Raw genomic sequence first — 139,296 nt, forward strand, 5'->3', positions numbered from 1 at the left:
TCCTCAGTGCGCATTGAACACTTGGACAATACCTATGTAGCCTAAAAACTGCCGGAAGACAAATGGCATCTTTTTGTCACCTCAGATCATTCCTGCCCGGCAGATATCCACTAGCAACTTCTCTCTGCTCATTCAAATAAATTAAAAAGAATCGCCTGCTTCATTTGTAAAGGATTTCGAAAGACAATCAGTATCGTATTAAAGCTTACTCACCATCTCTCCACCCCCCATCCTTCGATGTCTTAGGCTTTTCGTCACGCAAGCCAGTTCGCCGAACTTTCTCGCTCATTTCTGCAGCATCGAGTTCACTTTCGTTACTGGCACTGTTCTTATCCTCGGTCCGTCTTGTTTTCTCTGTGTCTACAATACATTCTACTACTTCTATATTTTGTAGAGCATTTTTTTCGGACTCATTTACGCTGGCAGTTTGTTCAGGGTCGTGATCTGACTCTATTCTGTCAGTGATCCCGCCAACGCCTGCATTAAATTATAAATACAATAAGGGAACAACATTTAGGGAAGCACTTTCGACTGGGTGTGATAAATACCATTTGGGCTACCGATAATATACTTAATATTCATAATATATTAACTGTGCAAGAGAAGGATAATCCTAAGAGCTTCTACAGGCTGGTTAAGATCAAAAGAATAGTAAGGGATAAAATTGGTCCTCTTGAGGATCAGAGTGGTCGGCTATGTATGGAAGCAAAATAAATTGGAGAGATATTAAATGTTTGTTTTTTTTTGCATCTGTATTTGCTAAGGAAACTTGAGTGGAGTCTATGGAAACAAGGCAAACAAGTAGGGAGGTCATGGAACATACAGATTAAAGAGGATGAGGTGCTTGCTGTCTTGTGGCAAATCAGGGTATATAAATCCCCAGTACCTGACAGGGTATTCCGTCGGAAACTGAAGGAGACAGGAGTTGAAATTGCAGGGGCCCTGGCAGAAATATTTCCAATATCGATATCCACGGGTCAGGTCCCGGAGGATTGGAGGATGGCTCATGTAGTTCTGTTGTTAAAAAAAGGCTCAAAAAGTAAGCCAGGGAATTATAGGCCGGTAAGTTTGACATCGGTAGTAGGTAAATTATTGGAGGGAATACTAAGAGATAGGATCTACAAGTATTTGGATAGACATTGACTTATTAGAAAAAGTCCGAATGGCATTGTGCGTGGTAGTGCATGTTTAACCAACCTATTAGAGTTTTTTCGAGGAAGTTACCAGAAAAGTGGATGAAGGGAAGGCAGTGGATGTTGTCTACATGGACTTCATTAAATCCATTGACAATGTCCCACATGGGAGGTTAGTTAGGAAGATTCAGTCGCTAGGTATACATGGAGAGGTAGTAAATTGGATTAGACTTTGGCTCAATGAATAATAGCCAGAGTGTGGAGGCCTGTGACTAGTGGTGTGCCGCAGTGATCAGTGCTAGGTCCATTGTTAATTGTCATCTATATCAATGATCTGGATGATAATATAGCACATTGGATCAACAATTTTGCTGATGATACAAAGATTGGAGGTGTTGTGGACAGTGAGGAAGGTTTTCAAAGCTTGCAGAGGGATCTGGACCAGCTGGAGGAATGGGCTGAAAAATGGCAGATGGAGTTTAATGCGGACACGGGTGAAGTATTGCACTTTGGAAAGTCAAACCAAGGTAGAACATACAAGGTAAATGTTGGGACACTGAGGAGTCCAGTAGAACAGAGGGATCTGGGAGTACAGATACAAAATCCCCTAAAAGTGGCGTCACAAGTAGATAGGATTGTAAAGAGACCTTTTGAAACATTGGCCTTTCTAAATCAAAGTATTGAGTATAAGAGTTGGAATGTAATGGTGAGGTTGTGTAAGACATTTGGTGAGACCGAATTTGGAGTATTGTGTGCAGTTTTGGTCACCTGATTACAGGAAAGATATTAATAAGGTTTAAAGAGTGCAGACAAGGTTTACAAGGATGTTGCTGGGACTCTAGAAACTGAGTTACAGAGATAGGTTGAATAGATTACGGCTTTATTCCAGGGATCGTAGGAGAATGAGGGGTGATTTGATAGTATATAAAATTATGATGGGTATAGATAGGGTAAAGGCAAGCAGGCCTTTTCCAGGGTAGAAGAAGACCAGAGATGGGTTAAGGGTGAAGGGGGAAAAGTTTAAAGGGAACATTAGTGTGGCCTTCTTCACCCAGAGAGTGATGGGAGTGCGGAATGAGCTGCGAGATGAAGTGGTGAATGCGGGCTCAATTTTGACATTTAATAAAACACTTGGACAGGTGTATGGAGGAGAGGTGTTTGGAGGGATATGGCCAGGTGCAGATCAGTGTGACTAGGCTGAAAAATAGATCGGCACAGCCAAGAATGGTCAAAGGCCTGTTTCTGTGCTGCAATATTCTATGGTTCTATTATTCCATGAAAGATCATTCACTATCGGATTCGGTGGGAAGCAACACTCGTCCGTTTGATACGAGCACCACAGTTTTCAGCCCGAGATTTTCACTTTCCTTGTGCATTGTCCCATTCTAAAATTCAGTTTATGTGACGCTACCTGATGTATAATATTTGGCATTATTTCACCTGCGTATATGAGGATCAACCCTAATCTGACTTTGTCTATCGCTGCACCGAGTTAATAGGTCACGGGTATCAAAGCAGGAAGGCAAGACGATATTAGCAAGAATGTGGAAGAAAATCCAAGCCAATTGCAGTTTCCGGTATCGGTAAGGTTTATCTAAAATCGTCTTATCTCGTTCACTGCGTCAGTTCTCTGCATCTCTCGGTTCCCCATCTGCCGAAGGTTGAGCGATTTTAAATTTACTTTGTATCTCTGATTCCGTGCGTCACAACGTTCGACGATGCAAATTTATAAAACACAGTGGAACTTACTTCCTTTCCGTCTGAGTCGGATGTTTGCCCAAATCACTAGTATCGAAGGATAGCTCCTTAGCTTCAACCCTTTTCGCCATGTACCTTTCCCCGTTATATTTGAGAGCTCTGCATCCTCTTTTGAAAGCTTACTACACTGCATTTACAGCTCTTACCATCATTTGTCAACGTTTTCCCTCTCAGTGTTAGCTGACACTGCCCTACAGACACTTTAAAAATAAACGGGAATTGCAGAACACAGATCGTGTTGAAAAAAATGCACTATTATGTATATTTGCGCTGTTTTGGTTCAAAGTAATGAAACAGCGCAGTAAGTGCGAGAATCAATGGTAATTGCTGTATTTATAACAGTGTGTCATTTATTAATGCATGCGTTTTCAAATTATTATAAAGGAGGAATGAGTGGCCCCCTAATCTATTCTAAAAAAACAAACGTTGTATATTTTTGTCTTCTCAGATCCTGCCCGTCTGGGGGAGATCCACCAGCAATTTACTTCTGCGTATTGAGATTTAAAATAAACGAAGCACCTTCTTAATTTGTAAGGTTCTTCGAAACGCAATCAGTGTCTGATTAAAGCTTACTCACCATCTATCCTTTCCCCACCGTCCGATGTGCCAGGCCTGTCGTCTCGTACGCCAGTTACCGGATCTTTACAGGTCATTTCCGTCGCCTCGGCTTCACAAGCATTACCAGCACCTTGCCGATCTCCGGCAGGTGCTGTTTTCGCTTTGTCTGCAATATCTTCTTCTCTTTCTATATTTTGTCTGGCAGCTTTGTCAGACTCATTCACGCTGGCAGGTTGTTCTTTTGCTTCTGGGTCGGGATCTGAGGCCATTCTGCAAGCGACCCCTCCAAAACCTGCAGGTAAGTATTAAATTGAATAAAGGTGTAACATCTGGAGAGGCACATTCGCTTATCTGGATCCGGGAATATCAGTTGTGCTTGCAGTAATGATACACTGAAAATCCAATAATATATAAACTTGGCACGAGAGTTCAATACCAACGGATGCGGAGGGACGAGGCAACACCTGGCAGGAGACTTCCCTAGTCTGTTTGATACGAGCTGCACAGTTTCAACACAGATACCTTTTTTTATGGTGAGTTCTCCTGTTCTAAAATACTGTACTTTTGTTGGCATTATTCCATCTGTGTGTATCTGTATATACCTACATAGCGATCAACGCTAACCTGAGTTTGAGTTTTGATGCAGCGAGTTAACATTTCACCGGTATCAGAGTTCAGGGCGGCAATGCCGGACGCTATTATCAGGAATTTGGAATATGCTTGAAAACTATCGAGTATCAGGTATAGGGAAGGTGCACCTAAAATCGGCACAACTGCTCTATATCGTGTCATTTCTCTGCAACTCTCAGGTCCCCATCTGTAGAATGTTGATCTACCATTGTTTTCCTTGTATCTGTGGTTCTGTGCGTCACTACATTCGAGGGTGGAAACTAATATCAACGACTTTTCAATAGATTTCCAAACACAGTGGAACTTGATTTTCAAAGGCAACACGAGTGAGTCCACCGATGCTGGAAATAAATAAAAGCACAAATGCTGGCAGAACCCAGCAGGCCAGACAGCATCTATGGGAGGTGGTAGTGACGTCGTTTCGGCTCGAAACCCTTCATCAGGAAACCCTCCTGATAGAAGGGTTTCGGCCCGAAACGTCGTCACTGACTATAGCTCAGCATTTAATGCCATCAATGGCACAATCCTGATTGAGAAGTAACAGAAACTAGGCTTCAGTAACTCTCCCTGGATCTTCGACTTCCGAACCGGAAGAGCACCGTCTGTGCGGAACCGTGATAACTTATCCTCTCGCAGACGGTCGACAGTAGTTGACCTCAGAGGTGCGTGTTCTCAGCTTAGCAGACTGCTCTACTCTCTATGTGCTGTGTGGCTACGCACACATCAAATACCATCTATTGGTTTGCAAACGATGCCACACTTTTTGGTAGAATCTCAGCATGATAGGAGAGTGTACACAGGAGTGAGGTATGCCAACTAGTGTAGTGGTGCCGCAGCGAGAACCTGGTACTGAACGGCAGTGAGACGGAAGAGCTGATTGTGGACTTCAGGAAGCTTAAAACGAAGGAACACTTAAGCATTTTCATAGAAGGATCAGAAGTGGAGACAGTGAGCTGTTTAAAGTTCCTGGGTCTCAAGTCCTCTGACAATCTAACCCCTTCCCAACATATCGATGCAGTCATAAATAGTCCTGGACAGCGACTAAACATCATTTGGAGTTTGAGGAGATTTGGTATGTCAATAAATGCAATCAAAAACTTCTATAGATGTACCATGGCGAATATTCTGACAGGCTGCATAACTGTTTGGTATGGGGCGGGGCTACTGCAAAAGACCGAAAGAAGCTGCAGAGGGTTGTAAATTCATCGGCTTCATCTTAGGTACAGGCCTACAAATTCCCCAGGGCATCTTCAGGAATCTGCGTCTCAGAAAAACAGTGTCCTTTATTAAGTGCAGCCAGCACGCAGGGCATGTCCTTTTCTCACTATTATCACAGGGTAGGAGATACAGAAGCCTGAAGGCACATAGTGTGAGATTCAGGATTAGATTTCCCCCCCCCCCCCCCGCTGCCACCCGATTCCTAAATGGGCATTCAACCCTTGGACAATACCTCCTTTTTTCAATATACCATATTTCTGTTTTGCACGATTAATAATCTATTCAACCTAGGTATTGTGTAAATGATTTATAAATTGTTATTATTATTATTCTATTATTATTATATTCAATTAATTTTCTTCCTTATTACTTAGGACATTAAACTGCTGCTGCTAAGTTAACATTTTCCACGTCACGTGCCGGTGATAATCAGCTTAGTTCTGATTCTGATTCTGATTCTGAAATTTCGTGTCATGGGATTTTAACGAGTAAAACCATGCGCTGACTTAACAGTAGATTAACGACTCTGGCATTATATGGCGCAATTCAAAGAGTAATCTATCAGCTATTTTGCACCTGGTTAGGATAGTGGCTGAGTATAATGACCCCTCACCTCCATTATTAGCATGGTGTTCATCAACCGCAGGTCCTCTTTTCTCATCGTCGGCAGCTTCTACTTCCGTTGCTATTCTCTCTGGTGTGTTGCCGTCTGATTCATTGCCGGTGTCAAGATTTTCCTTTGTTTCTGTATCAGACCGGGATTGGGATAGGGATTAAAACGTTTGGATATCTGCAAATTTCTCTCTCATTTGGCAAAGCAGAGGCGCCGGACAAGTCGTTCTTTGAACCTAGGGCTATTTTAAAATTTAAATGAGGGCGAAACGGGACAACGCGATAGGGCAGAAAAGCTCCCAGGTCATCTTCAGGGAACTCTGTCTCAGAAAGGCAGCATCCATTATTAACGACAACTAGCACTCAGGGAATGACCTTTCCGCATTGTTACCAACGGGATGGAGATTCAGAGCCCTGAGAGCCCACGGTGACTTATTCAAGAAGAGCATCTTCCGCCATCCGATTCCTCAGTGCGCATTGAACCCTTGGACAATACCTATGTAGCCTAAAAACTGCCGGAAGACAAATGGCATCCTTTTGTCTCCTCAGATAATTCCTGCCCGGCAGATATCCACTAGCAACTTCTCTCTGCTCATTCAAATAAATTAAAAAGAATCGCCTGCTTCATTTGTAAAGGATTTCGAAAGACAATCAGTATCGTATTAAAGCTTACTCACCATCTCTCCACCCCCCATCCTTCGATGTCTTAGGCTTTTCGTCACGCAAGCCAGTTCGCCGAACTTTCTCGCTCATTTCTGCAGCATCGAGTTCACTTTCGTTACTGGCACTGTTCTTATCCTCGGTCCGTCTTGTTTTCTCTGTGTCTACAATACATTCTACTACTTCTATATTTTGTAGAGCATTTTTTTCGGACTCATTTACGCTGGCAGTTTGTTCTGGGTCGTGATCTGACTCTATTCTGTCAGTGATCCCGCCAACGCCTGCATTAAATTATAAATACAATAAGGGAACAACATTTAGAGAAGCTCTTTCGACTGGGTGTGATAAATACCATTTGGGCTACCGATAATATACTTAATATTCATAATATATTAACTGTGCAAGAGAAGGATAATCCTAAGAGCTTCTACAGGCTGGTTAAGAGCAAAAGAATAGTAAGGGATAAAATTGGTCCTCTTGAAGATCAGAGTGGTCGGCTATGTATGGAAGCAAAATAAATGGGAGAGATATTAAATGTTTGTTTTTTTGCATCTGTATTTGCTAAGGAAACTTGAGTGGAGTCTATGGAAACAAGGCAAACAAGTAGGGAGGTCATGGAACATACAGATTAAAGAGGATGAGGTGCTTGCTGTCTTGTGGCAAATCAGGGTAGATAAATCCCCAGTACCTGACAGGGTATTCCCTCGGAACTTGAAGGAGACAAGATTTGAAATTGCAGGGGCCCTGGCAGAAATATTTCCAATGTCGATATCCACAGGTCAGGTACTGGAGGATTGGAGGATAGCTCATGTAATTCCGTTGTCAAAAAAAGGCTCAAAAAGTAAGCCAGGAAATTATAGGCCGGTAAGTTTGACATCGGTAGTAGGTAAATTATTGGAAGGAATACTAAGAGATAGGATCTACAAGTAATTGGGTAGACAAGGACTTATTAGAAAAAGTCCGAATGGCTTTGTGAGTGGTAGGTCATGTTTAAGCAAACTATTAGAGTTTTTTCGAGGACGTTACCAGGAAAGTGGATGAAGGGAAGGCAGTGGATGTTGTCTACATGGACTTCAGTAAATCCTTTGACAAGGTCCCACATGGGAGGTTAGTTAGGAAGTTTCAGTCGCTAGGTATACATGGAGAGGTAGTAAATTGGATTAGACATTGGCTCAATGAATAATAGCCAGGGTCTGGAGGCATGTGACTAGTAGTGTGCCGCAGTGATCAGTGCTAGGTCCATTGTTAATTGTCATCTATATCAATGATCTGGATGATAATATAGCACATTGGTAAACAGATTTGCTGATGATACAAAGATTGGAGGTGTTGTGGACAGTGAGGAAGGTTTTCAAACCTTGCAGAGGGATCTGGACCAGCTGGAGGAATGGGCTGAAAAATGGCAGATGGAGTTTAATGCGGACAAGTGTGAAGTATTGCACCTTGGAAAGTCAAAGCAAGGTAGAACATACAAGGTAAATGTTGGGACACTTAGGAGTGCAGTAGAACAGAGGGATCTGGGAGTACAGATACATAATCCCCGAAAAGTTGCGTCACAAGTAGATAGGGTTGTAAAGAGACCTTTTGAAACATTGGCCTTTCTAAATCAAAGTATTGAGTATAAGAGTTGGAATGTAATGGTGAGGTTGTGTAAGACATTTGGTGAGACCGAATTTGGAGTACTGTGTGCAATTTTGTTCACCTGATTACAGGAAAGATATTAATAAGGTTTAAAGAGTGCAGACAAGGTTTACAAGGATGTTGCCGGGACTTGAGAAACTGAGTTATAGAGATAGGTTGAATAGATTAGGACTTTATTCCCTGGAGCGTAGGAGAATGAGGGGTGATTCGATAGCATATAAAATTATGATGGGTATAGATAGGGAGAATGCAAGCAGGCTTTTTCCAGGGGAGAAGAAGACCAGAGGGAATGGGTTAAGGGTGAAGGGGGAAAAGTTTAAAGGAAACATTAGGGTGGCCTTCTTCACCCAGAGAGTGGTGGGAGTGCGGAATGAGCTGCGAGATGAAGTGGGGAATGCGGGCTCACTTTTGATATTTAATAAAACACTTGGACAGGTGTATGGATGAGAGGTGTTTGGAGGGATATGGCCCAGGTGCAGATCAGTGTGACTAGGCTGAAAAATAGATCGGCACAGCCAAGAATGTCCAAAGGCCTGTTTCTGTGCTGCAATATTCTATGGTTCTATTGTGTTCCATGAGAGATCAATCACCATCGGATTCGGAGGGAGGCAACACTCGTCCGTTTGATACGAGCACCACAGTTTCTAGCCCGAGATTTCCACTTTCCTTGTGCATTATCCCATTCTAAAATACAGTGTATGTGACGCTGCCTGATGTATATTTTTTGGCATTATTTCACCTGCGTATATGAGGATCAACTCTAATCTGACTTTGTCTTTCGCTGCACCGAGTTAATAGGTCACGGGTATTAAAGCAGGAAGGCAAGACTATATTAGCAAGAATGTGGAAGAAACTCCAAGCCAATTGCAGTTTCCGGTATCGGTAAGGTTTATCTAAAATCGTCTTATCTCGTTCCCTGTGTCAGTTCTCTGCATCTCGCGGTTCCCCATCTGCCGAAGGTTGAGCGATTTTAAATTTACTTTGTATCTCAGATTCCGTGCGTCACTACGATCGACGATGCAAATTTTTAAAACACAGTGGAACTTACTTCCTTTCCGTCTGAGTCGGATGTTTGCCCAAATCACTAGCATCGAAGGATAGCTCCTTAGCTTCTACGCTTTTTACCATGTACCTTTCCCCGTTATATTTGAGAGCTCTGCATCCTCTTTTGAAAGCTTACTACTCTGCATTTACAGCTCTTACCATCATTTGTCAACGTTTTCCCTCTCAGAGTTAGCTGACACTGCCCTACAGATACTTTAAAAAAAAAACAATCGGGAACTGCAGAACAGAGATCGTGTTGAAAAAAAATGCACCATTATGTGTATTTGCGCTGTTTTGGTTCAAAGAAATGAAACAGCGCTGTAAGTGCGAGAATCAATGGTAGTTGCTGTATTTATAACAGTGTGTCATTTATTAATGCATGCATTTCCAAATGATAATAACCGAGGACTGAGTGGCCTCATAATCTATTCTAAAAAAACAAACGTGGTATATTTTTGTCTCCTCAGATCCTGCCCGTCTGGGGGAGATCCACCAGCTATTTACTTCTGCGTATTGAGATTAAAAAAAATGAAGCACCTTCTTAATTTGTAAGGTTCTTCGAAACGCAATCAGTGTCTGATTAAAGGTTACTCACCATCTATCCTTTCCCCACCGTCCGATGTGCCAGGCCTGTCGTCTCTTACGCCAGTTACCGGATCTTTACAGGTCATTTCCGTCGCCTCGGCTTCACAAGCATTACCAGCACCGTGCCTATCTCCGGTAGGTGCTGTTTTCGCTTTGTCTGCAATATCTTCTTCTCTTTCTATATTTTGTATGGCAGCTTTGTCAGACTCCTTCACGCTGGCAGGTGGTTGTTTTGCTTCTGGGTCGTGATCTGAGGCCATTCTGCAAGCGACCCGTCCAAAACCTGCAGGAGTGTATTAAATAGAATAACGGTGTAACATCTGGAGAGGCACATTCGCTTATCAGGATCCGGGAATATCAGTTGTGCTTGCAGTAATGATACACTGACAATCCAATAATATATAAACTTGGCACGAGAGTTCAATCACCAACGGATGCCGAGGGAGGAGGCAACACTTGGCAGGAGACTTCACTAGTCTGTTTGATACGAGCTGCACAGTTTCAGCACAGATACCTGTTTTTATGGTGAGTTCTCCTGTTCTAAAATACTGTACTTTTTTGGCATTATTCCACCTGTGTGTACCTGTATATGCCTAAATAGCGATCAACTCTAACCTGAGATTGAGTTTGGATGCACTCAGTTAACATTTCACCGGCATCAGAGTTCAAGGCAGCAATGCCGGACGCTGTTATCAGGAATTTGGAATAAGCTTGAAAACTATCGAGTATCAGGTATAGGTAAGGTGCACCTAAAATCGGCTCAACTGCTCTATATCGTGTCATTTCTCTGCAACTCTCAGGTCCCCATCTGTAGAATGTTGATCTACCATCGCTTTACTTGTATCTGTGGTTCTGTGCGTCACTACATTCGAGGGTGGAAACTAATATCAACGACTTTTCAATAGATTTTCAAACACAGTGGAACTTGATTTTCAAAGGCAACACGAGTGAGTCTGCCGATGCTGGAAATAAATAAAAGCACAAAATGCTGGCAGAACTCAGCAGGCCAGACAGCATCTATGGGAGGAGGTAGTGACGTCGTTTCGGCTCGAAACCCTTCATCAGGAAACCCTCCTGATTGAAGGGTTTCGGCCCGAAACGTCGACACTGACTATAGCTCAGCATTTATTGTCATCAATGGCACAATCCTGATTGAGAAGTAACAGAAACTGGGCTTCAGTAACTCTCCCTGGATCTTCGACTTCCGAACCGGAAGAGCACAGTCTGTGCGGTTCCGTGATAACATATCCTCTCGCTGACGGTCGACAGTAGTTGACCTCAGAGGTGCGTGTTCTCAGCTTAGCAGACTGCTCTACTCTCTATGTGCTGTGTGGCTACGCACACATCAAATACCATCTATTGGTTTGCAAACGATGCCACACTTTTTGGTAGAATCTCAGCATGATAGGAGAGTGTACACAGGAGTGAGGTATGCCAACTAGTGTAGTGGTGCCGCAGCGAGAACCTTGCACTGAACGGCAGTGAGACGGAAGAGCTGATTGTGGACTTCAGGAAGCTTAAGACGAAGGAACACGTAAGCATTTTCATAGAAGGATCAGAAGTGGAGAGAGTGAGCTGTTTAAAGTTCCTGGGTGTCAAGTCCTCTGACAATCTAACCCCTTCCCAACATATCGATGCAGTCATAAAGAGGCCTGGACAGCGACTAAACATCATTTGGAGTTTGAGGAGATTTGGTATGTCAATAAATGCAATCAAAAACTTCTATAGATGTACCATGGAGAATATTCTGACAGGCTGCATAACAGTTTGGTATGGGGCGGGGCTACTGCAAAAGACCGAGAGAAGCTGCATAGGGTTGTAAATTCATCGGCTTCATCTTAGGTACAGGCCTACAAATTCCCCACTACATCTTCAGGAATCTGCGTCTCAGAAAAACTGTGTCCTTTATTAAGTGCAGCCAGCACGCAGGGCATGCCCTTTTCTCACTATTATCACACGGTAGGAGATACAGAATCCTGAAGGCACATAGTGAGAGATTCAGGATTAGATACCCCCCCCCCCTCTGCCATACGATTCCTAAATGGGCATTCAACCCTTGCACAATACCTCCTTTTTTCAATATACCATATTTCTGTTTTGCACGATTAATAATCTATTCAACATAGGTATTGTGTAAATGATTTATAAATTGTTATTATTATTATTATTATTCTATTATTATTATATTCATTTAATTTTCTTCCTTATTACTTAGGACATGAAACTGCTGCTGCTAAGTTAACATTTTCCACGTCACATGCCGGTGATAATCAGCCTATTTCTGATTATGATTCTGATTCTGAAATTTCGTGTCATGGAATTTTAACGAGTAAAACCATGCGCTGACTTAACAATAGATTAACGACTCTGGCATTATATGGCGCAATTCAAAGAGTAATCTATCAGCCATTTTGCACCTGGCTAGGATAGTGTCTTACTATAATGACCCCTCACCTCCATTATTAGCATGGTGTTCATCATCCGCAGGTCCTCTTTTCTCATCGTCGGCAGCTTCTACTTCTGTTGCTATTCTGTCTGGTGTGTTGCCGTCTGATTCATTACCGGTGTCAAGATTTTCCTTTATCTCTGTATCATACCGGGATTGGGATAGGGATTAAAACGTTTGGATATCTGCAAATTTCTCTCGCAGTTGCTAAAGCAGAGGCGCCGGACAAGTCGTTCTTTGAACCTAGGGCTATTTTAAAATTTAAATGAGGGCGAAACGGTACAACGCGATAGGGCAGCTGAAAAGCTCCCAGGGCATCTTCAGGGAACTCTGCCTCAGAAAGGCAGCATCCATTATTAACGACAACTAGCACTCAGGGAATGACCTTTCCGCATTGTTACCAACGGGATGGTGATTCAGAACCCTGAGAGCCCACGCTGAGTTATTCAGGAAGAGCATCTTCCGCCATCCGATTCCTCCGTGCGCATTGAACCCTTGGACAATACCTATGTAGCCGAAAAACTGCCGGAAGACAAATGACATCCTTTTGTCTCCTCAGATAATTCCTGCCCGGCAGAAAGCCACTAGCAACTTCTCTCTGCTCAATCAAATAAATTAAAAAGAAGCGCCTGCTTAATTTGTAAAGGATTTCGAAAGACAATCAGTGTCGTATTAAAGCTTACTCACCATCTCTCCACCCCCCATCCTTCGATGTCTTAGGCTTTTCGTCACGCAAGCCAGTTCGCCGAACTTTATCGCTCATTTCTGTAGCATCGAGTTCACTTTCGTTACTGGCACTGTTCTTATCCTCGGTCCGTCTTGTTTTCTCTTTGTCTACAATACCTTCTACTAGTTCTGTATTTTGTAGCGCATTTTCTTCGGACTCATTTACGCAGGCAGTTTGTTCTGGGTCGTGATCTGACTCTATTCTGTCAGTGATCCCGCCAAAGCCTGCATTAAGTTATAAATACAATAAGGGCATAAATTTTAGAGAAGCACCTTCGACTGGGTGTGAGAAATGCCATTCGGTTTTCCGATAATATACGTAATATTCATAATATATTAACTGTGCAAGAGGAGGATAATCCTAAGAGCTTCAACAGGGTTGTTAAGAGCAAAAGGATAGTAAGGGATAAAATTGGTCCTCTTGAAGATCAGAGTGGTCGGCTATGTATGGAAGCAAAATAAATAGGAGAGATATTAAATATTTGTTTTTTGCATCTGTATTTGCTAAGGAAACTTGAGTGGAGTCTATGGAAACAAGGCAAACAAGTAGGGAGGTCATGGAACATACAGATTAAAGAGGATGAGGTGCTTGCTGTCTTGTGGCAAATCAGGGTAGATAAATCCCCAGTACCTGACAGGGTATTCCCTCGGAACTTGAAGGAGACAAGAGTTGAAATTGCAGGGGCCCTGGCAGAAATATTTCCAATGTCGATATCCACAGGTCAGGTACTGGAGGATTGGAGGATAGCTCATGTAATTCCGTTGTCAAAAAAAGGCTCAAAAAGTAAGCCAGGAAATTATAGGCCGGTAAGTTTGACATCGGTAGTAGGTAAATTATTGGAAGGAATACTAAGAGATAGGATCTACAAGTATTTGGGTATAGTAGGACTTATTAGAAAAAGTCCGAATGGCTTTGTGCGTGGTCGGTCATGTTTAAGCAACCTATTAGAGTTTTTTCGAGGACGTTACCAGGAAAGTGGATGAAGGGAAGACAGTGGATGTTGTCTACATGGACTTCAGTAAATCCTTTGACAAGGTCCCACATGGAAGGTTAGTTAGGAAGTTTCAGTCGCTAGGTATACATGGAGAGGTAGTACATTGGATTAGACATTGGCTCAATGAATAATAGCCAGGGTGTGGAGGCCTGTGACTAGTAGTGTGCCGCAGTGATCAGTGCTAGGTCCATTGTTAATTGTCATCTATATCAATGATCTGGATGATAATATAGCACATTGGATCAACAGATTTGCTGATGATACAAAGATTGGAGGTGTTGTGGACAGTGAGGAAGGTTTTCAAAGCTTGCAGAGGGATCTGGACCAGCTGGAGGAATGGGCTGAAAAATGGCAGATGGAGTTTAATGCGGACAAGTGTGAAGTATTGCACTTTGGAAAGTCAAAGCAAGGTAGAACATACAAGGTAAATGTTGGGTCACTTAGGAGTGCAGTAGAACAGAGGGATCTGGGAGTACAGATACATAATCCCCGAAAAGTTGCGTCACAAGTAGATAGGGTTGTAAAGAGACCTTTTGAAACATTGGCCTTTCTAAATCAAAGTATTGAGTATAAGAGTTGGAATGTAATGGTGAGGTTGTGTAAGACATTTGGTGAGACCGAATTTGGAGTATTGTGTGCAATTTTGTTCACCTGATTACAGGAAAGATATTAATAAGGTTTAAAGAGTGCAGACAAGGTTTACAAGGATGTTGCCGGGACTTGAGAAACTGAGTTATAGAGATAGGTTGAATAGATTAGGACTTTATTCCCTGGAGCGTAGGAGAATGAGGGGTGATTTGATAGCATGTAAAATTATGATGGGTATAGATAGGGAGAATGCAAGCAGGCTTTTTCCAGGGGAGAAGAAGACCAGAGGGAATGGGTTAAGGGTGAAGGGGGAAAAGTTTAAAGGGAACATTAGGGTGGCCTTCTTCACTCAGAGAGTGGTGGGAGTGTGGAATGAGCTGCGAGATGAAGTGGTGAATGCGGGCTCACTTTTGACATTTAATAAAACACTTGGACAGGTGTATGGATGAGAGGTGTTTGAAGGGATATGGCCCAGGTGCAGATCAGTGTGACTAGGCTGAAAAATAGATCGGCGCAGCCAAGAATGTCCAAAGGCCTGATTCTGTGCTGCAATATTCTATGGTTCTATTGTGTTCCATGAGAGATCAATCACCATCGGATTCGGAGGGAAGCAACACTCGTCCGCTTGATACGAACACCACAGTTTTCAGCCCGAGATTTTCACTTTCCTTGTGCATTGTCCCATTCTAAAATACAGTGTAGGTGACGCTGCCTGATGTATATTTTTTGGCATTATTTCACCTGCGTATATGAGGATCAACTCTAATCTGACTTTGTCTTTCGCTGCACCCAGTTAATAGCTCACAGGTATTAAAGCAGGAAGGCAAGACTATATTAGCAAGAATGTGGAAGAATCTCCAGGCCAATTGCAGTTTCCGGTATCGGTAAGGTTTTTCTAAAATCGTCTTATCTCGTTCTCTGTGTCAGTTCTCTGCATCTCTCGGTTCCCCATCTGCAGAAGGTTGAGCGATTTTAAATTTACTTTGTATCTCAGATTCCGTGCGTCACTACGATCGACGATGCAAATTTTTAAAACACAGTGGAACTTACTTCCTTTCCGTCTGAGTCGGATGTTTGCCCAAATCACTAGTATCGAAGGATACCTCCTTAGCTTCTACGCTTTTTACCATGTACCTTTCCCCGTTATATTTGAGAGCTCTGCCTCCACTTTTGAAAGCTTACTACTCTGCATTTACAGCACTTACCATCATTTGTCAACGTTTTCCCTCTCAGTGTTAGCTGACACTGCCCTACAGGCACTTAAAAAACAATCGGGAACTGCAGAACAGAGATCGTGTTGAAAAGAAATGCACCATTATGTGTATTTGCTCTGTTTTGGTTCAAAGTAATGAAACAGCGCTGTAAGTGCGAGAATCAATGTAAATTGCTCTATTTATAACAGTGTGTCATTTATTAATGCATGCATTCCCAAATGATAATAAACGAGGACTGAGTGGCCTCATAATCTATTCTAAAAAAACAAACGTGGTATATTTTTGTCTCCTCAGATCCTGCCCGTCTGGGGGAGATCCACCAGCAATTTACTTCTGCGTATTGAGATTTAAAAAAAAACGAAGCACCTTCTTAATTTGTAAGGTTCGTCGAAACGCAATCAGTGTCTGATTAAAGCTTACTCACCATCTATCCTTTCCACTCCGTCCGGTGTGCCAGGCCTGTCGTCTCGTACGCCAGTTACCGGATCTTTACAGGTCATTTCCGTCGCCTCGGCTTCACAAGCATTACCAGCACCGTGACTATCTCCGGCAGGTGCTGTTTTGGCTTTGTCTGCAATATCTTCATCTCTTTCTATATTTTGTATGGCAGCTTTGTCAGACTCATTCACGCTGGCCGGTGGTTCTTTTGCTTCTGGGTCGTGATCTGAGGCCATTCTGCAAGCGGCCCCTCCAAAACCTGCAGGGAAGCATTAAATAGAATAACGGTGTAACATCTGGAGAGGCACATTCGCTTATCTGTATCTTGGAATATCAGTTGTGCTTGCAGTAATGATACACTGAAAATCCAATAATATATAAACTTGGCACGAGAGTTCAATACCAACGGATGCGGAGGGACGAGGCAACAACTGGCAGGAGACTTCACTAGTCTGTTTGATACGAGCTGCACAGTTTCAACACAGATACCTTTTTTTATGGTGAGTTCTCCTGTTCTAAAATACTGTACTTTTGTTGGCATTATTCCATCTGTGTGTACCTGTATATGCCTACATAGCGATCAAACGCTAACCTGAGTTTGAGTTTTGATGCAGCGAATTAACATTTCACCGGTATCAGAGTTCAAGGCGGCAATGCCGGACGCTATTATCAGGAATTTGGAATAAGCTTGAAAACTATCGAGTATCAGGTATAGGGAAGGTGAACCTAAAATCGGCACAACTGCTCTATATCGTGTCATTTCTCTGCAAATTTCAGGTTCCCATCTGTACAATGTTGATCTACCATTGCTTTCCTTGTATCTGTGGTTCTGTGCGTCACTACATTCGAGGGTGGAAACTAATATCAACGACTTTTCAATAGATTTCCAAACACAGTGGAACTTGATTTTCAAAGGCAACACGAGTGAGTCCACCGATGCTGGAAATAAATAAAAGCACAAATGCTGGCAGAACTCAGCAGGCCAGACAGCATCTATGGGAGGTGCTAGTGACGTCGTTTCGTCTCGACACCCTTCATCAGGAAACCCTCCTGATAGAAGGGTTTCGGCCCGAAACGTCGTCACTGACTATAGCTCAGCATTTAATGCCATCAATGGCACAATCCTGTTTGAGAAGTAACAGAAACTGGGCTTCAGTGACTCTCCCTGGATCTTCGACTTCCGAACCGGAAGAGCACCGTCTGTGCGGTTCCTTGATAACATATCCTCTCGCTGACGGTCGACAGTAGTTGACCTCAGAGGTGCGTGTTCTCAGCTTAGCAGACTGCTCTACTCTCTATGTGCTGTGTGGCTACGCACACATCAAATACCATCTATTGGTTTGCAAACGATGCCACACTTTTTGGTAGAATCTCAGCATGATAGGAGAGTGTACACAGGTGTGAGGTATGCCAACTAGTGTAGTGGTGCCGCAGCGAGAACCTGGCACTGAACGGCAGTGAGACGGAAGAGCTGATTGTGGACTTCAGGAAGCTTAAGATGAAGGAACACGTAAGCATTTTCATAGAAGGATCAGAAGTGGAGAGTGGGAGCAGTTTAAAGTTCCTGGGTGTCAAGTCATCTGACAAGCTAACCCGTTCCCAACATATCGATGCAGTCATAAAGAGGCCTGGACAGCGACTAAACATCATTTGGAGTTTGAGGAGATTTGGTATGTCAATAAATGCAATCAAAAACTTCTATAGATGTACCATGGAGAATATTCTGACAGGCTGCATAACTGTTTGGTATGGGGCGGGGCTACTGCACAAGACCGAAAGAAGCTGCAGAGTGTTGTAAATTCATTCGGCTTCATCTTAGGTACAGGCCTACAAATTCCCCAGGGCATCTTCAGGAATCTGCGTCTCCGAAAAACAGCGTCCATTATTAAGTGCAGCCAGCACGCAGGGCATGCCCTTTTCTCACTATTATCACAGGGTAGGAGATACAGAAGCCTGAAGGAACACAGTGAGAGATTCAGGATCAGATTCCTCCCCTCTGCCATCCGATTCCTAAATGGGCATTCAACCCTTGGACAATACCTCCTTTTTTCAATATACCGTATTGCTGTTTTGAACGATTAATAATCTATTCAACATAGGTATTGTGTAAATGATTTATAAATTGTTATTATTATTATACTATTATTATTAAATTCATTTAATTTTCTTCCTTATTACTTAGTACATTAAACTGTTACTGCTAAGTTAACATATTCCACGTCACATTTCGGTGATAATCAGCCTAGTTCTGAGTTTGATTCTGATTCTGAAATTTCGTGTCATGGCATTTTAACGAGTAAAACCATGCGCTGACTTAACAATAGATTAAGGACTCTGGCATTATATGGCGCGATTCAAAGAGTAATCTATCAGCCATTTTGCACTTGGTTAGGATAGTGTCTTACTATAATGACCCCTCACCTCCATTGTCAGCATGGTGTTCATCATCCGCAGGTCCTCTTTTCTCATCGTCGGCAGCTTCAACTTCTGTTCCTATTCTCTCTGGTGTATTGCCGTCTGATTCATTGCCGGTGTCAAGATCTTCCTTTATTTCTGTATCAGACCGGGATTGGGATAGGGATTACAACGTTTGGATATCTGCAAATTTCTCTCTCAGTTGGCACAGCAGAGGCGCCGGACAAGTCGTTATTTGAATTTAGGGCTATTTTAAAATTGAAATGAAGGGCGAAACGGGACAAAGCGATAGGGGGTCTGAAAAGCTCCCAGGGCATCTTCAGGGAACTCTGCCTCAGAAAGGCAGCGTCCATTATTAAGGAGAACTAGCACTCAGGGAATGACCTTTTGGCACTGTTACCAACGGGATGGAGATTCAGAACCCTGAGAGCCCTCGCTGAGTTATTGAGAAAGAGCATCATCCGCCATCCGATTCCTCAGTGCGCATTGAACCCTTGGACAATACCTATGTAGCCGAAAAACTGCCGGAACACAAATGGCATCTTTTCTGTCTCCTCTGATCATTCCTGCCAGGCAGGTAGCCACTAGCAACTTCTCTCTGCCCATTCAAATAAATTAAAAAGAAGCGCCTGCTTAATTTGTAAAGGATTTCCAAAGACAGTCACTGATATTAAAGCATACTCACGAACTATCCTTCCCCCATCCTTCGATGTCTTAGGCTTTTCGTCACGCAAGCCAGTTCGCCGAACTTTATCGCTCATTTCTGTAGCATCGAGTTCACTTTCGTTACTGGCACCGTTATTATCCTCGGCCCGTCTTGTTTTCTCGTTCTCTATAATACCTTCTGCTAGTTCTATATTTTGTAGCGCATTTTTTTCCAACTCATTTACGCTGGCAGTTTGTTCTGGGTCGTGATCTGACTCTATTCTGTCAGTGATCCCGCCAAAGCCTGCATTAAATTATAAATACAATAAAGGAATAACATTTAGAGAACACTTTCGACTAGGTGTGAGAAATACCATTTGGGCTTCTGATAATATACTTAATATTCATAATATATTGACTGTGCCGGAGAAGGATAATCCAAAGAGCTTCTACAGGCTGGTTAAGAGCAGAAGAATAGTAAGGGATAAAATTGGTCCTCTTGAAGATCAGAGTGGTCGGCTATGTATGGAAGCAAAATAAATGGGAGAGATATTAAATGTTTGTTTTTTTGCATCTGTATTTGCTAAGGAAACTGGAGTGGATTCTATGGAAACAAGGCAAACAAGTAGGGAGGTCATGGAACATACAGATTAAAGAGGATGAGGTGCTTGTTGTCTTGTGGCAAATCAGGGTAGATAAATCCCCAGTACCTGACAGGGTATTCCCTCGGAAGTTGAAGGAGACTGGAGTTGAAATTGCAGGGGCCCTGGCAGAAATATTTACAATGTCGATATCCACGGGTCAGGTCCCGGAGGATTGGAGGATAGCTCATGTAGTTCCGTTGTTTAAAAAAGGCTCAAAAAGTAAGCCAGGAAATTATAGGCCGGTAAGTTTGACATCGGTAGTAGGTAAATTATTGGAAGAAATACTAAGAGATAAGATGTACAAGTATTTGGATAGACAAGGACTTATTAGAAAAAGTCCGAATGGCTTTGTGCGTGGTAGGTCATGTTTAACCAACCTATTAGAGTTTTTCGAGGACGTTACCAGGAAAGTGGATGAAGGGAAGGCAGTGGATGTTGTCAACATGGACTTCAGTAAATCCTTTGACAAGGTCCCACATGGGAGGTTAGTTAGGAAGATTCAGTCGCAAGGTATACATGGAGAGGTAGTAAATTGGATTAGACATTGGCTCAATGAATAATAGCCAGGGTGTGGTGGCCTGTGACTAGTGGTGTGCCGCAGTGATCAGTGCTAGGTCCATTTTTAATTGTCATCTATATCAATGATCTGGATGATAATATAGCACATTGGATCAACAAATGTGCTGATGATACAATGATTGGAGGTGTTGTGCACAGTGAGGAAGTTTTTCAAAGCTTGCAGAGGGATTTGGACCAGTTGCAGGAAGAGGCAGAAAAATGGCAGATGGAGTTTATTGCGGAAACGTGTGAAGTATTGCACTTTGGAAAGTCAAACCAAGGTAGAACATAAAAGGTAAATGTTGGGACACTGAGGAGTGCAGTAGAACAGAGGGATCTGGAAGAACAGATACATAATCCCCTAAAAGTGGCGTCACAAGTAGATAGGATTGTAAAGATACCTTTCGAAACATTGGCCTTTCTAAATCAAAGTATTGAGTATAAGAGTTGGAATGTAATGGTGAGGTTGTGTAAGACATCTGGTGAGACCGAATTTGGAGTATTGTGTGCAGTTTTAGTCACCTGATTACAGGAAGGATATTAATAAGGTTTAAAGAGTGCAGACAAGGTTTACAAGGATGTTGCCAGGACTTGAGAAACTGAGTTACAGAGATAGGTTGAATAGATTATAGCTTTATTCCCTGGAGCGTAGGAGAATGAATGGTGATTTGTCAGTATATAAAATTATGACGGGTATAGATAGGGTGAATGCAAGCAGGCTTTTTCCAGGGGAGAAGAAGACCAGAGGTCATGGGTTAAGGGTGACGGAGGAAAAGTTTAAAGGGAACATTAGGGGGGCCTTCTTCACCCAGAGAGTGCTGCGATTGCGGAATGAGCTGCGAGATGAAGTGGTGAATGCGGGCTCACTTTTAACATTTAATAAAACACTTGGACAGGTGTATGGATGAGAGGTGTTTGGAGGGATATTGACAGGAGCAGATCAGTGTGACTAGGCTGAAAAGTAGATCGGCACAGCCAAGAATGGCCAAAGGCCTGTTTCTGTGCTGCAATATTCTACGGTTCTATTGTGTTCCATGAGAGATCAATCACCTTCGGATTCGGAGGTAGGCAACACCCCTCCGTTTGATACGAACACCACAGTTTTCAGCCCGAGATTTTCACTTTCCTTGTGCGTTGTCCCATTCTAAAATACAGTGTATGTGACGCTGCCTGATTTATATTTTTTGGCATTATTTCACCTGCGTATATGAGGATCAACTCTAATCTGACTTTGTCTTTCGCTGCACCGAGTTAATAGGTCACGGGTATTAAAGTAGGAAGGCAAGACTATATTAGCAAGAATGTGGAAGAAACTCCAAGCCAATTGCAGTTTCCGGTATCGGTAAGGCTTATCTAAAATAGTCTTATCTCTTTCACTTTGTCTGTTCTCTGCATCTCTCGGTTCGCCATCTGCCGACGGTTGAGCGATTTTAAATTTACTTTGTATCTCTGATTCCGTGCGTCACTACGTTCGACGATGCAAATTTATAAAACCCAGTGGAACTTACTTCCTTTCCATCTGAGTCGGATGTTTGCCCAAATCACCAGGATCGAAGGATAGCTCCTTAGCTTCTACGCTTTTTACCATGTACCTTTCCCCGTTATATTTGAGAGCTCTGCATCCTCTTTTGAAAGCTTACTACTCTGCATTTACAGCTCTTACTATCATTTGTCAACGTTTTCCCTCTCAGTGTTAGCTGACACGGCCCTACAGACACTTTAAAAAACAAAAATCGGGAACTGCAGAACAGAGATCGTGTTGAAAAAAAATGCACCATTATGTGCATTTGCGCTGTTTTGGTTCAAAGTAATGAAACAGCGCAGTAAGTGCGAGAATCAATGGTAATTGCTGTATTTATAACAGTGTATCATTTATTAATGCATGCATTGCCAAATGATAATAAACGAGGACTGAGTGGCCTCATAATCTATTCTAAAAAAACAAACGTGGTATATTTTTGTCTTCACAGATCCTGCCCGTCTGGGGGAGATCCACCAGCAATTTACTTCTGCGTATTGAGATTTAAAAAAAAACGAAGCACCTTCTTAATTTGTAAGGTTCTTCGAAACGCAATCAGTGTCTGATTAAAGCTTACTCACCATCTATCCTTTCCCCACCGTCCGATGTGCCAGGCCTGTCGTTACGTACGCCAGTTACCGGATCTTTACAGGTCATTTCCGTCGCCTCGGCTTCACAAGCATTACCAGCACCGTGCCTATCTCCGGCAGCTGCTGTTTTCGCATTGTCTGCAATATCTTCTTCTCTTTCTATATTTTGTATGGCAGCTTTGTCAGACTCATTCACGCTGGCAGCTGGTTCTTTTGCTTCTGGGTCGTGATCTGAGGCCATTCTGCAAGCGACCCCTCCAAAACCTGCAGGTATGTATTAAATAGAATAACGGTGTAACATCTGGAGAGGCACATTCGCTTATCTGGATCCGGGAATATCAGTTGTGCTTGCAGTAATGATACACTGAAAATCCAATAATATATAAACTTGGCACGAGAGTTCAATCACCAAAGGATGCGGAGGGAGGAGGCAACACTTGGCAGGAGTCTTCACTAGTCTGTTTGATACGAGCTGCACAGTTTCAACACAGATACCTTTTTTATGGTGAGTTCTCCTGTTCTAAAATACTGTACTTTTTTGGCATTATTCCATCTGAGTGTACCTGTATATGCCTACATAGCAATCAACTCTAACCTGAGTTTGAGTTTTGATGCACCGAGTTTAAATATCACCAGTATCAGAGTTCAAGGCGGCAATGCCGGACGCTATTATCAAGAATTTGGAATAAGCTTGAAAACTATCGAGTATCAGGTATAGGTAAGGTGCACTTAAAATCGGCACAACTGCTCTATATCGTGTCATTTCTCTGCAACTCTCAGGTCCCCATCTGTAGAATGTTGATCTACCATCGCTTTACTTGTATCTGTGGTTCTGTGCGTCACTACATTCGAGGGTGGAAACTAATATCAACGACTTTTCAGTAGATTCTTAAACACAGTGGAACTTGATTTTCAAAGCAACACGAGTGAGTCCGCCGATGCTGGAAATAAATAAAAGCACAAAATGCAGGCAGAACTCAGCAGGCCAGACAGCATCTATGGGAGGTGGTAGTGACGTCGTTTCGGGTCGAAACCCTTCATCAGGAAACCCTCCTGATTGAAGGGTTTCGGCCCGAAACGTCGTCACTGACTATAGCTCAGCATTTAATGCCATCAATGGCACAATCCTGATTGAGAAGTAACAGAAACTGGGCTTCAGTAACTCTCCCTGGATCTTCGACTTCCGAACCGGAAGAGCACAGTCTGTGCGGTTCCGTGATAACATATCCTCTCGCTGACGGTCGACAGTAGTTGACCTCAGAGGTGCGTGTTCTCAGCTTAGCAGACTGCTCTACTCTCTATGTGCTGTGTGGCTACGCACACATCAAATACCATCTATTGGTTTGCAAACGATGCCACACTTTTTGGTAGAATCTCAGCATGATAGGAGAGTGTACACAGGTGTGAGGTATGCCAACTAGTGTAGTGGTGCCGCAGCGAGAACCTGGCACTGAACGGCAGTGAGACGGAAGAGCTGATTGTGGACTTCAGGAAGCTTAAGACGAAGGAACACGTAAGCATTTTCATAGAAGGATCAGAAGTGGAGAGAGTGAGCAGTTTATAGTTCCTGGGTCTCAAGTCCTCTGACAATCTAACCCCTTCCCAACATATCGATGCAGTCATAAAGAGGCCTGGACAGCGACTAAACATCATTTGGAGTTTGAGGAGATTTGGTATGTCAATAAATGCAATCAAAAACTTCTATAGATGTACCATGGAGAATATTCTGACAGGCTGCATCACTGTTTGGTATGGGGCGGGGCTACTGCAAAAGACCGAAAGAAGCTGCAGAGGGTTGTAAATTCATCGACTTCATCTCAGGTACAGGCCTAGAAATTCCCCAGGACATCTTCAGGAATCTGCGTCTCAGAAAAACAGTGTCCTTTATTAAGTGCAGCCAGCACGCAGGGCATGCCCTTTTCTCACTATTATCACAGGGTAGGAGATACAGAATCCTGAAGGCACATAGTGAGAGATACAGGATTAGATTCCCCCCCCCCCCTCTGCCATCCGATTCCTAAATGGGCATTCAACCCTTGGAATATACCTCCTTTTTTCACTATACCATATTTCTGTTTTGCACGATTAATAATCTATTCAACATAGGTATTGTGCAAATGATTTATACATTGTTATTATTATTATTCTATTATTATTATTATTATTATTATTATTATATTCATTTAATTTTCTTCCTTATTACTTAGGACATTAAACTGCTTCTGCTAAGTTAACATTTTCCACGTCACATGCCGGTGATAATCAGCCTAGTTCTGGTTATGATTCTGATTCTGAAATTTCGTGTCATGGGATTTTAACGAGTAAAACTATGCGCTGACTTAACAATAGATTAACGACTCTGGCATTATATGGCGCAATTCAAAGAGTAATCTATCAGCTATTTTGCACCTATTTAGGATAGTGTCTTACTATAATGACCCCTCACATCCATTATTAGCATTGTGTTCATCATCCGCAGGTCCTCTTTTCTCATCGTCGGCAGCTTCTACTTCTGTTGCTATTCTCTCTGGTGTGTTGCCGTCTGATTCATTGCCGGTGTCAAGTTTTTCCTTTATCTCTGTATCATACCGGGATTGGGATAGGGATTAAAACTTTTGGATATCTGCAAATTTCTGTCGCAGTTGGTAAAGCAGAGGCGCCGGACAAGTCGTTCTTTGAAACTAGGGCTAATTTAACATTTAAATGAGGGCGAAACGGGACAACGCGATAGGGCAGCTGAAAAGCTCCCAGGGCATCTTCAGGGAACTCTGCCTCAGAAAGGCAGGATCCATTATTAACGACAACTAGCACTCAGGGAATGACCTTTCCGCATTGTTACCAACGGGATGGAGATTCAGAAACCTGAGAGCCCACGCTGAGTTATTCAGGAAGAGCATCGTCCGCCATCCGATTCCTCAGTGCGCATTGAACCCTTGGACAATACCTATGTAGCCGAAAAACTGCCGGAAGACAAATGGCATCCTTTTGTCTCCTCAGATCATTCCTGCCCGGCAGATATCCTCTAGCAACTTCTCTCTGCTCTTTCAAATAAATTAAAAAGAAGCGCCCGCTTAATTTGTAAAGGATTTCGGAAGACAATCAGTGTCGTATTAAGGCTTACTCACCATCTCTCCACCCCCCATCCTTCGATGTCTTAGGCTTTTCGTCACGCAAGCCAGTTCGCCGAACTTTCTCCCTCATTTCTGTAGCATCGAGTTCACTTTCGTTACTGGCACTGTTCTTATCCTCGGTCCGTCTTGTTTTCTCTGTGTCTACAATACCTTCTACTAGTTCTATATTTTGTAGCGCACTTTTTTCCGACTCATTTACGCTGGCAGTTTGCTCTGGGTCGTGATCTGACTCTATTCTGTCAATGATCCCGCCAAAGCCTGCATTAAATTATAAATACAATAAGGGAATAAAATTTAGAGAAGTACTTTCGACTGTGTGTGAGAAATACCATTTGGGCTTCCGATAATATACTTAATATTCATAATATATTAACTGTGCAAGAGAAGGATAATCCTAAGAGCTTCTACAGGGTTGTTAAGAGCAAAAGGATAGTAAGGGTTAAAATTGGTCCTGTTGAAGCAAAATAAATTGGAGAGATAATAAATGTTTGTTTTTTTGCATCTGTATTTGCTAAGGAAACTGGAGTGGAGTCTATGGAAACCAGGCAAACAAGTAGGGAGTTCATGTAACATACAAATTAAAGAGGATGAGGTGATTGCTGTCTTGTGGCAAATCAGGGTATATAAATCCCCAGTACCTGACAGGGTATTCCCTCGGAACTTGAAGGAGACAGGAGTTGAAATTGCAGGGGCCATTGCAGAAATATTTCCAATGTCGATATCCACGGGTCAGGACCCGGAGGATTGGAGGATAGCTCATGTTATTCCGTTGTTAAAAAAAGGCTCAAAAAGTAAGCCAGGAAATTATAGGCCGGTAAGCTTGACATCGGTAGTAGGTAAATTATTGGAGGGAATACGAAGAGATAGGATCTACAAGTATTTGGATAGACATGGACTTATTAGAAAAAGTCCGAATGGCATTGTGCGTGGTAGGTCCTGTTTAACCAACCTAATAGAGTTTTTTCGAGGAAGTTACCAGGAAAGTGGATGAAGGGAAGGCAGTGGATGTTGTCTACATGGACTTCAGTAAATCCTTTGACAAGTTCCCACATGGGAGGTTAGTTAGGAAGATTCAGTCGCTAGGTATACATGGAGAGGTAGTAAATTGGATTAGACATTGGCTCAATGAATAATAGCCAGGGTGTGGAGGCCTGTGCCTAGTGGTGTGCCGCAGTGATCAGTGCTAGGTCCCGTGTTAATTGTCATGTATATCAATGATCTAGATGAAAATATAGCACATTGGATCAACAAATCTGCCGATGATACAAAGATTGGAGGTGTTGTGGACACTGAGGACGGTTTTCAAAGCTTGGAGAGGGACTTGCACGAGTTGGAGGAATGGGCAGAAAAATGGCTGATGGAGTTTAATGAGGACAGGTGTCAGGTATTTCGCTTTGGATGGTCAAACCAAGGTAGAATATATAAGGTAGATGGTAGGACACTGAGGAGTGCAGTAGAACAGAGGGATCTGGGAGTACAGATACATTATTCCCTAAAACTGGCGTCACAAGTAGATAGGATTGAAAAGAGACCTTTTGGTACATTGGACTTTCTAAATCAAAGTATTGAATATAAGAGTTGGAATGTAATGGTGAGGTTGTGTAAGACATTTGGTGAGACCGAATTTGGAGTATTGTGTGCAATTTTGGTCACCTGATTACAGGAAGGATATTAATAAGGTTTAATGAGTGCAGACAAGGTTTACAAGGATGTTGCCGGGACTTGAGAAGCTGAGTTACAGAGATAGGTTTCATAGATTACGGCTTTATTCCCTGGAGCGTAGGAGAATGAGGGGTGATTTGATAGTATATAAAATTATGATGGGTATAGATAGGGTGAATGCAAGCAGGCTTTTTCCAGGGGAGAAGAAGACCACAGGTCATGGGTTAAGGGTGAAGGGGGAAACGTTTAAAGGGAACATTAGGGGGGCCTTCTTCACCCAGAGAGTGGTGGGAGTGCGGAATGAGCTGCGAGATGAAGTGGTGAATGCGGGCTCACTTTTGACATTTAATAAAATACTTGGACAGGTGTATGGAAGAGAGGTGTTTGGAGGGATATGGCCCAGGTGCAGATCAGTGTGACTAGGCTGAAAAATAGATCGGCACAGCCAAGAATGGCCAAAGGCCTGTTTCTGTGCTGCAATATTCTATGGTTCTATTGTGTTCCATGAGAGATCAATCACTATCGGATTCGGAGGGAAGCAACACTCGTCCGTTTGATACGAGCACCACAGTTTTCAGCCCGAGATTTTCACTTTCCTTGTGCATTGTCCCATTCTAAAATACAGTGTAGGTGACGCTGCCTGATGTATATTTTTTGGCATTATTTCACCTGCGTATATGAGGATCAACTCTAATCTGACTGTGTCTTTCGTTGCACCGAGTTAATAGGTCACGGGTATTAAAGCAGGAAGGCAAGAAGATAATAGCAAGAATGGGGAAGAATCTTCAAGCCAATTGCAGCTTTCGGTATTGTTAAGGTCTATCTAAAATCGTCTTATCTCGTCCTCTGTGTCAGTTCTCTGCGACTCTCGGTTCCCCATCTGCCGAAGGTTAAGCGATTGTAAATTTACTTTGTATCTCTGAGTCCGTGCGTCACTACTTTCGACGATGCAAATTTATAAAACACAGTGGAACTTTATTCCTTTCCGTCTGAGTCGGATGTTTGCCCAAATCACTAGTATCGAAGGATAGCTCCTTAGCTTCTGCGCTTTTTACCATGTACCTTTCCCCGTTATATTAGAGAGCTCTGCATCCTCTTTTGAAAGCTTACTACTCTGCATTTACAGCACTTACCATCATTTGTCAACGTTTTCCCTCTCAGTTTTAGCTGACACTGCCATACTGACACTTTAAAAAAAATCGGGAACTGCAGAACAGAGATCGTGTTGAAAACAATGCACCATTATGTGTATTTGCGCTGTTTTGGTTCAAAGTAATGAAACAGCGCAGTAAGTGCGAGAATCAATGGTAATTGTTGTATTTATAAAAGTGTGTCATTTATTAATGCATGCATTTTCAAATGATTATAAACGTGGACTGAGCGTCCTCATAATCTATTCTAAAAAAACAAACGTGTTATCTTTTTGTCTCCTCAGATCCTGCCCGTCTGGGGGAGATCTATTAGCAATTTACTTCTGCGTATTGAGATTTAAAAAAAAACGAAGCACCTTCTTAATTTGTAAGGTTCTTCGAAACGCAATCAGTGTCTGATTAAAGATTACTCACCATCTATCCTTTCCCCACCGTCCGATGTGCCAGGCCTGTCGTCTCGTACGCCAGTTACCGGATCTTTACCGGTCATTTCCGTCGCCTCGTTTTCACAAGCATTACCAGCACCGTGCCTATCTCCGGCAGGTGCTGTTTTCGCTTTGTCTGCAATATCTTCTTCTCTTTCTATATTTTGTCTGGCAGCTTTGTCAGACTCATTCACGCTGGCATGTTGTTCTTTTGCTTCTGGGTCGTGATCTGAGGCCATTCTGCAAGCGACCCCTCCAAAACCTGCAGCTAAGTATTAAATAGAATAACGGTGTAACATCTGGAGAGGCACATTCGCTTATCTGGATCCGGGAATATCAGTTGTGCTTGCAGTAATGATACACTGAAAATCCAATAATATATAAACTTGGCACGAGAGTTCAATCACCAACGGATGCGGAGGGAGGAGGCAACACTTGGCAGGAGACTTCACTAGTCTGTTTGATACGAGCTGCACAGTTTCAACACAGATACCTTTTTTTATGGTGAGTTCTCCTGTTCTAAAATACTGTACTTTTTTGGCATTATTCCATCTGTGTGTACCTGTATATGCCTAAATAGCGATCAACTCTAACCTGAGTTTGAGTTTAGATGCACCGAGTTAACATTTCACCGGTATCAGAGTTAAAGGCGGCAATGCCGGACGCTATTATCAGGAATTTGGAATAAGCTTGAAAACTATCCAGTATCAAGTATAGGTAAGGTGCACCTAAAATCAGCTCAACTGCTCTATATCGAGTCATTTCTCTGCAACTCTCAGGTCCCCATCTGTAGAATGTTGATCTACCATCGCTTTACTTGTATCTGTGGTTCTGTGCGTCACTACATTCGAGGGTGGAAACTAATATCAACGACTTTTCAATAGATTTTCAAACACAGTGGAACTTGATTTTCAAAGGCAACACGAGCGAGTCTGCCGATGCTGGAAATAAATAAAAGCACAGAATGCTGGCAGAACTCAGCAGGCCAGACCGCATCTATGGGAGGAGGTAGTGACGTCGTTTCGGGTCGAAACCCTTCATCAGGAAACCCTCCTGATTGAAGGGTTTCGGCCCGAAACGTCGTCACTGACTATAGCTCGGCATTTAATGCCATCAATGGCACAATCCTGATTGAGAAGTAACAGAAACTGGGCTTCAGTAACTCTCCCTGGATCTTCAACTTCCGAACCGGAAGAGCACAGTCTGTGCGGTTCCGTGATAACATATCCTCTCGCTGATGGTCGACAGTAGTTGACTTCAGAGGTGTTTGTGCTTAGCTTAGCAGACTGCTCTACTCTCTATGTGCTATGTGGCTACGCACACATCAAATACCATCTATTTGTTTGCAAATGATGCAACTCTTTTTGGTAGAATCTCAGCATGATAGGAGAGTGTACACAGGAGTGAGTTATGGCAACTAGTGTAGTGGTGCCGCAGCGAGAACCTGGTACTGAACGGCAGTGAGACGGAAGAGCTGATTGTGCACTTCAGGAAGCTTAAGACGAAGGAACACGTAAGCATTTTCATAGAGGGATCAGAAGTGGAGAGAGTGAGCAGTTAAAGTTCCTGGTTGTCAAGTCCTCTGACAATCTAACCCGTTCCCAACATAGCGATGCAGTCATAAAGAGGCCTGGACAGCGACTAAACTTCATTTGGAGTTTGAGGAGATTTGGTATGTCAATAAATGCACTCAAAAACTTCTATAGATGTACCATGGAGAATATTCTGACAGGCTGCATAACTCTTTGGTATGGGGCGGGGCTACTGCACAAGACCGGAAGAAGCTGCAGAGTGTTGTAAATTCAGTCGGCTCCATCTTGGGTACTAGACTACAAAGTACCCAGCGCATCTTCCGGAATCTGTGTCTCAGAAGGGCAGAGTCCATAATTATGTACCACAAGCACTCAGGGAATGCCCTTTTCTCACTGTTACCGTCAGGTAGGAGGTAGTGAAGCCTAAAGGCACGCACTCAGCGATCGAAGAACAGCTTCTTCCCCTCTGCCATCCGATTCCTAAATGGACATTGAACCCATGGACAATACCTAATCCTTTTTTTAACATACGTATTTCAGTTTTTGAGCGATGTCTTTATCTATTCAAGATGCGTTTAATGTAAATGATATTATTATTATTATTATTATTATTATTATTATTATTATTATTATTATTATTATTATTATTATTATTATTATTATTATTATTATTATATTTGTTAATTTATTTTTCTTCCTTACTATTTAGCACATTAAACTGCTGTTGCTAAATTAACACATTTCACGTGTTCTTAAACTGATAATGATTTTGAATTTTTTTTGTCATGGGATTTTACCGAGTAAAATCGTGCGCTGAATTAACAGTAGATTAACGACTCGGCCATTCAGACATATATGGTGCAATTCACAAAGTAAGCTATCGACTATTTTGCACTTGGTTAGAATAGTCCCTAACTATATTGTCCCCCTCACCTCCGTTATCATTATAGTGGTCATCATCCGCCGATGCTCTTTTCGCATCGTCGGCAGCTTCCCCTTCTGTTGCTATTCTGTCTGGTATATTGCCGTCTGATTCATTGTCGGTGTCAAGATTTTCTATTACATCTGTGTCACACCGGGAATGGGATAGGAAATAAAACGTTTGCATAACTGGGAATTTGGCTGGTAGAGCAGAGGCGAAAGACAAATTGTTCCTGCATCGTACGCCCTATTTCAATAATTTAAATAAGGGCGCATCTTTCCAACCCGAACTTTACTTCTGTTACGGCTGCGGGCTAATTTGGGCCGTGCAGTAGCTGTCAGGAAAAGTGACAGCAAATGCAGAAATATGACGGAAAATGCAAGCGATAAAGCGACCAGCAGTGGAGCGTGTGTCAACCTGTATCGCCGGGGAATTGCTGGAGCAGAAAAGGCATCTTTTTGTCTGCTCCGATCATACCTGTCCAGCAGCTATCCACTAGCAGATTCTCTCTGCTCATTCAAATAAAAAAAAAGTCTGCTTCATTTGTAAAGGATTTCGAAAGACCATCCGTAACGGATTAAAGCTTACTCACCAACTGTCCTTTCCCCATCTTCCGATGTTGTTGGCGTTTCATCTCGCAAGCCAGTTACCCTGTTTTTCTCGGTCGTTTCTGAAGACTCGGTATGACTTTCGTTCCTGGCACCGTGCTGATCTTCCATAAGTCTTCGTTTCACTTTGCCTACAATATCTTCTACGAGTTCTATATTTTGTAGCGCACCTTTGTCAGACTCATTTACGCCGGAAGGTTGTTCTTTTGTTTCGGGGTCCTGATCTGACGCTGTTCTGTCAGTGATCCCGCCAAATCCTGCCGATAAATTTCAAATACAATAAGGGGATAACATTTAGAGAAACACTTTGGACCGGGTGCGAGAAATAACAGTTGAGCTTGTGATAATAACACACTTAATATTCATAATATATTAACTGGGCAGGAGGGATCAACCACCATCGGATTCAGCGGGAAGCAACACTCCTCCCTTTGATACGACCACCACTGTTTCACGCCCGAGATCTTCCTTTTTTGTTGTGAATTCTACTGTTCTAAAATACACTGTCTCTGAAGCCGCTGGACGTACATTTTTTTTTAGCATTATTTCATCCGTACCTACCTATGTAGCGATCAACTCTAACTTGCCTTTGACTTCTGATGCACCGAGTTAATATGTCACTGGTATCAGCGTGCAAAGCAGTAACGCGGGACGCTATCAGCAAGAATGGAGAATAAGCTTGAAACCAATCGCAGTATAAGGAATAGGTAAAGCCGATCTAAAATCGGCTCAACTCTCTTTTGTGTCTGCTCTCCACAACTCTCAGTTCCCCATCCGTCGTCGGTCGATCGCTCATCGATATGCTTTGTATCCCTGATACAGTGCGTCACCACATTCGAAGGTGCGAAATGATATCAAAATCTTATCAATAAATTTTGAAACACAGTGGAACTTGATTCCCGTCCGTCTGAGACGGATGTTTTCCCAAATCACTAGTATCGTGGGATAGATTCTTAGCTTCTACTCTTTTTACCATGTACGTTTACCGTTATCATCTTTGAGTTCTGAATCCTGTTTTCAAATCTTACTACGCCGCATATCCAACCCTTACGTTCATCTGTCAATGTTCTTTCTCTCAGTATTAGCTGACACTGTCCTACAGGCACATTTTAAATCGGGAACTGCAGAACAGAGATTGTGTTGAAAAAATACAACATGATGTGTATTTGCGATGTTTTTTGTTCAAAGTAATGGACAGCCCTGTAAATTCGAGAATCAATACTGATTCCGTATTTATATCTACACTTTTTTTCACGGATACTTCACGAGCAAAAACGTGCGGTGATTATAAAAGATTAATGTCTTGGCAATTTGGATATATATTATGCAACCCTCCGAGGGAAATGTCAGCTATATTGCACATCGTTAGAATAGTATATTTGTATAATAGAAACACAGAAAAGCTACAGCACAATACAAGACATTAGGCCTACGAAGTTGTGCCGAGCATGTCCCTAAGTCAGATGTTACTAGGGTTATCCATAGCCCTCTATTTTTCTAAGCTACACCTACCTATCCAAAAGTATCGTAAAAGACCCTATCGAATCCGCCTCCACCCATTCCACACGCTCACCAATCTCTGCGCTAAAAAAATCATACCCCTGACATCTCCTCTGCACCTACTCCGAAGCACTTTAAATCTGTGTCCTCTTTTCAACGCCTGGGAAAGGCCTCTGACTATCCATAAGGTCTATGCCTCCCATCATCTTATATAGGTCTATCAGGTCACCTCCCATCCTCCATCTCTCCAAGGAGAAATGGCTTGGTACAGTGTTTTCAGAAGGCATGCTCCCCAATCCGGGCAACATACATGTAAATCTCTCTGCACCCTTTCTATGGTTTCATCATTCTTCCTGTAGTGAGGGGAGCGGAACTGAGCACAGTACTCCCAGTGGGGTTTGACCAGAGTCCTATATAGCTTCAACATTATCTCCCTGCTCCTAAACGCAGTTCCACGATTGATGAAGGCCAATACACCGTATGCCTTCTTAACCACAGAGTAAACCAGCGCAGCTGCTTTCAGGTTCCCTCTGATTCTCCACACTAACAAGAGCCTTACCGTTAACACTAAATTCTACCATCATACTTGGCCGACCGAAGTGAACCACTTCACACTTGTCTGGGTTGAACTCCACCTGTCACTTTTTAGCCAGGTTTGGCAACCTATCAATGTCCCGCTGTAACCTCTGACAGCCCTACTCATTATCCACAGCACCCCCGAAGTTTGTGTCATCAGCAAACTTACTAACCCAACTCTACACTTTCTTATCCAGACCATTTATAAAAATCACCGATGGTATGGGTCGCAGAACAGTTTCCTGGGTCATACCAGTGGTCGCGAACTACATGCAGAATATGACTCGTCTACAAGCACACTTTGCCTTCTGTGGGCAAGCCAGTTCTGGATCCACAAAGCAATGTCCCCTTGGATCCCATACCTCATTACTTTCTCAATAAGTCTTGCATGTGGTACCTTATCAACTGCCTTGCTAAAATCCATATTGAATACATCTGCTGCTCCTCCTTCATCAACGTGTTTAATCACATCCTCAAAATATTCAATTAGGCTTCTAAGGCACGACCTGCACTTGATAATGCCATGCTGACTATTCCTAATCATATTTTACCTCTCCAAATGTTCATAAATCCTGCCGCTCAGGATCTTCTTTATCGACTTACCAATCACTGAAGTAAGACTCACTGATCTATAATTTCATGGGCTATCTCTACTCCCTTTCATGAATAACTGACCAACTTCTGCAACCCTCCAATCTTCCGGAACCTCTCCCGGAGGTGTCCCTCTCACCTTCGTTATCAGCATCGTGCTCATATTCCGCACGTCCTCTTTTCTTGCTGACGATATTGTCTACTTCTGTTGCTATTGCATTTGGTTTATCGCCGTCTGATTCATTCTCGAAATCAAGATTTTCATTTCTTCCTGTGTCGGACCGGGAATGGGATAATAGTTATTGTTTAGATATTTGGGAATTCCTCTCAAAGCGTTCGGAAAAACGCTCCCTCAACTCATTGAAACTGGACGTTTCAACAACGTGAAGTCGGGCGCATTGGGATAACTCAATTGCATTGACGACCAAACAGCTGTATTCCTGTGAGAGCTGGGCGGCCTTATTGAGTCAGAAAGGATTATTGATGTGCAGTAGCGCTCCGCAAACGAGACTGCAAATGATGAAATACATGGGAAAATGTTAGCTACAAAATGGAGTGTCTGTTAGGGGACTGTCAATATAAATCGCCGGTAACCTGCCGAAACAAAATTGGCAGTTTTTTTGTCTCCTCAGATAATACCCGTCCGGCAGAGATCCACGAGCAATTTACTTCTGCTTATTGAGATAAGGAAACGAAGCGACAGCTTAATTTGTAAAGTTCTTCGAAACACAATCAGTGTCTGATTAAAGCTTACTCACCACCGATCCTTCCCTCATCCTGCCTTGTGCATGGCTTGGCGTCTCGTACGCCAGATACCCGGTCTTTACCGGTCATTTCCGTAGCCTCGGATTTGTTTTCGTGCTTATCTTCAAAAAGTGCCTTTTTCTCTTGATCTATAATATCTTCTTCTCTTTCTATACTTTGCAGGGCGCTTCTGCCAGGCACATTCATGCTGACAAGCTGCTCCTCTGATTCGGTTTCTTGATCTTCGTCCATTCTGCAAGTAATGCCGCTATTTCCTGTAGGTAAATATTAAATAGAATAAGGGAGTCGTATCCAAAGAAACAGTTTCGATTATCGTGATCAGGGGATAACAGTTGGGCTTGCGGTAATGATACGCTTCATATCCAATAATCTACAAACTTGGCTGTTGAGTTCACTTACCATCTGATTCCGAATGAGGCAACACTCGTCTGTTTGATATGAGCACCATAGTTTCAAGTCCGAGATGTTCCCTTTTGTCGTGCGTACTACGGTTCTAAAATACTCTAAAACCCGCTGGAAGTACATTTTTTTTTACCATTATTCCATCTGTTTCTCCCTGTACCTGCCTATAAAGCGATCAATGCTAACTTGCCTTTGAATTTTGATGCACCGAGTTAATATGTCAACGGTATCATAGGCCAAAGCAGTAATTCCGGACGCTATTAGCAAGAATTTGGAATAAGCTCGAAGGAAATCGAGTATCAGGTATAGGTAAGGTAAATCTAAAATCGGCACAACCGGAATTCTCTGTCAGTCTCAGTTCCCCATCTGTCGAAGGTTGATCTACCATCGATTTAATTTTATGTGTGATTCTGCCCGTCCCTACATTGAGACTGGAAACTAATTACGATAACTTTTCAACAGATTTTGAAGCACAATTGAACTTAATTTCCGACTGTTTGAGTCGGACGTTTTCCCAAATCATTGGTATCGTGGGATAGCTTCTTAGCATCTTCTCATTTTGCAAGGTACTTTTTTCCTTTAGGATTTGTGGGTTCAGGATCCTTTTAGGATGACTGACGACGCTGCCTATCCAACTTTTATGTTAATTTGTAAACGTTCTCTCTCTCTCTCACTAATAGCTGTAAATCTGCTACAGACTTTTTAAATAGGAAGGCTGTAGAAAAGAGATTGCGACGATAAATGCACCATGAAGAACGCTGCACTGTTTAAAGAAGTACTAATCCAATCAAGGGTGAGAAAAAAAATGGTGTATTTGCATCTGACGCAACGGCAGACCCAATATCAATGCCCGGATTCTGTTCACCGACTATAGCTCAGCATTTAATTCCATCAATCCCACAAACCTGATAGATACAGTTACAGAAACTGGGCTTCCGTAACTCTCCTTCCAATTGGATCTTCGATTTCCTAACCGTAAGAGCACAGTCTGTGCGGTTCAGTGATAACGAACTGACGATCAACACTAGAGTAGATCAGGGGTGTTCGCTTAGCACACGGCTCTACTCTGTATATACAAATGATTGTGTGACTGGACATAGCTCAAATATCGGCTATTGACTTGCCGACGATGCAACCATTGTTGGCTGAATCGCAGGAGGAGACGAGGGGTTGCACAGGAGTGAGATACGCCAACTAGTGTGGTGATGCCGCAGCGACAGCCTGGCACTTAGTGGCAGTAAGCCAAAAGAACTGATTGAGGACTTCAGGAAGGTTAAGACGAAATAACATACAAAAGTTTTCGTAGAGGGATCAGAAGTGTAGAGAGGGAGTTGTTTAAAGTTCCTGGGTGTCAAGACTTCTGACAATCTAACCCGTTCCCATCATATCGATGCAGTCATAAAGAGGCCATGACAGCGGCTAAACTTCATTTGGAGTTTGAGGAGGTTTGGAATGTCAATAAATGCAATCAAAAACTTCTATAGATGAATATTCTGAGAGGCTGCATCACTGTTTGGTATGGGGCGGGGCCACTGCACAAGACCGAAAGAAGCTGCAGATGGTTGTAAATTCAGTAACCTCCATCTTGGGTACTAGCCTTCAAAGTACCCAGGACATCTTCAGACATCTGCGTCTCAGAAAGGTAGCATCCGGTATAAATACCGCCAGTACCCAGCGCATGCCCTTTTCTCAATGTTACCATCGGGTAGGAGGTAAAGAAGCCTGAAGGCACACACTCAGCGATTCAGAAACAGCTGCTTCCCCTCTGCCATCAGATTCCTAAATGGACATTAAACCCTTGGACAATACCTCCCTTTTTTAACATACCGTATTTCTAATTTTGCACATTTCTAATCTACTCAATTAGGTTTAATGTAAATGCTTTATTTATTGATATTATTATTATTATTATTATTATTATTATTATTATTATTGTTGTTGTTGTTGTTGTTGTTGTTGTTGTTGTTGTTGTTGTTAATTTATCTTCCGTACTATTTAGCACATTAAACTGCTTCTGCTAAGTTAACACATTTCACATCACATGCCGTGATAATCAGCCTAGTGCTGAGTCTGATTCTGACACTGAAATTTCTTGTCATGGGGTTTGAACGGGTAAAATCGTGCACTGAATTAATTAAATTAACGACTGGGCCATTAGGACATTTATATGTTGCAATTCACAGAGTAAACTATCAACTATTGTGCAGTTGGTTAGAATAGTGTCTTACTATAACGTCCCCCTCACCTCCGTCATCATCTTCCGGTCCTCTGTTTGCATTGTCGGCAGCTTCTCCGTCTGTTGCTATTCCCTCCGGTATATTGCCGACTGATTCATTGCCGGTGTCAAGATTTCCTTTTACATCTGTGTCAGACCGAGAATGGGATAGGGATTAAAACGTTTGTATAACTGGAAATTTCCCTCTTAGATGGTAGAGCAGAGGCGCCGGGCAAGTCGAGAAATTTTAAAACTTAATTGAGGGCGCATCGAAGCAACGCGATAGGGCACCGGCAAAGTACCCAGGACATGGTCAGGAATCTGTGCCTCAGAAAGGCAGCGTCCATTATTACGGACGACTAACGGGATGGAGATTCAGAAACCTGAAAGCACACAGTCAGTGATTCAGGAACATTTTGTTCTGCCATCAGATTCCTCAATGGGCACTGAACCCTTCGACAATACCTATGTCGTGGAGAAACTGCCACAAGACAAATGGCATCTTTTTGACTCCTCAAATCATATCTGTCCGGCAGATATCCACTAGCAACTTCTCTCTGCTCATTCAAATAAGAAAAAAACGAAGCTCCTGCTTAATTTGTAAAGGATATCGAAAGACAATCAGTGTCGTATTAAAGCTTACTCACCATTTCTCCACCCCCCATCCTCCGATGTTGTTGACTTTTCGTCTGGCAAGCTAGTTACTCGATCTTTATCGGTCACTTCTGACGACCCGGCGTCAATTTCGTTACTGGCACCGTGCTTATCTTCGGTACGCCTTGTTTTCTCTTTGACGACAATATCTTCTACTAGTTTTATATTTTGTTGCGCACATTTGTCAGACTCAGCTACGCTGGCCGGTCCTCCTTTTATTTCGGGGTCGAGATCTGAAGCAACTCTGTCAGTGAGCCCACCAAATCCTGCAGTTAAATTTTAAAGAGAAATAAGAGGAAAACATTTAGAGAAAGGCTTTCGATCGAGTGCCAGAAATAATAGTAGGCATAGTAATAATATCATACTGGCAGGTTGTTCTTTTGTTTCTGGGTCGTAATCTGACTCTGTTCCGTCAGTGATTCTGCCAAATCCTGCAGTTAAATTTTAAAAGCAGTAAGAGAATAACTTCTAGGAAAATAATTTCGATTGGGTGCGAAAAATATCATTTGGGCTTGCGATAATGACGTACTCAATATTGATAATATATAAGCTGGGCAGGAGAGTTCAATCACATTCGGATTCGGAGGGAGGCAACACTCGTCCGTTTGGTACGAGCACCACAGTTTGAAGGCCGAGATTTTCCCTTTTATTGTGAGTAATCCCGTTCTAAAACACAGTGTCTGTGACCCTGTTGGGTGAATATTTTTGGCATTATTTCATCTGTATCTACCTGTGGCTGCGTATATGAGGATCAACTCTAATCTGACTTTGTCTTTTGCTGCACCGAGTTAATACGTCACGGGTATTAAAGCAGAAAGGCAAGGTGATATTATCAAGAATGGGGAAGAATCTTCAAGCCAATTGCAGTTTTCGGTATTGGTAAGAGCTATCTAAAATCGTCTCATCTCGTCCTCTGTGTCAGTTCTCTGCGACTCTCAGTTCCCCGTCTGTCGAAGGTTGACCGATCATCGATTTGCTTTGTATCTCTGATTCTGTGCCTTATTACTCTGGAAGGTGCCAAATGATATTGACATCTTATCAATAAATTCTGAAACACAGTGGGAATTGATATCTGTCCGTTTGAGTCGGATGTTTTCACAAATCACTTGTATCGTCGGATAGCATCTTAGCTTGTACTCTGTTCACCATGTACTTATACCGTTATGATCTGTGGGTTCAGAATCCTGTTTTAAAATCTTACTACACTGCATCTCCAACCCTTACGTTCATCTGTCAACGTTCTCACTCTCAGTGTTAGCTGACACTGTCCTACAGGGACTTTTTATTTTTAAATCGGGAGGGTGCAGAACAGATGTTGCGTTGAAAAGATGCGGCGTGAGGTGTATTTGCGCTGTTCTTGTTTAAAGTCATGGGGAAAGCCCAATAAGTTTGAGGCACATAGTCATTGTTGTATTTATATCTAAACTTCTTCTCGGGGTATTTCAGGAGTAAAAACGTGAGGTGGCAATAAAAATTGATTTCTTGGCAATTCGGATTGATGTGGTGCAACCCTCAGAGTAAACTGTCAGCTCTACTGCACTTCGTTAGAATAATAATAATAATATCTGTCTGTACTATCCCTCTCACTCTCTTTGTCAGCATAATCATCTCTTTTCTTGCTGTCGACAGCGTCATATTTTACCGCTCAAAATGTTCATAAATCCTGCCACTCAGGATATTGTCCATCAGCTAACGAACAACTGAAGTAAGACTCACTGATCTATAATTTCATGGCCTATCTCTATTCCCTTTCATGAATAAGGGAACAACATCTGTAACCCCACAATCTGCCGGAACCTCTCCCGGAGGAGTCACTCTCACCTTCGTTATCAGCGTGGTGCTCATCTTCCGCACGTCCTCTCCTCTTGCTGTCCACAGTGGCTATTCCTGTTTTTATTCTCTTCAGTTTATCGCCGTCTGATTCCATCCCGGTGTCAAGATTTTCACTTCTTTCTGTGTCGGACCGGGAATGGGATAGGAATTATTTTTCGGATAATTGGGAATTCCTCACAAAGCGTTCGGAAAATCGGTCCCTCAACTTATGTCCTGTTACAGCAATGTAAAGTAGGGCACATTGGGACAACTCAATTGAATTTAAGCCCAGAGAACTGTATTCCTGTAATAGCTGGGCAGGTTATAGAGTCGAAAAGGATTATCAACGTGCAGTGACTCTCAGGTAAAGGGACTGCAAATGATGAAATATGTTGGAAAATGCTAGCAACAGAAGTACTGTCTGCTGTGGGAGTGTGAACGTATATCGCCGGTAAACTGCCGGAATGAATGTGGCATATTTTTGTCTCCTCAGAACTTGCCCGTCTGACAATGATCCACCAGCATTTACTTCTGCTTATCGAGATAAAAAGAAACGAAGCACGCGCATAATTTTTAAAGTTCTTCGAAACGCAATCAGTGTTAGGTTAAAGCTTACTCACCATCTATCCTTTCCCCATCCTCCGATGTGCCAGGCCCGTCGGCTCGTACGCCTGTTACCCGATCTTTACCGGTCATTTCCGTAGCCTCGTCTTCACATTCTTTACCAGCACCGTACTTATCTCCGGCAGGTGATGTTTTCGCTTTCTCTACAAAACCTTCTTCTCTTTCTATATTTTGTAGGGCAGACTGATTCACGCTGGAAGAATGTTCTTTTGCTTCTGGTTCCTGATCTGCGGCCATTTTACCAATGATCCCGCCAAATCCTGCGGGGAAGTATTAAATGGAGTTAGGTTGTAACATCCGGAGAGGCACCTTCGTTTACCTGCATCCGGGATGACAGGTACGCTTTCAGTAATGATACACTTAATATCCAATAATACATAAACTTGGCAGGAGAGTTCAATCACCATCGGATTCGGAGGGAGGAGGAAACACTTGGTAGGAGACTTGTGAGACTTATCTGTGTGATACGAGCACCACCTCAGGGAGTCGTATCCAGAGAAACACTTTCGATTAGCGTCATCAGAGAATACCAGCTCGGCTTGCGGTAATGATACACTTCATATCTAATCATATATAAACTTGGCAGTTGAGTTCATTTACCATCTGATTTGGAATGAGGCAAAACTCGTCTGTTTGATACGAGCACCTCAGTTTCAAGTCCGAGAAGTTCCCTTTAGTCATGAGCTCTACTGTTCAAAAATACTCTAAAACCGGCTGGAAGTACATTTGTTTTACCACTATTCCATCTGTTTCTCCCTGTACCTGCCTATAAAGCGATCAATGCTAACTTGCCTTTGAATTTTGTTGCACCGAGTTGATATGACAACGGTATCAGAGGGCAAAGCAATAATGCCGGACGATATTAGCAAGAATTTGGAATAAGCTCGAAGGAAATCGAGTATCAGGTATAGGTAAGGTAAATCTAAAATCGGCTCAACCGGAATTCTCTGTCAGTCTCAGTTCCCCATCTGTCGAAGGTTGATCTGCCATCGATTTAATTGTATGTGTGACTCTGCCCGTCCCTACATTGAAGCTGGAAACTAATTACAATAACATCAACAGATTTTGAAGCACAGTTGAATTTAATTTCCGACTGTTTGAGTCGGACGTTTTCCCAAATCATTGGTATCTTGCGATAGCTTCTTAGCATCTTCTCATTTTGCAAGGTACTTTTTTCCTTTTGGATTTGTGGGTTCAGGATCCTTTTAGGATGACTGACGACACTGCCTATCCAACTTTTATGTTGATTTGTAAACGTTCTCTCTCTCCCACTAATAGCTGTAAATGTGCTACAGACCTCTTAAATAGGAAGGCTGCAGAAAAGAGATTGCGACGAAAAATGCACCATGATGAACGCTGCACTGTTTAAACAAGTAGTAATCCAATCAAGGGTGAGGGAAAAAATGGTGTATTTGCATCTGACGCAACGGCAGACCCAATATCAATGCTCGGATTCTGTTCACCGATAATAGCTCAGCATTTAATTCCATCAATCCCACAATCCTGATAGATACAGTTACAGGATCTGGGCTTCCGTAACTCTCCTTGCAATTGGATCTTCGATTTCCTAACCGGAAGAGCACAGTCTGTGCGGTTCAGTGATAACGAACTGACGATCAACACTAGCGTACATCAGGGGCGTTTGCTTAGCACACGGCTCTACTCTGTATATACAAATGATTGTGGGGCTGGACATAGCTCAAATATCGGCTATTGACTTGCCGACGATGCAAACATTGTTGACAGAATCGCAGGAGGAGACGAGGGGTTGCACAGGAGTGAGATACGCCAACTAGTGTGGTGATGCCGCAGCGACACCCTGGCAATTAATGGCAGTAAGCCAAAAGAACTGATTGTGGACTACAGGAAGATTAAGACGAAATAACATACAAAAGTTTTCGTAGAGGGATCAGAAGTGTAGAGAGGGAGTTGTTTAAAGTTCCTGGGTGTCAAGACTTCTGATGATCTAACCCGTTCCCAACATATCGCTGCAGTCATAAAGAGGCCACGACAGCGGCTAAACATCATTTGGAGTTTGAGGATGTTTGGAATGTCAATAAATGCACTCAGAAACTTCTATAGATGAATATTGCATCACTGTTAGGTATGGGGCGGGGCCACTGCACAAGACCGAAAGAAGCTGCAGATGGTTGTAAGTTCAGTCGCCTCCATCTTGGGTACTAGCCTTCAAAGTACCCAGGACATCTTCAGAAATCTGCGTCTCAGAAAGGTAGCATCCGGTATAAATACCGCCAGTACCCAGCGCAAGCCCTTTACTCAATGTTACCATAGGGTAGGAGGTACAGAAGCCTGAAGGCACACACTCAGCGATTCAGAAACAGCTGCTTCCCCTCTGCCATCAGATTCCTAAATGGACATTAAACCCTTGGACAATACCTCCCTTTTTTAACATACCGTATTTCTAATTTTGCACATTTCTAATCTACTCAATTAGGTTTAATGTAAATGCTTTATTTATTGATATTATTATTATTATTGATATTATTATTATTATTATTATTATTATTATTATTATTATTGTTGTTGTTGTTGTTGTTAATTTATCTTCCGTACTATTTAGCACATTAAACTGCTTCTGCTAAGTTAACACATTTCACTTGTGTGGAGCAGGTTAAGACCTACAAGTATCTGGGCGTACAGTTAGACGAGAAGCTAGACTGGACTGCCAACACAGATGCCTTGTGCAGGAAGGCACAGAGTCGACTGTACTTCCTTAGAAGGTTGGCGTCATTCAATGTCTGTAGTGAGATGCTGAAGATGTTCTATAGGTCAGTTGTGGAGAGCGCCCTCTTCTTTGTGGTGGCGTGTTGGGGAGGAAGCATTAAGAAGAGGGACGCCTCACGTCTTAATAAGCTGGTAAGGAAGGTGGGCTCTGTCGTGGGCAAAGTACTGGAGAGTTTAACATCGGTAGCTGAGCGAAGGGCGCTGAGTAGGCTACGGTCAATTATGGAAAACTCTGAACATCCTCTACATAGCACCATCCAGAGACAGAGAAGCAGTTTCAGCGACAGGTTACTATCGATGCAATGCTCCTCAGACAGGATGAAGAGGTCAATACTCCCCAATGCCATTAGGCTTTATAATTCAACCGCCAGGACTTAAGAACTTTTTAAAAGCTATTATTAATGCTTTTTGAGATAGTGATTTAGATGCATATCATATTTTTTTACTGAGTTAAGTATTGTATGTTATTAGTTTTGCTACAACAAGTGTATGGGACATTGGAAAAAAAAGTTGAATTTCCCCATGGGGATGAATAAAGTATCTATCTATCTATCTATCTATCTATCTATCTATCTATCTATCTATCTATCTATCTATCTATCTATCTATCTATCTATCACATGCCGTGATAATCAGCCTAGTGCTGAGTCTGATTCTGACACTGAAATTTCTTGTCATGGGGTTTGAACGGGTAAAATCGTGCACTGAATTAATTAGATTAACGACTGGGCCATTAGGACATTTATATGTTGCAATTCACAGAGTAAACTATCAACTATTGTGCAGTTGGTTAGAATAGTGTCTTACTATAACGTCCCCCTCACCTCCGTCATCACCTTCCGGTCCTCTGTTTGCATTGTCGGCAGCTTCTCCTTCTGTTGCTATTCCCTCCGGTATATTGCCGACTGATTCATTGCCGGTGTCAAGATTTCCTTTTACATCTGTGTCAGACGGAGAATGGGATAGGAATTAAAACGTTTGTATAACTGGAAATTTCCCTCTTAGATGGTAGAGCAGAGGCGCCGGGCAAGTCGAGAAATTTTAAAACTTAATTGAGGGCGCATCGAAGCAACGCGATAGGACACCTGCAAAGTACCCAGGACATGGGCAGGAATGTGTGCCTCAGAAAGGCAGCGTCCATTATTAAGGACCACTACCGGGATGGAGATTCAGAAACCTGAAAGCACACAGTCAGTGATTCAGGAACATCTTGTTCTGCCATCCGATTCCTCAATGGGCACTGAACCCTTCGACAATACCTATGTCGTGGAGAAACTGCCGGAACACAAATGGCATCTTTTTGTCTCCTCAGATCATATCTGTACTGCAGATATCCACTAGCAACTTCTCACTGCTCATTCAAATAAAAAAAAACGAGGCACCTGCTTAATTTGTGAAGGATATCGAAAGACAATCAGTGTCGTCATAAAGCTTACTCACCATCTATCTTCCCCCCATCCTCCGATGTTGTTGACTTTCCGTCTCGCAAGCCAGTTACTCGATCTTTATCGGTCACTTCTGAAGCCTCTGCGTCAATTTCGTTACTGGCACCGTGCTTATCTTCGGTACGCCTTGTTTTCCCTTTGACTACAATATCTTCTACTCGTTCTATATTTTGTAGCGCACATTTGTCAGACTCAGCTACGCTGGCCGGTCCTCCTTTTATTTCGGGGTCGAGATCTGAAGCAACGCTTTCAGTGAGTCCTCCAAATCCTGCCGTTAAATTTTAAGGATAAATAAGAGGAAAACATTTAGAGAAAGGCTTTCGATCGGGTGCCAGAAATAATCGTTGGCATAGTAATAATATCATACTGGCAGGTTGTTCTTTTGTTTCTGGGTCGTAATCTGACTCTGTTCTGTCGGTGATTCTGTCAAATCCTGCAGTTAAATTGTAAAAGCAGTAAGAGAATAACTTCTAGGAAAATAATTTCGATTGGGTGCGGAAAATACCATTTGGGCTTGCGATAATGACGTACTCAATATTGATAATATATAAGCTGGGCAGGAGAGTTCAATCACATTCGTTATCGGAGGGAGGCAACACTCGTCGGTTTGGTATGAGCACCACAGTTTGAAGGCCTAGATTTTCCCATTTATTGTGAGTAATCCCGTTCTAAAATATAGTGTCTGGGACCCTGTTGGGTGAATATTTTTGGCATTATTTCATCTGTATTGCTCCGTATATGAGGATCAACTCTAATCTGACTTTGTCTTTTGATGCACCGAGTTAATACGTCACGGTATTAAAGCAGAAAGGCAAGACGATATTATCAGGAATGGGGAAGAATCTTCAAGCCAATTGCAGTTTTCGGTATTGGTAAGGTCTATCTAAAATCGTCTCATCTCGTCCTCTGTGTCAGTTCTCTGCGACTATCAGTTCCCCATCTGCCGAAGATTGACCCATCATCGATTTGCTTTGTATCTCTGATTCTGTGCCTTATTACACTGCAAGGTGCAAAATGCTATTGACATCTTATCAATAAATTCTGAAAAACAGTGGGAATTGATTTCTGTCCGTTTGAGTCGGATGTTTCCACAAATCACTTGTATCGTCGGATAGCATCTTAGCTTATACTCTGTTCACCATGTACTTATACCGTTATGATCTGTGGGTTCAGAATCCTGTTTTCAAATCTTACTGCGCTGCATCTCCAACCCTTACGTTCATCTGTAACGTTCTCACTCTCAGTGTTAGCTGACACTGTCCTACAGGGACTTTTTATTTTTAAATCGGGAGGGTGCAGAACAGATGTTGCGTTGAAAAGATGCGGCATGAGTTGTATTTGCGCTGTTCTTGTTTAAAGTCATGGGGAAAGCCCAATAAGTTTGAGGCACATAGTCATTGCTGTATTTATATCTATACTTCTTTTCGGGGTATTTCAGGAGCAAGAACGTGCGGTGGCAATAAAGATCGATTTTTTGGCAATTCGGATTTACATGGTGCAACCCTCAGAGTGAACTGTCAGCTCTACTGCACTTCGTTAGAATTATGTCTGTCTGCACTATCCCTCTCACCTTCGTTATCAGCATAAGCTCCTCTTTTCTTGCTGTCGACAACGTCATATTTTAATCAGGCTAGTAAGGTACAACCTGCCCTTGACAAAGACATTCTGACTATTTCTAATCATATTTTACCTCTCCAAATGTTCATAAATCCTGCCCCTCAGGATCTTCTTTATCGACTTACCAATCACTGAAGTAAGACTCACTGATCTATAATTTCATGGGCTACCTCTACTCCCTTTCATGAATAACTGACCAACTTCTGCAACCCTCCAATCTTCCGGAACCTCTCCCAGAGGTGTCCCTCTCACCTTCGTTATCAGCATCGTGCTCACATTCCGCACGTCCTCTTTTCTTGCTGACGATATTGTCTACTTCTGTTGTTATTGCATTTGGTTTATCGCCGTCTGATTCATTCTCGAAATCAAGATTTTCATTTCTTCCTGTGCCGGACCGGGAATGGGATAATAGTTATTGTTTAGATATTTGGGAATTCCTCTCAAAGCGTTCGGAAAAACGCTCCCTCAACTTAGTGAAACAGGACGTTTCAACAACGTGAAGAAGGGCGCATTGGGATAACTCAATTGAATTGACGACCAAACAGCTGTATTCCTGTGAGAGCTGGGCGGCCTTATTGAGTCAGAAAGGATTATTGATGTGCAGTAGCGCTCCGCAAAAGAGACTGCAAATAATGAAATACTTGGGAAAATGTTAGCTACAAAATGGAATGTTTGTTGGTGGGGGGGGGGGGGGGGGGGGTGTCAATATAAATCGCCGGTAACCTGCCGAGGCAAAATTGGCATTTTTTTGTCTCCTCAGATCCTACCCTTCCGGCAGTGATCCACGAGCAATTTAGTTCTGCTTATTGAGATAAGGAAACGAAGCGCCTGTTTAATTCTTCGAAACGCAATCAGTGTCTGATTAAATTTACTCACCACCGATCTTTCCCTCATCCTGCCGTGTGCCTGGCTTGTCGTCTCGTGCGCCAGTTACCCGGTCTTCACGGGTCATTTCCGTAGCCTTGGCTTTGCTTTCGTGCTTATCTTCAACAAGTGCCTTTTTCGCTTGATTTATAATATCGTCTTCTTTTTCTATATTTTGCAGGGCGCTTCTGTCAGACATTTTCACGCTGGCAAGTTGCTCTTCTGATTCTGTTTCTTGATCTGCGTCCGTTCTGCAAGTGATCACGGTATTTCCTGCAGGTAAATGTTAATTAGCATCAGGGAGTCGTATCCAGAGAAACACTTTCGATGAGCGGGATCAGAGAATACCAGTTCGGCTTGAGGTAATGATACACTTCATATCTAATCATATATAAACTTGGCTGTTGAGTTCATTTGCCATCTGATTTGGAATGAGGCAACACTCGTCTGTTTGACCTCAGTTTCAAGTCCGAGAAGTTCCCTTTAGTCGTGAGTTCTACTGTTCAAAAATACTCTAAAATCGGCTGGAAGTACATTTTTTTTAACATTATTCCATCTGTTTCTCCCTGTACCGGCCTATATAGCGATCAATGCTAACTTGCCTTTGAATTTTGATGGACCGAGTTGATATGTCAACGGTATCAGAGGGCAAAGCAGTAATGCCGGACGCTATTAGCAAGAATTTGGAATAAGCTCGAAGGAAATCGAGTATCAGGTATAGGTAAGGTAAATCTAAAATCGGCTCAACCGGAATTCTCTGTCAGTCTCAGTTCCCCATCTGTCGAAGGTTGATCTGCCATCGATTTAATTGTATGTGTGACTCTGCCCGTCCCTACATTGAAGCTGGAAACTAATTACAATAATATCAACAGATTTTGAAGCACAGTTGAAATTAATTTCCGACTGTTTGAGTCGGACGTTTTCCCAAATCATTGGTATCTTGCGATAGCTTCTTAGCATCTTCTCATTTTGCAAGGTACTTTTTTCCTTTTGGATTTGTGAGTTCAGGATCCTTTTAGGATGACTGACGACGCTGCCTATCCAACATTTATGTTGATTTGTAAACGTTCTCTCTCTCTCTCTCTCACTAATAGCTGTAAATGTGCTACAGACTTTTTAAATAGGAAGGCTGCAGAACAGACATTGCGACGATAAATGCACCATGAAGAACGCTGCACTGTTTAAAGAAGTACTAATCCAATGAAAGGTGAGAAAAAAATAGTGTATTTGCATCTGACGCAACGGCAGACCCAATATCAATGCCCGGATTCTGTTCACCGACTATAGCTCAGCATTTAATTCCATCAATCCCACAATCCTGATAGATACAGTTACAGAAACTGGGCTTCCGTAACTCTCCTTCCAATTGGATCTTCGATTTCCTAACCGTAAGAGCACAGTCTGTGCGGTTCAGTGATAACGAACTGACGATCAACACTAGAGTACATCAGGGGTGTTCGCTTAGCACACGGCTCTACTCTATATATACAAATGATTGTGTGACTGGACATAGCTCAAATATCGGCTATTGACTTGCCGACGATGCAACCATTGTTGGCAGAATCGCAGGAGGAGACGAGGGGTTGCACAGGAGTGAGATACGCCAACTAGTGTGGTGATGCCGCAGCGACACCCTGGCACTCAGTGGCAGTAAGCCAAAAGAACTGATTGTGGACTTCAGGAAGGTTAAGACGAAATAACATACAAAAGTTTTCGTAGAGGGATCAGAAGTGTAGAGAGTGAGTTGTTTAAAGTTCCTGGGTGTCAAGACTTCTGATGATCTAACCCGTTCCCAACATATCGATGCAGTCATAAAGAGGCCACGACAGCGGCTAAACTTCATTTGGAGTTTGAGCAGGTTTGAAATGTCAATAAATGCACTCAGAAACTTCTATAGATGAATATTGCATCACTGTTTGGTATGGGGCGGGGCGTCTGCACAAGACAGAAAGAAGCTGCAGAGGGTTGTAAGTTCAGTCGCCTCCATCTTGGGTACTAGTATTCAAAGTACCCAGGACATCTTCAGAAATCTGCGTCTTAGAAAGGTAGCATCCGGTATAAATACCGCCAGTACCCAGCGTAAGCCCTTTTCTCAATGTTACCATAGGGTAGGAGGTACAGTAGCCTGAAGGCACACACTCAGCGATTCAGGAACAGCTGCTTCCCCTCTGCCATCCGATTCCTAAATGGACATTAAACCCTTGGACAATACCTCCCTTTTTTAACATACCGTATTTCTAATTTTGCACATTTCTAATCTACTCAATTACGTTTAATGTAAATGCTTTATTTATTGATATTATTATTATTATTATTATTATTATTGTTGTTGTTGTTGTTAATTTATCTTCCTCACTATTTAGCACATTAAACTGCTTCTGCTAAGTTAACACATTTCACATCACTTGCCGTGTTAATCAGCCTAATGCTGAGTCTGATTCTGATACTGAAATTTCTTGTCATGTGGTTTGAACGAGTAAAATCGTGCACTGAATTAATTAGATTAACGACTCGGCCATTAGAAAATTTATATGTTGCAATTCACAGAGTAAACTATCAGCTATTGTGCAGTTGGTTAGAATAGTATCCTACTATAACGTCCCCCTCACCTCCGTTATCAGCATGGTGGTCATCATCTTCCGGTCCTCTGTTTGCATTGTCGACAGCTTCTCCTTCTGTTGCGATTCCCTCCGGTATATTGCCGACTGATTCATTGCCGGTGTCAAGATTTCCTTTTACATCTGTGTCAGACCGGGATTGGGATAGGAATTAAAACGTTTGTATAACTGGAAATTTCCCTCTTAGATGGTATAGCAGAGGCGCCGGGCAAGTAGAAAAATTTCAAAACTTAATTGAGGGCGCATCGAAGCAACGCGATAGGGCACCTGCAAAGTACCCAGGACATTGTCAGGAATCTGTGCCTCAGAAAGGCAGCGTCCATTATTACGGACGACTAACGGGATGGAGATTCAGAAACCTGAAAGCACACAGTCAGTGATTCAGGAACATTTTGTTCTGCCATCAGATTCCTCAATGGGCACTGAACCCTTCGACAATACCTATGTCGTGGAGAAACTGCCACAAGACAAATGGCATCTTTTTGACTCCTCAAATCATATCTGTCCGGCAGATATCCACTAGCAACTTCTCTCTGCTCATTCAAATAAGAAAAAAACGAAGCTCCTGCTTAATTTGTAAAGGATATCGAAAGACAATCAGTGTCGTATTAAAGCTTACTCACCATCTCTCCAACCCCCATCCTCCGATGTTGTTGACTTTTCGTCTGTCAAGCTAGTTACTCGATCTTTATCGGTCATTTCTGAAGCCTCTGCGTCAATTTCGTTACTGGCACCGTGCTTATCTTCGGTACGCCTTGTTTTCCCTTTGACTACAATATCTTCTACTCGTTCTATATTTTGTAGCGCACATTTGTCAGACTCAGCTACGCTGGCCGGTCCTCCTTTTATTTCGGGGTCGAGATCTGAAGCAACTCTTTCAGTGAGCCCTCCAAATCCTGCCGTTAAATTTTAAAGAGAAATAAGAGGAAAACATGTAGATAAACGCTTTCGATCGGGTGCGAGAAATAATAGTTGGCATAGTCATAATATCATACTGGCAAGTTGTTCTTTTGTTTCTGGGTCGTAATCTGACTCTGTTCCGTCAGTGATTCTGCCAAATCCTGCAGTTAAGTTTTAAAAGCCGTCAGAGAATAACTTCTAGGAAAATAATTTCGATTGGGAGCGAAAAATATCATTTGGGCTTGCGATAATGACGTACTCAATATTGATAATATATAAGCTGGGCAGGAGAGTTCAATCACATTCGGATTCGGAGGGAGGCAACACTCCTCCGTTTGGTACGAGCACCACAGTTTGAAGGCCGAGATTTTCCCTTTTATTGTGAGTAATGCCGTTCTAAAATACAGTGTCTGTGAACCTGCTGGGTGAATATTTTTGGCATTATTTCATCTGTATCTACCTGTGGCTGCGTATATGAGGATCAACTCTAATCTGACTTTGTCTTTTGCTGCACCGAGTTAATACGTCACGGGTATTAAAGCAGAAAGGCAAGGTGATATTATCAAGAATGGGGAAGCATCTTCAAGCCAATTGCAGTTTTCGGTATTGGTAAGGTCTATCTAAAATCGTCTCATCTCGTCCTCTGTGTCAGTTCTCTGCGACTCTCAGTTCCCCGTCTGTCGAAGGTTGACCGATCATCGATTTGCTTTGTATCTCTGATTCTGTGCCTTATTACTCTGGAAGGTGCCAAATGATATTGACATCTTATCAATAAATTCTGAAACACAGTGGGAATTGATTTCTGTCCGTTTGAGTCGGATGTTTCCACAAATCACTTGTATCGTCGGATAGCATCTTAGCTTATACTCTGTTCACCATGTACTTATACCGTTATGATCTGTGGGTTCAGAATCCTGTTTTCAAATCTTACTACGCTGCATCTCCAACCCTTACGTTCATCTGTCAACGTTCTCACTCTCAGTGTTAGCCGACACTGTCCTACAGGGACTTTTTATTTTTAAATCGGGAGGGTGCAGAACAGATGTTGCGTTGAAAAGATGCGGCATGAGTTGTATTTGCGCTGTTCTTGTTTAAAGTCATGGGGAAAGCCCAATAAGTTTGAGGCACATAGTCATTGCTGTATTTATATCTAAACTTCTTCTCGGGGTATTTCAGGAGCAAGAACGTGCGGTGGCAATAAAGATTGATTTTTTGGCAATTCGGATTTACATGGTGCAACCCTCAGAGTGAACTGTCAGCTCTGCTGCACTTCGGTAGAATTATATCTGTCTGCACTATCCCTCTCACCCTCGTTGTCAGCATAAGCTCCTCTTTTCTTGCTGTCGACAACGTCATATTTTAATGGCTAGTAAGGTACGACCTGCCCTTGACAAAGACATTCTGACTATTTCGAATCATATTTTACCTCTCCAAATGTTTATAAATCCTGCTCCTCAGTATCTTCTCCATCAAATTACCAACCACTGAAGTAAGACTCACTGATCTATAATTTCCTGGGCTATATCTACTCCCTTTCATGAATAAGGGAGCAACATCTGCAACCCCACAATCTGCCGGAACTTCCCCCGGAGGTGTCCCTCTCACCTTCGTTATCAGCGTGGTGCTCATCTTCCACACGTCCTCTTCTTTTGCTGTCCACAGTGCCTGCTTCGGTTGTTATTCTCTTCAGTTTATCGCCGTCTGATTCCATCCCGGTGTCAAGATTTTCACTTCTTTCTGTGTCGGACCGGGAATGGGATAGGAATTATTGTTCGGATAATTGGGAATTCCTCTCAAAGCGTTCGGAAAATCGGTCCCTCAACTTATGTCCTGTTGCAGCAATGTAAAGTAGGGCACTTTGGGACAACTCAATTGAATTTAAGCCCAGAGAACTGTATTCCTGTGAGAGCTGGGAAGGTTATAGAGTCGGAAAGGATTATCAACGTGCAGTGACTCTCAGGTAAAGGGACTGCAAATGATGAAATATGTTGGAAAATGCTAGCAACAGAAGTACTGTCTGCTGTGGGAGTGTGAACGTATATCGCCGGTAAACTGCCGGAATGAATGTGGCATATTTTTGTCTCCTCAGAACTTGCCCGTCTGACAATGATCCACCAGCATTTACTTCTGCTTATCGAGATAAAAAGAAACGAAGCACGCGCATAATTTTTAAAGTTCTTCGAAACGCAATCAGTGTTAGGTTAAAGCTTACTCACCATCTATCCTTTCCCCATCCTCCGATGTGCCAGGCCCGTCGGCTCGTACGCCAGGTACCCGATCTTTACCGGTCAGTTCCGTAGCCTCGTCTTCACATTCTTTACCAGCACCGTACTTATCTCCGGCAGGTGATGTTTTCGCTTTCTCTACAAAATCTTCTTCTCTTTCTATATTTTGTAGGGCAGACTGATTCACGCTGGCAGAATGTTCTTTTGCTTCTGGTTCGTGATCTGCGGCCATTTTACAAATGATCCCGCCAAATCCTGCGGGGAAGTATTAAATGGAGTTAGGTTATAACATCTGGAGAGGCACCTTCGTTTACCTGCAACCGGGATGACAGGTACGCTTTCAGTAATAATACCCTTAATATCCAATAATACATAAACTTGGCAGGAGAGTTCAATCACCAACGGATTCGGAGGGAGGAGGAAACATTTGGTAGGAGACTTAATTCGTCTGTGTGATACGAGCACCACAGTTTCAAGACCATAGTTTCTTCCCTTTTATTGTGATTTCTCCGACACCAGTGGTGTGCCTCAGTGATCTCTTCTGGGATTAATAAATGACCTGGATCCGGAGACGGAGGATCAGTTTAGTAAATTTGATGACGACACAAAGTTTATGTGTGTTCTGGATAGTGTGGAGGGCTGTGAGAAGTTACCGCGGGACATTGATACGATGCAAACCTGGGCTGAGAAGTGGCAAATGGTGTTTAACCCAAATAAGTGTGAGGTGATTCATTTTAGTCGGTCAAATATGGTGGCAGAATGTAGCATTAATGGTAAGGCTCTTGGCAGTTTGGAGGATCAGAGGGATCTTGAGGTCCGAGTCCATAGGAAACTCAAATCTGCTAGACAGGATGACTCTGTAGTTACGAAGGCATACAGTGCGTTCTTTAACCGTGGGATTGAGTTTAGGAGCCGGGAGTTAATTTTGGAACTATATAGGACCATAGTCAGACCTCACTTGGAGTAGTGCGCTCAATTCTGGTCGCCTCACTACAGGAAGGATGTGGAAATCACAGAAAAGATGCAGATGAGACTTAGAAGGATGTTTCCTGGATTAGGAAGCACGCCTTCTGAAAACAGGTTGAGTGAACTGGGCCTTTTCTCCTTGGAGCGACGAAGGATGGGAGCTGACTTGATAGAGGTGTACAAGATAATGAGAGGCATTGATCGTGTGGCTAATTAAAGGTTTTTTTTCCAGGAATGACATGGCTAGCACGAGAAGGAACTGTTTTATAGTGTTTGGAAGCAGGTACAAAGGAGATATTAGGAGTACGAACTTTTACTCAGAGTGTGGTGAGTACGTGGAATGGGCTTCCGGCGGTGGTGGTAGAGGCTAAAACGATAGGGTCTTTTAAGAGACTCCTATGTAGTTACTTGGAGCGAAGGAAAATAGAGAGCTATGGATAAGTCTTGGTGGAGTGCCATTTCTGCAGTCTCGGCTTCACTATCTTTACTGACACCCTCCTTATTCTCGGCACGTCTTGTTTCCTTTTGTCTGCAATATGTTCTACTATTTCTATATTTTGTAGGGCACCTCTGCCAGACTCACTTTCGCTTGCAGGGTGTACCTTTGTTTCTGAGTCGTGCTCTGCTGCTTATCTGCATGTTTTCTCCCGACATACTCTGCCGGTGAAATTTAGAAGGGGATTAACATCTAGAAAAAACGCTTTCGATTATCGTGAGCAGGGAATAATAGCTGGGCTTTCGGTAATAATATACACAATATCCATAGTATATAAACTGTTGTTTTAATATACTGAGTCTGTGGCGTTGCCGGATGTATGATTTCTTTGCATCATTTCATCTGGGTCTACATGTGCCTGCGTATATAGCGATCACCTCTAACCTGAGTTTGACACTTGATGCACCGAGTTAATGAGTCACAGATAGCAGTACGCAAAGCAGGAAGGGAGAACGATATTAGCAAGAATATGGAGTAAGCCTTTTCAAACCAGTCTCATATTTACTTTTCGGTAAAGTCTATCTAAAATTGTCATAACTCGTTTTTTTTTTTATTTTTGCACCAGTTCTCCGCAACTCTCAAATCACCATTGGTGTTTGGTTGAACTGTCTTGGATTACTTTGATTCTGTCCGTCACTACATTGGAGGGTGGAAACTGATATCAATGTCTTAACAGTACATTTTACAACATAATGGAACTTGATCTCCGTCTATCTGAGTCAGACGTTGGCCCAAATCAGCGGTATCGTGAGATAGATTCGCCGCTTCTACTCTTTTTACCATGTGTTTTTTTTTTCTTCCGGTTTGATCTGTGAATTCAGGGTCCTGTTGCGATATCTTACTAGGCTGCCTTTCCAGCTCTTACGTTCATTTGTCAACGGTCTCTCTCTCTCTCTCTCTCTCTCTCTCTCTCTCTCTCTCTCTCTCTCTCTCTCTCTCTCTCTCTCTCTCTCTCTCTCTCTCTCTCTCTCTCTCTCTCTCACTATTATTTGTAACTGTTCTAAAGGCAAATTGAAGAGTAAGGCTGCAGCACAGAGATTAGGATGAAAAAAAATGCAGCATGATGCTTGCGTTTTTGTTCAAAGCAATGCGAAACCCAGAACGTGCGATAAAAAAAATGGTATATGTATATCTGAATTGTCTTTCCTGGCAATTTCACGTGTGAACACATCCGGTGACTTACTGATAGATCAAAGACTCGGCAATACGCTATAATCTAGATGGAAAATTGTCAGTCATACTGCACTTCATTAGAATGGTGTGATTCTATAATCCCCACCCCAACCCCCCTCCCCCACTCCTTACCTTTATTATCAGCACTGTGCGTATCTTTGCCAGGTCTTTTATTCACATTTTCGACAGTTTCTTCCGTTGCTGTATTTTGTAGTTTATTTCTGTCAGATTCATTCACGGTAGCACGATGTTCTTTTATATCTGTGTTGAACAGCGATGGAATAGGGACTCAAACGGTTGGATACCTGGAAATACCTCTCTTGGCGAAAGAGCAGTAGTGCCTGACAATGCTGTCCCTCAACCTACGTCCCATTTCGACAATGTAAAGGAGGGAGTTGAAACCTCATTTGTTCAAGAATGAGGCGATATTTCTTCTCGTAGCTACGAACAGGACAGTTTCAAGCCCGAGAACTTTCCTTTCATTGTATGAGTTCTGCTGTTATAACATACTGTGTTCGTGACGCTACCAGAAGAATTGCTAACTGTTATTTCATATATGATTCGGTGTACATGTGTATATGGCAATAATCTCTAATTTGACTTTGACATTTGCTGTACCAGGGCAATAAATATGTCGGAGTACAAGGCATGAAGAAATTAGCAAGGTTGAGGAATACGCCATTTCAAACCTATGGCAATCTTAGATAAAGGTCAAGTCTATCTAAAATGGTGTTACCTGTGCATCTGGCGATAACCTAGAATTTGACGTTGGCTTTTTATGTACGAGTTTAGACGTCATATGAATCAATGTATTAATCTGCATTCGCGGGTGGATAATGGTATCGGCATCTTGACAAAAATTGTACCTTGATTTCCGTCTCTGTCATTCCAGTGTTGTCCAAAATCGTTGGTGTCTTGCGATAGCTTCGGAGCTTCTTCCGCTCGTTCCATGAATTTTTCAGTTCCACCTGTGAATTCAGTATCCTGTTAGGCTATCGCCACTCTTCGAACTCTTACGTTATTTTGTCTATTTTCTCTCTCCCTCTGCATTGGTAGCAACGATGTTAGAATTACTTATTAAATAGAGAGGCTTTACAACAATGACTGCGATGAAAAAAAGAATGTAACATTCGGGTTTTTTAATTGTTTAAAGCAAAATTTAACCCCTGATGTGCGAAATTTAAAGAATACGCTGTTAAAATCTGCACTGCATTTCAAGAGGCTTTTACATGCAAAATAGTGTCGTGACCATATGTTGCATCAATGGTTTGGTATTTCCTCTAGAAATCGTGAATTCCTGAGATTAAACTGTCAGCTTTACTGCACTTCATTAGAATGGTATGTTCATTTTTCATGACAAATCCTATCTACGTCATCGCCGGAAAATAGTGAAATGTCTTCAAAGAGAACACGGTGAAGCGTTTAGAAAGTCTGAGATGGGTTACTCTCACAGTCAGAGAAAGTCTAGATAGAAATTAAACGGATAGGAAGAGTGGAAAATAACATACTGAATTTTGAATTTAAAAAAAAATTGGAAGCAGTCAAGGGAGTCACCGAACATCATATTCGGATGAAGTGTATTTGACGAAAAAGTTTAAATTCTGCAGATTGAGCACTCCCGATATTTTCGCTCGTTCAATATTTTGATCAATGCCTTCAGATGTATTCAAATATTTTGTATGAACACTGTTTGGCTATGTTTAATTTCCTTGTATTGTTCGGACTGAGTCTCTGACAAGTTAGAGTACTGTCGCTCCCTCACATTCTTTGAAACTCCAACATCTTTTAACACATTGAAGGAAGGATATTGAAGAGTTGTCAAGGAGTGGTTGCTATGCACTAAGTTGTATTTGACGTAATCCAACAGTCGGCGATTATGACAGCAGCGGACAGAAAAGATAATAGCTCGCACTTTTTATTAAACTAGCATCTTAGAGTTACACAGTGCGGCTATGTGCCGATAAATGCGGCATTTAGCGTCAAGCCCCGATTTACGAGAAGTCTACACTAGTCAAATTTCCTTCTTGCTCACTTTCCTTGCCTAACATCAATCACTTAACATCCTCGCCTGCGTGTAGTACCTCATGTGAATCTCTGCCTGAATATGGATAATCTTTTTTCCTCCAGTGATGTCGCCCGATCCGTGGAGGTCCACAAGCAGTATTTGTTTTCGTTCTCATAAAATAACGTCAAGTTAAATATCTGCCCAAATGCCATCTGAACATCATCTGCAGCACCGGCGACGTGGCTATCCCTCGAGGTCGAGGCTGATGGTCTTCGTTCCGTTGATCCACCATTGTGCTTATATTTGTCTACGTGTATTTGATGTTGCACTCCAAGAAGCACACGACCCTTCACAAATCAACCAACTGATTCTAACAGCATAAAAACCACGACGATTGAAGCTGATGGATTTGCTGCAGCGCTTCGTCCGCCTTCACAGCCGTTGAGTTCGAAGTAACTTCCTCCGCCTGTTCCCCCGCTGAGGTCTTGGTTGGATTGTGCTTTGTCTGGGACCTCACCCTCGACCTTACCGCCATGGGTGACCCTACCAGGAGCGTAGCTCCAGGCGGCATTGCTCTCGGGGTTTCAAGACCACAGAAGTTTCTGCACCACGACAAGGTGACAATCCACAGAGAAGACAGCACCCGGGATCCAACGCTCGGCCACTGCTGCACTACCAACAAGAATGCCTACCGTTCCGATCATCTGGCCGTCCATTCTCTAACTACATACATGCAGAGACTGAAGACCAACACTCTAAGACCGTTCACTTCAAATTTTAGCATGTCAGCTTCAAAATAAGGACCATATTATTTTTTCACATTGACACCTTTTTGTGACAGGCTTAATGTAAAAAGAATGTCACAGACTGGGTAAAGTGCATGCAAACCTCACGATCCGTGGTATATCCGCCTTATTATTGCACGCCAAAGGACAGAATCCATACCCCAAGGTTTAGTTCTGTCTTCTGCATTCCACCGTGGTTAACATTTAGGTTCCGCACGGCCTTTCAAACAAGCTACTTTCCTAGGAATTGCCACGGCCCCGTCCGTGAACTCCACCGTCCAGTTCACGGCCCCGTCTGTGGATTCCACATTCCTGTTATTTTCTGTTCTTCCTGGTCCGTTGGGCGCCTTGATTGAGGCACCTGATCCTCATTTGCAGCCCGCAACTTCCGGGGTTCAGCTGTTCCTTTGCTGGACCGTCATCAGAAACTCACAGCAAGAAACTCGTCACAAGAAAACTGTCACTAGATACACGTGATCTAAGCCAGTGCGGCAGTGGACGTTCCGGGCAGCCGTGAATAGTTCGAGTCACGCCTAGAGCCCAAGTTGGAGCGCCGGCTCTGTGTCCAAGTAGGGTTCAAGTCCAAGTCAAGTCAAAACAAGTTTGAGTCGAGTCCGAGTCCAAGTCATGTCCGAGTACATGTCAAGTCCGAGTCCAAATCAAGTCCGAGTTCCAAGTCAAACCGAATTCCAGCTCAAGCCAAGTCCGAGTTCCAGGTCAAGCCAGGCCTGAGTTCCAGATCAAGCCAAATCCGAGTTCCAGGTTCCGTGTCCGAGTCAACACCTAGGTCCCGTGTCCCAGTCAAGACCCAAGTTATGGCCCGAGCTCCAAGTCCCAGTCAAGGTTGTATCCATGCTCATATTTTTTCCTCGTTCCTTAGCTTCACTAGTAGCTATCAATAAACACAATTCTCTTTATACTACCTTCAGTGTCTGGTACTTGTACTTCGGTCCGCTCCCACGCCCCCTTGCAACAGAACGGACAGACAAACATGGACCAGCGACACAGACACTGTCTTTAAATTCTCTTTAACCAGAATGTGTGTGTGTGTGTGTGTGTGTGTGTGTGTGTGTGTGTGTGTGTGTGTGTGTGTGTTTGTGTGTGTGTGTGTGTGTGTGCGTGTGTGTGCGTGTGTGTGTGTGTGTGTGTGTGTGTGTGTGAACTTACTTTCTGTTTTGGAACAAAAATCTCGAACCGATCAATGCACATAATTAATTCATTACTTGTTTAGCAAAGCGAATCAATTTACAGTACTGGTTAAGATAAATTCAATCGGTGATAATATGTGAAAAAAAGAACTATCTTGGACACAGATGTTGGTTTCAAGTATTCACCGTGAATTCAGGTATTCAGGAACAGCCTATTCACTGTGAAGAAATGTTTCCTGATGTTAGTCTCTATTGTTATCATAACGAGTTATTGACTCTTCACAGAACTCTAGCATGTGAGTGAAACATGATTTGACCCATGCTGGCTTTCTGAACATGCCCGCTCTTAACACCAGCTGTTCCAACTCTTTCTTTAATAATGTCTCCATCATATTACTTTCCTTACAAATTCAGCTTACTGGTCTGTAATTACCTTGTTCGGTGTGGTTATGCTTCGATATACCGGGATAACGTTAGCCCTTTTCCAGTCCTTATCAATTTCACCAGTCTTCACTGATTATTGGGGGGGAAAAAAGCATGTTCGGGGTTTGCGCACATAATCAGAGACATCTTTAGGTATCTTTGGATACCTGGATATATGTTGTCCGGCCCTGGAGATATATTAACTTTCAGTCATTACAGCTGAAGCAGAGCCTCACTTTCTACGCTCTCTAAGTCCCTTAAAACAACATGATTTTCCCGACAGTTGCTAGCATACTGCTAACATCTTCGCAGGTGGATATTATAGTAAAATATGAGTTAAGAGAATCCATTTCGTCCTCTGAATAACGTAAGTAATAAAGTATTGAAAATATATCAATGGCAACTAATGGCAACTTTTTTAGAAATATCTTTTTCAACAAGACCTTTGGCAGTCCAAATTGCCCACTTGACTGTAGTTCTTATATTTGCGTGTCCCCTAGGGTTATTCCTTTCTGTATTCTTTGCACAGCTCTCTTTCCTTCAATTATTTTATGTATGAGTTTATTCATCCAGGTAGTTGATGTATTGTTAGCACTGTTGCTCCCGACCTTCGGTATGAACGTTTCATGCACTGCCTGTATTGCCTCTTTAAATCGACCCCGTTGTTCCTCAGATGACTCAACGTGATGCAGTTCGTTCAAGTTTACCTTCTGAAGTTTTTGCTGCATCTGCGTAAATATTTCCTTTCTGAAATTCGATTTAATGACCTCGTTTGTTGTTGTTTTTTTTTTACTGATATACTCTCCAAAAGTACTTCGAGACTATCATCTCTTTTTCCTAAAGGTTCAACGACGTCCATGCTCCAAATGCTATCCTGGTTGCTACAGAAAATCAAATCATTCTTTTTGGTGCTTTTACATGCTGGGTCAAAAAACGATGTTCCTGTGATCCATTCGCCACTACCTTATCCCACAGAATACTGAAGAAGTTCAAGTTTCCCACAACTATAACTTTACCCTCAGAACTTGTTTTTTTCTAATATTCTGACCGAGTTGCCGGTAACATCCGCCAGTGTTATTCTTCTATCCTTCTTTCTTCCAGTTATCAGCCAAATATCTTCAATAATTTTCGAATCATCTCCTATCGTAAGCAGCCTCCTGTTTAATTTATATTTTATGTATATGAATACTGCTCTACCTTTACGATCCTGCCGATCTTTCTTAATATATCCTTTAATACTACATTCATCACTATCCTTTGAGGTGATGATCAGCATTGTTTATATACTTTAGTGTAAGAAGTGATTGGTATAATTGATTCAGAGTACGACTCACTCACCATCGGTGGATTGGACCGCAGCGTATGTGCTTGTTTCTTTGCTCCAAACTGTTTTTGGCCGACCTTTACTCGTTACGTCGTGTCGCCTGACTACTTGTCCAGAAGGGGTGGCAATCTCCCCTGCAGCACGTTCATAGCTGCGTCGATAAGGTTTTTTTGTTAAACAGCAGGTAGTCCCGAAGCATCCGATGCTTATTCCCATTATCAATAAGATTACGATGTCAAGAGGGATTCCGATATTTTCGCTGTTTTTCGCTGTTTCGTTTTCTGTAAATAGCGAATGACACGGAGATTTTTGATCACATACCAATAGCGAAGGAATTGACACACAAATTCAAATTACCGTGCAATGTCGAATCCAGCAGACTACGATGCCAGTTCTTAACTTATCTATATAGTATTGATTCTGATTCTCCGATCACTGGTTCAAAATTAAGCAATATGGAATCGCAGAAATAGGCAATCTCCTCTCACAGACTGGCCTGTCATATTTAATTTCAGAATTTAAATAACGGCTGTTTGTCCAAAATTGAGCCCAATACACTTACCACCCACAAACAAAATAAAATCTGTAAAAACTCTAACTCTGACAACACGCATAAAATTGCTGGAGGAACACAAAAATTCAGGCAGCAATTATTGGAAAAAGTGCATTCGACGTTTCGGGCCCAGACGCTTTATCAGGACGTCTATCAGACAAAATCATCTTCAGAAATTTACCTTCGCTGCCCACTGGGCTTCACCTCTCATCGTTCTGGTCGTCCCCCTTCCCCTTCTCCCCAACCTTTATCCTTCTGGCGTCGTCCCTCTCCCTTTCCATATCCTGTTGTCACAGAGTCCTGCCGAAGGTTACCGCCCAGAGACGTCGAGAGTACTCTTTTCCATAATGCTACCTGGCCTGCTGAGTTAGTACAACATTTTCGCGTGTTTAACCACTCACCAGTCGCAGGTTTGTTCGCAGCAGATGCGTCGTTTTTTTCGTCCAGTGATATTCTTGTTCGAACTTTATCAATTATGGCGCCTCGGCTGACGGTTTTTCCTGAAGGACTGCTGTGAACATTTTCGAATTTCCTCCCATCGCCGTGGCCGGAATTGTCACTGATAGATTTCCTCCCCCTGTTTCTGTTTTCTCTGCCTTCTTGGACGTGAATATCAGACATTGCAGGAGCTTCCGCCATGGCACTACCTGACCCTTCATGGAGGAGATGCAAAGCTGGGATTAACTTCAATAGTTTCACCGGACTACGTTAGAATTACTTATTATATAGGAATGTTGTACAACCGTGAATCGCATAGAAAAATAACAACAAAAAAAAACACAACACTTCCTGTGGTGTTTAGTTTGAAGCAAAATTAAAAGCAGGGCGAACGAAAAGGGAAAAAAAAGCAACAAATGTATGTACAATACTGTATATATATGTATATCTATATAGTATTGTACATAAATTTGTTGCTGTATATAAAGATAGATAGATAGATAGATAGATAGATAGAAATTTAGATAGATAGATAGATAGATAGATAGATAGATAGATAGATAGATAGATAGATAGAAATTTAGATAGATAGATAGATAGGTAGATAGACAGACAGACAGATAGATGGATAGATAGATAGATAGATAGATAGATAGATAGATAGATAGATAGATAGATAGATAGATAGATAGATAGATAGATAGATAGATAGATAGATAGACAGACAGACAGACAGATGTAGATAGATGTAGATATAGATATACACATATCTAAGCTATGGAAAATAGTAAAATACCTCCAATGGGAGCACTGTGATGCATGTACGAATTGTGAAAGATTGCGATTACAAACAGAGAAATTACAAACAATTAAAAATAGAGAAAAAATGAATGTATGGACATTTATTCGAAACAAAATTAAAATGACGTTGAAAGCACCCGAAGATGTCAGTGAACATCAAATCCGATTTGCCTGTGTGTGGAAAGGTTAACCACTAAAGACTGAGAATTGTCAGCGTTTTCCAATAATTGAGCTTTTCATTACAGTTTATATGCGCACTGTGCTTGCTTAATTTCGTTCCCTTGTATTGCTGGGATTGCCACTCTAACGAGATTTAGTACTGTTATTCAAGTGCTTAACTGTGTCTAATTCAGTTAAGGAAGGATGCTGGCTGAAGAGATATCAACAAGTGTTTGTACGCTACCGCATTGCATTTGTCGTGCCCCAGCATTTGGCGCTTATGACAGGGCAGACAGAAGAGATAAGAGCTCGCATTATTTAAGCCAGTATCGTCGAGTTACACAGTGAGGCAATGGGTCGAGAAGTTGGCGTTACAGGACAAGCACCAATATTCAAGACTTTCCAACCCACCCTCTCGGGCATTTGTCCTATCTAACACCAACTACCCCACAGTATCCAGCACGCATTCTACTGCTCGTCAATCTCTGCCTGAACAGGAAGCATTTTTCCCTCCAGAGATGTTGCCTGAACTGCAGAGTTCCTGCAGTAGTTAATTTCTTCTATTCTCATAACACAGTGCCAAGTTAGGTTCAATCGAAATAGTAACACATTCAGTACCGGATGAAAACAATCTCACCCTCTATAATTCTTCCATCCACCAATTGGCCTGGATGTCCCTCCTGTACGGTACTTTCTGGATCTGTACCAGTCTTTTCTCTAACATCCATCTCATTTTCGTTCCCAGCGCCGTGGGTATCTTCGACAGATCGTGCCACCGCTTTACCTGCAGTATCATCTTCAAGTTTTACATTTTGTAGTTTATTTCCATTAGATTCAATTACGCTAGGGCGTTGTCCTTTTACCTCTGTGCCGGACTTTGTCCCAATTTTGAGAGAGGTCCCACCGCTCCCTGTATAGAAAGTTTGAAATACAGCAGGAGAGTGATACCAGAAACAAAACATGTCCATTACCTTGTTCGGGGACTACCGAGATTGCGGTACTTATATGATTAAAATCTATAACATATAAAATCGGCATGTGTCTCTCTCGGGCGTTGGTACTGATATTCCTTTTCCTAGTTTCAAACTCGTGAACCACCTGTCGACGCTTATGATAGGGGCAGGCAGAAACAGGAAATAGCTCGCATTCCTGAAGCGAGTATCTTAGCATCACACTTCTGGACAATGAGTCTATTGAGTTGATATTGAACATCAGGCATCAATTTACAAGAGGTGAATACTAATCATATTTTCTCCTTTGCAGATTTGCCTCACCTAACATCAACTACTCCAAACTCTCCTATTCTACCTCTACCACCTTCACTGGTACGTTCATAAAACTTATGTAGATATTTGGTCTTCAGAGATGGGGATAAAGAGAATGGAAACGGTGAGGGAGGTGTCATAAATAGAACAATGTAATTTGAGAGCAGGGTGTAAGTTGGTGACCGCGTTAATGAAATTGACGAACTGAGTGTGCGTGCATGATGCAGCAGCAATTCAGACGATAATATAACACAGGCAGTGCTGGAGATACGTTTTACTACGGAAGGCTTGAACATTGACTGTTCTATGCAGCCAAGAAAACAGGGCAAGTATAGCTGGGGACTATGGGGTGTCCATGGCAATGCTGCGGGTCTGAGAAAAAAAAAGTGGAAGTACCTGAAGAAGAAAGGTGATAAGTATGAGGAGCACTTCAGCCAGATACAATAGAGTGGTGATTCACACAAAATAAAATGAGCGGTTTGGCGTTAAATGTAGCGTGAAAATGCATAAGCACCCCTTCTCCTCTGATCGACAAATAAGTTTGTGTTCACCCACATGAGATATTCATTACACTAGCTTTCTCAAACCACGTAGTCCGAAAATAATCAGCAGACCTACATTGGCTTATTTCTGTTGTGTTCTGCTCTTTTTTTTTTCTCTTGGTTCTGTCGATGTTCGATCTTCAATCTTTCTACTTGGTGCACTGCCGCAAACAATTATGCCCACGATATTCGACGCTCTCTTACCTTCTTGATCCACGTTATCATCTCCAGCCTCAAACGTTTCCCACAGCTGGTTGTAATTTGTGTTCCTGCGGCCATATTTCATTTCGTCGGCGTGATCGGCAGCCAGGGTATTTGCTGCAACATTGATTTGGAGAAAGGTCAGTAAGAAAAGTGCAATGAAATTCAACAAATAGTGACAGGGTTAATTTCATGTTATGTATTTGGTAACGAATTAAACCGAAAAGAAAAACTGAAGGAATGCATCTATATCTATGAAGTGATCGCATCGGAACACATGAGAAGAAGTGCTTGTCCAATACTTTTTTCTTGACAGTTGCCTTCTGTGCTTAAGTCTCTATTTTGGTATATTGGGCACAACCAAGCACTTTTAACCTCACTAATCCATTTGGCTGTGTTTCTACAAAAACATTCTGAACCATTTATGTTAATCCAAGTCCCTTTTGAAATATTATTTAGTCGTAGAAATTTTAATTCAGTGATTGGACTAACTCCATTAAATATGTTTAAACATAGGTAACTAAATACAGAAAAAAAAGTTGAAAACATAGAGCAAAATAACGGCAATGTATAGCTATGTCTATGAAACGGACACATCGGAATGCAAGCAAAGACAACCTTGACCTGAGTTAATGACTTGTTTCTTGCTTGGTGGGTAGAAACACAGAATCATAAAAGCAGAGACACATAGACCATCTGCAACAAATTACAGGTCGTTTGGCCCACCATATTGTGCCGACCATGTACCCAACTCTAGAATCTGACGAGTATTCCTTACCACATTTCCTACCTCTAAGCTCCAAGTACCTACCTAAGAGTTTCTTAAAAGACCCTGTTTGAATGTGCCCCTACCACTTTCGCTGGCAGAGCATTCAACCCACGCACCTCTGACTGTGTGAAAAAGCGATCTCTGACAACCACCCTGTACCTGCTTACAAACATCTTTAAGCTATTCCCCCATTCATCTCTGGAAAGAAAAAAAAAACACCTCTGGCTACTCATGTCTCTCATCATCTCACACAGCTCTATCAGGTCACCTGTCATCCTACGTCTCTCCAAGGAGAAAACTCTAAGCTCTCTCAACCTATTCTTATAAGGCATGCTCTCCAATTCAGAAAACATCCGTGTAAATATCATCTCCCCTCTTTCCATAGTATTAATATCCATCCTATAGTGAGGTGAACTGATCTGAACACAGTACTCCAAGTCGGTTCCAACTAAGGTCGTATATAGTTGTACTAACATTTACTCGAGGCTCATCAAACAAACATTGAAGGCCAAATCATCATAGGCCTTCTTAACAACACTGGTAACCTAAGCAGCGGCTTTGAATGTCCTATAGTCATAGACCCCAAGATATCGTTGATCCTCCACACTGCCAAGTGTCCAACCATTAATATTATATTCTGTCTTTAAATTTGACATCCCGAAATAAACCACTTCACACTTAACTGTGTTTAGCTCCGCCCATCACCAACACCCTCCAACCTACGAGTCATCAGCAAACTTACGAACCCACCCTTTCGCTTACTCAGGCAGGTCATTTATTTAAAATCACTAAGAGGAGGAATCTTAGAACAGATCCCTGCGGAACGCCATTGATCACCGTCCTCCATGCAGAACATGAACCATCCATAACCACCGCCTGCATTCTCTGGTCTAGCCAGCTCTGGATCCACAATGCAGGGTCTCCTTGGAACTCGTGCCTCATTACTTTCGAATAGGCCTTGCGAATGTTCAATGGCATTACTTTCGAATGTCCAAGTGAATCAAGGCCGCATGCAAACCTGCTGTGGAAATCTGTAACTAGCAATGGAGCAGGTCTATGTTGAGGCAGGGATTGGCTCCAACCATAACCTGTCCCCCAAATCACTTCATCACCATAGATGTGAAGGTTACAGGACGATTGCTCTTAGAGCAACTCACTCTAATTGTCCTACAACAAGTATCGTCAGTCCATCTTTTGTAATATAGTTAACAGAGAACGGAGACGTCGGTGCAGGTAACTTGAATTATTGGAAACACAAAATCTGATATTGTACTTACAACGGATTTTAGGGGGAAAGCTGTGAAGAGGACGCAGGTGAGTACTACTAAGACTGCATGTGCTCTAACGAGAGATTGCATAAACCTGGGTTGTTTTCTCTGGAGAAACGGGGGCTGAGAAGAGAGCAAAGTGAGTCTTAGAAGTTTGAGGGATATAGCTAGAACAGACGGAGAGTTTTTTTTTAATTTCCGGAACTGAAATCTACAAAATCGTAGGGCATGTATTTAAGGCGAATTGGGGTAATCTGAAAGGAAATGTGAGGGGCAACTCTTTCTTTACACAGAGCGTGCTGATTGCCTGGAATGCGCTGCCTGTAGAGGCGTTCGAGGCAAAAACGTTGGAGGCTTCTAAGAGTCGTTTAGATTGGCATGTGGATAAAAGGAAAATTGTAGTGTATGGGCATCGTGCAGGTAGTGGACTTCAGCTTATTTTGGCATTTCCAAGTACAAAGTACACTCATTAGGGAAAAAAGCAGACTTTATAAAACCTTGAGATTCACTTGTTCATATCGAGCCACAAAACAAGAAACCCGAAAGAACCCAATTATTGAAAAAAATAATAATAAAAAAAACCAACATGCGATACGGAAGAGAAAAAGGAAGAAAACAATTAAGAAATCATACGAACAATTGGAGCGAACAGCAAGAAATGCAAACCAAAAACTGAGCATTCAGATCCGAACCCCGGAGCAGCCCAGAATAGTACAGCGCCTCGCTTATCAGGTCATCATATTCTTAAATTATTTGTTTCGTAAAAACTTTGCGTACTGAAGGGCCTATTCCTCCGCTCTACAGTATTTTTCTATGTACTTTGAAAGGCATTCCTCTAAAATGTTAAGTGATGTGGTGTACTGTACTATGTTCGAAGTTCTAAAATACTTAATACGGTTTGAACTGTATTAATCATTATTCATTGGGGCGATAAGAAACTGGCGAATGACCCTGTGGAGATTCATGACTTCACCAGAGGTCAAGGGATATAGAGTAGGTAAGAACGTCTAAGGGCCTTTGGGGAGTCAACAATTATAATGGCGATATCTAAAGCGAGAGACGAAAGATTCAATAGATGAAAGTTATCGGCAATGCAAGAGAAATGTAGCATAAAGTGTGCCACTGATCATCAAATTTACCGTTGAAGGAACTTCAGAAATATTTTCTTTAGGTCAATGCTTATTGTAATATGGATATCGGCATTGTCGTTGAAAGCAACCTCTCTAAAGTTTTGCGAAATAAGAGGGTGAAAATAATCAACATAAACATACTCAGGAATTAACAATTGAAGAAGCGATATTGAAGAACAGAGATGAAAGATGTAATAGCAAATCGTGACATAACTTTATCAATATAAGCGTCGTCGTTATATAAGTATTACACACAAGTAAGACCGAGAGACACCTTTACTAACGCCATTGAAAATACACTTGTTCAGATAGATTGATAGCCAAATGTAAAAGTACATTATATCGACAAATATAGATTCGCAACTACTTGATCATCTGCGGTCAACAGATATTCCGGGATCTACGTTTCAATGGGATTTTAACTGATGCCTCGATGACCAATGGGTTTCGTATATCTGTGTCTTGTTAAGCTTTAGTGTGTTCTTTGTCACCTCGGTTGGCTCAGATCAAGGCTATGTTTATTCCATCTGAACCTCTGTGAATCTATTTATTTATTTGCGTGAATATTTTTATTCTTTCGTATTGATTTTATTCTTTAACTGTTTGCTTTCTCCTATTCGTCCCCTCTATCTAACGTTCATTTTCTTTCTCTATACCGTTCCTCCATCATATCTTTCGTTTTCTTCCTTCCCACATGAATTACTTCCTTGTTGAGCAATGATTTGAAATTGCGTCAGGAAGTTTTCATAAATTCATCACCTTGAGAACACTTTTTCTTTCAGGTTCTTGTTCCTGATTTAAGTGGATCTCAGTCAGTGAATTAAAGGAACCCAGAAAGATTTCTAGTAAATTTTGTTCAGAATCGTGTGTGTGAGCTTTATTCTCTTTTAACCTAGCTTTATTCTCACTTAAGTATCTTGTAACGTTTCAGAGAACAAACGATCATGATTTGAGAATTTAGCATTTCCCAAGATATAACAAATAATAATGTCAAAATATTTGACATGATTTAAAAATTCATGACTGGTTGGAAAAGTGCTAAACCAACCGTGCCGTTTTCATTCGACGTAGTTTAACTGTGAAGTGCACCAGTGCCTCTCAAAATTCCACTTACCTTTTTCATTTTCATCTCCTGCATCGGTTTCTGGATCGTCTATTTCGGGCGTTTTTATTTCGTCTTCGTAACTTTCATCTACGTTAGAAGGCGTGGACAATATCGAGTCAGAACCTGATCGAAAAATGTTTCATTGTAACATGTGGAGAATGTAGAGAAAGTCTGCAAATTCTCTATAACATGGAGTTGATAACATTGAAAGATCAATTTACTGAAGAAATAAAATACCAAGAAGACCTTGTTCCGCTTTGTAATTTATCTGGAATTTTCTAGCAGTCCTATATCACAGCTCTTCCTTAAAAAGAGCTTTTACTATCCACTTTGATATCGTTTTCTAGCATGCTATCATATTCCCAATTTACACTCCTACTGATTCTTTTAGTTGCTCATGTTGACTTTTAAAACCGTTCCAATCCTCTATCTTCCCTACATTTTTTTTTTCATTTTTGCATGCCCTATCTCTTGGTTTTATTTTAACTTTGACTTCCCTTGTCAGTCAAAGTTGTATTATTTTGCCATTTGATTATTTTTTTCGTTTTTGGAATAGATCTATACTTTCTCATTTTCCCAAGAAACTCACGTAATTTCTGCTCTACTGTAACCCACTCCAACCACAACATCTGTTTGTAATTTATTTTCACCAACTCTTCTCTCATACCACTGTGATTTCCATTACTCCACAGAAATACTATTATTTCAGACTTCACTTCCTCCCGGCCAAATTTCAATTGGGGCGGGGGGGGGGGCGGGGGAAGAGGACCGTATATAACTGCTATCGGAGTTCTATTCTGCTTACACTTACTGAACTGAACCCCAAATGATTCAACATCTTCCAATTCCATGTCAGATCTTTCTACCGATTAGATGCCATTGTTTACCCGAGAACGATGCTACACCGTCCGCCTGCCTTCTTCTCCCTCCGATACAATGTGTAATCTTGAGCATTTAATACCCATCTGCAACCATCCTTTAACCATGGTTCGGCCATGGGCACAAACTCATACCTGACAATATGTAATAGTGCAACAAGAGCGCCCACCTTCTATCTTATACTTCCTCCTCTAAGATACAACAATTTGTTATACAACAAATTTAGTGACCTTTGGCACTATCGGGAACTATCGATCTCAGAGAGACTGATATACACGCTACGTTAGATAGTTTAATCGATTTTTGTGGAATACTAACACAAGCTGTTCAGTCTGCTTCACAAAGGTTTTCTGCTGCTTGGAGTGGCAAATCGGAAGGAGGATACATCTTTACTCCTGGTGAGTGGGTCCTGGACAAGAAACTTCCTAGGAACTCCTTGGAGCACTGGGGGTTCAGCAGTTAAGGTAGAAGATAAATATCACTGTATACACGCGTACAACTGCAAGTGAGCTAAATTGAGTCTAGATTCAGGCAAGTACTGCCGGAAGACTTCACGCACGAATATAATAATTGGACTTTATTATCATAATCTATACTTTCATGTATGCATAAAGCGATTATTCGGTAATGTGCATATATTTATGTTTTACCGCCTGCGAATTTTCAGGTATGTTTCTGTTAGCGTCACGTATAGAATCAAAAGGGAAGATTGTTGGAAACTCTCTTATTAAGTACGTTTTTAGAAGATTTGTACTTATTAATTAATTTATGTATTTTCCACTCCCACTCCTTTGCATAAAGCTGTATAGCAGAAACACGAACGGTTTATCACCTTACTCCTTACACCTTACTCTACTTCATTGGCACATTACCTATCTGATGTTATTGTTTTAATTATGTCGCCTATTAAATTCCTTAACCTTTTTTTAACTTTAATCTGTTCTTTCTCTAACACATTTCTCTCATCTTTAAAAGTGAATGATTTTCCAGAAGAGCCATCAGCTCTTTATTTTGTGTTTACTTGCACTCTAAAATGAACCGAAATCTTGCAACTAATATTACTGGTTATTCCTGCCACCCTTAAGAACCCTAAGGATCGGAAATTAAACAGAGATTCAACAGCTGCACCCGCGTTTTCCATACATTTCTGGTTGCTCCTTTAGAGGAAAGTTTTGGCGAGGGCGCAGGTGAGTAATACTAAGATTGCATGTGCTCTAACGAGAGGTTGTATAAGCTTGGGCTGTTTTCTCTGGAGAAGCGGAGGCTGAGAGGAGAGCAAAGTGAGGCTTAGAAGTTTGAGGGACATAGCTAGAACAGATCGAGAGTGGGTTTTTTTTCGGAACTGAAATCTACAATACCAGAGGGCATGTATTTAAGGCAAATTCGGGTGATATGAAAGGAAATTAATATATCCTTTATTAAATTCATGGTGTGAAATGAGGGGATGGGGCGGCTCTGTTAGTGAGAAATAAAATGCAGTCCCTTGCGAGGGGTGACATAGAATCAGGAGATGTGGAGTCAGTATGGATAGAAGTGAGAAATTGTAAGGGCAAAAAGACCTGATGGGGGTTATCTGCAGGCCCCCAAATAGTAGCCTGGATATAGGGTGCAAGTTGAGTCAAGAGCTAAAATTGACATGTCGCAAAGGTCATGCTACGGTTGTAATGGGGGATTTCAACATGCAGGTAGACTGGAAAGATTAGGCTGTTTCTGGACCCCAAGGAAGGGAGTTTGTGGAGTACCTCCGAGATGGATTCTTAGAACAGCTTGTACTGGAGCCTACCAGGGAGAAGGCAATTCCAGATTTAGTGTTTTGTAATGAACCGGATTTGATAAGAGAACTCGAGGTAAAGGAGCCATTAGGGGTTAGTGGCCATAATATGATAAGTTTTAATCTACAATTTGAGAGGGAGAAGGGAAAATCGGAAGTGTCAGTATTACAGTTGAACAAAGGGGATTGTAGAGCCATGAGGGAGGAACTAGCCAAAGTTGACTAGAAGAATACCCTAGATGACAGTGAAACGACAATGGCAGGTATTTCTGGGAATAATACAGAAGGTGCAGGATCAGTTTAATCCAAAGAGGAAGAAGGATTCTAAGGGGAGAACGGAATGACCTTGGCTGACAAGGGAAGTCAAGGACAGTTTAAAAATAAGACTTCACGCACGAATATAATAATTGGACTTTATTATCATAATCTATACTTTCATGTATGCATAAAGCGATTATTTGGTAATGTGCATATATTTATGTTTTACCGCCTGCGAATTTTCAGGTATGGTTCTGTCAGGGTCACTTATAAAATCAAAAGGGAAGATTGTTGGAAACTGTCTTTTTAAGTACGTTTTTAGAAGATTTGTACTTATTAATTAATTGGTAATCATTTTCCAATGTTCTGTAGATTCAGGATCAGTTCCTGAGAATTGGAGGGTAACTGCTGTTATTCCACTTTTTTAAGAAAGGAAGCAGAGAGAAAACAGAGAATTACAGACCAGTTTGCCTGATATCAGTGGTGGGGAAGATCCTGGAGTCAATTATAATAGATGAAATAGCCCCACATTTGGATAGCAGTTACAGGATCGGTCCGAGTCAGCGTGGATTCATAAAGGGGAAATCATGCTTGACTAATCTTGTGGAATTTTTTGAGGATGTAACTGTGAAAATGGACGAGAGAGTGCTAGTGGATGTAATGTACCTGGACTTTCAGAAAGCCTTTGATACGGTACCACACAGGAGATTAGTGAGCAAAATTAGAGCACATGCAGGTACAGCAGATAGTGAAGAAAGCACATGGCAGGTTGGCCATCATAACAAGGGGAGTTCAGTACAGGAGCAAAGAGGTCCTTCTGCAGTTGTACAGGGTCCTGGTGAGACCACACCTGGAGTATTGTGTTCAGTTTTGGTCTCCAGATTTGAGGGAAGAGATTCTTGCTATTGTGGGAGTGCAGCGTAGGTTCACGATGTTAATTCCCATTATGGCGGGATTGTCATACGTTGAAAGATTGGAGCGACTGGGTTTATATACATTCGAATTTAGAAGTCTGAGCGGGAATCTGACTGAAACATATAAGATTATTAAGGGATTGGACACGCTAGAGGCAGCAAACATTTTCCCGATGTTTGGGAAGTCCAGAACCAGAGGCCACTGTTTAGGGAAAGGGGTAGGCCATTTAGAGAGAAACTTTTTCACACAGCGAGTTGTGGATCTGTGCAATGCTCTGCCTCAGAAGACAGTGGAGGCCAATTCTCTGGATGCTTACAAGTAAGAGTTAGAAATCTTAAAGATAGCAGAGTCAAAGGATATGGGGAGAAGGCAGGAACGGGGTGTTGATTGTGGATGATCAGTCATGATCACAGTGAATGGCGGTGCTGGCTCGAAGGGCCGAATGGCCTACTCCTGCACCTATTGTCTATTGAAATTTGAGGGGCAACTCTTTCTTTACAGAGAACGTGCTGATTTCCTGGAATGCGCTGCCTGTAATGGCGGTCGAGGCAAAAACATTAGAGTCTTCTAAGAGTCGTTTAGGTTGGCATATAGATAAAAGAAAAATGGAAGTGTATGGGCATCGTGTAGATAGAAGAGATTAGTTTATGTTGGCACTTCAAAGTGCATAGTACATTCATTACGAAAAAAATGCATAAATTATAAAACCCTGAGATTCATTTGCTCACAACCCGAAAGAACCCAATTACAGAAAAAATAAATAAATAAAATACCAGCACGCGATATTCAAGAGAAACAGGAAGAAAACAGTAAAGAAATCATACGTACAATTGAAGCAAACAGCAAGAAATGCAAGCCGAAAACTTACCCTTCAGATCCGAACACCGGAGCAGCCCGGAATAGTCTAGTGCCTCGCTTGTCAGGGCATCATATTCTTAATTTATTTGTTTCGTAGGAACATTGCGTATTGAAGGGCCTATTGCTCAGTTGTAGATGTTCTATGTTCTTTGAAAGGCATTCCTCTAAAATGTTAAGTTATGTGCTGTACCATACTATGTTCGATGTTCTAAAATACTTAATACGGTTTGAGCTGTATTAGTTATTACTCATTAGGGTTTATGAAACTGACGAGTGACCTTGTGGAGATTCATAACTTCACCAGAGGTCAAGGGATTTAGAGTAGGGAAAACGTCTGAATGCTGTTTAAGGAGTCGACAATTATAATGGTGATATTTAAAGCGAGAGTCGAAAGATTCAAAAGATGAATGCTATCGGCAATGCAGGAGCAACGTAGCATAACGTGTGCTGCTGAACATCAAAATTAACTTTGAAGGAATTTCAGAAATAGTTTCCTTTCGGGCAATATTTATGGTAATATGGATATCGGAATTATCTTTGAAACCAAACCCTCTAATGTCTTGCGAAATAAGAGGGTGAAAATAATCAACATAAACATATTCAGGAATCGACAACTGTAGACGCGAAATTGAAGAACAGAGATGAAAGATGAAATAGCAACTCGTGACATAACTTTATCAATGTATGCATCGTCGGTATGTAAATATTACACACAAGCAAGACGTAGAAACACCTTTACTAACGCCATTGAAAATACACTTGTTCTGCTAGATTGATAATCAAATGCAAAGTAACGTTATATCGACGAATATAGATTTGCAACTACTTGTGTTGATCAATCAGAATGGTTCATCTGCGGTAAATGGATATTCCAGGATCTACGTTTCAAAGGGATTTTAAATGATGCCTCTAATAACCAATGGGTTTCTTATATCTGTGTCTTGTTAAGCTTTAATGTGTTCTTTGTCATCTCGGTTAGTTCAGATAAAGGCTATGTCCATTCCATAAGAACCTCGGTGAATCTATTTATTTATTTATTTGCATGTATATTTTTATTCATTCATGTAGATTTTATTATTTTATTGTTTGCTTTTTCCTATTCGTCCCCTCTATCTAACTTTCCTTTTCTATCTCTATACCGTTCCTCCATCACATCTTTCGCTCTCTTCCTTCCCACATGAATGACTTCCTCGTTGAGCAACGATTTGAAATAGCATCAGGAGGATTTAATAAATTCATCACCTTGTGAACACTTTTTTTTTCAGGTTCTTGTTCCTGATTTAAGTGGATCTCAGTCAGTGAATTAAAGGTACCCAGAATGATTTCTAGTAAATTTTGTTCAGAATCGTGTGTGTGAGCTTTATTCTCTTTCGCCTTCGCTTTATTCTCACTTAAATATCTTGTAACGTTTCAGATAAAAAAAAAACTATCTTGATTTGAGAATTCAGCATTTCACAAGATACAACAAATAATATTGTCAAAATATTTGACATGATTTAAAAAATCATGACTGGTTGGAAAAGTGCTGAACCAAACGTGCCGTTTTCATTCGACGTAGTTTAACTGTGAAGTGTACCAGTGCTTCTCAAAATTCCACTTACCTTTTTCATTTTCATCTCCTGCATTGGTTTCTGGATCGTCAATTTCGGGCACTTTTATTTCATCTTCGTAACGTTCATCTTCTTTAGAAGGCGTGAACAATATCGAGTCAGAACCTGATCGAAAAACGTTTCATTGTAACATGTGGAGAATGTAGTGAAAGTCTGCAAATTGTCTATAACATGGAGTTGATAACATTGCAAGATCACTTAACTGAAGTAAAATACCAAGAAGACCTTGTTCCGCTTTATAATTTATCTGGCCTTAATTTCTAGCAGTCCTATTCCAAATCTCATCCTTAACAAAAAGCTTTTACAATCCAGTTTGATATCGTTTTCTAGCATGCTATCATTTTCTAAATTTATCCTCCTAATGATTCTTTTAGTTGCTCTCTGTTGACTTTTAAAAGCATATCAATCCTCGATCTTCACTCTTTTTTTTTATTTCTGCATGCCCTATCTCTTGGTTTTATTTTAACATTGACTTCCCTTGTCAGTCAAAGTTGTGCTATTTTTCCATTTGACTATTTCTTCGTTTTTGGAATACATCTATACGTTCTAATTTTCCCAAGAATCTCACGCTATTTCTGCCCTACTGTCACCCAGTCCACCAACGACATCTCTTTCAAATTTATTTTCACCAGCTCTTCTCCCATACCACAGGAATTTCCTTTACTCCGCTGAAATACTATTATTTCAGACTTCACTTCCTCCCTATCAAATTTTAATTTTGGGGGTGTGAGGAGGACTGTATATAACTGTCATCAGAGTTCTAATACGCTTGTAGTTTCTTAACTGAACCCAGAAGGGTTCCATGTCGGATCTTTCTACTGCTTTGATGCCAACACTTACCCGAGAGCGATGCTACCCCCTCTGCCTGCCTTCTTCTCCCTCTAATATAATGTGTAACTTTGAGCATTTAATTCCCACCTGCAACCATACTTTAGCCATGACTCGGCGATGGGCACAAAATCATACCTGACAATATGTACTAGTGCAACAAGATAACCCTCCTTATTTCTTATACGTCCTGCTCTAAGATACAACAATTTGTTCTACAAGAAGTAGTGTATTTGTTACCCTTTTTGATTCTGCTTCCGTTGACAGGACAGTTAAGCTGTTACGCAGGACGACATTGATGTTAAGAAGGCGTATGGTGTGTTGGCATTCATCAACCGCGGGATTGAGTTCAAGAGCCATGGGGTAATGTTATAAAACCGTGGTCAGACCCCATCTGGAGTTCCTTGTTCAGTTCTCTGGTCACCTCACTATAGGACCAATTTGGATACTATAAAGAGTGGCAGAGGAGATTTAAAAGTATGTTGCCTAGATTGATGAGCATGCCTTATGAGAATAAGTTGTGTGAAATTGGCTTTTTATCCTCGAAGCGATGGAGGATGCGATGAAAACTGATAGAGGTGTATAAGATGATAAGAGGCACTGATCGTGTGGATAGTCAGAGGCTACTTCCCAGGGCTGAAATGGATAACACTAGGGTGCATAGCTTTGATGTGCTTGGAAATAGGTAACAAGGGGATGTCAGAGGTACGTTTCTCACACAGAGAGCGGTGAATGCCTGAATTGCACTGCCTGCGGCGCCTTTGGAAGCGGATAGAATAGTGTCTCTCAATAATCTCTTAGATAGGTACGTGGAGCTTAGAAACATTGCAGGCTATGCTCTAGGGAAATTCTAGGCAGTTTCTAGAGTAGGTTAAATGGTCGGCATAACTTTATGGGTCGAAGGGCCTATAATGTGCTGTGGACTTCTATGTTCAATGTTCCATGTTGTAATTACAGTAAATATATATGTACTTTAAATAGTGAATTCAAAATAGAGCAAAACAAATAAAATAACGTGGTTTTGTTAATGTGTTCGATATCCACTTAGAAATCGGATGGTAGAAGGGAAGATGCTACTCCTGTATCGCTGAGTACGTGCACTTAGGCTTCTGTACGTCCTTCCTGACAGTAGCTAGGAGAGGAAAACATGTCCTGGGTGTGAGGGACTTAATAATGGACGCTTCCTTGATGAGACACAACTCCTTCATTATGGCCTGTGCTGGTACCAGTATAAATACTTGGAGAGCTTGAAACCCAAGAAACTGAAATCTTTCATTCGCTCCACTTCTAATCCTTCAATTAGTATTCGTTCTTGTTCCCACGTTTTGACCTCACTGAGGTCCACAATCTGCCCTTTCCTCTTACTGACGTCGAATGCATGGTTGTTGCTGCGTCACGGTTCAGCTGGATGGTATCTCGCTCCTGGACGTTCTCAGATTACTGTCTGAGATTCTTCCAACAATCAGTGTTTCATTAGCTAAATTCTTCGATGGCATTTAAGCTATACCTATACACACCGTAATTACTATGGAGGGAGTAGAACAGTGGGCTAAGTACACACCCCTGAGGTTCGCCAGTGAGCAGCTGACATTATTTCAATTTTCAAAGACTGTGGTTTTCCCATTCTCCCCTATAAGTTCAATTAATCCAAGGTGAAGCTCCATTTCCTTGACCCGTTTCCCCTTGGGCTGGCGCTCGGTGAACCTTGAGCAGATTTGTTTATCCGAGAGAATGGAGGTGGTCCAGGCTTTCTACATTCCACAGATAGGATAAACACTGTCCCGTTAACCATTCTCACTGCGCCACTACGCCCTGACAGACAAGGAATGAACAAATTGGGCATCCCGCCCAAGCCTATGGAGCCGAAGTTACTCTAAAACAGCACGCTCAGAGAAATGGCTGCAACTCTTGCCCTTGCTTACTCGCACTTTCTAATGGTCCTTCCCGTTGCTTGGGCGTTTCCCAGCTCAGAGAAAACTGCAGAAAAGCTCTGCATTTTATATCTTGATCGTGGGACTATTCAAATATAGCATTTTGTCATGCAAACCTTCTCAATGATAGGTGGCTGCCATAAACAGTTAACAATATGTAGTCTATCAGAGTATATTTCACGGAATAGATCAGCTGGACCGAACAAACCATTTGTGCTCTTTGTAAGTTTATCCGCCGGATCTATGATCATTTCTTTTTCTTTTACTCATGTGTGTCCTGTTCAGATTTAAAATGTTTGTATGTCTCCACGGGTCGTTCATATGAAAGCGATGTTAATTTCAACAAGTATCCTTTATACCTATATATGTATTTACATGTTTCGTTCCAGCTGTCGTGTAATTTTCATATTTTCCTTTATCCCTTCTTGCATTTCCTTAATTATTCTCTATTTCTCTTTCATTTTTTATGTCCCTTTCTTTCTCGATATCATTCCTTCCTGCTATCCTTCATCATATCTTTCGCTTCCTTCCTTCCAGATTAATGACTTCTTGGTTGAGCTATTGTTTAAAAGAGCATTAGGGAGTTTTAATGTACTCATAAGTTTCTGTACATACAGTGGCATGCAAAGGTTTGGGCAACCCTGTTCAAAATTTCTTTTACTGTGAATAGTTATGTCAGTAGAAGATGAACTGATCTCCAAAAGTCATAAAGTTAAAGATGAAACATTCTCTCCAACATTTTAAGCAAGATCAGTATATTATTTTTGTTTTAATACAATTTTAGAGTGAAAAAGAAAGGAAAGGAGAGTCATGCAAAAGTTTGGGCACCCCAAGAGATTTGAGGTCTCAGATAACATTTACCAAGGGCTCAGAGCATAATTAGCTTGTTAGGGCTATAGCTTGTTCACAGTCATCGTCAAGAATGGCGTGGTGATGCAAATCTCTAAGCTTTATAAATACCCTGACTCCTCAAAGCTTGTACGAACAGTCAGCAGCCATAGGCTCAGCTAAGCAGCTGCCTAGCGCTCTGAAATTAAAATAAACAATGCCCATGAAGCAGGAGAATGCTATAAGAAGGTAGCAAAAAGTTTTCAGGTAGCCGTTTCCTCAGTTCGTAATGTAATTAAGAAATGGCAGTTAACAGGAACGGTGGAGGTCCAGTTGAGATCTGGAACACCAAGGAAACTTTCCGAGTGAAATGCTCGTAGGATTGCTGGAAAGGCAAATGAAAACCCCCGTTTGACTGCAAAAGACCTTCAAAAAGATTTAGCAGTCTCTGGAGTGCTGGCACACTGTTCTACTGTGCAGCGACACCTGCACAAATATTACCTTCATGGAAGAGTCATCAGAAGAAAACCTTTCCTGCGTCCTCACCACAAAGTTCAGCGTCAGAAGTTTGCAAAGGAACATCTAAACAAGCCTGATGCAGATTGGAAACAAGTCCTGTGGACTGATGAAATTAAAATAGAACGTTTTGGCCGCAGTGAGCAAAGGTATGTTTGGAGAAAAAAAGGTGCAGAATTTCATGAAAACAACACCTCTCCAACTGTTAAGCACGGGGGTGGATCGATCATGCTTTGGGCTGTATTGCAGCCACTGGCACGGGGAACATTTCACTGGTAGAGGCAAGAATGAATTCAATTAAATGCCAGCAAATTCTGGAAGCAAAAATCACACCATCTGTAAAAAAAAAGCTGAAGATGAAAAGAGGATGGCTTCTACAACAGAATAATGATCCTAAACCCACCTCAAAATCCACAATTGACTACCTCAATAGGCGCAAGCTGAAGGTTTTGCCATGGCCCTCACAGTCGCCCGACCTAAACATTATCGAAAATTTGTGGATAGACCTCAAAAGAGCAGTGCATGCAAGATGGCCCAGGTATTTCACAGAACTAGAAGCCTTTTGCAAGGAAGAATGGGCGAAAATTCCCCAAACAAGAATTGACGGACTCTTAGCTGGCTACAGAAAGCGTTTACAAGCTGTGATACTTGCCAAAGGGGGTGTTACTAAGTACTGACCATGCCGGGTGCCCAAACGTTTGCCTCGGGCACTTTTTCTTTATTGTTATTTTAATACTGTAAAAGATGGAAGTAAAAAAAAAATGCTCAAAATATTAAAGAACTGCGTCATCTTTTAACTTTATGCCTTTTGGAAATCAGATCATCCTTTACTCGCTTAGGTATTCACAGTAACCGAGAATTTGACCAGGGGTGCCCAAACTTTTGCATACCACTGTATATATATATTTCCGCACAATACTTCTATTCGTGATGTAAAGGGTAATCAGCGAGTTCAATGGACCCAGGGTGATTATTTGTAAATTATTTCAGATTAACGTGTGTGGGAATTTTTTTCCATCTTCCCTCACTTAATCTCTATTCGGTTTCGTACAAATCTTCTGATAGCAATCCATTTTGATTTCTGGATTCGCATTCTACAGAATGTAACACGTAATGGTGTCAAATTATCTGATGCCCACTACTGGGTGAGAACCTATAAAATCATTGATGTCATTTCATTCGACGCGTCTAGACATTGTGAAGCACTCCAATGCTTCTAAAATTTCGACTTACCCGTTTTCCCTATATCCGATGTATAGCTTTCTGTGTGATCTTGTATACCTGGTTTTCCCTTTTCACGTTGGTACCCCGAGCCTTCATCTACTTTAGAAACCCTGGGTATTGCATGCCCGGTACCTGACAGAAATAAAAATTGTCTGATTGTAACACAGCGATTTTGGAGTGGAAGTATGCAAATTGCTTGCCAAATAGAAGTGAAAATTTTGAAGGACCCTTTACTAAATAATTAAAACACAGGCATGCAATGAGCTCAAGTCAGCGATTTACCACGGATGATTTCACAAAAGATATTTCTGCAGTACTATTCTCACAGGGATAACATTGAATTGTCTACAAGTGCAAAAGCTTTGATTTCGAAATATAACGTCCAAATCAAGCAATATAACAGATAGAAATATATCTTACACATGTTGAAGTTTTATGTGGTTTAGACCACCAACCAATGAAATTCTAATTAAATATAGCTATTTTCTTGCATTTTTATAGCTGCATCGATATTTTGGGAGCAGGCTAGATCTTCAGACTTCTTGACAGTATAGTTATATTAAGAATAATTCAGAAGTAGAAATAATGTAACAACTGTGAGAAAGAGTTACTGTGTTCAATTTCCACTTAAGAATCGGATGGCTGAAAGGAAGAATTTGTTCCTAAATCCCAGAATGTGTACCTTCAGGTTTCTGCCACCTATTTCCTGACGGTAACAATAAGCAGAGGGCATTTTCTGGGTGAGATGGTTCTTAATACTGGACGCCACCTTTCTGAAGCATTGATCTTTGAAGATGTCTTGATTACTATGGAGCCTGGTACCCAGGATGGAGGTGACAAGCTGTACAAATTTCTTCAGCTTCACTTCATCTTGTGCATTAGGAACCACCCAGCACCAGCACATTCAGTAAGACAGCCTGTCAAAAGGCTTTCCACGGTACAGCTGCAGACATTTTTCAGTGTTTTAGAAGACGGACCAAATACCACAATGAAATAGAGCCATTACTCTGCTTTTTTGAGAGTCGCATCGGTATGTTAGGACCAGGTTAGATCCGGAGAGCTCGTGACAGCCAGGGAGTTAAAACCGCTCACTCTTTCCACTTCTGATCCCTCTGTGCAAATTTAACAATATCCATGGAATTTGAAGATTATATGTTTGAGACGAGGAAATAAGCAACATGACGGATTTTGAGCAGTCTGGGACATTATTCCTTTGGGAGTAAGAGTTTATGGACTGACCACATAGCAGTGTATAGCATCAGAAACGGCATCGCTGAGATCATCGTTCCCAGTGATTTTCCACGGTTGGGGAAACGAAAACTAGTGGCAATATTTAAGACGACAGGCAATTCTTCCAGTCCACCCCACTCCCTGCCTTCTGTCCACACACTTTAATGCTTGGCTGCTCAAGAACCTATTTATGTCTGCCTTAGAGCACCCCGTGACATGGCCTCCACAGCCGCTCGAGCCAACAAATTCCACAGAATTATCACCCTCTGACTGAAGAAATGTTTTCACATCTTTTCGCATCTCTTTTCTAAATGGTCATCCTTCAATCCTGGAGACGTGCCCTCTTGTCCTAGACTCCCCTACCTTGGGGAATAACTTTGCCATATCTAATCTTCTCAGGCCTTTTAACATTTGGAGAGGTTCTATGAGATGCCCCCTCATTTTACTGAACTCCAGGTACACCATAATCTCATCTCTACCAATTGATTCCAACAATTTCCCAACCACTGATGTCAGGCTAACAGACCTCTAGTTTCCTTTTCAGCTGCCTCCCACCCTTCTTAAATAGAGGAGTTACATTTGCAGTTTTCCAGTCATCAGGTACAATGCCAGAATCCATCGATTCTTGAAAGATCATTGCTGGTGCCTCCGCAATCTGTCCAGCTACTTTCTTCAGAAACCAAAGGTGCATTCCATGAGGTCCTGGATATTTATCGATACTCAGACCATTAAGCTTCCTGAGCACCTTCTCAGTCGTAATTTTCATTGCACATGCTTCACCTACCTGACACTCTTGAAAGAACATATACTGCAGATTCGATGCAATGCTCCTCAGACAGGATGAAGAGGTCAATACTCCCCAATGCCATTAGGCTTTACAATTCAACCGCCAGGACTTAAGAAATTTTTAAAAGCTATTATTAATGCTTTTTGAGATAGTGATTTAGATGCATATCACATTTTTTTACTGAGTTAAGTATTGTATCTAATTAGTTTTGCTACAACAAGTGTATGGGACATTGGAAAAAAAGTTGAATTTCCCCATGGGGATGAATAAAGTATCTATCTATCTATCTATCTATCTATCTATCTATCTATCTATCTATCTATCTATCTATCTATCTATCTATCTATCTATCTATCTATCTATCTATCTTCCACCGTGAAGACTGATGCCAAATACGCATTCAGCTCCTTTGCCATCTCTTTGTACTGTATCTCATTACAATATCTGCAGCACCATTTTCTATTGTTCCTATATCTGCTCTCCACTTGCTATTACCCTTTATATCATTAGAGAAATCTTTTAGTGTCTTCTTTTAGTCGCCAGCTTCCTTTCATAATTCATTTCCTTCCCAATGACTGCCATGCTTTCTTTCTGCATGTTTATAAAAAAAGCTTTCCAATCGCCTATCTTCCCACTAGCGTTGGCTTCCTTGTATGTCCTCTCTTTTGCTTTTACATTGGCTCTGACTTCACTTGTCAGCCACAGCAGAGTCCTTCGTCCATTCGAAAATGTGTTCCTATTTGGAATATATCTGTCTTGTGCATCCCTCACTTTTTTTTTCTCAGAGACTCCTGCCATTACTACTATCCTGTCCTTCTTGCTAGTCTCCCTTTCCAGTCAACTTTGGCCAGTTCCCCTCTCATGCCATTGCAATTTCCTTTATTCCACTGAAATAACAACACGTTGGAACTCAGTTTCTCCTTCTTAAACTTCAAAGTGAACTCGATCACTTTGTGATCACTGTTCCCTAAGGGCTCCTGTACCTTAAGCTCTCTCATCACCGACGGATCATTGTACAACACCCAATCCAGCACATCCGATCCCCTGGTCGGCTCAAGAACTAAATGTTCTAAAAAGGCAATCCATGGACATTCTACAAATTATCTCTCTTGAGGTCCAATACTGTCCTAGTTTTCCCAATCCACTTTCATGTTAAGATTCCCAACAATTATCACGGCATTGCTTTTCTCACAGGCCTTTTCTATCTCCTTTTGTAATATGTAATCCACATCCCGGATGCAGTTTGGAGGCCTGTATACATTACGGTAATTTACCCTTGCTATTTCTTAACTCAACGCATGACTTTCACATGACTTAATATTTTTTCTTATACACTGAGCCACTTCACGCCCTCTGCCTTCTAGCCTATCTTTCCGATATACTGTATATCCTTGGACGTTCAGCTCCCAATGGCAGCCATCTTTTAGCCAAGTTTTAGAGAAGGCCACAACGTCATACTTGCCAAACTGTTGTTGAATTTCAAGATGGTGCATTTTATTTCGTATGCTCTCTTTATTCAAATATTACACTTTCAGTCCAGTATTTGTTGCTTTCTGTTTTAACTGCACACGCCTCTACAGCCCTGTATCTCATCCCACTGACTGTGCTTATGCCTCCTCTCCTGCCTCTCCTTTCTGTCATCTCGGTTACACCTAGTTCTGATCTATTTCTGTCTTCCTCATCCTGAGCCCTCTGACGATGGATCCCAACCCCCTGCCAGATTAGTTTAAACCCTTCTTAATAGCTCTATTAAATTGGCCTGTTAGGATATTGGGCCCCTGTGGGTTCAGGTGTAACTTGTCCTTTTTGTACAGGTCGTACTTCCCCCAGCAGACGCCGCAATGATCCAGGAACCTCCCTACACCGGTCTGGCAGCCACACATTAATAAGTCTGCTCATGATATTCTTACGCCCGTTAGTTCGTGGCACAGGTAGCAGCCCTGCGATTGTTAATCTGGAGGTCCTGTTTTTCAGCTTATTACCCAACCCCCTGAATTCTCTCTTCAGGACCTCCTCCCTTTTCCTAGCAGCGTCATTGGTACAAATCTGTACCAAGACTTCTGGCTTTTTACATCATCCCTTCAGAATACTCTGCACCCGATCGGAGACATCCCGTACCCTGACACCTGAGAGGCAACACACCATGCGGGTATTTCTATCAGTCTGACAGAACCTCCTGTCTATACCTCTCACTATGGAATACACTGTGATGACCGTGTTCCTCATCTTCCTCTTACCATTCCGCACCACGGAACTAGGCCCAGTGTCAGGTCAACCTCTCAACAGCATTCATACAGATTATTGAGACGGATGATCACAGGGTGCTCTCTTCTTTCTGAGCTCTTTCCACCCCTTTCCCTACATTCAAACCTAAAAAATACGTTTGAATATGACTTAATTGCATATATGGTGGCAGATATTCACACTGTCTAACAAATGGAAGTGATAAAGGTGCAAGATCTCCGTACTAAATGATATAATCTTGATATAGTCTCAGGAAACACCTGTACATTAGCATGTATTCATTGACAAAATGTATTTGTGGAAACAAAAAAAATCATGCAGTTAGTAATAATGTTAAGTTCTCCACAATTGTTAAAGCCTCTCTTTTGAAACAGTGGAATTGCTTATTTAGAGACAAAGCGCGGAGTAGGACATTCCAGCCCAGCAAAATACATATTTAACCCTGATCTAAACAGAGGTCAATTTACAGTGCCGAATTAACCCTCTAATCGGTACATTTTTGGATAGTGGGAGGAGACTTTACACCCGGAGGAAGCCCACGGGCTCAAGGGAAGGAGTACAAACTAATTACTGATAAACTAAGCTGAAGGAACTTCCCATGTTCTCTGCTTCTCTGTGGTTTTAACTGATGCTTACATGAAACAAAAGAAAAGCTTTTCAACTCTGTGTCCTGCTATTTTTTTTATTTGTTCCTTCTCTCCTTATTTACTACATATAAATGCTATGTTTATGCATGGAAATAACATGCGCAGAATGGAGTCTGCAAGCATGGCCTAGAAGATGGAATTAATGACGTTGCAAGAACTCCTACTGAATTAATAAAAGACGAAAAGGATCTCAGCCAACGACTGCGTTTAACCACAGACGATTCCACCAAAGATATATCTGTAACCTAGCAAACATAATACTGAGTTATCCACAGGTGAACTAACACATCGAAACAAACAAACTAAAATGCAGATACGATAGCTTGGCGCCGTCTGTAGTTCGAGATTATATGGTGTGCACTGAATATCAAAACTACGTTCCGTTATTCCAGAAAGTGACATATACAGGTCAGTGCTTAGAACCGTTCTCTTTGAAACCAGGATTCTGAAAGTCATGCAAAATTGCACGATCGAATTACAGAGCATGATACTCAGAAAATGAAAGACCAAAATCAGAATTTTTAAGAAGTGAAAATACTGAAAATCTGAAAAAAGACAAAACAATATTTTCGAAATGTAAAACAGAATAACATACTGGGAACACTCATGTATGTTATGATAGGTGTCTCTTCCGTTGTCTATCGATGGAGATAATGAGTTTTGTCAGTTTTTGTTGAATACAGGATTAAAGAAATCTGGGTGCCAGCTGCGTAGGAAAAAGAAAAATGCTTCCGTTTTTAAGATCGATTAAGGTGTATAAGGTGATGAGAGACATCAATCATGTGGATAGCCAGAGGCTTTTATCGTATGGGTGAAATAGTAAACACAAGGGGTTATTGTTTTAAGATGCTTGGAAGTAGAGTCAGAGAGGATGTCAGGGGTACGTTTTTCACACAGAGAGTGATGGGTGTGTTGGAATTCAATAACAGCGAGATTGGCAGAGACATATACATTAGGGACTTTGAAAAGACTTTTCGGTACAGGGAGCTATGAGGTAAGGAATTTCGTGGCAGTTTATCGAGCAGGTCGCATGATTGGCACAACATTGTGGGCCGCAGGGCCCGTAATATGCTGTAAATTTGTATACTTCTAGGTTCTATGATTGACCACTGTGTTCTCTTTCAAGCAAAAATAAAGAGCGATTTACGAAAATGAAGATCCGATTTCCGAGTCTCTAGGAACTGAGCAACAGAGACTGAGCAGTCCTGGATTTCAGTCATTGGAGCGTAAGAGAATGAAGAGTGACCTTTCTGTATAACATTACAGAAAACATATAGGAAGTAAAGATACTGAGAATTAACACCGAGTTGTGGAGTCAACAACCAGTATGGCAAGATTTAAAGGGCGAAGCTCAAGAGTTAACAGAAAACTGTGGTGGAATTTTCAACTCTCAGCTTGTTCCATCTTGAATATGCTGCCGCACGGGGAGGAAGCTGCACTAACACTTGACAAAGCACGACGATCTTTAGATTTTAAATTTCTAATAAAATGTAGTTCTATTTTCAGAAATATGACTCTAAACCCAATTTACATGATTATCCTAAACTGCAATGATCAGCTGGGCCAAGCCAATAAAATGACGTCAGTAAATATAGATTCCGTCGCAGACTAATATCATTATCACCAAGGGATAATCCCTATAATAGTTGAAAACTATATGTTTCTTTGCATATTTATTTCTTTCCTACTTAGCTTCCTTACAACCTTCTATCCTCCATTCTTTCCTCTGTATTTTCCATTTTTTTAAATCTTTCTTTCTTGACCATGCCTTTCATTTCGTTAATTGCAAATTAATAAATTACACATTGAGAAATAATTTAAAGCAGACCAGAACATTTCAGTTTTCATGGGCTCGTACATTTTTCTTACACAATACATGTTCGTGATTTGCAATAAGCAGATTTCGGTCAGTAATAAAAAAAGGGCCGAATAGTTTCAGGGAAAAAAAATCACCACGCGATTTCAGCGTTAACAATTTTAAGTAATATGACCAGTTGTTGGGTTGATGTATCGAATATGGTTCACCTGTTCACTGAAGGGGGGAAAATACTCCTCAACCAACTGTGTCATTTGAATTGGACTTATTTCAACTTCGTGAAACACTCCAATGCTTTACAAATTTCCACAGACTCATTTTTCTTTCTCACCCTGCAATAGATTTCCAGATCTTCTAGTGTGCCTGGTTGTTGCATTTTACCTTGGTCCCCCTAATCTTCGACTATTTTAGAAAGCAGGTCTTTTGCCGTGCCACCAAACTCTAGAGGCATGTGGACAGATATATACATACATAGGTATATTAAACAGGATGGATCAGATGCTCCATGTAACTTTAATGGTGCCTCCACAACTAACGAGCTTTTCAAATCTGTGTCCTCTTAAGCTTTAAGTTGATCATTGTCAGCTCAAATAGTTCGTATGTAATCAGATCATTCCATTAAGAATCCTGTCTACCTGTCATGTATATTTCATTATTTATTGCATTCACTCATTCCTTCCTTCTAACTTTCTTTCATTTTACCTCCCTTACTTGTTCTGTATCTTTCCATTCTTTCTTCCCTCATCATATGTTTTTTTTTTCTCTCTCTTTTCAAATTAACGTCTTCCTCGTTGTGCAAGCATCCGCAGCGGCATGAGGGAGTTTTCAGCATTTATGACTTGTGTGTGTATAGTTGTTTGTTTGTTCTGTTTTTTTTTCTTTTCTTTCTTTTCTCTGGTATTTCTTGCTCATGATTTACGTGGATTTCAGTCAGTCAATCAAAGCGTCAGAGAGCGATGGCTTGTAATATTGTTCACACTAGTGTGTGAGAGCTGCGACGTTATTCTTTTATTTATAAATCAGGGATAACGTTTCAGAGACGAAACGATCTTGATTTCAGGATTTCCCATTTTACGGAATATAAGAAGTAATAGTGTCACCACAACTGATGCGGTTTGCAGATTAACTACTGGGAGGGATAGTGCGAAACGAACTGCGTCATTGTCCTTCGATTCGTCTATATATTCTACTCACCCTGTCTTATTTTCATCCCGGTGTAAAAGTCAATCTCTTCCAGTGTACGTGGCTCACGCTTTTTTCCTTGGTTCTCATTATCGTCAAGCTGCACAGACTCCCGGTCGGTACCTGCTCGAAACATGTTTGAACAGAATACGGATTCATAGGAAGCTGAATATGCAAACTGTCCAGAGAACGGGAGAGATAACGGTGAAAAATCTCCATACTAAATGAATAACATGTTGAGATATTCTCCGGTAACGAAACGACTTTACCATGGATGTTTTATAAAATGTATTTCTGGCAATAGAAAAAAAATGTAAATCCTATAAGCAATAATGTAAACGTCTCCACGATTGTTAAAGCCTCTGTTTCACATCGGTTCAATTAGCTAATTAGAGATACAGGGCGGAGCAGGCCCTTCCGGCCCAATGAGTCACTGTGCCCTGCTTCCCATTTATTTAACACAGGTCAATCTACAATATCTAAGTAACGTACAAATGAGTATGCGTTTGGACTGTAGGTGGAGACTGGTCTCCTGGAGAAAAGCCACGGAATGATGTAAGAGCCCATTACTGACAGTTTCGGAATTCAGCTCAGAACTTTGACTTTGCAAGCTGTACTAGCGTCATGCTAACCACTACGGTACAATGCACGCCCCAAATGTGTACCAAAGGAAACTAAACCACAGAAATAATGTTCAAGAACAGTTACTACCCGACAAACATCTTGCTGTTCAATAAAACGGATAACTACACTCACTTACCCATCGTTTGAGATGCTCCTACAACCAACCATCTCACTTTAAAGACACGTTACCTTCTTATTTAATGTTCTAATTTCCTGCTGTCTATTTATATTTTCATTTACCTACTTCATTGTCCTCTGCACTCAAGTCAATGTTTTGTTGATCCTGTTCTAGTTATTATTCCCTAGTGTCTATTCGGCAGGAACAAAAGAAAATCAGGGTTGTATATGGTGACATGCATGTTGAGGTTCTTGTTGTCGCTCCCATTCGCGCCTTGTGGTGCATTGGGCTGGAACTCTGCCGTTTCTTTATAATTTGTTTCGGTTTTTACAAGGACAAGTTGCGAGCTCGATGCTGAACACAGCAGGCTTACAAGTATGTGGTTTCATAATATAATATACATTGGACTTTGAAATCAAATCTCTTGAGACCATCTGCGATTCTGAGGACATGTTTCATTATCAAAAAGATATTGTAAGCGACTACATTAACATTTCATTTGAGTGTTGTTAGTCATATGGATGCACACGTGGTCTTTGAAATAAATATCTCGAGATTCATACGAAATAACAGAACACTCAGGCACTGTGTTTCCTATATCAGAATCAACTATATAAAATAAAATACCAAGTCGTCTGCATCTATAATCGAAGATCTCTCCAACTATCTTGGTTTTTGTCCGCAAACAGAGCCACAATGCAATCAGTATTTTTTTACCCCTGCAAATCATTGACATATAACGTGAAATATATGCGGTGACAACACCAACATCTGTAACAGATCACTGGTCACCAGCAACCGACAGAAAAGGCTCCCATTACTCCCACACTTTACACCCTACCAGGCTGCGAGCATTTTATACCCGATAGTATTTTTCCTGCAACACGATGTGCCTTATCTGCAGCCTCGTGTGCGGTACATTGTCAAACGCCTTCTGAAAATTGATGTCAACAACTTCCACTGAGTGTCTTTTTTTCCTCAGAGAAGTCAATGAAATCAGTCAGGTCATAGGAGTGATAAGTGTGAGATGCTACATTTTGGTAGGAATAATCCAAATAGGACATGCATGGTAAATGGTAGGGCACTGAAGAATTCAGTAGAACAGAGTGATCTAGGAATAATGGAGCACAGTTCCCTGAAGGTGGAATCTCATGTGGATAGGGTGGTGAAGAAAACATTTGGTATGCTGGCCTTTATAAATCAGAGCATTGAGTATAGGTGTTGGGATGTAATGTTAAAATTGTACAAGGCAATGGTAAGGCCGAATTTGGAGTATTGTGTACAGTTCTGGTCACCGAAGTATAGGAAAGATATCAACAAAATAGAGAGATTACAGAGAAGATTTACTAGAATGTTTCCTGGGTTTCAGCACCTAAGTTACAGGGAAAGGCTAAACAAGTTAGGTCTTTACTCTTTGGAGCGTAGAAGGTTGAGGGGGAACTTGATAGAGGTATTTAAAATAATGAGGGGGATAGATCGAGTTGACGTGAATAGGCTTTTTCCCGTGAGAGTAGGGGAGATTCAAACAAGAGGACATGATTTGAGAATTAGGGGGCAAAAGTTTAAGGGTAACACGAGGGGAAATTTCTTTACTCAGAGAGTGGTAGCTGTGTGGAATGAGCTTCCAGTAGAAGTGGTAGAGGCAGGTTCGGAATTGTCATTTAAAGTAAAATTCGATAGGCATATGGACAGGAAAGGAATGGAGGGTTATAGGCTGAGTGCGGGCCAGTGGGACTAGGTGAGAGTAACCGTCGGCACGGATTAGAAGGGCCGAGATGGCCTGTTTCTGTGCTGTAATTTTTATATGGTTATCTGGTAATAGTCCTCCTCCGGAAACCATGCCGACGTTTGCCCACTTTATTATGCAACTACCAAGAAACGTCACACTTAACAAGAACTTCCAACATCGGTGTAGTCATACTCCTAAAATTGTATTTCTTCTGCCTCTTTACCTTGATAAAGATTTGATGGGCCTTTGTAAATTTCCCTGTTCTCTGGAATGATTCCATACCCTAGTGAAAGGGTAACTAGACATTCACGCATTGAAAGTCTGCTTTGATTTATTTGACCAACTATTATTTTATTGTTTATATTACATTGTAAAAAGAATGAAGAATATATTTCTGAGGGTCACTCAATGCACCTTATATAATTTCCCTGGAAAATAAGAAGCTTTTCCTGAATGGCTGAGTGTGTGCCTTCAGGCTTCTGTACCTGCTATCTGGTGGTAACTGTAAGAAAAGGGCTTGGTCTGGGTGCTAGAGCTCCTTAATAACGGACGCTGCCTTCCTGAGACACCTCTCCATGAAGATGTTCTGGGTACTTTGTAGACTAGTACCCAGGATTGAGCTGACAAGACTTACAACCTTCTGCAATTTCTTTCAGCCCTGTGCAGTAGCCCCTCCATACCAGACAATGAAGCAGCCTGTCAGAATGCTCTCCACGGTAGAACTATAGAAGTTATCGAGTGTATTTGTTGATTTGCTAAATCTCTTCAAACTCCTAATAATGTTTAGCCACTGTCTGACGTTCTTTATAACTATATCGATATGTTGGAAACAGGTTAGAACCTGAGAGATCGTGACACCCAATAACTTGAAACTGCTCACTCTCTCCACTTCTGATCCCTCTATGAGGATTGACATGTACTCCATCGTCTGACACTTCCTGAAGTACACAATCAGATCTTCCATCTTACTGATGTCGAGGGCCAGGTTGTCGCTGCGGCACCACTCCACTAGATGGCATATCTCACTCCTGTACGCCCTCTCGTCACCACCTGAGATTCTACCAACAATGGTTGTATCGTCAGCAAATTTGCAGCTGATATTTGAATTATGCTTAGCCACACAGTCATGTGTATAGCGAGGGTACAGCAGTGGGCTAAGAACACACCTTGAGGTGCGCCTGTGTTGATCGTCAGCGAGGAGGATATTTTAACACCAGTTGAACAGACTGTGGTCTTCCGTTCAGGACACTTTATTAAGGAACATAGTTACAACGCAAAGTGGTGACTGAGTATATGTATGATTTCCCTCATGCATAATCGTTTTAAAGCTTCATGGTGCAGTGCTGTTACAATATCTGAAAGGGGACGGATTATGCATATTTATTAATTTTGATAAAATCTTTGCGAGCACCAGCAAAAAAAAAGGTTCATCAAAATGGACATGAAAATACAGGATTGGGAGTGAAACATGTACCGTTCCAAATTATTCCCGTATTCATTAATGACAAGACCATTTTTTTTTGCATTAGGAACGGGCAGTTCAACTACTTCAGACTTTGCACATCGAACAATGACAAACAGTAGAGTAACATTCAGGAAAAAAGATCTTCCTAGCAGATACTTAAGAAAGTGAATGCGAGCTGTTTGTTGGGTTAACCAGAACTTTGAATAAACTGTAAGTGGGCGGTGGAAAAGTTTCAGAGATAGTAAATGTTCAGGATATGGTGTACAGTGAAATAGTCAATTGACACTTGTATAAGACCATAAGACCGTAAGGTATTGCAGCAGAATGAGGCCAATTGGCCCATCCTCTGCCATTTGATCATGATTGATCTATTTCATCTCTCAGCCCCAATCTCCTGCCTCTCCAAGTATTCCGTCATGCCCAGACTAATCAACAGGCTATCAATCCCTCGTTTAAACATACATAAAGAGTTGGCATCCACAGTTGACTATGACAACGAATTCAAAAGATTCATCAATCTCTGGTGAAAGAAATTCCTCTCATATTCATTCTAAAAGGACGCCCCTCTATTCGGAGGCTACATCATCTGGTCTTGGACTCTCCAACATTAGGAAACATCCTCTCCAGATGCACTGTATCGATCCCTTGCACCATTCGAAAGGTTTCAATTAGGTCACTGAAAAGAGTAGAAAACATAGAAAGCCTACAGCACAATGCAGGCCCAGCGTCCCCCAAAGCTGTGCCGAACATATCCATACCTTAGAACGACCTAGGATTTACCCATAGACCTCTATTTTTCTAAGCTCCATGGAGCCATCCAGGAATCTCTTAAAATGCCATATCGTTGCCGCCTTCACCAACGCCACCGACACCACCGCCACCGGCACACCATTCCACGCATTCACCACTCTCTGCGTAAGAAAAAAAACTTACCCCTGACATCTCTTCGGAACCTAATTACAAGCACTTTAAAACTATGCGCTCTCGTGCTAGGCATTTCAGCCCTGCGAAAAAAAGTCTGTGACTATCCACATGACCAATAAATCTAGTTATCGTGTACACCTCCATCAGGTCATCTCTCATCCTCCGTCGCTCCAAGAAGAAAAAACCTCAACCTATTCACTCAACCTATTTTCATAAGGCATGCTCCCCAATCCAGGCAACATCCTTGTAAATCTCCTTTTCACCCTTTCTATGGTTTCCACGTCCTTCCTGTAGTAAGGCGAACAGAACTGAGCACATTACTCCAATTGGGGTCTGTCCGGCGTCCTATATAGCTGAAACGTTATCTCTCGGCTCTTAAACTCAATCCCACGATTGATGAAGACCAATGCACCGTATGCCTTCTTAAACACAGAACAAACCTGTAGCATCTTTGAGTGTCCTATGGACACGGACTCCAAGAACCCTCCGATCCTCCACACTGCCAGGAGTCTTACCATTAATGCTATATTCTACCATTACATTTGACCCACCAAAATGAAACACCTCACACTTATCTGGGTTGAACTCCATCTGTCACTTCTCAGCCCAGTTCTGCACCCCTACAATGTCCCATTGTAACCTCTGAGAGCCCTCCACACATTTTCAACATCAAATTTACTGAACGATCCTTCTACTTGCTCATCCAGGTCATTTATTAAAATCACTAACAGTAAGGGTCCCGGAATAGATCCCTACGGCACACCAGTGGTCACCGGCCTCCATGCAGAATATGACCCATCTACAAACGCTCTTTATCTTGTGTGGGCAAGCCAGTACTGGATACACAAAGCAACATCACCTTGGATCCCATGTCTCCTTACTTTCTCAATAAGCTTTGCATAGGGTACCTTATCAAAAGCCTTGCTAAAATCCATTTACAGTACATCTCCCGTTCTTCCTTCATTAAAGTGTTTAGTCACATCCCCAAAAGATTCAATCAGGCTCGTAGGGCATGACCTCCCTTTGACAAAGCCATGCTGACTCTTCCTAATCAGATAATGCCCCTCCAAATGCTCATAATTCCTGCCTCTTAGGATCTTCTCCATCAACTTACGAACCACTGAAGTAAGACTCACTGGCCCGGGCTATCCATACTCCCTTTCTTGAATAAAGGAACAACATCCGTAGACCTCCAATCCTCTGGAACCTCTCCTGTCCTCACTGATTCTGCAAGAATCATTGTCAGCTGCTCAGCTATCTGCCCCCTCGCTTCCCACAGCAAGCTGGGGTACATTCCGTCCGGTGGTGGTGCTTTCCAGAAGGTCCAGCACATCCTCTCCTTAGTATCTACATTCTAAATCTTTTCCATCAGCTGCAAGTCATCCTAACAACGCCAAGACGCTTTCATGTAGTGAGAACTGAAGAAATGTATTCATTAAGTACCTCTGCTCTTTCCTCCGGTTCCATACGCAATTTTCCACTGTCACACTTAATTGGTCTTATTGCCTCACATCGTATCCTCTTGGTCTTCACATCCTTGTTGAATGCCTTGGGGTTTTCCTTAATCCTGTCCACCAAGGCCTTCTCATGGCCCCTTCTGGCTCTCTTAATTTCTATCTTGAGCTCCTTCCTGCTAGCCTTATAATCTTCTAGATTCCTATCATTATCTAGTTTATTGAACCTTTCGTAGGCTTTTCTTTTCTCCTTGACTAGATTGACAACAGTCTTTATACACCACAGTTCCTGTACCCTGCCATACTTTCAATGTTCAATTGGTACTTAATTACTCAGAACCTCTCGGAAATATCCCCTGAACATTTGCTACATTTCTTCCGTACTTTTCCTCGAGAACATCTGTTTCCAATTTATGCTTCCAAGTTCCTGCATGATACTCTCATAGTCCCCCTTACTCCAATTAAACGCTTCCCTGAATTGCCTGTTCCTATCCCTCTCCAATGCTATGGTGAAGGAAATAGAAGTATGATCACTATCTTCCAAATGCTCTCCCACTAAGAAATCGGACACCTGACCAGGTTCATTTCCAAATACCAGATCAAGTACAGCCTCTCCTCTTGTAGGCTTACTTACATAGTGTGTCATGAACCTGCCGGAACACACATAACAGACTCAACCCCATCTTATTCCCTCGCTCTCGGGAGATGCCGATCATTATTTGGGAAATTAAAATATTCCACCACAACAACCCTGTTATTACTCTGTTGCAGAATCAGTCTCCCTATCTGCTCCCCGATGTCCCTGTTACCATTGGGTGATCTATAAAAAACACCCAGATGAGTTATCGAATCCTTCCCATTCCTATCCTCCACCCATAAATACTCCATAGGCAACCCCTCCTTTTCTGCAACTCAACCCCATCTAAACCTCTCGCTCTAGGGAGATGGCAATCGAAATTTGGGAAATTAAGATCTCCCATCACGACAACTCTGTTATTATTACACCTTTCCAGGATCTGTTTTCCCATCTGCTGCTCGATATCCTTGTTACTATCATGCGGCCTGTAAAAGACACCCGGTAAGGTTATTGACCTCTTCCTGTTCCTAACCTCCACCCACAGAGACTCCGTAGAAAATCCCTCTGTGACTTCCACCTTTTCTGCAGCCGTGACACTATCACTGATCAACAGTGCCACACACCCACCTCTTTTGCCTCCCTGCCTGTCCTTTCTGAAACATCTAAAGCCTGACACTTGAAGTAGCCACTCCTGCCCCTGAACCATACAAGTCTCTGTAATGGCCACAAGATCATAGTTTCGAGTGTTGATCCATGCTCTAAGCTCATCCGCTTTATTTATGATACTCGTCGCATTGAAGTAGACACATCTCAAACCATCGGTCAGAGCACGTCCTTTCTCTGTCACCTGCGTATCCTTCCTCTCATACTGTCTGCAGGCTTTCTCTATTTGTGAGACAAACACCTCTTCCTCCGTCTCTTCATTTTGGTTCCCAGTCCCCAGCGATTCTACCTTAAGCTCTCCCAATTGCCTTAGCAAATACCTCCCTGCCAGGATATTGGTCCCCCTCGGATTCAAGCGATAACCCGTCCTTTTTGTACAGGTCACACATACCACAAAAGTGATCCCAGTGAACCGGAGATCTGAATCCCTGCCCCCTGCTCCAATCCCTCAGCCACTAATACAGTATATCTTCTATTGCTATACTCACTGTCACGTGGCGCAGGCAGTAATCCCGAGATTACTACCTTTGAGGTCCTGCTTCCCAACTTCCTTTCTAACTTCCTGTAGTCTGTTTTCAAGATGATGCATGATAGCTGGAAAAGGTCACTGTATCTGGAAGCTTAGGATTGACCGTGTGTCTATATTCCATTGCGGCCACGTATCATCTCAGCTCTCTCTGACAGTCATTATTCATAAAGACGTACTGATTCATTGATCACTGTAAATTGTCCTGCGATTAGGCTGGAATAAGAGGAGAGCTGATGTCATCAATCAGGAAATGGCAGCTGGAATTTCTGGGAAACGCACCAAGGAAAGAGAAGCTCGAACATCTTGCAGCGACGGGAAAAAAAAAACTGATGAAGAAAAAGTGCATGACGCTTATGAGTTACATCAAGGAATGGACCGGCAAAAGTTCTAAAGAGATTGAAGACAGATGGAAGACCATAAGTGTCCATGGCATACGACGGGGCACATAATGATGATGATTAATGAGGATACTGATAATTAAATTTAATCCGCAATAGCAGTCCGTGGCTAGGAGTAATCATGAAAGCTGCTGATATTCTCTCAAGAATTCACCGGGTAGTGTCTCAAGAAGGCGCATCCATTACTAAGAACCCTGACTGCCTGTCACGTGCCCTCTTTTCGTTCCTACTACTGGGATGGTATAGGATTCAGGAGAAGCTTGACCTACCGCCAGTCATTCAGAAACACTTTCTTCCCATCTCCCATCCGATTGCTGAACAGTTAATGAACCGTGAACATTACTTTCTTATCCTTATGTTTTGTACTATTTATTTATTATTTTAGTTTATAGTAATTTTACGTCTTTGCACCGTACTGCTGCCACAAAATGACAAATTTTATATTGTATAAGAGAGTGATGATGAATCTGATTCTGATTCTGAGAATCATCATCAGCTTGAATGCTCTGAATTGCCATGCCTTCGGGTTAGGAGAAAGGCCCATAGGTTCATGCCGGTTTGTGCTGTGCACTCTGTCTAAAATAACTGTTCCTGCTGAACAATCCTTTGCATTTATCTAGGTTTGGCATGTTAGTGTAGTGGTTAGCATAACGCTATTCTAGCACCAGAAAGCCGCAGCCACAGCATGGTAAGGCGCTTTTTTAATCTTCTCCACGTGACCACATGGATATCCTCTGGGTGCTCCAGTTTTCTTCCGCATTCCAAAGACGTACTGGTTAGTAGGTTAATTAGTCACATGGGTATAATTGGGCAGTAAAAAAAATCATTCAACAGGAAGTGCGACATCTCTAAGTAAATAAATAACTTTTTTTTTCAGTCCCACGCACATTAGCTTATTGTTTTTCTTTGAGAAATAGAAAGTTCTGATTATTTTATGGAGCAGATGAATTATAAGGTTAGACGGATGGATCAGAGTGGGTTCACCAAGGCGAGATATTGTCCTTAGGAACAAACATCGCAGCTCAACTGCGGCAGTGGAGGGATTCTGAATTAATTATAAATCATTTCAACTCGTTGCTGAATGCCTGAGATCGCACATGTCGGTGCAGAAATTTTGATGCCAATGCTTCCTTTGAAATGCTTCACTTTCAGTCCCTTCTTCTTCCTTTTCAGTGGACTGTTACTTTGGTGTACATACCCATGGATATTATAAATCACCAACACTTTGGTAACATACCCATGAGACCAGTGTTCATGAGTCATTCTGGATAATAACTGAATTAACCGGTGAACAATGACTGAAAATACTGGAAATAGCTCCGTAGATCAGGTAGCGTTTGAGGAGATAGAACGAGGATTTAGGATATATTATGATGACGTTGTTGATCTGAAATTGCAAACACTTTCCACAGAAGTACTTGCTGTGTTTTCATTTTTTACATATTCAGATTCAGGTATTTATCACATGTAATCGAAATACGCAATAAAATAACCATTTAACCATATAACAATTACAGCACGGAAACAGGCCATCTCGGCCCACCTATTCCGTGCCCATCGCTTACTCTCACCTAGTCCCACCTATCTGCACAGAGCCCATAACCCTCCATTCCTTTCCGGTCCATATACCCATCCAATATTTAAAATGACAAAATCGAACCAGCCACGACAACTTCTACTGGAAGCTTGCTCCACACAGCTACCACTCTCTGAGTAAAGAAACTCCCCCTCGTGTTACCCCTAAACTTTTGCCCCTTAACATTCAAATCATGTCCTCTTGCTTGAATCTCCCCTACCCTCAATAGAAAAATAAACTATCTACGTCAACTGTATCTATCCGCCTCATAATTTTAAATACCTCTATCAAGTCCCCCCCCCCCCCAACCTTCTACACTCCAGAGAATAAAGACCTAACTTGTTCAACCTTTCTCTGTAACTGAGGTGCTGAAACTCAGGTAACATACTAGTAAATCTCCTCTGTACTCTCTCTATTTTGATGACATCCTTCTTGTAATTCGGTGACCAGAACTGTACACAATAAATGCCTCACCAATGCCTTCTACAATTTTAACATTACATCCCAACTCCTATACTCAATGCTCTGATTTATAAAGGCCAGCATACCGAAAGCTTTCTTCACCATCCTATCTACATGAGATTCCACCTTCAGGGAACTATGCACCATTACTCTTAGATCACTCTGCTCTACTGCATTTCTCAATTCCCTACCATTTACCATGTAAGTCATATTTTGATTAGTCCGATCAAACTGTAGCACCTCGCACTTCTCAGCATTAAACTCCATCTGCCATTTTCAGCCACTCTTCTAACTGGTCTAAATCTCTCTGCAGGCTTTGAAACCCTTCTTCAATCGTTTGTATATGAGAAACAACATTGGAACCAGTACAGATCCCTGAGGCACACCACTAGTCACAGGCCTCCAACCTGACAAACAGTTATCCACCACTACTCTCTGGCATCTCCCATCCAGCCACTGTCGAATTCATTTTACTGCTTCAATATTAATACCTAACCTAAAATGCATTGTTTGTGTTCACAATCAACTTAATCTAACTGTAAGGATGTGTTGGGGGCTGTCCGCAAATTCGCCACACATTCTGCCGAACAACACAAGCAGTAGCAACTCCGTTCTCTATCACCTGCGTATCAGGCTGTCTCCAAGCTTTCTCTATTTGTGAGCCAACCTCCCTTTCCTCCGTCACTTCAGTACGGTTCCCACCCTCCAGCAATTCTACTTTAAACTCTCGCCAATAGCCTTAGCAAACCTCTCCACCCCCCCCCCCCTCCCAGATATTGGCCCAACCCCTCGGATTGAAGCGCAACCAGTCCTTTTTGTTCAGATCACAACTGCCCCAAAAGAGGTCCCAATGATCCAAGAAACTAAATCCTTTCCACCTGCTCCAGTCCCTCATCCACACATGTATACTCAACCTCACACCATTCCTATACTCACTGTCACGTGGCACAGGCAGTAATCTCGAGATTACTACCTTTGCGGTCCTGCTTCTCAACTTCCCTCCTAACTCCTTGTAGTAGTCTGTTTTCAGAACTTCCTTCCTTTTCCTGTCTATGTCGTTGGTACCAAAATGCACCACGATCTCTGGCTCTTCTCCTTCCCACTTTAAGATATCGTCGATACGATCAGTAGCATCACGGACGCTGGCACCTGGGAGGCAAACTAACTTCCTCCTTTCTTTCCTGCGTCCACAGAATCGTGTATCTGTCCCCAATAGAGTCTCCTATCACTGCTGCCATCCTCTTCTTTTCCCTACCTTTCTGAGCCATAGGACCAGACTCTGTGCCAGAGGCTCGTCCACTGTTGCTGCCCCCAGGGAGACCGTCTTCCCCAACAGTACTCAAAGATGAGTATTAATTGTTAAGAGGGACAGCCACCGGGGTACTGTCTAGCATCTGCCTCTTGCCCTTCCTTCTTCTGACTTTTACCCACTGCTCAGTCTCCTGGGGTCCCGGGGTGACTACCAGCCTATAGCTTCTCTCTATCACCTCCTCACTCCACCTTTCCAGACGAATGTCATCGAGCTGAATTTCCAGTACCCTAAAGCGGTCCCTGAGGAGCTGCACCTCAACGCACCTGGTGCAGATGTGGCCATCTGGGAGGCCTTGAGCCTCCGGGATCTCCCAGATCTGACACCAAGCAAAGAAACCCGGCCTCTGTCTTTATTCCAGACAGATATCCTACTGTTGTTCAAACTGCTGAAGAAAGAACCCCTCATTCACCCCCTCATGCATCTGAATCCTAAAAACACCGGCCCAGGCCATCAGGCAATCTTCATATGACAATCCGTACAATCATGGGATCATATGTCACGGGAAGTCCTATGGCATTTGCAGCATCGGCCAATTTCGGATAAATGTTATACTTACTTCTCAGTTTACGCTTTTGGAAGTCATCATGTCCTCCCGTGTCCGTAAAGGCAACTTTGCGTCTTGCATGATCAGGCTTGGATTTTGTGGACTTAATTTCAAGCGTTCCCATCTGAAACATGAGCAAGATGGAACACAGCACGAAGACCACCTTGAACGTTCCCATTCTTGGTATATCTGTTAACAGTGCCAAACACAAATGATGAACGGTGAGTATAATGGAGGGTAGTTTTAAGTGGTTAATCGACCTAAAACACAGTTATCCCGCATTCCTGCGGTCTGGGTACAGATACCCTCTTCTAAACCTCTTTATCAACCTCAGATCGATTCGGCGCACATTGATGACAGGAATCAATATATGTTAGAGTATGATTGATTAGATATGATGTTAGATACCGATTAAGTACGCAGAAGTGTACTTAAAACAATGCCTCTACTAAAACTTTTTTTTATGCCTAACTGGAGATATTTTTATAGCTGCAAAATATAACTCGTGGAGGACCCGGTGGTGGAGTACTTTGTAAAATGGTGTAAGCTGAAACATCTGCACCTCAGCATCTGTAAGGCAAAGGGGATGGTGATGGAGTTTAGGAAGACTAAGTTTAATAACCTTGGTAAGGATTCACTGCTAATGAAATGTTTCTTTCAGTAGCAGCAATGTTTGGGTTGTGAACAGAGATAACGGGTGCTTTGGAATATTCCGCTGCCCGGTGAAGGGAGTGTTTTTTTTTTCCCTGTTCTGGGCCTGAGTACGAGTTGTTCGAAGTCTTTTGTTCGGCGGAAAATGGAGAGAGAAGATGCCGGAACGGAGAGGTCGTAGACTGCAGGACGGAGTGGGATTGAAGTGAGGGTCCGGGAGTCTATGACGCTGGGAGGAAATCGATGTGGAGCTAATGGACGTAACACCGTGAGCTCCAACGTGTACATTAGACAATTTCATCAAAATGGACCTTTTTTTTCTTTCGCTTTTCTTTACTAACCCTGCAGTCAAATTCAGAATTATAAACATCAATTGTTAATTGCATATGGTGCACTGTCTGATATTTCGTGCTACTGATTTTTAACAGGATAATACATCACGCAGCATCCACACAAACGAGATTTCACAAGTTTGGCGGGGCCAGACACTGTCTGCCCCTAAACTAACGCTGCCTGCCAAACCTCAGGGTTACATAAGCCTTCATTATTCCTTATTACTATTGATAGAGAAGACACGGATGGTGTGAGGACCTACGAGTACCTGGGCGTGCACTTGGACTAAAGACTTGAATGGTGCATCAGCACAGAGGCTGTGTACAGGAAGGGCCTGAGTCGCCTCTACTTTGTGAGGAGATTGAGGTCATTTGGAATATGTAGGCCTCTCTTTAACATATCCGAACGATTTGAAAAGTTGGCTCTGTCATAGGAGTCTACCTGGATACAGTGCAGTCTGTGGCAGAAACAAAAATAAACATACCGAATCCCCTCGAAGTTCTCAGCAATATTCCTCACACTCTGCACGCATCCTTCGGTAAACAGAGGAACACTTTTAGCAGTAGACTAAGATAATTGCGCTACTCCGAAGAGCGTGACATGAAGTCAACCTTATCCAGGGCGATAGGCAACATAACGTGTAAGTGATGGCCCCTCATCCTGTTAGACTGATCGAGGTAAAGTTGTTTTCATCTTATTCATTCTACTTCCCTGCTAATATTTGTATATTTGTACATCTGTGCACTGTAATATTGCTGTGACATTATAAATTTCTTTGATATCAACAGCGTATCTATAAACATAACTATCTATCTATCTATTCATCTATCTACCTACCGTTCGATCTGTCTACGACTTTAAAAAAAAACATTGTTATTTCAGGAATTGAACCACAAGGGCTCTCCGTGCATAAAGATTTTTAAGAATCGCGCCATTAGCGTTATACCGTATCTTTATATCTGATCTGTCTCATGTTTGGCCGAATTGTACACAAGCTACCATTTATTCGCCCGTATTTTTCACTAAGTTACCTGACAAAATTCCGTTGGATGCAACGAGTTGTATAAAGAGTTACAATTTATCTTTAATGCTTGCACGACTTCGGTAGTTAGTGCTTTCATCTTTTCTCATATTAGCATCGTTTGATTTGCCTGCTCTTTCGGCAAATCGCCTTCAATTGCATTATGTGATGCTTTCCATCGAATCATAGAACCATAGAACATTACAGCGCAGAAACCGGGCTTCTGGCCATTTTTGACTGTGCCGACACATTTTTCTGCCTAGTCCTACTGACTTGCAACTAGACTATACTGTCACGGTCCGGTCCTTGAAGTCTGCGTTCCTTTTCACGGTCCGGTCCATGTACTCCAGACTCCGGTCTTCCGGCTGTCCCTTGTTTCAGTTGGGCTTAATCATAGGCACCTGATGCTCGTCTTGGGGCTGGGAATGTGAATGGCCCTGGGTTCGAGCGTAGGTGCTGGTTCGTCTTGTCAGTATCCTGGATCTGCCCCTTCCTGTCCTTGCCTCCGTTGGGTAAGCAAGGCCGTATTTGCCGTTACCCAGAGGCTGGACTGTTCCCTTACATTCCCTTGCTTTCTGTAGCCCTTGGCTGGAGCCCTGCCTGCTACCTCTCGCCTGGAGTCCCGCCTGTTCCCTCGCCTATTCTCACCGTCAAGTCCTACCGCCTGGGCCAGACCGGAGCCTTGCTGTGTCCAGCTAAGGAACCGTCTTTCGTTGTTTGGAACTGTTTCTTTGTGTCCTCACCTTCACTAGGTAGGTCCGGCCTTTTGCCGCTACCTAGTAACGATATAACCATAAAATAATTACAGCACGGAAACAGGCTATCTCGGCCCTTCTAGCCCGTGCCGATGCTTTCTCATACCTAGTCCCATCGACCTGCACTCAGCCCATAACCCTCCATTCCTTTCCTGTCCATATATCTATCCATTATTTTATGACAATATCAAAGCTGCCCCTACCACTTCTACTGGAAGCTCGTTCCACACAGCTACCACTTTCTGAGCAAAGATGTTCCCCCTCGTGTTGCCTTGATACTTTTGCCCCGTAACTGTCAACTCATGTCCTCTTGTGTGAATCTCCCCTACTCTCAATGGAAAAAGCCTACCAACATCAACTCTATCTATCCCCCCCCCATAATTTTAAATGCCTCTATCAAGTCCCCCCTCAACCTTCTACGCTCCAAAGAATAAAGACCTGGGAAATGTCTCGTCGTGTTCAGCTTTCTGTGTATGGGTCCCGGCCCTACGTCTTGTTCCCAAGGAGGGGTCCTGGGTCCCAAGGGGTGTGCTGCGTTCCTGTCTCCCAAGACCAAAGCTCTCTGTTCTGCGTTCCTGTCTTCCAAGACCAAGGCTCTGTGTTCCAGTCTCTCAAGTCCAAGTTGAGCTTCATGTCCTCATACAGCCCAGGAGTCTCTGATCCAGCCCAGGAGTCCCGCGTCCTGCACCCCCACCCCACTCCACGTCCAGTCCTTTTGCCTAGCCCGTCTTGTCCTCACCTACATCTGGAGTCCGAGCCCGAGTCAAGAACTAGGTTCCCGGTCCCTGTCCAGTCTTTGGCTCGGAGTCCTTATCCAAGTTCCAAGTTCGTAGTTCCTCGTCCAGGTCCAGCTTTCCTAATCTAGTCCTAGCCCAGGCCCTGTATCCTAGTTTCGTCCAGGGCCTGTGTCTTGTCCGGCGTTGCTTCTACCCCATTTCATTTTCTTTCTTGACACATCTAGTCCTGTCCCTAGCACTTCAGTGTCTGGGTCTTGCATTTGTGTCCGCTCTCAACGCCCACCTTATGACACATGCATCTCTTATCTTGGTACCTGTCCAAGATTTTATTAAATATTAAAAGTGACCCCGCATTTCCCACTTCACCTGGCAACTCATTCCACACTCCCATCACTCTCTGTGTGAAGCCCCAAATAATGTTCCCTTTAAACTATACCAACTTCGCCCTTAACCCATGTCCTCTGTTTTCCTTCTTTTCAAATCATCATCATCATCATCATTATTATTATTATTATTATTACTATTATTAAAAAATAGCACACGTACATTGAAGTAACAACACTTACAATGCCTCAAAAAAGAAGAAATTATCTTAAAGATTGAAAATTTTTGTGAATTAAAAAAAACCTACTGAGCAAGAAAAGTGAGGGGAAAAAAGAAACCCATTGGAGGTACAACCCCGGAGCCATGCGTCATATAAAAAGCTTCTAAAATAAACATCAAAACGCCAACAAGAAAAAAGGTATATCAAAAAAAAATTACACTTGGATCGTGGAGGAAATCTGTTAGTTAACTGAAATGATAATAACGAGCGAATGAGCCCCATCTCTTATCAAAATCAAATCAAGGTTCAAAGTTTCGACTTCTAATTTTCTCCAAGCTAAGACACAGCATCACTTGAGAGAACCATTGTGACAAAGTAGGAGCTGATATATCCTTCCATTTCAACAAGTTGGCCCTCCTAGCTATAAATGCAACAAACGCAACAACATGTTGGTCAGACACAGAAATACCATGGATATTTAGAGAAATTATTCCAAAAAGCACCGTCAATTTATTAGGTTGCAAGTTGATTCTGAGTGCTTTTGAAATAGTCGAAAAGACTGACTTCCAAAACTGCTTTAATATTGAACATTTGTCTCAGTGCAGCTATCTCCGTTTTACATCTATCACAATACTTGTCAACATTGGGAAATTTCTTAGAAAGTCTCTCCTTCGTCAAATGGTAACCATGTACAATTTTAAATTGAATCAGTTAATGACTAGCACAGATCGAAGAAGAGTTAACCAGCTTCAGAATCTGCGTCCAATCCTCCCGTATAAAAGTCAAATTGAGCTCCTTCTCCCAGTCTTGTTTATAACTAAGTAAAGGACGCTTATCCCATTATAATAATAAAATATAAATTCTTCCAATAGAACCTTTCATCGAGGGGTTCATATTAATTATAGTATCTAACAAGTCGGCCTCCAATATGTAAGAAAAATGACTTAAATATTTTTGGTAAAAAATGTCTAACTTTAAATAAATTTAAAAAAAAAATAATGCCTTTATTTTTCCAAAGTGAAAACATGGATCACTCCAAGTATGTTTAAAAAAGTAATTACGATAAATTATACAACTAAGTTTAATTTTTTTAAGAGTCCTCTGTTTTTTATCTTCCCTAGCCTCAGTGGGAAAAGAATGCTTGCATTGACTCTATCTACACCCATCATAATTTTATATACCTCTATCGAGTCTCCCCTTGTTCTTCTACGCTCCAGGATATAAAGTTCTAACCTATTCAACCTTTCTCTGTAACTCAGTTTCTCAAGTCCCAGTAACATCCTTGTAAACCTTCTCGGCACTCTTTCAACCTTATTGATATCCTTCCTGTAATTTGGTGACCAAAATTGCACACAGTACTCCAAGTTCAGCCTCACCTCATTCATATCCATAAAATTGTCCATAGAACCATAGAACATTACAGTAGAGAAACAGGCCTTTGGGCCTTCTTGGCTGTGCCGAACCATTTTTCTGCCTAGTCTCACTGACCTGCACCTGGACCATACCCTCCATACTCCTCTCGTCCATGTACCTGTCCAAGTTTTTCTTAAATGTTCAAAGTGAGCCCGCATTTAACACTTCATCTGGCAGCTCATTCCACACTCCCACTACTCTCTGTGTGAAGAAGCCTCCCCTAATGCTCCCTTTAAACTTTTCCCCCTTCACCTCTGCCCATGTCGTCTGTTTTTTTCTCTCCGCTAGCCTCAGTGGAAAAGGCCTGCTTGCATTCACTCTATCTATACCCATCATAATTTTGTACACCTCTATCAAATCACCCCTCATTCTCCTACGCTCCAGGGAATAAAGTCCTAACCTATTCAACCTTTCTCTGTAACTCAGTTTCTCAAGTCTCAGCAACATCATTGTAAACCTTCTCTGCACTCTTTCAACCTAATTAATATCCTTCCTGTAATTCGGTGACCAAAACTGCACACGATACTCTAAATTCTGCATCACCAATGCCTTACTCAACCTCATCATAACATTCCAACTCGTATACTCAGTACTTTGATTTATAAAGGCCACTTTATCAAAAGCTCTCTTTACTACCCTATCTACCTGTGAGGCCACTTTTAGGGAATTTTGTATCTGTATTCCTAGATCCCTCTGTTCCACTGCACTCCTCAGTGCCCTATCATTTACCTTGTATGTTCTACCTTGGTTTTTCCTTCCAAAGTGCAATAACTCACACTTGTGTGTATTAAACTGCCATTTTCAGCCCATTTTTCCAGCTAGTCCAGATTCTTGTACAAGCTTTGAAAACCTTCCTCACTGTCCACTACCAATTCATCCCCAAGTCAACCAAACCAGAAGTTACCTTTCCTCCAGCCTTAATATACTGAGGACCGTAGGTTGAGCTGTCAGCGCAAGGAGCAATGGTCGGCACGGAATGCTGGTAAACACAGCGCTTTACAGACCATGCGGCACGCGTTCAAATCCCGCCGCTGCCTTAAGCACTTGGTAGGTTTTCCCCGTGACCGCGTGAGTTTTCTCTGGCAGCGTCAGTTTTGTCCCTCAGTCCAGGGTCTAAAGAAATCATAGTTAAGAACTATTTTACTTGATTCTGGTGTCACTGCTGCTGGTTTACATGAAAGGATGAAATTTCACCCCTCACAATTCACATGGATGGTATACTGCACTAGTCAAGCAAAGATTTTGCTTCCTCTATACTTCTGTGCGGGTGCTGATCATCAAGGTCACCATAAAAGTTCCCCACCACGCAACACTTCTTTTGAAATTGCCCATATTGTTCACTTCAAATCATAATTCAATTCACTTAAAGCGTTCTCACAATGTATCAACAATGTTGCTGCAGCCAAGAGAATTTATTTTGTAATTGTGATAAAGATCCGCATAAATCTCAGAGACAGTGCATAACTCTTCTTCTTACGAAATCATATAAACTCGGCTTTGGATGTAGAATTCGTGACCAATACAAAGACAGGGCATCTCAAATGTGTCACGGAACTCGGAAGTCAATGCCATTCGTTAACCCGACGACTTGCCGAAAGCCGAAACGTTATAGGTCATATTGCTACTTCTGTCTGACTACTGCCTCTGATTTCTCATTAAATAATGCATCAGTTGAATACGTCAATCTTCATTCAGCCATGCGTTTACATTTATTTCCGATTGCGATCACGTCGCTCTGCATGCGCTAAATGCATATAATCGGTGTGCACATAATAAAGTAATTGTACTTGCACGGCTACTTGTGACGAGCGAACTGTCTCATCAATGTACCAATGGTCACGATACCTTAATGTTATATTTGTAGAAATACAAGCCGAATGCTCAGAGACAGACATGTCTCCATTTATTAAGAAATCGTATGTCTTCTGCTTTGTAAGTAACATTGGTGACCAAGACAACGCCTGGGCAACACATTTGTTGGGCAGCACACAATGTCGTACTAAAAGCTTGTTTCCAAAGTACGCCGATGTCAATGCCATTTATTCTTCAGACATATGGACAGGTATATGGACGAATTTAAGGTGGGGGGGGGGTTATATGAGAGGCAGGGTTTAAGGGTCGGCACAACATTGTGGGCCGAAGGGCCTGTACTGTGCTGTATTGTTCTATGTTCTATATGGCGAGAACAGAAGGATCATTTCTTCAACAGTTTGAACGGGGCACGACTGCGGAAGCGCGTGGATGTCGGCCTGGGAGACAGCGGGAGATTTTAAAAAGTGAGCGACGGAGTAGTGGGAGACAGAGTAGGAAGGCTTTGGGTCGGGAGGATTCGGCGAGCAGAGGCGGAGGACGAGCTTGCTCCCAGTGAGGTAAGGCCGGGTAAGTTCCTTTAAATAATCTACAAAGTTTGTTATCAACTTTGGAGTAGGTAATGGAGGCAACAGTTAGGGCAGTCGAGTGCTCTGTTTGCAGGATGTGGGAAGCCAGGGACAGCACAGTTGCCCCTGATGACTACACCTGAAAAAGGTGCATCCAGTTGCAGCTCATGACAAACCGAGCTAGAGATCTGGAGCTGAAGCTGGATCAACTTCGAATCATTCCTGAGGCAGTGGCATAAATAAAAAGGAGTTTCAGGGAAATAGTCACTCCTAATAGTCAGGAGGCAAGCAGCTGGCTGACTGTCAGGAGAAGGAAGGGAAATAGACAAAAAGAGCAGAGCACCCCTGTGGCCGTTACCATCAAAAATAAGTAGACCGTTTAGGATACTGTTGGTGGGGCAGACCTACCAGGGACAAGTTGCAATGGTCGCGACTCTAGCACCGAGACTGGACCCTCAGCTCAGAAGGGAAGCAGGGAAACGAGGAGAGCAGTAGTGATAGGGGATTTGATAGTTAGGGGGACAGGTAAGAGGTTCTGTGGGAGAGATCGAGAATCCTGGATGGTCTGTTGCCCCCCTGGTGTCAGGGTCCGCGATATCTCGGGTCGAGTTCTCCGTGTTCTCAAGAGGGACGGTAAGTAGCCAGATGTCGTGGTTCATGTAGGGACCAATGACGTGGATAGAAAGAAGGAGGAAGTCATGCAAAGACTGTTTAAGGAGTTATGTGCAACGTTGAAGGGCAAGACCTCCAGGGTAGCAATGTCAGGACTGCTACGCGTGCCACGTGCCAGTGAGGTTAGAAATAGGAAGATAATGCAGCTGAAAACGTGGCTGAGGAGTTGGTGCTGGAGGGAGGGCTTCATGTGTCTGGACAATTGGGCCTTGTTCCAGGGAAGGTGGGACCTGTTCCGAAGGGACAGGCTGCGGCTGAACTGCAGGGGGACTAACATGCTTGCGGGAAGGTTTGCTAGTGCTGCTAGATTTGCAGGGGAACCAGTGTGTTAGAGCAGATAGTGAGGTGGAGGAGGATAAAGGTCATGCGAGAACTGCAAGTGTAGTGCATTGAGTAAAGCCAGATCTAACATATAAAGAGGCTTTGAGGAGAGAAGCAGAATAAAGGATGTAAAGGTACTAATGTAGAAGGGCTAAAGTGTGTGTGCTTCAATGCAAGAAGCATCAGGAACAAAGGTGATGAACTGAAAGCTTGGATACTTACAAGGAATTATGATGTCGTGGCCATTACAGAGACTTGGCAGGCACCAGGGCAGGAATGGATTACCTATATTCCTGGGTTTCAGCGCTTTAAAAAGGGATAGAGAAGGAGGGGAAGGGGAGGAGGGGTGGCATTACTGCTCGGGGATACTTTTACAGCTACAGAAATGGTCTGTAATGTAGCAGGATCCTCCTTTGACTGCGTATGGGTGAAATTCAGGAACAGGAAGGGACCAGCTACTATATTGGGAGTGTTCTAAAGGCTCTCTGGTAGCAGCAGAGATAACGAGGAGCAGGTTGGGAGGGAAATTTTGGAAAGGAGCAAAAGTAACAGGGTTATTATCATGGGTGACTTTAACTTCCTTAATATTGATTTGCATCTAATTAGTTCCAATGCTTTAGACGGGCAGAGTTTGTTAAGTGTGTCCTGGACGGATTCCTGTCACAGTATGCTGACAGGCCGACTAGGGGGAATGCCATACTAGATCTGGTACCAGATAAAGAAACCGGGTCAGGTCACTGATCTCTCAATGGGTGAGGAGTTGGGGGATAGCGACCACCGCTCCCTGGCCTTTAGAATTATCATAGAAAAAGAATAGAATCAGAGAGACAAAGGATATATATATTATTTTATTTGTGAAAGGTCAAATCATGAGGCTACAAGGGAAGAACATGCGGGTGTGAATTGAGATGATGTTTTTGCAGGGAAATGTACTATGGACATGTGGTCGATAATTAGGGATCTCTTACAAGGTATTATCGACAAAATTGCCCCGGTGAGGAAAATAAAGATAAGTCTGTCGGGTGAGGGGACCATGGGTGGCAAGTGAGGTGGAAAATCTAGTCAAGTAGAAGAAGGCATCACACACGACGTTTAGTAAGCAAGGATTAGATGGGTCTATTGAGGAATATATGGTAGCAAGAAAGGAGCTTAAGGTGTCAGAGGAGAGCAGGAAGTGGGCATGAGAAGGCCTTGGCAATTAGGGTAAAGGAAAACCACTAGGCATTCTTCAACTATGTGAGGAACAAAAGGCTGACAGGAGTGAAGGTAGGACCGATTAGAGATAAAGGTGGGAAGATATGTCTGGAGGCTGTTGAAGTGAGCGAAGACCTCAATTAATACTTCTCTTCCGTATTCACCAATGAGAGGGAAATTGATGACGGTGAGGACAGTAACAGTGAGGTTGATGTTCTGGAGCATGTTGACATTAAGGGAGAGGAGGTGTTGGACTTGTTAAAATATATTAGGACGGTTAAGTCCCCGGGGCCTAACAGAATATTCCCCAGACTGCTCCACGAGGCGAGGAAGAGATTGCTGAGCTTCTGGCTAGGATCTTTATGTCCTCGTTGTGCACGGGAATGGTAACGGAGGATTGGAGGTTGGCGAATGTTGTTCCCTTGTTCAAAAAAAGTTAGTAGGGATAGTCGGGGTAATTATAGACCAGTGAGCCTTACGTATGTGGTGGTAAAGCTGTTGGAAAAGATTCTTAGAGTTAGGATCTGTGGGCACTTAGAGAATCATGGTCTGATCATGGACAGTCGGCATGGGTTTGTGAAAGGCAGAAAGCGTTTAACATGCCTGGGAGAGTTATTTGAGGAGGTGACAAGGCACATAGCTGAGGGTAGTGCAGTGGATGTGATCTACTTGGATATTTGTAAGGCATTTGAAAAAGTTCTACACTGTAGGCTTATTCAGAAAGTCAGAAAGCATTGAACCCAGGGAAGTTTGGATAGGTAGATTCAGAATTGGCTTGCCTGTAGAAAGCAGAGTGTCGTGGTGGAGGGAACAATAGGGTTGGAGAGTTGTGACTAGTGGTGTCCCACAAGCATCGGTCTGGGACCTCTACTTTTCGTGATTTTAATTAACGAACTGGATGTGGGCGTAGAAGGGTGGGTTGGCAAGTTTGCAGACGACACAAAGGTTGGTGGTGTTGTGGATAGTGTAGAAGATTGTCGAAGATTGCAGGGAGACAGTGATAGGATGCAGAAGTGGGCTGAGAAGTGGCAGACGGATTTCAATCCGGAGAAGTGTGAGGTGGTACACATTGGAAGGACAAACTCCAAGGCAGAGTACAAAGTAAGTGGCAGGATACGTGGTAGCGTGGAGGGGCAGAGGGATCTGGGGGTACATGTCCACAGATCCCTGAAAGTTGCATCACAGGTAGATAGAGTAGTTAAGAAAGCTTATGGGTTGTTAGCTTTCATAAGTCGAGGGATAGAGTTTAAGAGTTGCGAGGTAATGATGCAGCTCTCTAAAACTCTAGTTAGGTCACACTTGGAGTACTGTGTCCATTTCGGGTCGCCTCACTATAGGAAGGATGTGGAAGCATTGGAAAGGGTACAGAGAAGATTTACCAGGACGCTGTCTGATTTAGAGAGCATGCATTATGATCAGAGATTAAGGGAGCCAGGGCTTTACTCTTTGGAGAAAAGGAAGATGAGAGGAGACATGATAGAGGTATACAAGTTATTAAGAGGAATAGATAGAGTGGACAGCCAGCGTCTCTTCCCCAGGGCAGCACTGCGCAATACAAGGGCACATGGCTTTAAGGTAAGGGTTGGGAAGTTCAAGGGAGATATTAGAGGAAGTTTTTTTTTTAATCAGAGAGTGGTTGGTGCGTGGAATGCAACGCCTGAGTCTGTAGTGGAGGCAGATACACGAGTGAAATTTAACAGACTACAAGACAGGTAAATGGAAGAATTCAATGTGCGGGGTTATCTGGGAGGCAGGGTTTAAGGCTAGGCTCAACATTGTGGGCCGAAGAGCCTATACTAATTTCTATGCTCATTTAATATATTGATAGTTCTGTCTGATCACTGCGTGTGGCTTCTCTGCTAATGCAAGAGATCAACTGAATACTTCAAAATCGCTTCAGCCATGAGCCCTCCGCCTCATGATGATTGTTTTCCGATATCACAACTACCAGAGGCAGAGATCCTAGATGAGGGAGATAAAGATGTCATTATGCAATAGCCAGGAAAGGAAGTTGGCACTGATAGTGATACAGAGTTCTAACCATTTATGTCGATTGAAACGCATCCTATACAAAAAAAAAAAATCCCTGAAGGGTTTCGACATTTGAGACGTCGGTTTATTATATCAAAAAGTGTACGAAAATTAAGGAAGACCTCTTTGTTGATCCACGAATTAAACGGGTCATCAATGTCAGACGGGTTTAGCTTTCTTGAAAAACATGATTCTCCATTCACAGATTCCCCAGTGGGTGCCTGAATACTTCCATCATTTCTTAACGTCTACTTTCTTTCCAGAAATTGAATTATATTTCACTTCTTTACCGAAAACGCACATGATGGCCTTACCGTGCAGACAGAGAAGAAATAACTTATTAATTGATCAAACAGCACGCCATTCTATGATAACATTTCTGAGCGACAAGGTCAACTTCTGATGCATTCCACCTCCCCATTAAGGCAACAGTACCTTTCGGAATGGATTGTGCCAATCCATCCTCATCCATTTGAAGCGTTAATTGCGGCGAAGAACAGTGGAGTGAAACTGTTTTCAGAAGTGTTGCTTTCTCAAGTAAGTAGGTGAAGAAACAAAATACGTTGGGTTTAAAATTGGCTTATGTGCCACACCTGTGCCAGACGCAGGAATCTATTGCTTATGGAGCAGCCAATCCTTTTTTTTTAATACAATCAGGTTCTTTGGATGGCTTCACCATTCAGAAAGTGAAATCTCTACAGTCGAACTTTTGATTTCTGTTTTTTATGCTATTTGAAGTGTCCTTCAGTTTGAGGCATTCCTTCAAGCACGGTCAATGGAATTTGAATACTTGCAGAATATTTAAGGTGGGATAAACGGATTCGAGATAACTGGAAGGTGTGGTGAGTAAAATATTAGACGCTTTGTGGGGAGTTGGGAGGATGAAATTAATGAAATAGTGAACAGTTCACATCTGCTTAAACAATGTACAAGCACATGAAAATGGAATTGATTTGTTATCGCCACATGTACTAAAGTCGAATGGTAAGCTTGTCTTGCATACCGTTCATTCAGATTAAATAATGACCCAGTGCTGTGAGGTGGTATCAGGTAAAACAATAACAGAACACAGGATAAAGGGTACCGACGACAAAGAAAGTGAATTCAGTCCGAGAATGGGGAACCTTCATTATATACCTATTCATCTGCCTACGTAGAGCTTATTAATGCCTCTAGAATATTTTTTCCACGCGTAACACTGTATGACAGGTACCCGCCATCTATTGTTAAAGAAAAACATCCCTCGCACATCCCCTTTGAAGTTAGAACTTATCATTGTAAAAGCATCTCTTTTGGTATTAAATGTTTGACCCCAGGCGACGGCTACCGGTTGCACGCTCCACCAATGCCACTCATAATTTAATAACCCTCTGTCAAGTCCACACTCAGCTTCGGCCTTTCCAGAGAACACGGCCTGTCTTCGTTCTATCTCTGCCATTTAAATGCTGCATATTCTCCTGTCAGTAAACCAACAGGGCATAAGGATGAATAGAACGATCGATTACGATAGTAGGATGGTTGAAGCACTTACTGTCTCAGTGAATGTTATAAACTTGTTTTGGTAAAATATATGTTAATTCACACATGGAATACAGGGACTGGAAAAGGAAAATAAGATCGAATGTTTTCACTTCAGTCAATTGCCACAACGGTATACACTACCTCTGATAAACACTTCGACTGAAGATAAGAACAATGTTCTCTTACCTGTGTTTGAACGGTGGGATTATCGGCTTGGCAAAGTCTCAATGTTTCCCATAACTGAAAAGCTGCTCTTGTTTGCTTTGTGAAATAAGCGATGACAATTTAAACACAGCTGCTTGCCGATTGTGCCCAGTTAGCTTCTGCAAACATCAGCGATTGAACTCGGAGGTATTCATTGTTCCAAAGGTCGGAGTCTCCACCCACGGCGCTCACAGTGCTCATGGCGTCGATTCTTCCAAGGTTATCCTGCGCCCTTGTCATCCGAGACTGATCTCTGCTGGGGGGTAGAAGCATTATTCGCGTGATCAAAAAAAAAATCAAAAGAAACCTTGAACAGGAAGGAATCCGACTCCTACGTGTTTCCTGTAATTCGGGCAGAAGGTCCAAACAAAAAGTAGTATTTTCTGCTGTAGTATCAATAATAAGTTTATGAACACCAGTATTAAATAACACATGACCTTGGGACCACTTTTATAGTCGCTTTGCTGATGAGATACGAAGTAATCATTGCACAGGGCGCACTCAACATTGATAATAATGACTTTTTCGAGAGAATAAGGTTTGGATTTATGATGGCGATATAGAGTGAACTTTAAACAGGGTGCGCTCGGCATCCAAGATAACCAGGCGACTGACTTGCTCGCGTCTTTTATAGATGACGTTTTAATGGTTTGGAAAATAAAACTGTCATTGTGAAGTTTCGGTTGGGTAGTTTGTTGATGTTGAGCAATATATTTGGATAAATACATACCACAGCACAGAACGTTAGAGGAATTCAGCAGGCCAGGCGGCATCGATGGAAATGAATAAACAGTCGACATTTCGGGCCTAAGGTAACAGGAAGGAGCTTTAAACAAGTATAGCCTAAGCATATATAGGATATATTGTAGAAAGATCATGCAGGTAGAACTTCGTATGCACGAGATTAAAAATAAGAAGACACGGATTTAAGAAGGCAGCTTGGACTTTGAAAGGAAATATGAGAGGAAAATATTTAGACAGAATGTTCTTGAAATCTGGATCGAGATGACTGTGAACGTCCTAAACCCAGATCTAACAAATAATTTTAAGAGACATTTAGACAAAAAATCGCTGGGTTATCAGCAATCCTGGATTGGGTGTTTTGTACTTAACCGCATATGATTATGGATGTTAAGTTAAAAATGAACATTGAGAAATCCGGGGCCATAATATGACATAAATCACCCTCTAATTAGACGGAGTGAAGCTAAAGTCAGATATATCAGTTTGACAAAGGATTAAAGGAAATTGCAGAATAGTGAGAGAAGAGCTGTCCAAAGTGCACTGGCTGGGGATACTAGCACGGACGTCGACAGAACGGCAATGGCTGGAGCTTCTAGAAGCAATTTGATATTCCCAGCTTGGATATATCCAAAGTCCAGATGACGCCGCCATGGCTGACAGGCGAAGTCAAAGCCAGCACAAAAAGCAAACAATGTGAAGGCAAGCTAACCAATAATATAGAAATGATACCAAGGTTTTCTTTAGGTATCTAAAGCGTAAGCAAGAGGCGAAAGTAGTATTTGGTCATCAAATGATGTTGGAGAAATAATAGTAATAGGGTACAAGGAAATGGCGGATGAGCTGAATCAGTGTCTTGCGTCAGTCCTCGCTGTCGGAAGCACGAGTAGTATGCCCGCAGTTCGTGTGTGTCGGGGGGGGGGGGCGGAAAGTCAGTTTATTTGCTGTTATTAGGAAGAGCTTGGGAAACTGAAACATCTGAAGACAGATAAGTCAACTAGACCTCATGGACTACCCCTCACGGCTTCTAAAAGAGTTAGTTGAAGGGATTAATGATCCATCCAGCATCAATGGAGTCTGGCATGTTTCCGGAGGACGCAAAATTGCAAATTCCATCCCAGTCTTCAGGAAGGGAAGTAGGTAGAAGAACGGAGAAGAAATAAAAATATAGACCGGCTCGCCTGACCTCGGCAGTTGGTAAGATGTTGGAGTCGATTGCTCAGGATGTGGCATCCTGGTACTTGGAGGTAAATGATCAAATAGGCCAAAGACATCAAGTAGAGCGAAAAGCTGCCGACAAATTTAGACTGTCAAATAACAATTGTGCAAACTCAGACAGTACAGATAAAAGAATTATAATATAAATACAAAGTAAATAAATCTCACTATCTTTCCTTTCAGTTCGTCCAGACGAAGCGTCTCGGCCCGAAACGTCGACAGTGCTTCTGAATATAGATGTTGCCTGGCCTGCATTTTGTGTGTGTTGCAGTAAATAAATAGTACTATTAGGAAACGAGTTACGACAAGTGACGGGAGTGTGTGTAGGAGAACACCTTGATTCAAGTGATCATAGCGCCATTAGCTGCAACTTGATCGTGGATAAATATCTGGTCCTCCGGTTGAGTTTCTAAACAGGAAACAGGTCAAATTTGAAGAAATGAGAAAGGATCTATAAAGCGTGGATTGTGAAAGTTTGTTCTCCGGCAAGCACGTCGTAGGTAAGTTGGGGGGCCTTCGAAGGAGAAATTTTGAGAGTGCAGAGTTCGTGTGTTCCTGTCAGGATTAAAGGCAATGTGAATAAGAATAAAGATATAGGGATATTTGAACTTATATAAAGAAGAAGAGAGAGATGTATGACATCTATAAGAAACAGGGAGAAAATAAGGTGCTTGAGGAGTATAAAGGTGCAAAAAAGCAGGAAAGAAATCAGGAGGGCTAAAAGAAGACATGAGGTAGATTTGGCAATCAAGGTGAAGGATAATCCAAAGTTCTTCTACAGGTATATTAAGAGCAAAAGGATAAGAAGGGATAAAATTGACCCTCTTGAGGATCAGAGTGGTCGGCTATGTATGGAACCAAAAGAAATGGGGGAAATCTTAAATGGGTTTTTGAGTCTGTATTTTCCAAGGAGACTGACAAGGAGTCAATGGTATAAGGCAAACAAGTAGTGTGGTCATGGAACCTGTACATATTGAAGAGGAGGAGGTGATTGTTATCTTGCGGCAAATCAGAGTAGGTAAATCCCCAGGACCTGGCAGGGTATTCCCTCGGACCTTGAAGAAGATCAGTGTTGAAATTGCAGGGGCCCCAGCAGAAATATTTGAAATGTTGGTATCTACGGCAGAAGTGCCGGAGGATTGGAGGATAGCTCAAGTTGTTCCGTTGTTTAAAAAAGGCTCTAAAGGTAATCCGAGAAATTATGGGCCTGTAAGTTTGACGTCGGCAGTAGGTAAATTATTGGAAGGAGTACTAAGAGATGGGATCTACCAGTATTTAGATAGACAGGGACTTATTAGGGAGAGTCAGCACGGCTTTGTGCGTGGTAGGTAGTGTTTAAACAATCTATTAGAGTTATTCGAGGAGGTTACAACGAAAGTGAATGAAGGGAAGGCAACGATCTTGACTACATGGACTTCAGTAAGGCCTTTGACAAGGTACCGCATGGGAGGTTAGTTAGGAAGATTCAATCGCTAGGTATACATGATGAAGTAGTAAATTGGATTAGACATTGACTCAATGGGAGAAGTCAGAGAGTGGTAGTGGAGAATTGCTACTCTGAATGGCTGCCTGTGACTAGTGGTGTGCCACAGGGATCAGTGCTGGGTCCATTGTTATTTGTCATCTATATCAATGATCTGGAAGATAATGTGGTAAAATGGATAAGTAAATTTGCTTATGATACAAAGATTGGAAGTTTAGCAGACAGTGAGGAAGGTTTTCAAAGCTTGCAGAGGGATATGGACCAGCTGAAAAAATGGGCTGAAAAATGTCAAATGAAGTTTAATACAGACAAGTGTGAGGTATTGCACTTTGGAAGGAAAAACCAAGGTAGAACATACAAGGTAAATGGTAGGGTACTGAGGAGTGCAATAGAACAGAGGGATCTGGGGATGCAGATACAATATTCTCTAAAAGTGGCATCACAGGTAGATAGGGTAGTAAAGAGATATTTTGTACGTTAGCCTTTATAAATGAAAGTATTAAGTATAGAGTGGGAATGTTATGGTGAAGTTGTATAAGGCGTTGGTGAGGCCAAATTTTGGAGTATTGTGTGCAGTTTTGGTCACCGAATTACAGGAAGAATATTAATACGGTTGAAAGAGAGCAGAAAAGTTTTGCAAGGATGTTGCCGGGACTTGAGAAAAACTGAGTTACAGAGAGAGGTTGAGTAGGTTAGGACTTTACTTCCTGGAGCAGAAGAACGAGGGGAGATTTGATAGAGGTATATAAAATCATGATGGGTATAGATAGAGTGAAAGCAAGTAGGCTTTTTCCACTGACGCTTGGGCAGAAAAAACAAACAAACAGAAGACGTGGGTTATGGGTGAAGGAGGAATGGTCTATAGGGAATATTGAGGGGCGGTGCTTCTTCACGCCAGAGAGGGGTGAGAGTGTGGAATGAGCTGCCAGATGAAATGGTAAATGTGGGCTCACTTTTAACATTTAAGTAAAACCTGGACAGGTATATGGATGAGAGGTGTACGGAGGGATATGGTCCAGGTGCAGGTCAGTGGGACGGGGCAGAAAAAATGTTTCGGCACCGCCAAGAAGGGCCAAAAGGCCTGTTTCTGTGCTGTAATGATCTATGGTTGTATGGTACTGAGCACGAGCTGTAGGGTTCATCAGAATAAGGCCTTTATTAGTCTCTGCCTGCAGTTTCCTCTCTGATGTTTTTAGCTCACAGCTATCCAATATTTCAGTTGGGAAGAGTTTATTTAAGACCATAAGACGAAGAACCAGAACTAGGCCATCCATCACATCCTATCTGCTCTACCATTTCATCCTGGCTCTCTCAACCCGATTCTCCTGCCATCTCCCCAAAACCTTCAATGTTCACGTTCCTAATCACGTTCCTATCATCCTCTGCGCAAATGCATCGCAGAAAATGGGCTGTACTGAGGAGTTCCGTGTTACGAGTTGGTGCCAGAGGCATACCGGCAGAAGTTCCGGAATTTGAAGACCCCCCTGGAACCACACGTATTTAGAGTTTGCCCTTGAGATAGAGATGTGTTATGAGCGTTGGTGCGCCTCAAAAGGGGTTGTTGGAGATTATGATAAACTGGTGCAGCTAATGTTGATGGAGCAATTTAAAAGTTGTATCCCTGAAAATAGGAAGACGTACTTGGATGAGAAGGAGACAGAGACTCTGTCTGCGACTGCCAAATTAGCAGACGATTACGCCCTAACCCACAAGGCAAAGTTTTCCTCAAATACGAATTACGAGAAAGACCGTAGGGACTGTAGAGAAAGCCCGCCGGCTAAGGCAGAGAATAAGCCAGGAGCTAGTGGAAAAGGCGAGGAAAAGCAGGCTGGCAGGAAGGTTCCTAGCTTTACCCTGTTATAATTGTGGGAATGCTGGTCATATAGCATCCAAGTGTTTTGCTCCGAAGAAGGAGAAAGGAAAAGGGAAAACGGCAGTCCCGACAGATTGCATTGAGTGGGTCAGCAGATCGATGGGGAAGGCAAAAGTAGATAGAGTCCAAGAGGGGATGAGAAATTTATTTCGGAAGGGACGGTGTCTATGAAAGAAGGAGAAACCCCAGTTCAAGTGAGAATCTGGAGGGATACTGGGGCTGACCAGTCATTGATCCTAAGTAAGGTGCTAGATTTTAGTCCTGAAACTGGAGAGGTTGTGTTAAGAGGCATAGTAAAGGAGACAAAAGCTGTACCTTTGCACAAGTCATTTTAAAACGTGACCTGCTCTCTGGACCAGTCGAAATATGGCAGCAGTCAGATTTACCGAGAAACGGCGTGGACGTCCTTCTTGGTAACGATTTAGCGGGTGGTGACGTGTATTCAGCAGTGAAGTTGACAAGCAAGCCTGTGAGTGCTGAGGACCCGCCCATAGATTCTAAGATTTATCCCGCATGCGCAATCACTCCCAGCATGTCCAGAAAGGCGGCTGAGAAAGAAGACATTTTAAATGAGTGCAGTGTTGATTTGGCTGAGACATTTTTACCGACCCTGTACCAAGAGGGGTTAGGGGATGGTAAAACGGAGAATAGGGAGGTGGAAGAGAGTAAAGGAGAGGAGGTAGATCCACCCTTAGTCAAGAGGGAATTTATAAAGGCACAGAGTAAAGATGAGAAACAGATATGGCAGTTAAAAGGTCCAGGTTTGGACACGGATGATCTGTTTGGCTTGGCAGAACTGTTTGAAGAAGTTGAAGAATTTAAATGTGTTCCCGAAATGATATCAGGACAGTCCTAGATGAAAAGGATGCCATTACCTTGAAGGAGTCTGCTGGGTTAACAGATGACGTTGTTTTAACCCGCAGTGTTGAGTTTACTCCGGATGGAAGTTGCCCAGAGAGTAACTGGGAGGATCAGGGGAACTTAGACTTTAAAAAAGGGACTGGTATTGAAAGCCTGGAAGAGGTAGATGTCCCGTTTGCGTCTGTTCAGGGTGTGAAGGATATGGATGCACAGGGTACTGAACCTAGTATTGAAACTCAGGAAAAGTCTGAGGTATCTGATTTAGTTGAAAAGGAATGCAGTTCTTTTGGGATCAGATGGACTTGGTTTAGTAAAGAAAGGGTTAACTTTGGTAACAGTGTAAAGTGAGAGTTCTCAGTTGTTTGTGTTAGAAGGTGTGTTAAAAGTTATTCAGGAGATGAAAGCTGGTAATGTAAATACTATTGAAGGAGAAGGGAATGGTGTTGTTCCTAAATTAAATATTTAAAATCTGAATTAGTTTTAGAAGAATTGACAAAAGGGAAGGGACCGTTAACTGAACAATGGCTTGTTAACAAGGTGCCTGTGAATCAATTATAGTTTGTTTTGGAATTTAAAGGTAAACAACGCGCTGATGTTATTCAAGGAGGTGATTTGGAGAGGCAGAACTTGAAATGTTGTTTTGACCAAGAGGGATCATCTGCCGCTGTTAAACTGAAAACAAATAGAATGAAAGATCCTGAAGATAAAATTAATGACTTGCTTAAAATTAACGAATTGTGTGGAAGTTCAGCAAATGGGCTTAGTTTGGAAAACATTGGTGATAAAATAACTCCTGTGAAAGGAGTCTGTGATGGCCTATTCCACACTGGTGAGCAAGCTAACCACGTGAGAGTTAAATGGAAACGGAACAAAGGTTGACCAAATACCGCTTTAAATAACAGGATCTGGGTTTGAGGGAATTCGACAAAGCATGTGAAAGATAAAAACATCATGGAAGATTGAATGTTAAGTTTAAAAGTAAAATACAGATTAGTATTTGCACAAACTTTTATAATGTACCACAGTATAATTACACATGTATTGGTTCACACTTTGTAATAGACACCTGAGCTACGAGCACAACCCTTTAGTATTTTTTTTTACTAACATGAAATAAAAATAGGCCGTTATTAAATTGGAGTCTGTTGTTACAGGAATTTGATATTAAGATACAACATATTAAAGGGAGTGACAATGTAATTGCTGATTGTTTATCTAGATGTTAATTGAACGTGGATCTGTGTTATTTTAGTAGTTAAGACAACTACTGTATTTATTAAACTCTGTAATTCAGCCATGTGCTTTATTAGTTAATTTTCCCCCTGGTGAAAATTCCCAGAAGGATGGGGGTGTTACGAGTGATGAATAGACCTGATGGACAATGGGGTACAGAGTTAACCATTCCCCTCTTGAGAACCACGAACTATTACTGTTGCTATGCTGACCATGAGAAAGAGAGACGGAAAAACAAGCAAGAACATCGGCGACAGATAAGGGAGAGGGGGAAATTGCTGATTAACCGTATTGTGACTCCTTTTTGAATTATTTACTGTTTCGCTGCAAGGACAATAGTTTGCTCATAAACATTCCTCAGTGGACTGAAGGAGTGGCCTTATTTAATGGACACAGTCATTCAGGAGTGCTGGATAGCTGAGACCCCGTGAGTAGGGATAAAAGACAGGTCTGGAGAGACACCCTCCAGTCACGCCAGTGGACACTGATTGAGTGTTGGAACCCACAAGAAAGGTGGGGGCATCGAAGACCGAATCAGGAGGTCGGTGATTAAGGCTATCAGTGTTAACGCAGGGCCGGTGGGGACGTGTGTGTGTCCACTCAAGCCATATAAGAACGGTCTAGCAGAAGGACGGAGAGGGCATAACTGAATGACCACACCGATACGACGGATTAAGAAAGCAAAGGAAGGTTTGCCTGACTGTAGCTGTTACATCTTGCTCTCTCTCTCTCTCTCTCTCTCTCTCTCTCTCTCTCTCTCTCTCTCTCTCTCTCTCTCTCTCTCTCTCTCTCTCTCTCTCTCTCTCTCTCTCTCTCTCTCTCCTCTCTCTCTCTCTCTCTCTCTCTCTCTCTCTCTCCAACGATTACAATACAACAACTATATCTACATCAGCACTCATGAACTGAACTGAACTTTTACATTTTCTGTGACAATTTATTTACCCCTAGACTTCGATAGAGCTTGTTTATTATTGATTATTATTATTCCTACACTTTTAGATTTATTACTGCTAACTGGTTTTATATGTATATTTGCATTATTGATAAGGTTTTGCTTATTTTTATTAATAAACGCCTTTAGTATAGTACCACCAGACTCCAACAAATTCTTCTTTCTCTGCTGGTTAGACACCATTTTTTTTACTATACTTTTTTTGTTACGTACCCCGTAACTCTCCCCTCGAAATAAATGCTAACGAAGCATTTGCCATGCTCACGACTCGTTCAATCAGCATGAGGATCCCCAATAAACATACACTTCCGAACACTATATTAGATCTGTCATCTCTTTGTCCATACTCATAATCTAAGTCCCTCTGTAACCTCTCCACTCCATCAACACTCCCTGCCCCTCCACCTGCTCCGTTCGCAAGCCTGCCCACAATGCATCAATTGTATCATCCAAATTATTATAATACGATGTAAAAATTACCCGGTCCCTGCACAGGCTCCTGTGGAAAACCAATAAACGCCGGCAGGCAATACAAAGCAGATCCATTTATTCTCACTCTTTGCCTCTTGAGTGGAGATATGGGAGTTTATCTCTCAACCGTCTGTCGTGGTTTACAAGAAGAAAAAAACAAGATTCAAGATTCAAGTACATTGATTATCAAAGAAAGTATAACTCATGGAACCTTGAGATTTGTTTGCTTACAGACAGCCACGAGGGAAGAAATCGGAAAGACCCAATTCAATTTAAAAATGAATATAAAAGCCCAACACACAATGTGCAAGAGAATGAAAAATAAATCGCAAACTTGCAAACAAATTAAGTGAACAGCACAATTCCGAGCCTAATCGGAGTCTTCAAACCCGAACCCGGGAGCAGCACAGTTATCAGTTATAGTGGAAACAGACTACAGCAGCTGGTAGTAAGCATCGCGTAGAACGAGCGAGACCGGCTTTCGTCCCGGATGCCTACACCCTGTCTTTGCCCAATAGCCATTAAATTTGAAGATTTGGGATCTGAATATGTCAGGTAGAATATAAAGGAAAGACCAGCGAACATTTGGTGTGCAGTATGGCCCATAAATGTCTGGGCAATCACAGCTACCATCTGATAATTAAATTTGCTGATGATACTACATTTATTGTCCTAATCTCAAATAATAATGATGTGGCCTGCAGAGAAGTCATCACCTTGACACAGTGGTGTCAGTAAAATAATCTCTCCCTCAGATCTGGCTATGGACAACAGGAGGAAGGGAGATAGGCTTACCCCTATAGACATCAATGGATTTGAGGATGAGAGGGTAAACAGCTTTAAGTATCTCGGGATACAGATCACTGAGGATCTCACGGGGTATCTACATACTGGTTGTGTGGTGGAAAAAGCGCAACAGGGCCTCTTTCACCTCGGTCATTTGAGGAAGTTTGTGCTGGACCCACAAATCCTAAGAACTTTCTCAAGGGGCACAATTGAGAGCACCCTGACTGGCTGCATCACTGCCTGGTATGGGAACTGTACTTCCCTCAATCGCAGGGCTCTGCAGAGAGTGGTGTGGACAGCCCAGCGCATCTGTAGATGTGAACTTTCCACTATTCAGGATATTTACAAAGACCGGTGTGTAAAACGGGCCGGAAAGATCACTGGGGACCCTAGTTACTCCAGCCACAAACTGTTCCATCTACCACCATCCGGGAAACGGTACATAGAAAATAGGTGCAGCAGTAGGCCATTCGGCCCTTCCAGCCTGCACCGCCATTCAGTATGATCATGGCTGATCATCCAACTCAGGACCCTGTAACTATTTTCTCTCCATACCCCCTGATCTCTTTAGCCACAAGGGCCATATCTAACTTCCTCTTAAATATAGCCAATAAACCGGCCTCAACTGTGGCAGAGAATTCCACAGATTCACCAATCTCTGTGTGAAGAAGTTTCTCCTCATCTCGGTCCAAAAAGGCTTCCCCTTTATCCTTAAACTGTGACCCCTCGTTCTGGACTTCCCCAACATCGGAAACAATCTCCCTACATCTAGCCTGTCCAATCCCTTTAGAATTTTATACGTTTCAATAAGATCCCCCCTCAATCTTCTAAATTCCAGTGAGTATAAGCCTAGTCGATCCAGTCTTTCTTCATATGAAAGTCCTGCCATCCCAGAAATCAATCTGGTGAACATTCTCTGTACTCCCTCTATGGCAAGAATGTCTTTCCTCAGATTAGGGGACCAAAACTGCACACAATATTCTAGGTGCGGTCTCACCACAGTCTTGTACAACTGCAGTAGAACCTCGCTGCTCCTGTACTCAAATCCTTTTGCTATGAATGCCACTAAATGCCAATATAAAATAATATCATGGATATCATGGATATATTATGGATACAGTATAAAATCATGGACCAAAAGGCTCCGGGACAGCTTCTGCCATCGGGCTATCAGATTGATTAATTTATGCCGATACATTTGCATATCTATGTTATATTGTTTGTCCTGCTGTACATATTATTTATCATGAACTAAAATAAATTACAAATTGCACATTTAAATGGAGACGCAAGGTAAAGATTTTTTACCCCTCATGTATATGAAAGATGTAAGAAATAAAGTCAATTTAATTTAATTTAATTCAATTCTGTTCTATTTCTGGTGTTCCCATAACCAATAATGTCACTTTAAGGACTCGTGAAATTGTTATGCCATGCTCTCCTTATTTATTGCTATTGATGTATTTTTGCGTTTGCATCTTTTGTAGATCATTTGTCCTGTTTAGAGTTAGTATTCATGAGATTTGCTGAGCATGCCCGAGGAAAAAGGAACCTCAGGGATGTATGTGGTAACATGTATGTACTCTGATAATAAATTTTACTTTGAACTTTTTGAGCTTATGTTCTATTACTGAATAGCCTGCGCCAGCAGCACTTGAACTCAAAATATGGTTTCAAAAACCTCTTCATTTTGTATATTTTTCATCTGTGTCTAACTTGGCCCACTATTCCACATAGCCCTTGGGAGATTAAGTTTCTCGCTGCTATCTTTTCCATTGTTGACGTTGTGGTTCTTGCAGTCAGACTGGAAACGAGTCATCATCATGATCACAGATCTATCCACTGGCTGATTAGTGGTAGTTCGGCCACTAAGTAGTTCGGGTCCGCTTGAGAAAGCTTGTGCAAATTCTCAGAACAAGATATAACAAAGGGAACCATTGAGATTAAAATTTAACTCCGAAGCAAAAGTGAATATAGTGCCGTCCTTGATACGCTTAACAATTTTTAAATGTCTTCATAGTCCTATTCCATGGCCTCAGTTTGGTTTCATAGAAAGGTTACAAAAGAATCTTTATGCTCCTGTTAGGTTGAAAGGAAAGATTAAAAGTTTGAGGTAGCCATGGTTTTCAAGGGATGTTGGAAACTTGCTTAGGAAAAAGAGAGATATCTACAATAAATATAGTCAGCATGGAGTAAATGAGGTGCTCGAGGAAATTAAAGAATGTCAGAAGAATCTTAAGAAAGAAATTAGAAAAGTTAAAAGAATTTACGAGGTTGCTTTGGCAAGGAAGGTGAAAATAAATCTGAAAGGTTTCTACAGTTATATTAATAGCAAAAGGATAGTGAGGGATAAAATTGGTCCCTTAGAGAATCGGAGTGGACAGCTATGTGTGCAGCCAAAAGAGATGGCGGAGATTTTGAACAATTTATTTTCTTCGTTATTCACTAAGGAGAAGGGTCTTGAATTGTGTAAAGCATATATGTCAAACTCAAGGCCCGTGGGCCAAATCCGGCCCGCGGTGGAATTATCTTTGGCCCGCGAGATAATATCTAATTACTGTTAAAGCTGACCCCAGTAATCGAAGCGCCTATGGAGTATGATATGGCTAATGCTGAGTTTATTCAGGTACCAGGTTTTCAAGGTTTTTAGTGTTTCTTCGGCAGTCTTGCTCGGCAGTCTTCTTTATAAGAAACGGAATTTGTAAAGTGAAACACTTTGTAGTTATAGCAGAGACTGAGACACATGAGAGCAGGCTGAAAAAACGGAGGCAACGAAAGCTGCGTTCGCACGCGTCCGACTGATCCGGCCCGCATGAAGCTGCATTTTGCTCAATCCGGCCCGTGACCTAAAATGAGTTTGACACCCCTGGTGTAAGGTAAGGGAAACAAGTAAGGTAGCTATAGAAATTATGACGATTAAAGAGGAAGAAGTACTGGCGCTTTTAAGGAATATCAAAATGAATAAATCTCCGAGTCCTGACAGGATATTCCCTAGGACCTTGAGCGAAGTTAGTGTAGAAATAGCAGAGGCTCTGACAGAAATATTTCAAAAGTCATTAGATACGGGGATGGTGCCGGAGGATTGGCGTATTGCTCATGTGGTTCCATTGTTTTAAAAGGAATATAACAGTAAACCTAGCAATTATGGGCCTGTCAGTTTGACGTCAGTGGTGGGTAAATTAATGGAAAGTATTCTTAGAGATGGTATATATAATTATCTGGATAGACAGTGTCTGATAAGGAATAGTCAGCATGGATTTGAGCGTGGAAGTTCATGTTTGACAGATCTTATTGAATTTTTGAAGAGGTTACCAGGAAAGTTGACGAGGGTAAAGCAGTGGATTTTGTCTATATGGACTTCAGTAAGGCCTTTGACAAGGTTCCACACAAAAGGTTAGTTAGGAAGGTTCAATCGTTAGGTATTAATATTTAAGTAATAAAATGGATTCAACAGTGGCTGGATGGGAGGTGCCAGAGAGTAGTGGTGGATAACTGTTTTCAGGTTGGAGGCCAGTGAATAGTGGTGTGCCTCAGGGATCTGCACTGGGTACAATGTTTTTGTCATATACACTAATGATCTGGATGATGGGGTGGAAAATTGGATTAGTAAGTTTGCACATGATACTAAGGTAGGTGGCGTTGTGGATAATGAAGTAGGTTTTCTAAGTTTGCAGAGAAGTTTAGGCCAGTTAGAAGAATGGGCTGACCGATGGCAGATGGAGCTTAATGCTGATAAGTGTGAAGTGATACATTTTGGTAGGAATAATCCAGATAGGACATACATGGTAAATGGTAGGGCATTGAAGAATGCAGTCGAACAGTGTGATCTAGGGATAATGGTGCATAGTTCCCTGAAGGTGGAATCTCATGTGGATAGGTTGGTGAAGACAGCTTTTGGTATGCTGGCCTTTATAAATCAGAGCATTGTGTTTTGGAGTTGGGATGTAGTTGGAAGTTACAGGGAAAGGTTGAACAAGTTAGTTTCTTTTTTCTTTCGAGCGTAGAAGGTTGAGATGGGCTTGACAGAGGTATTTAACATTATGAGGGGGATAGATACAGTTGAAGTGGATAGCCTTTTTCCATTGAGTGTAGGGGAGATTCAAACAAGAGGACATGAGTTGGGAGTTAGGGGGCAAAAGTTTAGGGGTAACACGAGGAGGAATTTCTTTCCTCAGAGAGTGGTAGCTGTGTGGAACAAGCTTCAAGTAGAAGTGGTAGAGGCAGGTTCTGTATTGTCATTTAAAGTAAATTTGGATGGGTATATGGACAGCAAAGGAATGGAGGGTTATGGGCTGAGTGCGGGTCAGTGGGACTAGGTGATAGTAAACGTTCGGCACGGATTAGAAGGTCCGAGATGGCCTGTTTCTGTGCTATAATTGTTATATGGTTATCTGTTTAAAACACCGTGGAAATTGAGGTGTGCCCTGACTTTGGGAATGATAAGATTTGAAAGATTCATTCAGTAAGAGAGAGCGCATTCCAGTCGTTTGATTTTGACTGATCAAGTAACCAGTACATTTAAGCTCAAAAGGTAATAATCTTAATCCCTTTAAAACGTTTGTTCCAAAATCTAATATTTGAAATTAAATGCATACATTTCAACAGATAAAAGTTCGTGGCGAAAACATTAATCCCGTTGTCTTGATTCTCTCTTCCCCCACCACAGCAGCTCACGAAGGTTAATAAACAGCTTCGAGCTTAATGTTCAGGACATTGTTAACATATGGTAAACAATCTCATTTATGTTAAACATTAATCAGGGTGTGTTACAAGTAGACTGCGCACAGCAGTATTGTAGATCAGCTTTTTAAAAGTTAGAACAGCAATTGAGAGAAACTAATTCAAGACATCAAAAGAGCGAAATCTTCAAGCTAATGTGACGTGCGATACTTGCAGATAGAAAAAATGACAGTACATATTTCAGATTGAAGAAATATTCATCGCATTTAACTTCCATCTTCCGATAGCAAAGCATTATGGCCATCATTGTGTAATTTGGTCGTAATACAATCAACATTTCCTTATCTCATAACAAGCAGTTTCCAGTCAATATTACGCAACCATTTCAGTCTCACTCTGCGTAACAACACAGCGTTATTGAACGCTGGGGGCGCTGCCGTTCCGAAAGAAGACCCAGAAAAAAATAACTATTGGTTTACCGACACCAGATGATTTATTTTATTTCGAAAAAAAACTTACTAAAACGATATTATCAACAAAAAAAAGTGTTAGATTAACCATAAGACCACAAGATATAAGAGAACTATTCGGCCCCTAGGCCCATCGATCTTCTCCGCAATTTCATCATGGCTGATCCAAAATTCCTCTCCACCCCAATCACCTACTTTCTTCCTGTAATCCCGAATAATCAGTAATCTGTCACCCGCTGCCTTATATATACCCCGTGTAAACCAATTTCACAGCATCACCACCCTCTGGGGTGGGGGAGGGGGGTTACAGCAATTACCCCTCATCTTCATCCTAAATGTATGTCCCTTTACTCTGAGGCTGTGCAGCAGCTATAATCTGTTCTAAAGATCCATCTTGCAGATAGTACTCAAATTGCCCTTCTTGTTACCCAGCATGGACCCGATGTTCTCAAACAACCTGCAATTTGAAATCCACCGTGACAATCATAATATTACTCTTTTGACATGTCTTTTCTATATCCCGTAGTAATTTGTAGCCCAAATCTTTGCTCCTGTTCAGAGCCCCGATCAAGGTTTATTGATCCATGCAGCATATTTTCTCCGCTCACAAGGACTGTGCACTGCATGATCCCATATTACCTCTTTCGACGGACTTGACATTATCAGTTTATCAAAAGAACGACCCCATCAAATTTGTTTAACTACCTGCCCTTTCGATACAATGTGTATCATTGGATGTTAAGCTTCCTTTTTTAGCGGCGTGCTAAGGTTCGGAAGATCAGTAGAACTATGATACGCACAGATGCGCATACAATGAAGAGTAAAGCTGCAAGTATCACTGGGGGACGCGTGTATCCTTGGCAATAAAGTCCTGTAATCCCAGTAAGATGGTTTCATTAGACGCACAAAATGATGACATCATACACAAATGGCAGATTCTATGCAGAGGAGCAAAGAGTCAGTGGAATTTCAAGTTCCTGTGGGGTTTTTGCAATGTTAGCAGACGATAGGAAGTGGACGGGTAAGTCGTTTTCACGAAGCAGAGAGTCTATAGTAGGACCTGGCAGGTTAGGAGAATGGACATAGAAGTGGCCGATGAAATACAATATCGGGAAGTGTATGGTTATGCACTTTGGTGAAGGAAATGCTAGGGCTGTTGATTATTTCTAAACGGGGAGAAAATCCAAAAAAAAAGACAACCGAGTTTCAGCGGGACTTGCTTGTGTTTGATTCTCTAAAGGTTAGTTTGCAGCTTGAGTCTCTGGTGCGGAGCAAATACGGTGATAGCATCCATTTCCAGAGAACAAGAATATATAAGCCAGGATGTAGTGTTGAGATTTAAAAAGCACTGGTGAGGCCTCACGGATTATATCGAGCAGATTTGGGCCCCTTATTTTGAAAAGATGTGCTGAAAGTAGTGATGGTAAAAGGAGATTCACAGAAATGATTCCAGGTTTCCACGGCTTGTCATGTGAAGAGCGTTTAATGACTCTGCGCGTACTTTTACTGGAATTCAGAAGAATGGGGTGTGACCTCATTGGAATAGTGAACGGCTTGTTCGAGTGAGCGTAGAGAGGACATTCCCTACGGCGGGAGAGTCCAAGACCACTGCACGTAGCCTCAGAATAGAGGGGAGTCATTTTAGAAGGAAGATGAGCAGGAATTTCTTGAGACAAAGAGTGGCGAAGTTGTGGAATCCTTGCCACAGGAAGCTGTGGAAGTCACGTCTGTATGAACATTTAGTCAAAAGTTTTAGGTACTTTCTTAATTGGCTAAGGCATGAAGGGATATGTGATAATGCTAGGAGTTTGGGCATGAGAGGAAAAATGGATCCGCCATGATGAAATGTGAGAGCAGCCTTTGATGCCCGTGACCTACTTTTGCTCTTATGCTCTGATCAGGATCTTCATCATTAACTGACAATGATGCGCTGCAGGACCACAAGACCAGAAGGCGATAGGGGATGGGAGCAGAGTTAGGCCATTCAAGTTTGCTCCACAATTCCGTCAAGGCTGATCGCCGGTCCCACTGAACTCAATAGACGTGCTTCCTCGCCAGATGCTTTGATGCCTTGTCGATCCGGCAACAATCAAGTAACGCCTTAAATGTGCACACGGTTGTAGCTGACACCGCAGTCTGTGGCAGATCATTCCGCAGATTTACTGCTCTCTGGCTGAAGCATTGCCTCATCACCTCTGTTCCGCAGTGTTGCCCCTCAGTTTTCAGGCTGTCCGCTCTAGTTCTGGACACTCCCAGCATAGGAAAGATCCTTTAAACATCCATCTAGTCACTTCAACATTCGGTGGATTTTAATGAGATCCCACCCATTTCTTTAATTACCACTGAGTTCAGGCCCAAAACTGGCAAACGTTCCTCATATTCGAAACCCTTCATTCCCGGGACCATCCTTGTGAACCACCTTGTGATACTCTATCTGATATATTGGGTCCTAAACTGTTGACAATATTTCAAGTGCAATCAGGACTATAATTTTTTTCTGGGTTATCGCTTACCACATAGGTTTTATATTCGATTCCCCTTGACATAAATGCCAACACCGCATTTGCCTTCTTTACAGCAGACTCGACCTGTAAATTAACCATCGGAGAGTCTTGCACGACGATTAGTAAATCCCTCTGAACCTCTGATGTTTGAATCCTCTCGACATTTAGATAATAGGCTGCACTAATGTTTCTGTTACCAAAATGCATTATTACACATTTTCTAACACTGTGCAGTATTCCATCTTCCACTTGTTTTTTGTCATTTTCCCCATTTGTCGAAGTCTTCCTGCAATTACATTGCTTCCTCAGCCTCAGCTCCACCTATGTCGTATCATTCGGAAATGTTCTCACAAAACCTTCACTTCCATTATCTAAAACTGAGACAAACAATGTAACCGGTAGCAGTCTCAATACAGACACCCGAGGAACACTAGTAGTTACCACGGCCAATCAGAAAACCTTTTTTCCCCTTATGCGCTGCCTCCTGCTTGTCAGCCATTCTGCAATCCATGACACTATGTTTCTTGTAGTGCCATAAGATTTTATCTTATTATGCTGAATCATCTGTGGCACGTTAACAAATGCCTTCTGAAGCTCCAAGCATATGGCATCTACTACCTCTCGTTTGTCCACCCTGCGTATTACATCCACGAAGAACTCTAACAGATTTACCAGACAATAGACCCTTCGGAGAATCCAAGCTGAATTTAACTTGATGTAGCTTTAGTCTCTTAGCATCTCGAAACCTCATTCTTCATAATAGACCTCAACACTTTCTCAGCCACTGAGGTTAGGCGAACTTGCCTATAATTACTTTTTTGCCTTCCTCCCTTTCTAAAGAGTGCATGACCATGGCATAATCAACTGATTCTTGAAACATCTTGACCAATGCATCCTTTATCTCTTCAGCAAATTCGGTTTGGTCACTGATATGTACTCCATCTGGCCCAGGTGACCTACCCACCCTAAGACCTTTGAGTTTCCCTCGCACGTTTTCCTTTGTAATAGCGATCGTACAGACTCCTGCTCCCGGAACACTCACGGACCTGTGGTACCCTGCTAGTGTCTCTTATAGTGAACACAGATGCAAAGTACCCATTAGGTTTATCTGCCATTTCATTGTTCCCCCTAAATGCACCATCAACATCATTTTACAGTAGAGCAAGATCAATTCTCAATTCATTGTTGCTCTTTATATAACTGAAAAATAAAACTTTCGGTATCCTACTTTATATTATTGATTCGTCTGCCCTCATATTTTTATGTCTTTCCTTCTAAACGCTTTTCAGTTGGCTTTGGTGGGATTTTAAAAGCCTACCGATCATCCAACTTCCCACTCGCTTTTATTACATTATATATCGTTTCCTTAACTTCCTTCGTCAGCCGTGGTTGCTTACCAGTGCCATTTGACAACTTCTTCCTCTGTGGGACATATCTAACCTGCGTTATTTGAAATCTTTGCAGAAACTTCAGACGTCTCAACTCTACCGTCTTCCCTCCAGTATCCTTCCCCAATCTACCTGGGCAAACTCCACTCTCATACCTTTGTCATTCCATTGCGATTGTGAGTTATGCTTCTGCCTCTGAAATTGCATGATGAATTCAGTCATATTGTGATTACTGCCTCTTAAGGTTTCCTTTCCGTTAGACTCCCTAATAAGATCCGATTAGTACACAAACGAGAATAGAAGATAGCCGTTCCCGGAGTAAAATCAAGCAAAAGATGCACCGATAAAACATCTCGCATGCATTCAAAAAACGTCCTCGCTTGCGATCGGCACCATACTCACTTTCACAATCCCCTCGCATATGATGTCCTCCATGATCCTTTGCCAGCTCCCTCAATCCAGCAGCCTGGCTACTACTTGGTGGCCTATATATGTTATGTTTACTCTTGCAACCTATCAATAGCACCTACAAAGATTTAACATGCCATCTCTTTTTAAAGATATAATTCCGTATCTTCTAAACAGAACCACTGCGCCGCCTATGCGTTTCTGCCCGTCTTTTCGATAAAGAATAAGTATATCCCTTGATGTTAGGCTGCCAACTATGGCATTCTTTTAGCAACTACTCTGTGGTACCCACAATGTCCTATTCACTAGTCTCTAATTACGTCACGAATTGGTCCACCTTATTCCGAATGCTACGTGGATTTACGCTTGTAAATCTTTGTCCTTTTGATTCTGTGGTACAATTTCTGTGTTATTTGTTTTGTTTGCATTTGTACCCACTCATATAACCATATAATCATATGACAATAACAGCAAGTAAACAGGCTGTCTCGGGCCTTCTAGTCCGTGCCGAACGCTGACTCTCACCTAGTCCCACTGACCCGCACTCAGCCCATAACCCTCCATTCCTTTCCTGTCCATATACCTATCCAATTTTACTTTAAATGACAATACCGAAACTGCCTCTACCACTTCTACTGGAAGCTCGTTCCACAAAGCTACCGCTCTCTGAGTAAAGAAATGCCCCCTCGTGTTACCCCTAAACTTTTGCCACCTAACTCTCAACTCGTGCCCTCTTGTTTGAATCTCCCCTACTCTCAATGGAAAAAGCCTATCCACGTCAACTCTATCTATCCCCCTCATAATTTTAAATACCTCTATCAAGTCCCCCTCAACCTTCTACGCTCTAAAGAATAAAGACCTAACTTGTTTAACCTTTCTCTGCAATTTAGGAGCTGAAACCCAGGTAAAATTCTAGTAAATCTTCTCTGTACTCTCCCTATTTTGTTGACATCTTTCCTATAATTCGGTGACAGAACTGTACTCCACAGTAGTCCAAATGCGGCCTTACCAATGCCTTGTACAATTTTAACATTACATCCCATCTCCTACACTCAATGCTCTGATTTATAAAGGCCAGCATACCAAAAGCTTTCTTCACCACCTTATCCACACGGGATTCCACCTTCAGGGAACTATGCACCATTATTCCTAGGTCACTCTGTTCTGCTGTATTCTTCAATGCCCTACCATTTACCATGTATGTCCAATTTGGATTATTCCTACCAAAATGTAGCACCTAACACTTATCAGCATTAAACTTCATCTGCCATCGTTCAGCCCACTCTTCTAACTGGCCCAAATCTCAAGGTCTTGTTCTTCCTTATATTCAGTTTACAACCATCATCTAATCATAAAGTTAATGGCTCACTCTCAGCTCTATCATACCGCTTCCCAACCCCCGGCCATATTAGCTTAAACCACTTCCAACTCCTCTAGTAAACTGTCGGCAAAAATATTGGTCCCACCAGGATACGGGTGCAATCCGTCTCTTTTGTGCAGGTCGCAGCTGCCCCAGAAGAGGTCCTAATTATCCACAAATCCGAATCCCTGTCCCTGCTTCAATTCATTAGCCACGCAGTGACATGGCAATTACGACCCTTGAGGTCCTGCTTATCAGCTTCCCGGCTACCTCCCAGTATTCTGTTCTCAGGACCTCCTCCTTTTTTCTACTGATGTCATTGGTACAAATATGTACCATAAACTTCCGGCTGATCACACTCCATTTTCAGGATGCTGTGGAACGATCTCAGCTCCGTCAGCTGGAAAAAAAAACTAACATCCGTCATTCCTTTTTGCGTCCACAGGATCGACTGTTTGTCACCCTGAATGTAGAGACCCCTATTACAGTTGCTATCCTCTTCAGTTCCCTAACCTTCCTAGCGACATGTCCATGATTAGTGTTGCTGTTGGTTCCACTATATAGGTCGTCGCCCTAACATTACTCAAAACGCCACGGAAGTGATCTTCATTATGTGATCTTCCTTCACCACAGAAGACCGCAGATGTCAATATGCACGGCATCTGTACTGGATTTTATTTGCATTTTCGGACTATAACTCTACACGGAGTAGTAAAACAACAGGTCAGAGTGCAGTCCTTATACTCGTCTATAGCGTCAGTAAGTGGCATGAAAATCAAATTGTTGGCTACAAGGTTTTCTACTACTGAAAATACTCTTGTAAGGATTTAGGGCTTTAGATCATGTAGTGGTGAAGATGAGCCTGGAAAATGTAGTGTCTATGCAGAAGATAACTGCTGATGAATGATCTGTTAGAGCGCTGTCAAAAAAATGTTCTGCACATTTGAAGACCACAAGACCGTAAGACACAGGAGCAGAATCAGGCCATTCACCGCATCGAGTCTGCTCTGCCATTCCATCATGGCTGATCCCGGATCCCACTCAGTCCAATTAACCTGTTTTCTCGCCATATCATTTGATTTCCTGACCCACCACGAAACTATCATCTTCCACCTTCAATATACATCCGGGCTTGGCCTCAACCATACTCTGTGGCAACGCCCTACACAGATTTACTGGTCTCTCGTTAAAAAAAAAATCAAAATCCTCCTTACCTTTCATCTAAAAGGTCGCTCCTCAACTTGGGGGTTGTGAGATCTACTTTTGGACACCCCCACCATGAGAAATATCGTCTCCGCATCCATTCTATGTTGTTCTTTCATCATTCAGCGGTTTACTCCTCAAGGAAGAACACATACAAATATCCTCTCCAGAGAAATAAGCTCTGATAATTATTTAAATTTAGTTTCAAAATAATTAATTACAGACGTTAGGTATGTCCTGCTGCGCGTCAGTTCAAAGGCGATGTGCAGGACAACCAAACTGTGCCAGGTGCCTGCAATGCCCTGGCAAGTGTGCCTCATGTGGTTCAGTTCATGTCTACGCACAGCCAGAGGAAATTCAAAGCTTGGATGACTTGCCACCGAAACCTTATCTGAAGTACGTGTCTGATATGAGGATAGAGCTGAAAAGAGCTTATGAATTGGCTGGGGTCGCGGCTGCCAGTCAGAACCAAGGGGATAAGAGACGATATGATCAGAAGGTGAGGTTCTCCCAACTCCTGCCAGGAGCCCAAGTCCTCATAAGGAATTTGAGGCTACCCGGAAAGCACAAGATGGCTGACAGCCGGGCGGCCACACCCTACGTGGTGGAGAGTCAGATCCCAAACCTACCGGTTTTCCGGGTCGAGACCAGAGGAGGGGAAGTGGCCTGACAAGATTCTCCATCGGAATCACCTGTTGCACCTGGGACCTGGTGCAGGTAGACCCGGAGCCCGACAGAGAGCATACACCTAGTAAGAGGACTCTGCGAAAACGCTGGAAGACTGCAGGGCCGACAGTGGGAGAGGCTGTTCCGGGCCCGCCCATGGGAGGGATTCTGACTCGGAGGATGGCGATCTGTATGTGTGGCACATGCTGCCCTTCCCCAATTCCCCATCGATTGAGGAAGAGACCCCTGGCCCTTCTCCCACTGAGTCAGTTGAGGTGGAGGGGGGCAGATATGGGTAGCCTGGGTTGCAACAGGACACTAATGGAGAGGAGGCAGGGCCTGGTCACGGGACAGGGTGATCCGAGATGCAGGGGGACGAGTGATAAATCGGGGGAGGAATCGGCAAGCAGACCCGAAGTATCCCCAGTAGGGTCTGCGTCTGGAGAGTTAGGTGAGGAGGTAAGGAGGTCTCAGAGAAATAGGAGACCAGCGGATAGGTTGGCCTTTATAGCGCCTGGGGCTGATCTCTACTGTTTTGGGAGCTATGTCACTGCTTTTTGCACCTGGATTGGGTTCTCTGTCTTGCAGGAAGGGTAGGTGAATTATCTCAATGTCATGAGGACATGATTATATTTGGTGGGTGGAGAGTGTCAGACCTCTGTAATGTTATCCACTAAGGCTAATGTAATGGTTTCTCTGTAGCAGCAATGTTTGGGTTATAAATAGAGATAACGGGTGACTATCCAATGGGGGAAATGTTGCTCTTGCTTGTGTGTCTGAAATATGCTGATTTCATGGGCTTTTGCCAGAAGGCGCGAGGGGAATGAAGAGAGGAGACGCGACTTGAACGAGTCGGTGGACCGCCCGACCGGGCAGGACTGCGAGCGTGGGTCCAAAGGAGGAGATCGATGGTGGAAGAAGAACTGTTGAACTACTTGAGCTCCAACTTTGTGCTCATTTGACTGTTTAATAAGATTGTTGGCGCCTTTCCCTTTCATATTTCGTTTCTCTACCAACCATATAGTCAAAGTAAAGAGTTATAAAGCTTAATCGTTTAATCGCATATTGTGTACGTTTTGTTATTTCGGGGTACTGATTTGTAACGGACACATCGCGCAGCATCCACCCAAACGAGATTTCTTAAGTTTGGCCAGGCTGGAGGTTATCACCCCC

General features: G+C 42.2%; 2 protein-coding genes across 2 annotated transcripts; both read right to left on the reverse strand.

Moving 5' to 3' along the window:
- Window positions 1-3,460: 3,460 nt before the first annotated feature.
- On the reverse strand, window positions 3,461-121,560 carry LOC140722861 (uncharacterized). Its single transcript, XM_073037501.1, has 24 exons — window positions 121,457-121,560; window positions 115,809-116,079; window positions 102,064-102,240; window positions 89,689-89,799; window positions 81,780-81,902; window positions 76,435-76,548; window positions 70,162-70,275; window positions 65,884-65,997; window positions 64,510-64,782; window positions 62,876-63,127; window positions 61,936-62,202; window positions 57,103-57,204; window positions 56,369-56,497; window positions 53,593-53,856; window positions 52,982-53,113; window positions 51,100-51,372; window positions 50,468-50,599; window positions 47,871-48,131; window positions 47,247-47,378; window positions 32,033-32,305; window positions 28,976-29,254; window positions 6,587-6,850; window positions 5,911-6,042; window positions 3,461-3,741 (listed from the first exon to the last, which is right to left on the reverse strand). The coding sequence occupies exons 3-24, from the start codon at window positions 102,227-102,229 to the stop codon at window positions 3,461-3,463; spliced, it is 4,188 nt and encodes a 1,395-aa protein (XP_072893602.1). The 5' UTR covers window positions 102,230-102,240; window positions 115,809-116,079; window positions 121,457-121,560.
- LOC140722850 (uncharacterized) lies at window positions 32,596-46,495 on the reverse strand. The gene is made up of 11 exons (XM_073037491.1): window positions 46,477-46,495; window positions 45,745-45,810; window positions 45,373-45,645; window positions 44,757-44,873; window positions 41,184-41,447; window positions 40,573-40,704; window positions 38,745-39,017; window positions 38,128-38,244; window positions 35,474-35,734; window positions 34,855-34,986; window positions 32,596-32,702 (listed from the first exon to the last, which is right to left on the reverse strand). The coding sequence occupies exons 1-11, from the start codon at window positions 46,493-46,495 to the stop codon at window positions 32,596-32,598; spliced, it is 1,761 nt and encodes a 586-aa protein (XP_072893592.1).
- Window positions 121,561-139,296: the final 17,736 nt, after the last annotated feature.

This window comes from Hemitrygon akajei, unplaced genomic scaffold (genome assembly GCF_048418815.1).
Source record: "Hemitrygon akajei unplaced genomic scaffold, sHemAka1.3 Scf000091, whole genome shotgun sequence".
In the NCBI taxonomy this organism is placed as follows: Eukaryota; Metazoa; Chordata; class Chondrichthyes; order Myliobatiformes; family Dasyatidae; genus Hemitrygon; species Hemitrygon akajei.

What these genes read in the sequence shown, in the direction of transcription:
- LOC140722850 (XM_073037491.1), bottom strand. An exon ending in AACAAAAGAACAACCTGCCA is followed by an intron (nt 45,646 to 45,744) that starts GTATGATATTAT and finishes ATTTAACGGCAG; the next exon opens with GATTTGGAGGACTCACTGAA. An exon ending in GGATGAGGGAAGGATCGGTG is followed by an intron (nt 34,987 to 35,473) that starts GTGAGTAAGCTT and finishes GGTCCGACACAG; the next exon opens with GAAGAAATGAAAATCTTGAT.
- LOC140722861 (XM_073037501.1), bottom strand. Translation starts at nt 102,229, where the DNA reads ATGGGAACGTTCAAGGTGGTCTTCGTGCTGTGTTCCATCTTGCTCATG. An exon ending in ATCGGATATAGGGAAAACGG is followed by an intron (nt 76,549 to 81,779) that starts GTAAGTCGAAAT and finishes TTTTTCGATCAG; the next exon opens with GTTCTGACTCGATATTGTTC. An exon ending in CCACCATGCTGATAACGGAG is followed by an intron (nt 48,132 to 50,467) that starts GTGAGGGGGACG and finishes ATTTACCTGCAG; the next exon opens with GAAATACCGTGATCACTTGC.